The 104,829-nt window shown below is 38.6% G+C and overlaps 4 protein-coding genes across 7 annotated transcripts; 2 read left to right on the forward strand and 2 right to left on the reverse strand.

Annotated features, from left to right (window-relative positions):
- Positions 1-1,505: 1,505 nt before the first annotated feature.
- On the reverse strand, positions 1,506-15,965 carry kcnv1 (potassium voltage-gated channel modifier subfamily V member 1). The gene is made up of 2 exons (XM_062992104.1): positions 15,023-15,965; positions 1,506-2,165 (listed from the first exon to the last, which is right to left on the reverse strand). Exons 1-2 carry the CDS (start codon positions 15,963-15,965, stop codon positions 1,645-1,647), a joined length of 1,464 nt encoding a protein of 487 aa, XP_062848174.1. The 3' UTR covers positions 1,506-1,644.
- A 4,362-nt stretch (positions 15,966-20,327) lies between these two features.
- LOC134309877 (succinate-semialdehyde dehydrogenase, mitochondrial-like) lies at positions 20,328-44,417 on the forward strand. Of its 4 annotated transcripts, XM_062991284.1 has the most exons (16): positions 20,328-20,406; positions 22,111-22,258; positions 22,394-22,605; positions 22,734-22,828; positions 24,168-24,288; positions 24,410-24,700; positions 32,348-32,590; positions 35,488-35,571; positions 37,034-37,204; positions 37,283-37,399; positions 37,507-37,650; positions 38,324-38,467; positions 38,549-38,707; positions 38,901-39,064; positions 43,322-43,380; positions 43,484-44,417. In XM_062991284.1, exons 2-16 carry the CDS (start codon positions 22,138-22,140, stop codon positions 43,693-43,695), a joined length of 2,337 nt encoding a protein of 778 aa, XP_062847354.1. In that variant the 5' UTR covers positions 20,328-20,406; positions 22,111-22,137; the 3' UTR covers positions 43,696-44,417. The 4 variants fall into 4 exon arrangements, with proteins under 4 accessions (XP_062847354.1, XP_062847355.1, XP_062847357.1 ...); XM_062991285.1 differs by lacking the exon at positions 37,507-37,650; XM_062991287.1 differs by lacking the exons at positions 32,348-32,590; positions 35,488-35,571; positions 37,034-37,204; ... (5 more) ...; positions 43,322-43,380; positions 43,484-44,417 and adding exons at positions 24,978-25,103; positions 25,215-25,326; positions 25,583-25,728; positions 25,816-25,884; positions 26,672-27,484.
- Positions 44,418-48,051: 3,634 nt separating this feature from the next.
- Positions 48,052-65,658, reverse strand: kiaa0319 (KIAA0319 ortholog). Its single transcript, XM_062992105.1, has 20 exons — positions 65,603-65,658; positions 61,965-62,668; positions 60,380-60,536; positions 59,091-59,189; positions 58,890-58,987; positions 58,584-58,671; positions 57,644-57,739; positions 57,352-57,484; positions 55,486-55,714; positions 53,299-53,422; positions 53,063-53,192; positions 51,461-51,609; positions 51,223-51,374; positions 51,006-51,144; positions 50,584-50,743; positions 50,265-50,401; positions 49,547-49,666; positions 49,082-49,163; positions 48,837-48,925; positions 48,052-48,755 (listed from the first exon to the last, which is right to left on the reverse strand). Exons 1-20 carry the CDS (start codon positions 65,652-65,654, stop codon positions 48,583-48,585), a joined length of 3,111 nt encoding a protein of 1,036 aa, XP_062848175.1. The 5' UTR covers positions 65,655-65,658; the 3' UTR covers positions 48,052-48,582.
- A 2,883-nt stretch (positions 65,659-68,541) lies between these two features.
- LOC134309878 (tyrosyl-DNA phosphodiesterase 2) lies at positions 68,542-79,868 on the forward strand. Its single transcript, XM_062991288.1, has 7 exons — positions 68,542-68,583; positions 74,588-74,639; positions 74,876-75,394; positions 76,792-76,883; positions 76,966-77,084; positions 77,821-77,991; positions 78,087-79,868. Exons 2-7 carry the CDS (start codon positions 74,611-74,613, stop codon positions 78,372-78,374), a joined length of 1,218 nt encoding a protein of 405 aa, XP_062847358.1. The 5' UTR covers positions 68,542-68,583; positions 74,588-74,610; the 3' UTR covers positions 78,375-79,868.
- Positions 79,869-104,829: the final 24,961 nt, after the last annotated feature.

Raw genomic sequence — 104,829 nt, forward strand, 5'->3', positions numbered from 1 at the left:
TACTGTTGAACCACAATAGATTGTTCATTGAAATAATTACTTTCTGCTTTGAAATGGAAATGAAAGCATATACAAAAGCAAAACAATAGTAACAACATCTTTGATCATTGGCATTAAAAGCCTATTGCACTTCTCAGAAATTACTGAAAAAATAGGGCCAGAAAAAACATGTCTAGTTCCATAACAGTATGACTTAAAGTACAAGGGCATCCAAATGCACTCCATAAATCATATATAAGCACTTTGGTGGTGCAGTCTATACAATTATTATAATAAAGGTAAGTGTGCAGCAGAGGAGTTTCTGGTCCTGTTTTGAATCTTGTGTTGAGAACCACTGTCTTAATGTATACATTTGTAAAATTAAGTAACATTATGTCAGGCATCTTGGTAAACAGGGCTCTCTGTAAACATGGCATGTACAACCCCAAATCAGAAAAAGTTGGGACAGTATGGAAAATGCAAATAAATTAAAAAGGCAGTGTTCCTTACATTTACTTTGACTTGTATTTGATTGCAAACAGTTTGAACCCAGATATTTCATGTTTTATCTGCTCAACTTCATTTCATTTGTTAATATACCTCCATTCCTGCATTTCAGGCCTGCAACACATTCCAAAAAAAGTTGGGACGGGGCAATTTAGAGCTAGTAATGAGGTGAAAAAACTAAATAATGATGTGATTCCAAACAGGTGATGTCAACAGGTGATTGTAATCATGGTTTGGTACAAAAGCAGCATCCAGAGTCTTTGATGAGCAAAGATGATCAGAGGATCTCCAGTTTGTCAACAAATGTGTTAGAAAAGTATTGAAATGTTTAAAAACAATGAACCTCAAAGAAATATTAGAAGTGATTCACATATTTCTCCCTCTACAGTGCATAATATCATTAAACCATTCAAGGAATCAGGAGGAATTTCAGTGCGTAAAGGGCAAGGGCGCATCTTGTCTGGGCTCGGATGCATCTAGGATGGACCATCACACAGTGGAAACGTGTATTGTGGTCAGATGAAACAGCATTCCAGGAAAAAAATGGATGCTGTGTGCTCTGGACCAAAGATGAAAAGGACCATAAAACCTGAAACACTAAATCGCATGGTATCCTCAGTGCCAAAAAGTCTTTTAAGTGTGGTGAAAAGGAATGGCAACATTACAAAGTGGTCAATGCTTTACTGTCCCAACTTTTTTTGGAATGTGTTGCAGGTCTGGAATGCAAGCAGTGAAAAAAATAAGTCAAAGTAAATGTAGGAAACTGTGTGTTTTTTATTATTTGCATTTTCCATGCTGTCCCAACTTTTTCTGATTCTGGGTTTTACATAAAACAAGCATTACATCCCTTTTCAGGTTTAATTGACTTGTGGGGTCAGTGTGATGTTTAGGGCACCAAGGATGCTTTAATAAGAAACAAAAATACACAAAAAGGAAACAGTGGTAAAAAAATAAGCACAAGCTTTATTCTGAAATGGCTTAACTGTACTGATATAAAACACAGTAAATATTACCATTAACATTACATGAAATTAAATAGCTCTATGATCACAACTTTGTTTTTCTTTGAATTAAATATATGACAGAAGTAAGAATTCTGATATTAGTGAGTATTAAGTAAATGTATGTTTTGCAGTATTTTCCTTGTCATCAGCTGTATTACCACCAGACATCATCTCCTATGCTGCTGCGTGTACTTGCTCTCCTTCTACCCTGCAGCCGCATCAGTTCTAGCACACTCCGGGCATAAGCATCGCGCAGATTGATCCCCGTCGCTGACTGAGTCCCATCTGAGGTGGAGTTACGTGTCAGGCGTTTTAGTGCCTCTCCATGCCTTAGGGCTGCCTCCTTCATCTTCAGTGTAAAGTAGCAGGCTGAGAAACGGTCATTGATAATGGCTATGGGAAGGGCAAGAATGAGAATGCCTGAAAGAATGCAGATGAAAGCCATGACCTTGCCAATGGTAGTGTCTGGACGAATATCCCCGTAACCCACTGTAGTCATGGACGTTGTGGCCCACCACCAGGCGCATGGTACGTTGACGAAGGTCGTCTCTGGCACGTCATGCTCAATTGCGTATTCCAACATGGCAAAGATGGAAATGCCTACAGAGAGGAAGAGCATCAGCAGGCCAACTTCTTCATAACACTGGGCGATTGTCATGCCCAAAGACTTCAAACCTGAAGAAGAAAGTAAGCCACATGTCATAAACAAGTCATATCACATTAACAACAATTTAGAAATAGCCATAATAGGCATACACTATATGACAAAAAGTATGTGGACACCTGACCATGAGTTTGTTGGACATCCAATTTTAAACCACTGGTATAATTGTGAAATACCCTTGCAGCTATAACAGCCTCCCTTTCTCTGTGAAGGCTTTCCAGAACATTTTGGAGTGTGTCTATGGGAAAAAATAGTTCTTACATAGGCAGGAAAATCTATGGCAGACAAGAGTCAGAACAGCGGATTGGGCGTAACGTTATTATTACTGTTTGCTCCTTTTTCTCAACACTTGTGCTCGATTTACACTGAAGATATATTTAGTAAATAACTACATGTCCGCGCATGCATGCGCTTGTGTTCATTTCCGGTGGAACTGATAAAAAATTTTGATTTTGAAAAATTAAAAGACGAGCCGTTTTTCAGTTTCTGCTTGTTAGCTCACAGCTAACGCTAGCCAGTGTGGCTCTTCACTCGTCTCTCTGTGTTATCACCAGTGAGCACCCCACAGCCAATCAGCGAGCTCCAACCGCCTACCCCTCCCACCCCTCCCTTACTGTGGATGCGCGCATGTCCTAAAGTCTCAGTTTTCAAGGTAAACAAACCTGAAGCAGAAATTTGGCGCTTCACATTTAAAAAATACCGTCACCATTTTTGAATACTGTCACCATTTTTAAATACCGCGGTATACGGTAATATCGTCATACCGCCCAACCCTACAGTGTAGTACACAAATAATACAATAAAGCAAACATTTACACAATTACACGTGTATGCATCCTGTTTTAAAAGTAAAATTAAGTGGAAGGTGGATTAACTTGAATGCATCTTGAAACAGTAGCTAAAACTTTCAGCTGAAGATATCTATAAATAATTTAACCTTGTACATATGTCTTTTACTGAATTATAAACCTTGAGGCAAAAACGTCAGTGTGTAATTATAGATCTGTGTGAAAAGCTGTGAAGGTTTCACACTTTGAAATGACATGGCATTATGTGATTTTCTTGTACCTGTTTATAAACCACACTGAATAAATTTACAGTTTTGCAGTGCAACTTGTATATTTGTACGAGTATAATTAGTTTAATTTTACTGTGTGACTGACTGAATCCTAAGTAATTTTTTCCCAATTCTACTTTCCTCTGGTTTCTCAGTCATAACCACAAAGATAAAATTTTGAAGAAAAGTTCCAGGGGAATTTTGTAAAATGCACTAAAGCAAAAAATATGCTTAAATTTTTAATTTGCTTTAAAGTTTATTTAACTGAGAAAAGTACAAAGAAAAGATTTCCCATGTTTCACTGACCAGCTTAATTGTATTTTCTAAATATACCGATCAACCATAACATTAAAACCACCTCCTTGTCAGACTGTCCACTTTATCAGCTCCACTCACCATATAGGAGCACTTTGTAGTTCTACAATGACTGACTGTAGTCCATCTGTTTCTCAGCATGCTTTGTTAGCCCCCTTTCATGCTGTTCTTCAATAGTCAGGACTCTCCCAGGACCACTACAGAGTAGGTATTATTTAGGTGGTGGATCATTCTCAGCACTGCAGTGACACTGACATGGTGGTGGTGTGTTAGTGTGTGTTGTGCTGGTATGAGTGGATAAGACACAGCAATGCTGCTGGAGTTTTTAAACACCTCACTGTCACTGCTGGACTGAGAATAGTCCACCAACCAAAAATATATCCTGCCAACAGCGCAGGACAGGGCAGCGTCCTGTGACCACTGATGAAGGTCTATAAGATGACCAACTCAAACAGCAGCAATAGATGAGCGATCATCTCTGACTTTACATCTACAAGGTGGACCAACTAGGTAGGAGTGTCTAATAGAGTGGACAGTGAGTGGACACGTATTTAAAAACTCCAGCAGCGCTGCTGTGTCTGATCCACTCATACCAGCACAACACACACTAACACACCACCACCATGTCAGTGTCACTGCAGTGCTGAGAATAATCCACCACCTAAATAATACCTGCTCTGTGGTGGTCCTGTGGGGGTCCTGACCATTGAAGAACAGTGTGAAAGCAGGTTTAAAAAGTATGTAGAGAAATAGATGGACTACAGTCAGTAATTGTAGAACTTCAAAGTGCTTCTATATGGTAAGTGGAGATGATAAAATGGACAGTAAGTGTAGAAACAATGAGGTAGTTTTAATGTTATGGCTGCTCAGTGTATATACACATTAAGAATTTAATGCCTGCAACACATTTCAAATAGTTAAGACAGAATCATGAATGCCAATGCATTACATCACTCCCTATTAATCACACTATTAAATGGTTTAGAAACTGAGGATTGTAATTGTTCCAGTTTTGCAGGTGGAATTTTTGTCCATTCTTGACTCAGTAGTCTGTGTTTGCCATTGTCTGATTCATCTCGTCATGATGCACCATACATTTTCAATAGGATACAGATCTGGACTGCAGACAAGCCAGTCAGACACATGTACTCTGTGTCTACGAAGCCATGCTGTTGTAGCACATGCACCATGAAGCCTGGCATTGTCTTGCTGAAATACAGGCATTGTCTTGCTGGATTACAGTACTGTGAGAGTATATTGTTATAGGGTTAAGAGCCTTGCTCAGGGGCCCAACAGTGGCAATCTGGCAGTGGTGGGGCTGGAACCAGCGACCTTTCCTTTACTAGTCCAGTACCTTTACCACTAGGCTACAACTGCTATAACTATAATTATGTCTCACAAGACCATTCATTTTTAACCGTCTTTATAAAAGCTTATGCATTCGCTATAAATATAAATACATATTAGCCAAAATAATTCTGATTAACCCACTTCTGCTGAAGGTAAATAATATCATTTTATGAGTTTAATGTTACCAGGTGTTACGAGGTATCCAGATATCCAGTACAGTATCTAATACAATGCTGGTATTTAGCTCTTTACACGGCCTTGCACCTTCATATCTTAGAAGCCTGCTTACATCATATTCTCCAGCTTGGCCTCTTCGCTCTTCCACCCTGCATCTGCTCAAAGTTCCACCTTCTAAATTATGTACATTTGGTGACAGGGCATTCAGTGTCGCTGGCCCCAAAATGTGGAATAGTCTCCCTCATGAGTTACGTGCTTGTTAATCTGCAGCCGTGTTCAAAACCCGTCGAAAAACCCATCCTTTCCATCTGGCTTTTGGGTGACCCAGAACTGTGCCACATGTATAGCGTTTCCATGTGTTAGGGTGCCTGCAACGGCTGGTGAAAATACCATCAGCTCCCAGCGTCGCAGGCGTTACAGAACAACAAAGAGCTTGGCCTCAAATAGCAGGCCAGCTCGTTAGGGGCGAACGACCTGCACCTGTGATCTCCCTATTTAAGGGGGCGTCGCCAGGTTGCAGGCGACGCACCTTTATCTTTTGTTCCCACTCAATGACTGCACAAGTCGCTTCTTTTATAGGGACAGTTTCGGTACCCCGGGCGCTAAATAGGGCGGTCGGGTGTGTAAGTCGTAAGACTGAGGTATTGTAGGGTTTTGGTTCTATTTATAGGGAAAGATTGGTGCGACTTCGTGCAGCCCTCGCGCTGCCGTTTGTTTGCGGCGTTTTGCATTAAAAACCCCTTCTGTGCGGTTAGCTTGTGGCTAATGGTAGCCCCGCAACCGCTTTTCACAAGCCTTTTATAGCCTGAACTTTCAGGTGGGTTCATCACTGCCGGGTTGGCCGTGTGGACTAAGCCATAGCGTCATCCACTTTTACAGTCCCGGTTCGAATCCACGCTGCAGTTAGCGACCTCCCTTTTTTCTAACTTCAGATCGGTTTCTTCCCAGCGGCACGAACTTACCGCTGGTGACAATACCGGTTCGGCTGTAGTCCCAGTTACCTGATTAATTTCACTTTAGCGATCCCGGAAGATTATCCTGGAATCTGTCGCCCTCAGCGCTTCTTTTAAGCACGAGGGCGCCTTTGTTTACTCGCTGTTAAATAGCGCAGCGAGCAGCGCGAACGCCTCTCATTCAGGCGATCCAGGTTCGCGCCTCGCGCTTTTGCTTTCGTTTTCCATTATTCTTTTTTCTCTTTTTCAGTTGCCTGCGGCGCCAGCGGCTTCACTCGGGAATTCTGCCCGAGTTGTTTTCTGTGCCTGTTTTTGTGTTTTGATTATTATTTATTGTTAAATAAAAGAACACCTTTCTCCACATCTTTGGGTCCCTAGTCTCTCTCATTATAACAGAAAGGTGCGTCCCGTAATATGGACCCAGCGGAGAACCCCCATATTTCTGACGTTCTACGTCACCAGGGGATGGCCTTAGGGAGACACGAGCTGGCACTCAATGAGCTGGCCAACCATTTGACCGAAATTGTCCAGCTACTACCTACACTGGGTGCCAGTCCTGACCGCCAGACCCCGCCTTCTCCCGTGTACCCTACAACTACCACAGGTGTAGAGACCCCCATTCCGCCCCCCGAACGTTTTTCGGGGGAGGCAAAAAAATGTAGGGGATTTCTCCTGCAGTGCTCCCTCACCTTTGAGCTGCAGCCTTCCCGTTTTCCATCTGAGCGCTCAAAGGTCGCGTATATTATTTCACTGCTCACCGGCAAAGCCCTAGAGTGGGCCACTGCTCTCTGGGAGCAGGACGCCCCCGAGTGTGCCTCAGAGCTCGCCTTCAAGGAGGCGCTGAAGGACACTTTCTTCCACCCAACGGGAGGAAGAGAGGCTGGCCCGCGTTTGCTTGAGCTGTCCCAAGGAGGACGCTCCGTCGCTGAGTATGTGATTGAGTTTCGCACTCTAGCAGCCGAATGTGGTTGGGATGAGGGGGCGCTGCTTGCCATTTTCCATCGCGGCCTGGGGGAGAAAATTAAGGATGAGCTGGCCACTCGTGAGCTCCCCACCACACTTAAGGCCTTTTACACACTGGCCACTTCAATCGACACTAGACTCCAACAGCGAGCTCGGGAGCGAGGGTCTCATCCACCCTTTGTCCGGCCTCAGAGCTCGCCCCGGCCCGTGTTCCGTGACCAGGATCCCGAGCCCATGCAACTGGGATTGACCCGGGGGCCCACACCACCATTTTTCGACTCTCCCTCGAGGGGCCGGGCTCGGTTAAACGAGTAGGCCACTCTCGAGGCAGGGAGTCGAGGGTGGGCCGATCCATAATCCCTGATCATGGTCTGTCCCTTGCCACAGTGTTGCTCTGGGGCTCGGGCAACACGGAACTCCGGGTCTGTGTCGATTCAGGTGCGGTGGAGAGCTTTATTGATCGCCGCCTGGTACACAGATTGGGGATTGAGCTCCAGCCGTTACGGATACCCATAGCGGTTCACGCTGTGGATGACCGAGCGGTAGCCGGGAGTCCCATAACTCATCAGACGCGTCCTCTCACAATGCGTCTGGGAAACCATGAGGAGCGGATCACCTTTTTGGTGACCCAGGTCCCCCAGCTCCAAGTGGTCCTGGGACACTCATGGCTCAGGAAGCATAATCCCCAAATTGATTGGGTAACCGGGTCAATCTTTGCCTGGGGAACAAGGTGTCAGGACGCATGCTTGCTGCCAGCCAGTATGTCGTCGACACCGCTATCGTCTAGTGCGATAACCCCTGATCTGGCCCGGGTACCGCCTGTGTACCATGACCTACATGAGGTCTTTAGCAAGTCTCGGGCGCGGGACTTGCCCCCCCACAGACCCTTTGATTGTGCAATAAATTTGCTTCCTGGTACTTCTCCGCCTAGGGGGCGCCTTTTCTCCCTGTCGGGCCCGGAGAGGGTAGCCATGGAGGAGTACGTTAAGGAAGCACTCCAACAGGGGTTTATCCGTCCTTCGTCCTCCCCAGCTGGGGCAGGGTTCTTCTTTGTGGGGAAGAAGGACGGAACCTTACGCCCCTGTATTGACTATCGGGGTCTGAATGACATCACGATCAAGGATCGGTATCCGCTGCCGCTGATGGCCACGGCGTTTGAAGCCCTTCAGCGGGCTTCCATTTTTACGAAGCTCGATCTACGCAGCGCGTATAACCTGATCCGGATCAGGCGGGGGGATGAATGGAAGACTGCGTTCATTACGCCCACGGGACACTACGAATATCGAGTGATGCCCTTTGGGTTAATGAATGCCCCCGCGGTCTTCCAACGCTTTATCAATGAGGCTTTGCGAGAAGCCCTTGATAGATACGTCTATGTGTACCTAGACGATATCTTAATTTTTAGTCGGTCCATCGAAGAACATGTGAGGCACGTCCGCCGGGTTCTCCAGCTTTTGCTCGACCATCATCTGTTCGTCAAGCTGGAGAAGTCCGTTTTCCATGCCCCATCTATTTCATTTTTGGGGTTCATCGTTTCTCAGGGTGCCCTCCGTATGGATCCGGCTAAAGTTAAGTCTGTGAAGGACTGGCCAACTCCTTGTTCCGTACGCCAAGTGCAAAGATTCCTGGGCTTTGCAAATTTTTTTTAGGCGATTCATTCGGGACTTTAGTACGGTCGCCGCTCCTTTGACGGTCCTAACTGGTAAGAGACCGTTTAAATGGACGATGTAGGCCCAGCAAGCCTTCAATAGGCTGAAGACTCTCTTAACCACTGCTCCGGTTTTGCAGTTACCCGATCCAGAGGAACCTTTAATTGTGGAAGTGGATGCCTCTGATGTCGGGGTTGGGGCAGTGTTGTCCCAGAGAGTGGGCTCTGAAAAGAAGCTCCACCCTTGCGCCTTCTTCTCGCATCGTCTAACTCCTGCCGAGCGTAATTACCCGGTAGGAGATAAGGAGCTTTTGGCCATCAAGCTAGCGCTTGATGAGTGGCGACATTGGCTCGAAGGGGCTAAACATCCCTTCCTGATCTGGACAGACCACAAAAACTTGTCGTTTATCCAGCAGGCCAAGAGGATGAACTCCCGCCAGGCTCGGTGGTCTCTTTTTTTTAGTCGCTTCCACTTCACCCTGTCTTATAGACCAGGGTCTAAGAATGGTAAGCCTGATGCCTTGTCCAGGCAGTGGGAGTCGACCAGACCTGAGACCGAGCCTGAACCCATTATCCCCCCGAGCCAGATTGTTGCTCCTATAACATGGGGCATATCTAAAATTGTCAGGGACGCTCAAACTGTGGAGCCCGACCCCGGTGGAGGTCCACCTGATCGGCTGTTTGTTCCATCTACAGTCCGTCATCAGGTGTTTGAATGGGCCCATGCGTCCCCATTTGCGGCTCACCCAGGAGTCTCTAAGACCCTGGAATTGTTGCGCCGAAGGTTTTGGTGGCCGAGGATGGAGAGTCAGGTCAAGGACTTTGTCCGCGCCTGCGCTGTCTGTGCTACTAATAAAAGCACTAGAGAGCGTCCACGGGGACTCCTCCATCCATTACCAGTACCTTCAAGGCCGTGGTCCCATCTGGCACTGGATTTTGTTACGGGCTTGCCCAGATCCAGGGGATTCACGGTGGTACTGGTGATTGTTGACCGGTTCACCAAGTCTTGCCTTTTCGTTCCGCTACCCAAGCTACCGTCGGCCATGGCCACCGCTCAGGCTATACTGCAACATGTGGTAAGAGCACATGGGGTCCCATCTGACATTGTGTCGGACCGGGGCCCGCAGTTTATAAGTCAGACCTGGCGGGCCTTTTGCCAACTTCTTGGGGCGACGGCTAGCTTATCCTCGGGGTATCACCCCGAGTCCAACGGGCAGTCGGAACGAGTTATCCAAGATCTAGGCAAGATGCTTCGGTGCCTTACTGCAGGCAATCCAGCCACCTGGGCGGATAAATTGTTGTGGGCTGAATTCGCCCACAATAACCTGCACCATGCCGCACTTGGAATGTCACCGTTTGAGGCACAGTTCGGGTACCCCCCTCCGTTGTTTCCGGATCAGGAACAAGAGGTTGCGGTCCCAACTGTGCAGCATCATATCCGTCGCTGCCGTGCCGCCTGGCGAAAAGCAAGACAGGCTCTTCTAACCTCGCAACGCTCCATGAAGCGTAATGCTGATCGCAGGCGACAGCCGGCTCTCACGTTCCGGCCGGGCCAACGAGTTCTCCTGTCGACGAGGGATCTCCCCGTCAAAGGTACCACTCACAAGCTGGCACCAAGGTACATTGGCCCGTTCAAGGTGGTTAGACGGATAAATCCGGTGACATATAGGTTGGAGCTGCCTCCCAGGATGAAGGCACACCCAACCTTTCATGTCTCCCAACTTCGCCCATTTGCGTGCGAGGGAGCTAGACCCCCCCCCCAACCTCCCGCCCCTCGTATCATCCAGGGTGCCCCTGCATTCACGGTTCGCCGCCTCCTGGATAGCAGGAAGGTGCAGGGTAGCACCCAATACTTGGTGGATTGGGAAGGTTACGGCCCCGAGGAGCGTTCATGGGTACCGGCTCGCCAGATCCTGGACCCTGAACTGATCCGCGAGTTCCGACGGAACCGGACCGCGGGTCTTGGGACCTCGGGAGCTGTCCCTAGAGGGGGGGGTACTGTTAGGGTGCCTGCGACGGCTGGTGAAAATACCATCAGCTCCCAGCGTCGCAGGCGTTACAGAACAACAAAGAGCTTGGCCTCAAATAGCAGGCCAGCTCGTTAGGGGCGAACGACCTGCACCTGCGATCTCCCTATTTAAGGGGGCGTCGCCAGGTTGCAGGCGACGCACCTTTATCTTTTGTTCCCACTCAATGACTGCACAAGTCGCTTCTTTTATAGGGACAGTTTCGGTACCCCGGGCGCTAAATAGGGCGGTCGGGTGTGTAAGTCGTAAGACTGAGGTATTGTAGGGTTTTGGTTCTATTTATAGGGAAAGATTGGTGCGACTTCGTGCAGCCCTCGCGCTGCCGTTTGTTTGCGGCGTTTTGCATTAAAAACCCCTTCTGTGCGGTTAGCTTGTGGCTAATGGTAGCCCCGCAACCGCTTTTCACAAGCCTTTTATAGCCTGAACTTTCAGGTGGGTTCATCACTGCCGGGTTGGCCGTGTGGACTAAGCCATAGCGTCATCTACTTTTACAGTCCCGGTTCGAATCCACGCTGCAGTTAGCGACCTCCCTTTTTTCTAACTTCAGATCGGTTTCTTCCCAGCGGCACGAACTTACCGCTGGTGACAATACCGGTTCGGCTGTAGTCCCAGTTACCTGATTAATTTCACTTTAGCGATCCCGGAACATTATCCTGGGATCTGTCGCCCTCAGCGCTTCTTTTAAGCACGAGGGCTCCTTTGTTTACTCGCTGTTAAATAGCGCAGCGAGCAGCGCGAACGCCTCTCATTCAGGCGATCCAGGTTCGCGCCTCGCGCTTTTGCTTTCGTTTTCCATTATTCTTTTTTCTCTTTTTCAGTTGCCTGCGGCGCCAGCGGCTTCACTCGGGAATTCTGCCCGAGTTGTTTTCTGTGCCTGTTTTTGTGTTTTGATTATTATTTATTGTTAAATAAAAGAACACCTTTCTCCGCATCTTTGGGTCCCTAGTCTCTCTCATTATAACACCATGCTTGTAAATGTGTATTCTTACTTGTATTTTTTTCTTCTTTTTTCCTTTATTTTTATTGTACAGTGCCTTGGATGTCATGAGAGGCACTTTTCAAATACAATTTTATATTATTTATTATTATTATTATTATTATATACTGTACCAGACTTTACCATGCTTCATTATTAAATACTGGCCTTAAGGTAAGTACTAGATGATTTTCCATTCAGTTTTATTCTCTCAATTCTACTTTGGCTTTAAAAGCATCACAGCTCAGAATAAACACTAACTGTTCAAAGACATTGCGGGCACTGCAGGCTGATTACATGTTTTTAAACTTCATTATTGCGGTCGTGTTATCAGATTAAGTACAGGCGAGGACAAACACCCTCAGCTTGCAGATAGTCTCACGTTATATTAAAATGTGATGAAAATAATATCAGCATGGCAGCTGGAGGCTGGTCGCTTTCTGATTTATATTTCTGTGTTCCTGCAATAATAACATGATTTGTTTTCAAATGAATTCTTACAATGTCTGCTCATAAATGTGTTTGATGCCAGAGTGGAAGTGCTTTGCCTTTATGAAAGCTGTTTTATGTGTAATTAATTCATTAAATCAATAGATTGTTAGAGTGATTAATGATATGCTTAACCCATTCAGTTCTCACATGATTTTAACATTTTATGTTTTACATTACATACAATTTTAAGCTTTCTACTCAAAATGCAAAATGAATATTAATTTATATAAATGAATGTATATATTTTATTTATATTTCTTATAAAATAATCTAAATGAAAAAGTAGAATATTTTATGAAAAAAAAAAAAACATCTGGAAGTTGGACTTTGGATCAGCAAAATTAGAAGCTGATTTCTCATAACCATCTAAATGTATATGAGATAATGTCACACATACCCCCCACACAAACATATCTATAAAAAGCAGTGGCAGCTGCTGGTCTTTCAAAGAGGGGAAGCTCATTGTCGGCTTACATCATAAAATTTGTCAATTTATTTATACATAAATTCTGCCCTCCGTTCCTTTTCAAGAAAATGGCCTGAAATGGGTTGCAGTTTGTCTTTCGACTTCACTCGCAAAATCCGCAATGGGACTGAAGCTCCCAGTGACTAAGTGATGGTGTAGATCTCAAAATAGCTGTCAATCAAAACGGGATTCAGCCTTTCGACTGATCCTCCAATCATCTTGCAGAAGCTCCGTGTCCAGACCCGGGACAAAATCGTGGCATTTATCCGATGACCGGCGAGTTTTGAAGCAATGAAAAAAAAAAACGTTCCATGCAGTCCTGTTGAAGTTAATAGACGCTCAGCTTCTACGGGCAAATGCATTGACGCTACGGGAATGTATGAGAAGTTAACAAAATCGAGTCGATTTGTGATAAGTAGCTGATTCTGAACGAACTCGTCTTCGAGATGAACGTATTCTAGCGCATTTGTAGTCAATGAAATGTTAACACAACTGTACATATTTGACCATTTAATTTTTGACATTTTAGGGGAAGCTGAGCTTCCCTTGCAGTCTTAGAGAAATCGCCACTGATAAAAAGACTTCTGCATTGCACTACACCGATCAGCCATAACATTAAAATCACCTCCTTGTTTCTACACCTACTGTCCATTCTATCAGCTTCACCTACCATATAGGAGCACTTTGTAGTTCTACAATTACTAATGGTCCTGACCATCGAAGGACAGTGTGTAAGCAGGCTCTCTCTGAGAAGTGCTTCTATATGGTAAGTGGAGCTGAAAATTGGACAGTGAGTGTAGAAACAAGGAGGTGATTTTAATGTTATGGCTGATCAGTGTGTATAGCAACATCAAATAGTTTTGCTTTACAGTTCACTATTCTACCTAATGTATAAACAACTGCTTTTAGGTTAAATTACTTTAACTGTAGAAACAGCTTGTTTGTTTACATGTCATACATTGTTTTACATTAATCAATGACATGCATTTAGTTTACATTTATTCCACACTTAATGTGGAATACAATAAGGACCATTGGAAAAACAGACAGCAAGTATTAGCAAATCTGTCTTGACCAGCATTTAATTAAAACAAACCTAAGATATATTTCAAATATTGCAAAAATATTTCATGTTTTAACTAAACGATTTAATTTAATATATACTGCAACACATTCCAGGGGTGTGTTAACTACTGTGTTATATCATTTTTCCCTGTAAAAACATCTGTAGTAATTTAGGGAATAAGGACACCACAAGGTTTTACACTGATGCATATTGCTTATTCTTTTGCACCAGGCCTTTTAAATGTCTTGCTAAATTAAATGGAGATGTCTCTGAATGTGAAATAGTTTACATGAAAGTGCCAAAATACATTTGTATCCCTCAGCGTTTCAGAGTGTAGTTGATATATAGCTACTGATTTGTGTATTAGCGTTATACTCCATATGTGTTTACTGACAAGGGTTTACCAAGGGTTTTCTAAAATACTTCCTAGCGCATGTGGTTATATGCATTACAGAAGCATGTCGGTTTTTAATGCAGTATTGTCTGAGAGATCAAAGGTTTTTTGTTTGCTTTTGCACAAAGGAATTTGTAGATTCTTGAGATTTTTTATTATTGCTATAAACTATAGCTGGTGAAATCCCTAAATTTTTTGATTCTGTGTGTGGAGATACATGGTGGATTATTTGCTCACAAATTATTTTGCAAAGTGGCAATTTTGAAACCCATCCTAGCTTAAATGAGGTTCTCACTAACACTCCTTTATATACAATAATGTTTAGATGTTTTTTTTACATTTTACAGCATTGCTGGTCTTTTCTACTTTTATATTGTATTGCAGGCATCAAATTTAAAATTAGCACCATAAAGTTTATGAGATAAAGCATTAAATATTCACTTTTTCCATTAAAACACCTGTAAAAATTACTGCATTTTGTTGTCTCAATTATTTTGGAATTGTGCTTGTTAATATTCATTTTATCACTGTTTGATCATGTTTATTTTAAATAACTTTTGTTCCACAACATAATAATTTGTTAGATGTGAATATAGAGTTAGCCAACATTAAGTTTTAAAACTGTACTTTGTCTATACCATATGTGACCTAGAGAGGTTTAGGTATGCTGTTATGACCAACTTTGATTAATTCTGCACTTGTCAGTGGTTTCATGGTTGGACCTCAAAATTTAACAATATTATAATATAACTGCCAAAGGTCAAAAAGGTCACACTGTCCTGCTCTTTTTAAGGTTTTCTTTTTTACATCCAACAACATATTTGTAAAGGATGTTTTGTAATTAATGTGTAAAGATGCACAAATATCATATAAAATAGTCTTGCAGTGAGGATCTGATATCAACGTTATTCCTAAAAGTCTTCCAAGACATAAGTCTAACCACTTCTACTGTTCAAAAAGTTAAAAAAAATGGAGCTGTGTTACCTGTGGAATGTCGTCCGAGTTTCAGCATTCGGAGAGCCCTTAACAGCCTCAGAACCTGAACCACCCGGCCCACATTCTCCAACTCTGTGGTACCTCCATGCAGAGTCTCTACTGCAAGGGTGACATAAAAGGGCAGGATGGCCAACAGGTCAATGATATTCACTACACTCCTGCTGAACTTACATTTGTCCTTTACACACATAAACCTCAGCACCAGCTCCCCTGTGAACCAAACAATGCAGATGTATTCCAGGATATCCAACACGGTTGCACCAAGAACGGTGAAGTCCAAAGAGATCAGTGCCATGTTTACAATGGACACCACCAAAAAGAACATAGATAACATTCCAAATATCTTTGCTGCCTTTGAGGAATCGGGTTTCTCCATTAGATTCCAGAGACGCTGACGAAAATTCTGACATACTACTCCAGTGAAGTCCTCCTCCACATCCTCTATAACTTCTGTATCCTTATTGATATCTAGAGATTCCTTTATTTCCTTCTTGCGGTAATACCTGTCCTTGCAGCAGTTTTCTATGCAGAGTTCGTCAATGCCCCAGTATTCAATTTCTTGAAGAAAGGAGAATATGCATAGTTCCTCTCTAACATGTAGATGGCCTGTTTTGTAGAAGTTCATGATGTACTGGAAGGTTTGAGAATTCCGGTCAAAGAAAAACTCATTTTCCAGAAGGTCTGCATCATCACACAAGTCTAAAGCTGAGTCTCGGGTGGAAAGCGCCAGCTTGCCCAGGCGAGTCTCTGGGTAAGAAGCCAGCAACTCCTGGGAGAGAATGTAGCGGCTTCCTCCAACATTAATGATAAAGAAGTCCAGTGGATTGTCAGAAGGTGGAGGGGGTTCACTGTAGAATACACTGGAATTCAGGGACAACACTGACTCAGTGTCTCCACAGAACTCTGCTGCACTTGACGCATCACTGATCATAGTGCTCTTGATGTTGTATGACCTTGACAAAAACAAAGAGACATTTAATATTAATATTTAATTTTTGATCACAGAGTAAAAATACAGTAAATTCAGCTTCACTACTGCTAACAGATGCAGCCTACAATTCTGTAGACAAACATTAATAGTAAATTGCAGATCTACGTTCCCTTTAACATGACACTCTCATAGAATACTGTTTTAGTGCTTTTCACAACAGTGAATAGAGGGCACTTCTAACTGTGTGGGATGTAGTTGTGAAATACAAACCTTTGATTATACCTCTTATATAGTAAAAACTACACGGCTACACTGTTTCCTACCTGCATTTCTCTTGGAACTGTGATGCTAGGCTAAAGCATAATGCCATTATAGTTCCAATGAAGAAAACTAAACTGCATTCTTACTGCAAAACAATAGTAGAGATCAGCTTCAAGCTTTGTTATGGAATCATGTCCTTTTGTCTTGCCAAATATGGCCAGTTTCACTTAACTGACACCCTGCACCTTGACAGTTACCTGCACCTTGTTGAGGAGTAATTCGCTCCAGGTGGAAGGGTTTATTTCACACTGTTTCCAACCTGCATTTCTCTTGGAACTGTGATGCCAGGCTCAGTCTGGAAAAGTTTTCTGCTAAAGCATAATGCCAGCTTACATTTATCTTTGTCTGGGAACTCAGCCGATCGAACAAAACTACATTTCAAGCCAATTCTACTAAACTGATGAATCTGGGTCAAAGACAAAGCCCGCCAATTTTGCGTCAAAAGATTACATTCCTCAAACAATCTTTAAGACTGACTTTGTTTTGTTTAGACATTTCTTAAACATTTGATATTAGTGCTTTTCACTACCATCAATACAGGGCACTTCTAACTGTGTGGGATGTAGCTGTGAAATACAAACCTTTGTTTATACATTTTATATAGTTACCTAGAAGCAACAACAGCTCAACCAAGAAAAGCTGGGTGACAAATTTAATGAACAGGACTACCAAGTGTTGAAGCAGATAAAAATTATGCTCCACTGCAACATTGGGAGGGTAATTTATGCTTTACCAATTTACAGTCTTATAGAAAAATCTGAGTAGTTGATACCAGGGTAATCTGGCGAAGAAGAAGTAATTATTGGTGGTTGCTCTTCACAGTTTAGCTGGGCAACTTAGTTCCAGTAAAGAAAACTAAACTGCATTGTTACTGCAAAACAATAGTAGAGATCAGCTAGGAGCTTGGTAATGGAATCATGTCCATTTGCCTTGCCAAATATGCCTGCACCTTGACAGTTACCTGCACCTTGTTGAGGAGTAATACACCCCAGATGGAGGTGTTGCTGTTTATCAGGGTTTCTTTCACACAGATTTGCCGGCTACACTGTTTCCAACCTGCATTTCTTTTGGAACTGTGATGCCAGGCTCAGTCTGGTAAAGTTTTTGCTAAAGCATAATGCCAGCTTACATTTATCTTTGTCTGGGAACTAACAAAACTACATTTTAAGCCAATTCTACTAAACTGATTAATCTGGGTCAAAGGCATAGCCTGCCAATTTTGTGTATGAAGATTACATGACATTCTTCAAACAATCTTCAAGGCTGACTTTGTTTTGCTTAGACATTTCTTAAACATTTGATATTACAGAATTGCAATTAATATTTTAGTCTTCTCAAATTTGAGCTGTATTTCTCCTTCTTTTAGTGAATAAGCACATTTCCTGAATGATTTTCTCCTTCACAACCCTGACTGAGTAATCTTTCATCAAACAGAGCAAAAGGCAAGAAGCCTGTAGTGATGACCTACTTCCTCGAAGCTGCTCATCGAGATTTAAATATTTTAGCTACCCTGCCTAATTAATTAATACAATGATTCTATTCTTGTAATCATTAATTCTCATTTGTAAGTTGTTCTCTATGATACTGTCAAAATGGTAATGATGAGCCCTGCATGTTTAATCATGCAATGAATGAAAGAGCATTAAAGAGATCATGGAGCAAACTACTACGTGTCCAAAGGCACATGGGCCATTATAAATGCATGTCACATTAAAATGTTCATCCTTTCATACATATTTAACCAGCATCTACAATCAGAAGAAAACCAGTGACTGAGTCTCAGGGTCTACTGGGGATTTCATTTAAATCTGGTTTGCATAATTCCACCCTCACAGTCAAATGTAACTTGTGCATCCAAATATGTTCACTGGAGTATGAGAACAATGTTTTCTGCACCTGATAAAGTAATAATGTTTTAAGTGGAAATTTCAGTGTAAATATAAATGAGATTGACTTAGATATGAAAAATTTCAAACTGAATTGAGGGCAGTCATGTCATGTTTGGCTACTTCTAATATCAAAAAGGCTGTTTGATGCCAGATAATAATAATAATACATGCATTGCTGCAGTAACTAAAAAAATGCAAACATTAAAAAATTACAGTACTTTATAATGTTATTATACATAATTAATGTTTATCCTACTCCATCAGAAGTTAATGTTCCAGAAGATAAAGTGATGCTCATCTTTGCTTTTCCATTTTGATGAGAGCAGATTTGATCTTGTTGATGATAATCCACTGCATTATTGGCGATATTCCGTCTATGAGAATACGCAACGCGGTGCACGAGCTCTGAGGACAGTTCTACTGCGCGCGCTCACCTCCACGCGCTTTCTGAAGCTCTGGGGCTTGTGCGTGCTGGTGTCTGACGATTCCTGAACGATTCGTTTTGAACGACGAATCAGAGGAATCGATTCTTAAACACAAATTCATTCATTATTTTTCTGTGTACCACGATTAGCCTACACTTAACAATGAAATTACTGAACTTTTACAAGTAAAAGTGGTATTTGGCGCCATCTGCTGGTTATTAATTAAACTTATTTCACTTAATTTTATTGTTAAGAAGCTCTCTTGTTTTTGGAGGTGACGCGTCCTAAAACGTCACCATAGTTATTGTTATTTACAGAACGACTTAAAGATTAAAGTTTTAGTCTTTATTTCTTAGTCCTTGTGAGCCACATCAATTCTAAGTAAAAGAAAAATACTGTGAACGTGAGAGTTATTTTCAAATCATTCGTTATTTTACACAAATGGCTTTCTAATGACAAAGCTAGACAAACAGCCTACTGGGCTATATTCACAATGAATGACAAAACGGCCACGAAATTTCTCTTTTCTAAAGACTAAACCGCATGTGCATATAATCTACAAAAGTAGAAAAAGTAGAAAAAGTATAAGAGGAGGAAGTCCTATATAAATAAACCGTATAAAGCCACTTTGCAAAGGCAACACAGAAAGTTACCTTCTTGCAACTACAACTGTAGCACCTACAGGCGTCGGCGTTCATTTATATTTATTTTAAAATACATCTGTTTTTTGAGCCTTCTGTCTTTATTAACATTTTTTCATTTGCTAATTAGACCATTTAAAACCATATTTGCAAAAGTTATGAATGGAAAAAATTGTACTGCGTAAATTAGCAAGAAAATGAATGTGGCAACATAAACTAGGAGGTAGGTAATTTATAGCAAAATGTTTTGCTTTTCATTAAGTATTTTAAGATAAAAATTTAAATTTAGTCAAAGCTTTGGAACAACACAGCAGTCTTTGTTGCTAAACAAAATGTCAAACGTAAACTTTTTATTAGACTAATCATCCGCTGTAAAATACAACCCCAAATCAGAAAAAGTTTGGACAGTATGGAAATATTTTTGGTTCATACTAGTTTTTTATTTGCATTTTCCATGTTGTCACAACTTTTATTTATGAGATCCGTTGCATTTATCAATTTAAAAATAATAATAATAATAATATGCATTTAAAAAGAAAAAACTATATTCTGTAGTTATTTTGCCTCCATGAAGTGTTGTACTCTTGATTAAGAACGCTTTCCCACTCTTAGGAACTACTTTATTAAATAGTTACTATGTCAGTTTTATATATTTATTTGTTTATTGTTGGGCCGTGTAGTTTAATTGTATTTGTGTACTGAATGTATAAATCTAAAACAATTTATTGACGTGTGATTATTATTATTATAGTATTATTCGTGCTACTATTATTACATCATATAACATTTTCATAAGCAAATTAACTAATCTATCGTAGAGGCCAATTTACCAAGTTTATTTTTTTTATTTATTTAGTTAGTTATTTTTATGTATGTTTTATTTTGAGGTTTGTGGTTACTTGCGGTTTTAAAGATGCCGAATCCCAAATGTCTCCCTTTTCACGTTTAGTGCCATACAGATGTTTTGAAATTCGTAGAGGAATAAACCCTTTTTAGTGCACTTCGTAGAAAACACACATCCGTTTGTGATTCAGCCTTGTTGTTTACCTTCAGCAGCCATTGACTGGGTCACGTGATCACACGCCCACACTTTTCAAACGCCATATTTCAGGTTCTTCTCACGTCAGTTAGTGATTAGCAGTAAGCGGCGGGGTGGATTTGGATTGTAAGTGCGCTTTATTTACTGGCACTTATTACATTTCACTCAGTACGCTATTTAAATATCGTTGTTTTAGGCAGTTTGTTTGCTTTTTGTGCGTCTCCGCTTATCTGTAAAATAACATTTGTTTTGGTCAGGTTTGTGGGCGGGACTGATATTAGCTACCTAGCTAGTATGCTATGCTAACTGTTTGTGATGTATATTGAAGCTTTGAACGGAGCATTGCGTTTTATTATGTAAGTAAATGTTTAAAAGAGATTTAGAGTAATGTACGTGTGACTGCAGTATTTTAAAACTTCACTGAAAGCTGTACCTTCTTGCTACGTTGAAAGCAGTCACAAGCAAGCCTGTATGTGTAGTTACTCGCGCCAATTTAGTTTGAACTTGGATGGAGGCGGATGAGTAAAAGTAGCTCGGAACACTGTCAGCACAATAACAAATATCAGTTTTAACATGCCAAGTCAAAACTCACTTACTACCTACCTGTATACTCATGGTAATAGTGGAAAGTCTGAAGATTCTTGTATCGTTTAACTTAGCTGCTTCTACCTTTAGCTAATATCCTGGTTTAGGTCAGTCTGGTTTACACAGTTATACTGAGAAGCCTGGCTAACGTAAGCGAAGGTTGTAACTAATAGTAGTTTAAATACATTCGCTTTTATAATCAAACATAATTTAGATAATGTAGTGTAATCAAATTCTGCGTTGTGAAATAAAGAAGTAAGTTTTAGACGCTTTACATTTAGGTAAATACTAAAACAAAGCAAAATATGTAAATATCATATGTATTATGAGAAATTTGCCTACACAATCTAAAAGTTGTAAAGGCTATAAATAAAGATGTAGTACTTATTCACTGTATGTTGATTATTTAGTGAGTTAACTGTAATTTTTCACCACAATAAATGCTCATAACCTGTATAAAATCAGCTGTTTAAAATACATTAAATGCTGAAAGCCTTGTGCCATTAGTTTGTAAAGGACATTTACTGTTCAGCATGACATGACCCTAAAGCCCATAAAGACATGTTTTGACAAGTTTGGCGTTTCAGTACCCTGCACAAAGCTCTGACCTCAACCGCATTAAACACCTCTGGGATGAATTGGATCATTTATTGCAAGCCAGGTCCAACATTAGTGCCTGACCATTAGGGCAGTTGTAGCCTAGCGGTTAAGGTACTGTACTAGTAATCAAAAGGTTGCTGGTTCAAGCCCCACCACTGCCAGGTTGCCACTGTTGGGCCCTTGAGCAAGGCCCTTAACCCTCAATTGCTTGGACAATATACTGTCACAGCACTGTAAGTCACTTTGGATAAAAGCGTCTGCTAAATGCCGAAAATGTAAATGTAAATGACCATACAAAGTCTCTTCAAGTTAATGATGACAGATTCTCACAGACAATTCAAAAATCTTACAGAAAGAAAGAATAAACAGTAGGCACAAATTCTTACAGACACAATTCAAAATCTTGTGGAAAGATGGAATAGTTGAGGCTGGTATAGCTGCATAAATGATGGTCCTTTCATTTTGTTTTTCACCACTGTCAATTGTTTAACCTAAAATCTTTTTCCTTTATGTTTGTACACTAGTTTTGCGATAAGGTCTGTTAGAATTGTGCCATTTTTAAAACCCAGACATAAATGTTAGGTTGTTAAAGTGGCATTTTAACAAATACTGGCTTTTAATGCAATAACATTATTTCCATTCTAGTGCAGGAGCATCTGAAGTCTTTTAAACATGAGTGACTCTGAAGACATGGAAGTTGGACTGGAATCAGCAGATACAAAACAAGTACTTGACACATCAACTAAAGAGGAACAAGATGACTCAGAGACACCTAAAACCAAGAGCACAATATGTATTGTACCTATTTTTTTAATTTAAAAATATTTATTTAAAAATGATTAACTTGATAGTTACTGTTTGAAAATGACAAAACATAATCAAACACCTACTTGTTTAGTTCTTTAATTATTTGTTTTCTGTTATGCAGTTGAAGTGGAAATCATCGAAGGAAAACGTGAAAAGAAGACAGTCCAGAGACTTGACTTGCAAATGGGTAAACCTAAAGAAAAGCCAAAAGTTGAAAGTATAGGCCATGGGGACAAACTGGGAGACATTGCACGTGTCAATCATGCAATTGGAAAGCTTAAAGCCCCACTGCTAAAACCTCTTCACAAGATTGTCTATGACCGTCCAGGAGCTGTAAGTCCTTTTACTTGACAAATAACACATTCATTTAGTCAGGAGTATTTAGACATGACACAAGCAGATTAGTGATTTAATTATTTAGAAAAGTCTATTAATTGTTGATTTAAATGTTGTTTTAACAGGCATCTTCATTGAGGAAAAACCTTCGGTTATTTAATGGCTTTCCATTCGAAATAGACAGTGACGCGTACAAAAAGAAAAGGGAAAAAATCATAAAGTATGTATATACACACACATACAGGGGTTGGACAAAATAACTGAAACACCTGGTTTTAGACCACAATAATTTATTAGTATGGTGTAGGGCCTCCTTTTGAGGCCAATACAGCGTCAATTCGTCTTGGAAATGACATATACAAGTCCTGCACAGTGGTCAGAGGGATTTTAAGCCATTCTTCTTGCAGGATAGTGGCCAGGTCACTACGTGATGCTGGTGGAGGAAAACGTTTCCTGACTCGCTTCTCCAAAGCACCCCAAAGTGGCTCAATAATATTTAGATCTGGTGACTGTGCAGGCCATGGGAGATGTTCAACTTCACTTTCATGTTCATCAAACCAATCTTTCACCAGTCTTGCTGTGTGTATTGGTGCATTGTCATCCTGATACACGGCACCGCCATTGGATGCACATGGTTCTCCAGAATGGTTCGGTAGTCCTTGGCAGTGACGCGCCCATCTAGCACAAGTATTGGGCCAAGGGAATGCCATGATATGGCAACCCAAACCATCACTGATCCACCCCCATGCTTCACTCTGGGCATGCAACAGTCTGGGTGGTACGCTTCTTTGGGGCTTCTCCACACCGTAACTCTCCCGGATGTGGGGAAAACAGTAAAGGTGGACTCATCAGAGAACAATACATGTTTCACATTGTCCAGAGCCCAAGATTTGCGCTCCTTGCACCATTGAAACCGACGTTTGGCATTGGCACGAGTGACCAAAGGTTTGGCTATAGCAGCCCGGCCGTGTATATTGACCCTGTGGAGCTCCCGACGGACAGTTCTGGTGGAAACAGGAGAGTTGAGGTGCACATTTAATTCTGCCGTGATTTGGGCAGCCGTGGTTTTATGTTTTTTGGATACAATCCGGGTTAGCACCCGAACATCCCTTTCAGACAGCTTCCTCTTGCGTCCACAGTTAATCCTGTTGGATGTGGTTTGTCCTTCTTGGTGGTATGCTGACATTACCCTGGATACCGTGGCTCTTGATACATCACAAAGACTTGATGTCTTGGTCACAGATGCGCCAGCAAGACGTGCACCAACAATTTGTCCTCTTTTGAACTCTGGTATGTCACCCATAATGTTGTGTGCATTGCAATATTTTGAGCAAAACTGTGCTCTTACCCTGCTAATTGAACCTTCACACTCTGCTCTTACTGGTGCAATGTGCAATTAATGAAGATTGGCCACCAGACTGGTCCAATTTAGCCATGAAACCTCCCACACTAAAATGACAGGTGTTTCAGTTATTTTGTCCAACCCCTGTACATACAGACTTCAGTGGACAAATTCTAGCTGATTGTGTGTGATTTATTAATATGAAATTATCTTACAGGCTTCCCAAAGTACAGTTAAAGACCATTTGTCAAATTCTTGATCTTGAGAGAAGTGGAAATCAGGCTGTTCTGGTTGACAGGATTTTGCAGTTTCTTACAAACCCCACAAACTCAGGAAAGGTATAAAACTGAAATTTTATTTAAACAATTTTTTGAGATGCATATACCATAAACATTAGAAAAACATTGTATTATTTTGTACACACACTTGATTTGTAAGATTGTGTTCTTCTCTGTGCAGCCTGTAATATTAAAAAAGAAAAAGAAGAAGAAAATGACGAAAGATGTCAAAGGAGAAAAGAAAACTACATCAAAGAGCTCGAAGGAGAATTTAAAAAGCGGAAGGTCTAAAGCGATTGTTACAGATTCCAGCAGTGATGGTGACGAAGATGATGAAGGTGAAGAAAAAAATGAAGATGCTGAAAAGTCAGACAGTAAAAAACATAAAGAGGGTGAAAGTAGCTCTGAAGAAGAGGAAGACAAAGAGAAAAGTGTCGATTCTGATGAAGGTCTGGAGGAGGATGATGAGGAAGTAAGTGAAATGGATAATGGATTTCCTGAAATCAGGGCACATGTAAAATAGTATAGGCATGGTCATCAGAGAGGGAAATAGCTAAATTATGAGTTTGTGTCTTACTATTCTTTAGTTTTGTCTTAATTACATTTTTAATTGTAGTTAATATTGACAAAATAATATAAATTTCTACCTACATGTACTTATAATTTCCGATTTAAAAAAAATATTTTAGCTGAGAATACACATGTGAATTATGGATTGAGTCAATACTAATTATTTTGTACAATATCAGACGTCAAAATCAAATAAGTCCAATAGTAAAAAGAAATCAACCCCCAAGAAGACGAGTAAAAAAGCAGAGGCCTCTGATCAGTCTGCATCAGATGATGACTCTGCTGATGAAGTCGATTCAAAAAAGGTAAGATATGGTAAATGTTCATGACATTTTGTCTTTTTATCAAGGTAGACAATTCAAATGTAAATATTTGGCTTGTTCTCTTTGTATAAATATTATTTATCTTAATTTAAGAACAAGAAGAAACCAGCTACGCAAATGAAAGTAGGAGGCAAGCCTGCTCCTAAAGCCAAGAAAGCAGACAGCAGTAGCAACAAAAGGAAAAATACTCCAAGCAAGAGCAAAAGTAAGTTTGGCAAAGGGTTTTTTCAATGAATTTTGAGTATTTGCACTGCAAGTATTTGTAATATAATGATGTTGACTTGAGCTAAATAGCATGCATAAACATATATTTATCTACGTAGGGTGACACCATGATGTCATTTCTGTCACATACTTTTGTTTCCTTTTCCTGTTGCAACTCTGGTGCTTAACAATTTGACTATACTATATGTTAATTAATTAGAGACCTATATACCAGCAAATAAAATGTTTTATTTCAGTAAAGAGCGATAGCTCCGATGAGGATGAACCTTTAATTAAGATGATTAAAAAGCCACCTACTGATGAACAATTAAAAACAGCTGTAAATGACCTCCTGAAAGATGCAAACTTAGAGGAAGTGACAATGAAGCAGATTTGCCAGCAAGTAAGTTCTTCATAATGATTTTCTTCTATGTGAGGAAATACGTGCTTATTTCATATATATTGTGTTATGTCATAAATATATTTTTAGGTGTATGACCTTTATCCAGACTTTGATCTGACGAACAGAAAAGACTTTATCAAAGACACAGTAAAAAGTGTAAGTACTTTAAAATACATAGACAATAATGGATTTAAGAAATACTATAAACATGGCATGCATGAGCTTGTATTTTAATGTGGGATGTTTTTTAGCTAATACTCGACTTGCTAAAATTGTTCCAGTGCTCTCGCACCATCCAAAATTTGCATGTTCACACGTTTGTGACATGATGGCATCAATAACTGTCAAATTTAAACATTTCCATCAGTCCTGAACGTGGTCCTCTAATCACAGTATTTGTATGGTTTAATATTTAAAGAAAATGCAAGAATTTATGTATTTAGTATGGTCATATTTAAATTTTTTCCTCTTTTGGCTGCTCCCATATTTAGCGGTCACCACAGTGGATCTGGTCCGTGTATCAGATTTCCAGCTCTTCCTGATGCACCCCTCCTATTTTTATTCAGGCTTGGGACCGGCACTAAGAGTGCACTGACAAGCACCCATCCCAACGGCTAGCCTTCCTGAGCATGTGCTTTAATGGAAAAGATAAGACTTAAGGATTGCTGTCATTTTGTACAAAGGAATTGACATCACTTATTTCACAAATGTGCTTACTTTATTTGTATTATTGCCAGATATTAAGACATTTTACAATTTATGTATTTTTCCAAGATGCGACTTTTCACTCATGATTATGATACAAATAAAATAATTTGTATTGAAAAACACGTTACTAAATTTAAGAAAATCTAAAATAGAAGCATTTACTAGTGTTCTCAGACATTTTCTGCCTCCTGTAGTTACTACTATATGCCTTGAACTGTTTTTTTTTTCTTTACAGATAATATCATAACTGGAGGGAGCCTGTTCTTTTTTGAAGAACATTGTGCAGAGCTGCAGAAGAGTTTATCACACTTTTATATAAAAAATCTTTCTTTTTTTCTTTTTTTTTTTTTTTTTTGTTCAGTTTTTGCTGAATTTTGAAATATTTGTGCATCTTTTTTGTATAGACCCACATTTGACTAAACACTGTTTTGTACATTGCATATACAAGTATATGTACAGTCTTATGCAAAAGTTTGGACTTCCTTTATCAAAAGCTTTGTTGAGTTAATAAGTAAAATCAGTTTATCATCTACAAGAACAAACTTTTAAATTTATGTTTTAGTTTAATTTAACTTAAAACAACATGTGGCATGTGCATACATTTGGCATAAGACTGTATATTATGCATATGGTTTTACATAAATCAAGTATTTTTGTCATAGAGAGGCATCTGACTTTAGTTTAAATAGTTCAGTTGCTAAATTTGTTGTTAAGTGTTGTACAGTTATTCTGATTTTTACATTATGCTGAAAAACCTTTTTCCAGTTATTTATTATTGTTTTTTTCTTTTGTATTTTCTTTGTTAGACACATTTTTTAAAGAAAAATAAGATTCTTGCTCAGTTGTCTTTGAGAGCAAATTGACTCTAATAACAATTAGGGTTATACATAGACACCACTACTGTTTCCAGCTTTGTAATGTACATTTGCCATTTTTACAGTCTCTTACAGTGATAACCCCAAGCAAGTTTGTTTGTGATTAATTAAAGATATTATTTAAGGACGCTGTTTGGTGTTTAGTAGGATTATTGAAAGTTTATGAGATACAGTGAGGAAAATAAGTATTTGATCCCTTGCTGATTTTGTAAGTTTACCCCCTTACAAAGACTTGAACAGTATAATTTTTATGGAAGGTTTATTTTAACAGAGAGAGACAGAATATCAACAAAAAATCCAGAAAAAAACATTAAATAAAGGTTATAAATTTATTTGTATTTAATTAAGGGAAATAAGTATTTGATCCCCTACCAACCAGCAAGAATTCTGACCCTCACAGACCGGTTATGTGCACATGAGGCACACAAATTAGTCCTGTCCCTGTATGAAAGACTCCTGTCACAGAATCAGTTTCTTCCATTCAAATCTCTCGACCACCATGGGCAAGACCAAAGAGCTATCAAAGGACATCAGGGACAAGATTGTAGACCTGCACAAGGCTGGAATGGGCTACAAGACCATCAGCAAGAAGCTTGGTGAGAAGGAGACCACTGTTGGCACGATAATTCAAAAATGGAAGAAATACAAGATCACAGTCAATCGCCCTCGCTCTGGAGCTCCATGCAAGATCTCACCTGGTGGGGTAAGAATGATTCTGAGAAAGGTGAGGTCAGCCCAGAATTACACGGGAGGAGCTTGTCAATGATCTCAAGGGAGCTGGGAGCAGAGAAATGCTGGATATGACCCCAAGAACACCATCCCCACCGGGCATTTCTTTGCCTCCAAACACGGCGAGTGGAGTTGATGCCAAAGAGCTCAATTTTGGTCTCATCTGACCATATCACATTCTCCCAAGCTTTCTCTGAATCATTCAGGTGTTCATTGGCAAACTTCAGACGAGCCTGTATATGAGCCTTCTTGAGCAGAGGGACTTTGCGGGCACTGCAGGATCTCAATCCATTACGGTGAAGTGTGTTACTAATGGTTTTCTTGGTGACTGTGCTCCCTTGAGATCATTGACAAGCTCCTCCCATGTAATTCTGGGCTGACCTCACCTTTCTCAGAATCATTCTTACCCCACCAGGTGAGCTCTTACATGGAGCTCCAGAGCGAGGGCGATTGACTGTGATCTTGTATTTCTTCCATTTTTGAATTATCGCACCAACAGTGGTCTCTTTCTCACCAAGCTTCTTGCTGATGGTCTTGTAGCCCATTCCAGCCTTGTGCAGGTCTACAATCTTGTCCCTGACGTCCTTTGATAGCTCTTTGGTCTTGCCCATGGTGGTCGAGAGATTTGAATGGAAGAAACTGATTCTGTGACAGGAGTCTTTTATACAGGGACAGGACTAATTTGTGTGCCTTTTGTGCACATAACCGGTCTGTGGGGGTCAGAATTATTGCTGGTTGGTAGGGGATCAAATACTTATTTCCCTTAATTAAATACAAATTAATTTATAACTTTTATTTAATGTTTTATTTTTTGATTTTTTTGTCGATATTCTGTCCATCTCTGTTAAAATGAACCTTCCATAAAAATTATAGACTGTTCAAGTCTTTGTAAGGGTGTAAACGTACAAAATCAGCAGGGGATCAAATACTTATTTTCCCCACTACATTTGTGGCAAGTGCACATTGGTTAATTCTTCTTAAACCAATATTAAATATTGATAATGAATCATGCTGTTTTTTTTTTTTTGCTTTATACACTAGTTTTACAATGCTTTATTGTACTTCTTGTTTCAAACAAGTAACAACCTGCTTACATAACATGAAATGCCACATTGTAATTGCTTTAAAGATTGTTTTTAATTAAATTTTATTTTTTCTTAGCACAGCTACTCATTACACACAAATGAACTGGCTGCCCCCTAAATGGCATGTGTATGCACTCTTTAAAAATTTGTGTTACAGAATTAAGCAAATTAAATGCTTTTTATGAAGCTATTATTGTGAGTCATCATTTAAAAAGTACCATCAGTGGGTCCTATTGACAGATCAGACCAATGCAGTTGGTACAATTTGGCTAGACCCTAAGATTTAAAGAATGTGGTAAGTCTAAAGTTGCACTGCATCACCAGAATATGGATGTTAGTTTTATTTTTAATAAGTACAACAAAACTTTTAAACAACAAAACATGGAATTTAACTAGTGTATTTTAAGTATTTGCGAAGCACTTATTTCAAGATGACATTGATGATAATTGGTAAGGATTTTGTGGCTTTTATATACGTACATTATACACATTATATTATGGACAAAAGTATGTGGACACCTGACCACAAGCTTGTTAGACATTCTATTTCAAAAGCATAGGCATTAATGTGCAGGTCTTGGTTTTTTTTTCCTTTGCTGCTATACAGCACCCACTCTTAGATGCTTAGGCAATTTTGTGTTATGTCCTTGAGAATCTGTTCTTATTTAATCAAACAAGCATTTAGGATACTTTTAAAGTGTCAGTGATTTCTATACTTTGCTTTCAGGGATTATCTTTCTACATTAACAAAACAGTTTTAGCTTTCTTCAATAAGGTTAAACTGACATCAAATTTATTTCAGTAATTCCATTCAAAAAGTGAAACTTGTATATTATATTCATTCATTACACACAGACTGATATATTTCAAATGTTTATTTCTTTTAATGTTGATGATTATAACTGACAACTAATGAAAACCCCAAATTCAGTATCTCAGAAAATTAGAATATTACTTAAGACCAATACAAAAAAAGGATTTTTAGAAATGTTGGCCAACTGAAAAGTATGAAGATGAAAAGTATGAGCATGTACAGCACTCAATACTTAGTTGGGGCTCCTTTTGCCTGGATTACTGCAGCAGTGCGGCGTGGCATGGAGTCCATCAGTCTGTGGCACTGCTCAGTCTGTGTTATGCTCTGATAGTGGCCTTCAGCTCTTCTGAATTGTTGGGTCTGGTGTATCGCATCTTCCTCTTCACAATACCCCATAGATTTTCTATGGGGTTAAGGTCAGGCGAGTTTGCTGGCCTAAGAACAGGGATACCATGGTCCTTAAACCAGGTACTGGTAGCTTTGGCACTGTGTGCAGGTGCCAAGTCCTGTTGGAAAATGAAATCTGCATTTCCATAAAGTTGGTCAGCAGCAGGAAGCATGAAGTGCTCTAAAACTTCCTGGTAGACGACTGCGTTGACCTTGGACCTCAGAAAACACAGTGGACCAACACCAGCAGATGACATGGCACTCCAAACCATCACTGACTGGAAACTTTACACTGGACCTCAATCAACGTGAATTTTGTGCCTCTCCTCTCTTCCTCCAGACTCTGGGACCTTGATTTCCAAAGGTAATGCAAAATTTACTTTCATCAGAGAACATAACTTTGGACCACTCAGCAGTCCTTTTAGTCTTTAGCCCAGGCGAGACGCTTCTGACGCCGTCTCTTGTTCAAGAGTGGCTTGACACAAGGAATGCGACAGCTGAAACCCATGTCTTGCATACGTCTGTGCGTGGTGGTTCTTGAAGCACTGACTCCAGCTGCAGTCCACTCTTTGTGAATCTCCCCCATATTTTTGAATGGGTTTTGTTTCACAATCCTCTCCAGGGTGCGGTTATCCCTATTGCTTGTACACTTTTTTCTACCACATCTTTTCCTTCCCTTCGCCTCTCTATTAATGTGCTTGGACACAGAGCTCTGTGAACAGCCAGCCTCTTTAGCAATGACCTTTTGTGTCTTGCCCTCCTTGTGCAAGGTGTCAATGGTCGTCTTTTAGACAACTGTCAAGTCAGCAGTCTTCCCCATGATTGTGTAGCCTACAGAACTAGACTGAGAGACCATTTAAAGGCCTTTGCAGGTGTTTGGAGTTAATTAGCTGATTAGAGTGTGGCACCAGGTGTCTTCAATATTGTACCTTGTCACAATATTCTAATTTTCTGAGATACTGAATTTGGGATTTTCATTAGTTGTCAGTTATAATCATCAACATTAAAAGAAATAAACATTTGAAATATATCAGTCTGTGTGTAATGAATGAATATAATGTACAAGTTTCACTTTTTGAATGGAATTACTGAAATAAATCAACTTTTTCATGATATTCTAATTTTATGACCAGCACCAGCATATCCTAGCCAGAGCTTTTGGGCAACAAAAATGTATGCAGTAAAACTTGTACATAAAATGGAAACCACACATTACTTGTAAGTCATAACATCACACATTTAGTATTAACAATTTACAAATTAATGCGTTATTACATACAGTTGAATTATTCAAACCAATAGAGAAAATAAGGGTTTATGTAAATTAAGGCTTTTTGTAGAACTAGATTGTGTCCTCAATAGTTTAATACAGCCCTAGACTTAGGGTGGCCAGCCGTCCGTGCCAGTCCTCCATCCACGCAACGCTAGGACGGACACTTACAAATCCTCCTTTTGGAGTGAACTGGTTTCATTTTAATGTCCTCCGTTTTGGGGTGTAATGTCCTACTTTTTGTGACTATGAATGTGGCCACCCTACCTAGACTAGTATCATGCGATGGTAGCTGTTTAGCAAGTGGGTCTGTCGGGTTTTAATTAATAGTAACGAATGTAAGAAGTGAAGGCCTCTTGTGTACAGTCCATAAAATCTCTAGCAGTAGGCAATGTTTTTTAAAGGCTGTTTTTGTTCAGTTTTATCGTAACTGACTTTGATTAACTTAAGTATTTTAATACTCCTACTCAATACTCATTCTCTATATTCGTTATATATTTGCACTTCATTTGAAAGTTGAACTAAATAAGTCGAATCAATTTTACGGTACAGAATCGGCTCCTCAGCCATGGCCTTGATTCTGATTCAGCGTGCAAAGACTCGGAGATTCGACTGGATTGGCGGCGGGCTTTACCAGAATCTGCTGTGTGATTCTGTTTTGCGTGATAGAATAGCAACCTATTACAATAACATACAATTTTATGCAATGGGAAGTTTCTGCATCACGAATAGCAACCGTTTTCTTCATCAGATCTTGCCGGGCCTACCGAGCATGCTGAGCAGGCAGTACAGCGTGAATCTGTCTGCGGAGCTGCTGCGGACACAGGGATTCATTAATGGCCGCTGGGTTTCTGCTGCCTCCACCTACCCTGTTCTGGATCCAGCTACTGGGGAAGAGCTGGCTAAAGTCTCTGACTGTGGACCACAGCAAGCTCAGGAGGCTGTTGGTGCTGCTTACAACGCATTTAACTCGTGGAAGAGTCACACTGCAAAGGTGAATAACAGAATAAAATATATTTGAATGGTTTGGATTTGTTTATTGTAGTGCAAAGGTTACTTTTGTTTTTCTCCTTATGCACACCTGTGCAAAGAGGCAAAAGCTTAAAGGGAGGGGACACAAGTAAACCACTGTTCTTTTAATTATGTACCATTAAAATATATTATTATATACCATATAGCCATTCAAATATACACACACACTAATTTCTAAGTATAAACTAAGTTACGGACATTCGTAAGCTTGTGAAATAGGCTAAGGTAAAATTCTAAAGCTATTGTGGCGACCACTAATACAAAGAGGGGAGACGTAGATGCCAGACAATTTCAACTGTCAACAACAGTTTTGCATAAAGGTACTGCTATTTTTAGTGTGTAGTGTCTGAATATTTTACCTCTTCTCAATTTTGTTTATATCAATAAATACATGTATTTACAAGAGCTTGTTCAAGTGCTGACAATGGAATGGTGTTGGTAAGTCTTAGTGGTTCATTATAGATCTTTTTTGACAAATGTGAGATAAGTCTTTGTGTTCTTTTTGGTCAGAAGTGGTTTGTACCTGGCAACTCTCTCATAGATGGCATTTTTGCCTTGTATCTTTCTTATTGTGTAAGACCCTACCTAATTCACGGCTGTGACAATCATGTCACAGACTGCAAAATAAGTCTTTTCCCATGTAATATTTGCTGTGAAATTCAAAATTTAAGGTTTAACATTTTTCAACTTCTTTTCGAGCGACCCTCATTTTGACCATGATTTTGTACACAACCCAGGCAACACAATGCATCTTATTCTCTCTATACAAGGTGTAACATAAAGCCTCCACAAGGGGGCGTTCGCATATTGGTTTATTTAATTATTATTATTTTGCTCTGTGACCCATTTTTTTCAGCATGCGATTCACATCATTCAATTTATGGGTGTTATTTAATGACTTCTGTGAAATGTGGCACATTTTGAAGTGAATTTAGTTGGGCCCTATTACATGTGGAATTATGTACATTAACCTTAACTGAGGCAATTGAGGCCTCCTCCTAATGCAGTTCTTTAGATAAATGAAATCATCACTTAAAAAGATTTTGTGTTTACTTGGGTTATTTAAACTGTTATAGTGCTAAATGAAGTACAACCCCAATTCCAATGAAGTTGGGATGTTGTGTAAAACATAAATAAAAACAGAATACGATGATTTGCAAATCCTTTTCAACCCATATTCAATTGAATACACAACAAAGACAAGATATTTAATGTTCAAACGGATAAACTTTATTGTTTTTTTGCAAATATTCACTCATTTTGAATTTGATGCCTGCAACACGTTCCAAAGAAGTTGGGACAGTGGCAACAAAAGACTGGGAAAGTTGAGGAATGCTCAAAAAACACCTGTTTGGAACATTCCACAGGTGAACAGGTTAATTGGAAACAGGTGAGTGTCATGATTGGGTATAAAGGGAGCATCCCCAAAAGACTCAGTTGTTCACAAGCAAGGATGGGGAGAGGTTCACCACTTTGTGAACAACTGCGTGAGCAAATAGTCCAACAGTTTAAGAACAATGTTTCTCAACGTGCAATTGCAAGAAATTTAGGGATTTCATCATCTACAGTCCATAATATCATCAATAGATTAAGAGAATCTGGAGAAATCTGTGCAAGTAAGCGGCAAGGCCGGAAACCAAAATTGAATGCCCGTGACCTTTGATTCCAAAGGCGGCACTGCATTAAAAACCGACATCATTCTGTAACGGATATTACCACATGGGCTCAGGAACACTTCAGAAAACCATTGTCAGTGAACACAGTTCGTCGCTCCATCTACAAGTGCAAGTTAAAACTACCATGCAAAGCAAAAGCCATATATCAACAACACCCAGAAACGCCGCCGGCTTCTCTGGGCCTGAGCTCATCTGGGCCCGAGCTCATCTGAGATGGACTGACGCAAAGTGGAAAAGTGTCCTGTGGTCTGACGAGTCCACATTTCAAATTGTTTTTGGAAATCATGGACGTCGTGTCCTCCGGGCCAAAGAGGAAAAGGACTGTCCGGATTGTTATCAGCGCAAAGTTCAAAAGCCAGCATCTCTGATGGTATGGGGGTGTGTTAGTGCCCATGGCATGGGTAACTTGCACATCTGTGAAGGCACCATTAATGCTGAAAGGTACATACAGGTTTTGGAGCAACATATGCTGCCATCCAAGCAACGTCTTTTTCAGGGACGTCCCTGCTTATTTCAGCAAGACAATGCCAAGCCACATTCTGCACGTGTTACAACAGCGTGGCTTCATAGTAAAAGAGTGCGGGTACTAGACTGGCCTGCCTGCAGTCCAGACCTGTCTCCCATTGAAAATGTGTGGCGCATTATGAAGCGCAAAATACGACAACGGAGACCCCGGACTGTTGAGCAACTGAAGTTGTACATCAAGCAAGAATGGGAAAGAATTCCACCTACAAAGCTTAAACAATTAGTGTCCTCAGTTCCCAAACGCTCATTGAGTGTTGTTAAAAGGAAAGGTGATGTAACACAGTGGTAAACATGCCCCCGTCCCAACGTTTTTTTTAACGTGTTGCAGGCATCAGATTTAGAATGAGTGAATATTTGCAAAAAACAATAAAGTTTATCCGTTTGAACATTAAATATCTTGTCTTTGTAGTGAATTCAGTTGAAAAGGATTTGCAAATCATCGTATTCTGTTTTTATTTATGTTTTACACAGCGTCCCAACTTCATTGGAATTGGGGATGTATGTTGTGCATCTGGCATTCCAAGTTCTCCAAAAAAAATTCTCTTTCTTTCTTTATGTGATGCATGGACATTTTTCATCCTTTTTCTCACAGTGTTTTTAATAAATTACTTTGCAAAAGTTGTACATGTGTCTCACGTTTTCTTTTACACGTTTTCAGGAAAGGAGCTTTCTGCTGCGAAAATGGTTTGATCTGGTCAATCAGCATAAAGAAGATCTTGCCAAGCTGATTACAGCAGAGTGTGTAAGTTGAGTGACAAAGAACATCAACAATAACATGTATTCTTATTGTGCAAATATGAACTTAAATATAAGTCCTTGCATTGACTGTAAATTATTTTATTAAAAAAACACACAGCATGGCACACACTCATTTGGGAAGTTGGGTGAGATTATGTTATTTTTTACTTATTGCTGTATGCATGGCCAAAAACACCAATGTACAATACAGTGACAAAAAAAGGCTTTAGTTAGCTGGAGCTTGTTGTGTGTTTTGTTTTATAACTTCATGTCTTGAGGCCACACTGCTATAAATATAATAGTATTAGACATGGAGCAACATGAATGCTGTTTATTACAACTATTGTTCCTGGAATTAGAAGCAAATTTATTATTGTCATTATTATTATTAGTAGTAATAGTAGTAGTCGTAGTATTATTATTGTACAGTATGTATCTGATCCCTGTTTTAAAAGATCATTTAAGTGTGTAAGGAGCATTCCTAAACATTGGTTTAACTATTTGCAAAAACAAATGAACAATCTACATTCTGCAGAGTAGATAAAATGCTAAATAAAATAAGAAAGTAGTTATTTATAAAATGTCTTTTAGAGGTATTTAATTAATAACAAAAACATATTCAAAAGTTTATTTGTCCTCTGTTCTTAAATGTTTACAACACAGTACGAACATTAAAAAAAGTGAAATTACTGTGGAAGTTAAAAATTGTAACAAGTGGACTTATATTCGGGATGTAGAGAATCAAATACTGCAGATTGTGCTGGTGAGGTGAAGAGAAGAATGGCAGTGGGTGTTGGGTTGATGGTCAAATTGACAAGGATATAGAAAACAGGTCAACTAACACAATTACCAAGCGACAACTGATGACATCCTTGGTCTGGCAGTTGGCCACATATGGATTTCAAGCCTGGACACTGAAGAAAGTGGAAGTAAGAAGCATCTAGGCTATTGAGAAGAAGTGCATCAGAAAACTGCTGAAAATCTAATGGAGGAAGATGATGATCACTGAGCAGATTTGTGAGATGGCTAGAACAGAATAGGAGCTATTGAAGTGTTATGATGGGATTTGTAGAAGGACTCAGAAAATGAAAAAGACCAAGAATATGTTTGATTTCCTATTATTAGCAGGGGCTACAACCAACACAAGACAAAGGCATTGGAGAGAGACGACCCATCTGTGCAGCCAATTATCGCAGAGTTCAAAATCAAATCCACAACTCACAGTGTGCAAGAAGTCAAGGTGTCTAAGAACTTTATACACAAAACTGTTTACGACTGTATACAAAAACATTTTGCTGTCTATTTTCATTTACATTTTATCTACAGTCATAACTTTTGTGAAATTGGTTTTAAAAAATAACAATAAAATAAATAGTAAAATGTAAAAAAAAATTTGAAACCTACTGAAAGGCATGGTTGTCTGACCCTGAGATGTCCTGTTAAAAGTGAGTGTTATGCATTTTTAGGGAAAGCCCCTAAAGGAGTCCATAGCTGAGATGACATACTCCGCATCATTTTTGGAGTGGTTCTCAGAGGAGGCCCGTCGTGTCTACGGTGACATTGTTCCACCAGCTGCCAAAGACCGCAAAATACTGCTGTTCAAACAGCCAGTAGGCGTTTCCTCTATAATCACCCCAGTGAGTAGTTCATCACACAAACACAAAGCCATGTGTTTTTTTGCCATTTCTACAATCTGACAAACCTTTTCTTTACAGTGGAACTTTCCCAGTGCCATGATAACCAGAAAAGTTGGGGCAGCTATGGCAGCTGGCTGCACTGTAGTGGTGAAGCCAGCTGAGGATACACCCCTTTCTGCCCTTGCACTTGCTGAGGTCAGTGCTTTCTGCTTTATCGGGGGTATTTTTTTATCTTAAGATGATAAGTTTACTTGCTTGAAAGTCTAATGTGCAGGTATCTGACACTGTATTCATATTTGCAGCTGGCAGCACAGGCTGGAATCCCCCCTGGAGTGTTTAATGTGGTGCCCTGCTCCAGGGAAAAGGCCCCTGCTGTGGGGAAGATCCTCTGCACTGACCCTCTGGTTGCTAAAGTGTCATTTACTGGTTCTACTGCCACTGGCAAGGTATACAGATGTGGAAACATTATGCATATTAAGATGGTCAAATGTTAAGGGGATTCGCCAGCTTAAATTAATTTATCTTTAACAGCTTCATATTTATCAGGGGCCAGAGACAAGCTGGGTACAAGTCAGGAATGCATAATGGGCAGGTTACCAGTAAATCATAGACCATCACACAATTACCCATTCGACAAAGCCAGATAAATTCCTCATGTACACACAGAAGCAAACATGACAAACTCTTCACTGACAGTGACCGAAGGCAATAATTAAGCTGTGGTACCCTCAAAACAAAAGCAACTGTGCTTAAATTTAAGAACTAACTTCTTTCTGTTTGGTTACCTGGAGCATGTTATTGCTTAAATGTCATTATAGCCAGTGTTGTGTTTACAGTTGCCAGTAGCAGTGTCAAAATATTAGCACTTCATGGCCAACTTCATAGCAAAGTTAATAACAAAGAAATTAGATGTTATAAGTATCCTTTTTCTATTTATTATATTGTGTCTAGCTAGTCTAAGACCTAGTTTAAGCTAGTGTCCATATATAGTGTCTGTAAAATATGATTAAGTGTTGTTTAAACAGTTAATTAATATAAAAAGCTCTAAAAGCAGAGAAAATGATTGGTGAACGATGGTGTTTATATAAAAGAAAAACTCACTTGTGTGTAACACTGCAGATCCTTCTAAAGCATGCTGCAGAAACTGTGAAGAGAGTGTCCATGGAACTGGGGGGACATGCTCCCTTCATCGTCTTTGACAGTGCAGATGTGGACAAGGCTGTAGCTGGAGCAATGATGTCTAAATTTAGAAACTCGGGCCAAGTAAGATGCTAATCGAATACTAGCCTAATGCAGTCACGTTTGTTAACTGATCCTCACTCCTCCTCTTTGCTGTTGCTTTAGACTTGTGTGTGCTCCAACCGCTTCCTAGTGCAGAGTGGAATTCATGATGTGTTTGTGGAGAGGCTGGGGAAGGCAATGGATGCAGAGTTGCGACTGGGCCATGGGTTTAAGCCCACAACCACACAGGGACCCCTCATCAATGTCCGTGCTGCTGAGAAGGTAATCTTTTACATTAAAAACCTGAAATTATTGTGATTCATTTGCAGTAACAGACAATTGGAAAGGAAGGATTTTCTTCCTCACATCATTGTATATCTGCATTTGAGAACTGATAATAAAGGCAGCTCTGCATTACTTTAATAGCTGCAAATAAATGAGGCATGAGACTAATGCTGTTTATTCTTTCTTTTAGGTGGAGCATCAGATCACAGAGGCTGTTTCTCAAGGTGCTTTAGTGCTGAAGGGTGGGAAGAGACTGGAGGGTTCTTTCATGCAGCCAACACTGCTGTCCAATGTCACCACTGACATGTTATGTATGCAAGAGGAGACTTTTGGACCCCTGATACCAGTTCTCAAGTGAGTTAACTTCAAGTATCAATCATCTATAGCAGTTGTAGCCTAGCAGTTAAGGTACTGGACTTGTAAGTAGAAGGTCACTGGTTCAAACCCCAACACTGCCAGGTTGCTACTGTTGGGCCCTTAAGCAAGGCCCTTAACACTCAATTGCTTAGACTGTATACTGTAAGTCGCTTTGGATAAAAGTGTCTGCTAAATGCTAAAAATTTATAGCATTGTCTTGAAACAAGTTGGTTAATTTAATTTTTTTCTAGGGATGTCCCGATCCGATCTCAAAGATCGGGATCATGGCCGATCAAGGCATTTTTTAATTGATCGGAATCGGCTTTACTAAACCCGATCTTAATCCCGATCTTTTGTGTTACGTCAGCATGTCCGCTGTGTGGAAATACTTTAAATTGAAAAGTAAAACAAGTCCAACAGTGAAGTGTAACGTCTGCAGTGTGAGCGTTTCACGAGGCGGTGGGAGCAGAGCTGCGTTCATGTGTGAGAGTGTGTGTGAGTTAAGGATCACTCCGGTTTACAAAACAACGTAGTGATGCAATCGTTTAATAAAGAAATAAATGCACGGTATATTCACATATTGTCGGGAGCAGAACACTTTATTAACTTCTTCTGTTACGGTACCGAATAGCCGACAGTTGAGTCAAGCACGCTATTTCATGTTCTATGGAAGGCCTAAAGGGTCAAACACACTCACTTCGTGTACAAACGTCCATCAAACCACTGTCACAATACAAGCACTTTAAGAACTGGCTTTCCTTCATAACAAAAGAGCCTTTCCATTTTATTTTGGTATTCAGGTTTTACTGTAATGATTTTAAGTAACTTTTTTTCTTATATTCAAGTCAAGCTGCTACACAGATTTCTGTTCATTTTTAGTCTATCACTGCATTAAACATTTTTTTTCTTTGAATGTAAAGTTTAAAGTAAAACTAATTATCTCACTCATTTTGATTGATTTTGTAAAAATACAAAAACATTAAGCAATAGCTTGGATGCAGCATTTTTTCCTTCAGCACTGCAGAGCTATTTAGTTGTTAAACATATACACTGGATTAATTTGAATAATTGTAATGTACTTGAAGTGTGCACTGTGTGAACAGTATTATCTAGTTCTTATCTAGACAATATCTAGAAAATACAAGTATCGGTTAGAGAATCGGTATCGGATCGGGATCAAAATTAATAATCGGGATCGGTATCGGGAACAAAAAAATGTGATCGGGACATCCCTATTTTTTTCAGCTATAAAATGTTTGTGTTTATATGGGTAGATAATTATTTTTCTCCACTATCATCTTTTAAGGGTCCCCAAGGGATCAATCTTTGTATCTGCTTTTCTTGCTAAGCCGCAGTCTATAATCGGTGCTCGACTCTCCGTGCGTGAGATTGGCCTCGTGCGAATCCACCAAAGTATACCCTCCTTGGACATGATCAGTGGAAGTGCAGGGCAGTGGTAGCTTAGCGGTTAAGGTACTGGACTAGTAGTCGTAAGGTTGTTGGTTCAAGCCCCACCACCACAAAGTTGTCACTGTTGGACCCCTGAGCAAGGCCCTTAACCCTCAATTGCTTGAACTGTATTAAGTGATAAGTGTAAGTCGCTTCGGATAAAAGTGTCTGCTAAATGCCACAAATGTAAATGATCAGGGTCCCCAACAGTGAAAGACTAATTGGTTAGGGGAGAAAATCCATAAATTTATATTTATAATATACAGTAAATACACTGCCTGGCCAAAAAAAAGGCCACACACTAATATTTCATTGGAGCGCTTTTAGCTTTGACTACGGCTCGCTGTGGCATCATTTCCACAAGCTTCTGCAATGTCAAAACATTTATTTCTGTCTAGAGTTGCATTAATTTTTCCCCAAGATCTTGTATTGATGGGAGATTTGGACCACTGCACAAAGTCTTCTCCAGCACATCCCAAAGATTCTCAATGGGATTCAGGTCTGGACTCTGTGGTGGCCAATCCATGTGTGAAAATGATGTCTCATGCTCCCTGAACCACTCTTTTACAATTTGAGCCCGATGAATCCTGGCATTGTCATCTTGGAATATGCCCATGCCATCAGGGAAGAAAAAATCCATTGATGGAATAACCTGGTCATTCATTATATTCAGGTAGTCAGCTGACCTCATTCTTTGGGCACATAACAAACTGCAGCAACCCCAGATCACAGCACTGCCCCCACAGGCTTGTACGGGAGGCCCTAGGCATGATGGGTGCATCACTTCAGCCGCCTCTCTTCTTACCCTGATTCGCCCATCACTCTAAAACAGGGTAAATCTGGACTCATCAGACCACATGACCTTCTTCTATTGCTCCAGAGTCCAATCTTTATGCTCCCTAGCAAATTGAAGCTGTTTTTGCTGGTTAGCCTCACTGACAAGTGGTTTTCTTAAGGCTACACAGCTGTTTAGTCCCAATCCCTTGAGTTCCCTTCACACTGTGCGTGTGGAAATGCTCTTACTTTCACTATTAAACATATCCCTGAGTTCTACTGTACCAAACATTTAAGTGATCGCCGATCACGATCATTCAAAAAAATTTTCCGACCACATTCCTTCCTCGAAGATGATGTTTCCCCACTGTCCTTCCACTTATTAATAATGTGTTGGACAGTTCTTAACCCGATTTTAGTAGTTTCAGCAATCTCCTTCGATGTTTTCTCTGCTTGATGCATGCCAATAATTTGACCCTTCTGAAACAGATGAACATCTTTTCCACGACCACAGGATGTGTCTTTCGACATGGTTGTTTAACAAATGAGAAGCTACTTACTGCATCAGTTAGGGTTAAATAACTTGTTGCCAGCTGAAACATAATCACCCATGCAGTAATTATCCAATGGGAGGCTCTTACCTAGTAAGTCTTAGTCTTGTCTGTATATTGTATTGTTTGTAAATTGTAGAGTCTACATAGTCTTGTCTGTATATTGTGTTGTTTGTAAATTGTAGACAATGTACAAATTTACATGTTCAGCAGAATTTGCACATGTACAGAAAATATAAAAATAGTGTAAAATAAATAGTTGAGTAAGGTAAGATGCAGTTACGGTATTATACAGCATGTATAAAGTGCAGTGTGGCATGTAAACAACAGTAAACAGCAGTTCAATTTTTGTTATTGATGAGTTTGATGGCATTTGGAAAGAAACTGTTACAGTGTCTGTTTGATTTTGTGTTCAGGGCTCTGTAGCGCCTGCCAGAGGGTAGGAGGTTAAAGAGTTCGTGTCCAGGGTGCGAGAAGTCTGTGATAATTTTTTCTGCCCGGTTTCTGGTCCTTGTTGTGTATAAGTCCTGGAGGGTGGGCAAAGGAGCACCGATGTTTTTTGCCGCTCTATCCACCACTCTTTGCAATCTGCATCTGTCCTGTTTTGTGGCTGAACTGAACCACACTGTGATGGATGTGCACAGGACAGATTCAATGACTGCGGTGTAGAACTGTTTCATCAGCTCCTGTGGCAAACCATGTTTCCTCAGTTGACGCAGAAAGTACATCCTTTGCTGGGCCTTTTTGAGGATGGAGTTGGTGTTGGCCTCCCACTTTAGGTCATTGGAAATAGTAGTTCCCAAGAACCTGAAGGTCTCCACGGTAGACACAGTGCTGTTGAATATGGTGATGGGGAGCAGTGTTGAAGGTTTCTTTTTAAAATCCACTGTCATCTCTACAGTCTTTAGTGTGTTCAGCTCTAGGTTGTTCTCACTGCACCAGAGCACCAGCCGATCAATCTCCTGCCGATATGCAGACTCATCTCCATCCTGGATTAGTCCAATGATCGTAGTGTCATCTGCAAACTTTAGAAGTTTCACTGTTGGGTCTGTAGAGGTACAGTCATTAGAGTAGAGAGAAAATAGCAGTGGAGAGAGGACACAGCCCTGTGGTGCACCAGTGCTGACTGTTCTTATGGTAGATGTAATATCTCCCAGCCTCACCTGTTAGAAAGCTGGTGATCCACTGACAGATGGCGGGGGACACACTGAGCTGAGACAGTTTGAGGTGGAGGAGTTCTGGTATGATGGTGTTAAACGCTGAGGTAAAATCCACAAAAAGGATTCTTACATAAGTCCGTGGGCTGTCCAGATGTTCTAAGATGTAGTGCAATCCCATGTTGACTGCATCATCCACCATCCATCATCCATTTGCTTAGTTAAATCCAGGTGGTGACCTTTTTTTGGTCAGGCAGTGTATTTTGTAAAAGCATAAATTAATAATGCATGTAGAAATAACTGTGCTGCATTGTTTCATTCAGGTTCAACACAGAGGAGGAGGCGCTTGCCATCGCTAATTCATCTACAGTTGGATTAGCAGGTTTGTCTATTTTTGGAAAACCATGTCTTGTCCTGACATAAACTTAAATTTTTTTTACAGCTGATTTATCTAACAAATGTGACCATTGCCTCTTTTTTATCAGGCTACTTCTACTCTCAGGACGTTAATCAAATCTGGCGTGTGGCTGAGCAGTTGGAGGTGGGAATGGTGGGGATTAATGAGGCTTTAGTCTCCACCCCAGAAGCCCCATTTGGTGGAGTTAAGCAGTCAGGCCTGGGCAGAGAGGGATCGAAATATGGTGTTGATGAATATCTAGAGATAAAGTACATGTGTTTCGGTGGCCTCTCCCTCTAGTTGAGGAATGTCCATTATTTCTTTCAAATAAAGCTAATTAATAGGAGCAGTGTGAATTGAAACAGTTAATTATTTTGTTTAGAATAAAAAAGGAGGTTTAAAGAATTTATACCTACATAGACTGAAAAGCACATTTTTGAAAAAGGAGAATCAGGTTATAAAAGTGGTGATAAAGGATAGTGTACAGGTTTTATTCCTGGTGTTTATAATCAGTCCAGTCACTTGAACTTGACATAAACAATATGGAAATACAGTACAATAGACATTTAAGATCTAAAAAAAAAAAAACAGTTATAGCAGTCTTGTTTTAGGAAATTAATTATTTTTTGTGTAAATGTATAAATCAGTGTTAAGTCGGTGGATGTTGTATGACCAGAATATTATAGTTATATTATTTTTTCTATTTTTGTAAAATGTTTACTACTTTTAATGAAAGAGGACTAAAATGCTGACTAAAATACAGTACATAAGTAATTGTACCTGCCAAATGTAAAAAATGTGATATTAATTTAATTAGTTGACATATAATTACTAATCATTATGATTAAGTGCCATCTAGTCGATTCTGACTTTTTGTGACCATAATGGATAGTATTTTTTCTGAAGTGTGTACATCCTTTGTATATCCATTTTTTTTTTTTTTTACAATATTTTAAGTAGAATTAATGGCTACAAAGAAATTATCACACAACTTAAATAAAAATCGTTCATTTTAGTTTTTACCTACTCTTATTTACTGTGTTTATGTTTACATCAGTTACATCTTCCTTGTAGCCCAGATTCAAACTGATCCAATATTTATACTTTGAGTAACAATGTCTGTACATGTAGATAAACATATAAGCATGACTGTTTACAGGCCTGTACTGGACAGAAAAGAGTGGGGATTTAAACAGACTTTGATTAATGGCTCTTAGTGCAGAACTATTTGGTAAACAATAATTATACCTTTTACAGGGTTATGTAACATGGTAATTACTTAATTCTAACCACCACAGAAATGATCTGTTGCAACCATTCCTTACAAAATCTCTCTCCTGACTGTAGCTTGTTTGTTGCTTTGTCCTCTCTACCTCATTCTTAGTGGAAAGTGGATTCCATAGAACTACCAGTGGTCACTGGTCAAACAGCATTTGTGTGGTGGATAATTTTCAGCACTGCGATGACACTAACATGGTATTGACATGGTAATGTGTTGTATTGCTAAGTTTAGCAGGTGCAGGGTTTTAAAAAACCTTAATGTAAATGCTGGGAGATTATTAGTGCTTTATCCATAAATATAACAACAACAGCATGTATCCAGGGATGTGGCTGCACCTTAGATACTAACTCAAGTACAACACATTACCATGTAACTACTATGTTAGTGTTATTGCAGGGCTGAGTGGTTTAGTACAAAACATTATCTGGTCATCCTGGGTCTATTTTACTTCGGGTTATCAGGGTGAAAAAGTGTACAGAACAAATAGGCTGCAGTCAGTATTTGGATACTCACAAAATTAATATGTATGGTAGATGTACAGGGGTTGGACAAAATAACTGAAACACCTGTCATTTTAGTGTGGTAGGTTTCATGGCTAAATTGGACCAGTCTGGTGGCCAATCTTCATTAATTGCACATTGCACCAGTAAGAGCAGAGTGTGAAGGTTTAATTAGCAGGGTAAGAGCACAGTTTTGCTCAAAATATTGCAATGCACACAACATTATGGGTGACATACCAGAGTTCAAAAGAGGACAAATTGTTGGTGCACGTCTTGCTGGCGCATCTGTGACCAAGACAGCAAGTCTTTGTGATGTATCAAGAGCCACGGTATCCAGGGTAATGTCAGCATACCACCAAGAAGGACAAACCACATCCAACAGGATTAACTGTGGACGCAAGAGAAAGCTGTCTGAAAGGGATGTTCGGGTGCTAACCCGGATTGTATCCAAAAAACATAAAACCACGGCTGCCCAAATCACGGCAGAATTAAATGTGCACCTCAACTCTCCTGTTTCCACCAGAACTGTCCGTCAGGAGCTCCACAGGGTCAATATACACGGCCGGGCTGCTATAGCCAAACCTTTGGTCACTCGTGCCAATGCCAAACGTCGGTTTCAATGGTGCAAGGAGCGCAAATCTTGGGCTGTGGACAATGTGAAACATGTATTGTTCTCTGATGAGTCCACCTTTACTGTTTTCCCCACATCCGGGAGAGTTACGGTGTGGAGAAGCCCCAAAGAAGCGTACCACCCAGACTGTTGCATGCCCAGAGTGAAGCATGGGGGTGGATCAGTGATGGTTTGGGCTGCCATATCATGGCATTCCCTTGGCCCAATACTTGTGCTAGATGGGCGCGTCACTGCCAAGGACTACCGAACCATTCTGGAGGACCATCTGCATCCAATGGCGGTGCCGTGTATCAGGATGACAATGCACCAATACACACAGCAAGACTGGTGAAAGATTGGTTTGATGAACATGAAAGTGAAGTTGAACATCTCCCATGGCCTGCACAGTCACCAGATCTAAATATTATTGAGCCACTTTGGGGTGTTTTGGAGAAGCGAGTCAGGAAACGTTTTCCTCCACCAGCATCACGTAGTGACCTGGCCACTATCCTGCAAGAAGAATGGCTTAAAATCCCTCTGACCACTGTGCAGGACTTGTATATGTCATTTCCAAGACGAATTGACGCTGTATTGGCCGCAAAAGGAGGCCCTACACCATACTAATAAATTATTGTGGTCTAAAACCAGGTGTTTCAGTTATTTTGTCCAACCCCTGTAGCTTATAAGTGTACCTAGTAAATATAAATCTGTAAATATAAATAATTTATGGGTACACATGATTTAACAACATGTTTTTGAATCCACTACTATTACTGCGTCTGTCTTAAATTTTAGCACCAGACTTCACACACATTCACATGAGGCATTACAAATGTAATATTTTATTATAATACATAGTGGCCTCACAAAAAATACAGACTTGAAAACAAATGTCTGTCCACAAACACACCCATACTGTACTACATTTCATAGAGTTCACACAAACTCGTTTTAGCTTTGTATTTATTAGACAGTGAATTTCCATTAAGCATAGTTGATTTAGTTGTAAAACAGCAAAGCTTGATCAGCAGATGGATGATTTATAGATCAAAACATGCCTGAATTACACCAATACCTGAATTACGTTTATGTGCCGATTTTGGTGTTTCCTACTGCTGTACATACATGTAAGGCTAAAATAAATTGTAGCCAGAAAAGTAGGAAGTGCATAATTAAACTATTTACATTCACAAATCTGTGCTCTTTAGGAACCTTAATACATTCGGCCAGTCTGTTAACCATAACGCTTAAGTCTGACCCACCAGCGACATTCACAATGACAGTTTCAGCATCTGTTCAAAAATGCACTTTTGTCTTTGCCATGTGTTAATGCACGTCATCTGTAAATGCATCATTCTATTATTAATGATTACAAATAAAACCCCAGCATCTGTTGAAATCTAATGATCAAAGTAGAACATTGTGCTAAGAGTAAGTGCCTGCTAGATTGTGGTCAGCCAATTAAATGAGCCGTTTATTACCCAGGGGAGTTCTGAGTTACCATATACATCTATTACTTTTTCATATTAATCTTGAACAGGGTGGATCCGGAGCCTGCTTGGACACATGGTGGGAATACACCCCAGACCACCAGTCTATCCCAGAGCACATCATTACAACATTAACTCACTTAAAGCCTTGTTTTAGGTAGTGGTAGGAAACTTAAGGAGTGGTAAAAAGATGCCAAATGCAAGACACCACTCTAACTTAGGACCCTGGAGCTGTATTGACATCCACGCTGCCACCGTTGCAATATCAAATCCAAGCAAACATTATAGATTCAGGAAAAATGCAAGTGGATATCTACTGAAGCTTTTGACAGAACGCTGTCAGATGTGGCCAGTTATTCACACTGAATGGACAAAAGTATGTGAACACCGGACCATGAATTTGTTTTAACATCCTATTTCAAAACCATGAACTCTAATGTGTAGCTGTAACAGCCCTTACTCTCCTGAAAAGGTTGTTAATTCAAGATTATTTGTATAAGAGTATTTGTGAGAACAAATAAGTCAGTTCCAAACAATATGGTTCTATGCAGGTCACTGTAAACTGAAGCAAGGTACACAAAGACAGTGATAATGAAAAAGGAAGTTACCTTATCTGACATTTACCACAAAGTTAAGCATTTTTTTTATTTAATACGAGTTTTTCAAAAAGTTTCAGCACTTTTTAAAACTCTATTTATTAAGAATTACAAAAACAAATGACATCACTTTTCTACACAGTCACCTGCCGATGCATTTTTCCCAGCGTACCATACCAACTTTTTAATGCCATCAGCAAAAAATGTTTTTGGTTGGGCGTGTATACACTGATGCACCGCTGCTTTCACATTATCATCACATGAAAATCTTCTTCCCCTTAAAGCTTCTTTGAGAGGTCCAAAAAGGTGGAACTCAGATGGCACTAAATCCGTACTAAAAGCTCTATCTGTCTCTTGGACACGACCAATTACTACTCCTCCCACCCTTACAATTTACAATGCAAATATAGTAGTGCAGAAACTTTTTGAAGATCCCTTGTATATCTGATTACAAACACCTGTAAGGAATAGGTGTGGCACTGGGTGTGAAAAACAAAGAGGTAAGAGTATTCACATACTTCTGGCCATATTTTTTACAAGATTGACATTATTCAGCTTTGCAGACAGTGGGTGTCAGAAGTACCTGTGTAAGAAGATGGTCTGGTTCCTTATTTACTGATTATCAGCCAGCAACATGTATTAACATATTTCCTGACAACTGGCAACAAATCCTTGTGAATGCAGCCTGAAGCATTTTTAAAGAAAGGTCTCATCCCTCCACAGGACGCAGGCTGTATGTGTCTCCATTCGTCGTGGCTCCATTAACTCTATGCCTGGCCCTGTCCGTCCTCTCATTACTAAATATAGTGTCCTGCTCACTGTCAAACTCGGACTCGGACATCATCAGGCTGGAGTTGTGCTCCGTGCTCCTGTGTTTGATGTCTGAAAAAGACACACTTGTATTACTTATAACCAATGTATTGCAGTCTTCCAAAAGAATCAGATACACACTTAGCCACGCACTGTATTTAGGTCTTAATTCCATCCTCTCCTCATCCATATTGTCCAGCATTGTGTACTTGGTTTTCTTTCTTATTTTTGAACGTCTTCCTCTGAATGTGCCAAAACAACAAATATGACAAACACAGGTGGGTCTGTAATGGAAAAATGTACATGTCTAATTCATACTGATGCACTGCACTTTACTGTATATTTTATGCATTAATATCTCAGTATTGAAAGTTTTCTACATAAGGGATGAAATTTACCTTTTACACCAGGCCCAGCTTGTAGACACGAGGAAAATGATCACCACAATACAGCAGATTGTGACATACAGCACACTCCAATCTGTATATGAAAATAGTAGAATCATTTATAATACATTTCTAGCTTAATAATATGAGTTATTTACTGTTTTAATAGTTTTACACAGCTGGAATGGAAAGATGAAAAACTTTTTTTGCCATTATGATTTCTTCAGTCTAAAACATCTGTAACTTAAACTAATCTAGCCTGGGTGTGATTATCTCCAGGGTGCTGAGGACCTGGGTTAAAACCTTGCCTTTGGATGCTGTCTGTAAGAGGTTTTGCATGTTTTTTCTTACTACAGTGAAACCCATTTTTCCTGTTTGTGAAGTGCATAAAAATTGAAGGTGGAAAAACACTGGTGTTTTCTTTAAACATCAAAGTATATTTGATGTTTCCATGACATCACTGTGATGCACACTTACCACAGTTGCTCTCATCATCCAAAAATCGTCTAAAGGGGTTCTCCATCCACATAGGATCGCACAAACACCTTCTAGTGATGGGGTCACACTGACCACGGCCAGAACAATGAAGCAAACACACTATACATAGCCACAGCAGAAGAAAAAAAACAATGTAAAAATGGTTATATACTGTACTACATGGCCAAAAATATTTCGCCACCTGGTGATGAGTTTAGATCATGCAATATCAGGTAATCTGTGATGGCATGCAAATATTACGATGTGCTTATATCGACCACTGTTTTCAGATCAGGTCCAAACCGGAGTAGGTGTGTTGGCAATAAAGTGATTAATAAATGATGCAATAAGTTTGATTCATCTATTATTTTAAAGTCAATTAAATGTTTACATTAAACTGTCAATTTATAAATCTATTTATTTGTTAAATAAACACATGCTTATGTATTTTGTGTGCAAGAAATCTACTCCAGAATGTTGAGTTTTTAGTCCCTGGAGTCGAGAATTTGACTCTTCGTGGATCTGACTTCCAGTCAGCATTATAACCAGTTGTTCATTTAAAAAATAAAGCATATGTTAAGCTACAGTACATCGTCACTGGGTTGATAGAGCAACTACTGACAAGCCATTTAATTAATAATGGTAGTACCTCCTTAAAACAATGTTGCTGATTGACAGTGGCAGTACAAAATGCTGTTTAATTTTCTGTGCTACTTACTGACTGTATCCACTCTGAGGACTTTAAAGAGCAGGTAATCTGTTTTTTCCTTCAGAAGTTGATACCTCAATAGACGCGAAAGTTTAGGACCAGGGATTGTCCCATCAGGACCTCGCACCAAGAACCTTAAAACTGTGCTGTAAGCAGACACACATTCACACATTCAGTGGAGAAGGCTAAATGAGGCTAAAGTGTAAATATAGTGTAGTGTTTTTTGATCAATTCCTTTACAAAAACAGGTGGTAGTTATAAAGAAGACAATTTGTACAAAATAACAGGTGTGAATTATTGCAAATAAAACAGGATTTGCATTGTTTACCTGATATCAGATTGGCCATGCAGGCCCTTTATAATGATGTCTGAATCCTGTACATGCAGCATAGCAGCCAGCTGTCTCACTACAGACTGTTTCTGCTGCTGACTGACCTGAGCTACAGGTACCTGCAGCTCTAACTCCACCACCTCTCGCTCACGCACATCTGTACATACACACACATACACACCCACACACACAGAGAGAGAAAATGAAACAAAAAACATGATACAGAAGACCTAAACCAATGTGTGGAATGTTTTACTGCATTGCACCCAGCGGTAAAACTTAATTAAATGAAAAACACTGACTGATTAAAGTCTTAAAATGAAAATACAATTTTTAATTAAATAAATTGGAATATAAAACATCGGCCAGGAACACATTTTTAAACACAAATGAAATTTTATATATGAATATGAGCCTACCAGGACGCACTTCCACCGTTGCTGTTGCAGTACTGGAGTGACCCTGACCATCAGTGACCCGCAGCTGAAACAGGTAGGTACCCTCTACCAGGTTTGCCAGGTACAGAGAGGCCTCATGTTCTGAATCAAACAGAATGTCCTGCAGAGAGGACACAACAGATATTAATAAAAAATTAAGGAATCCTTAAAAACATATTTATTTAAAAAGTCCACTTACCCCAGCAGCTGGACTTTGCTCGTCTCTGACCCACAGGAATGAAACGTTAGCAGAGCCAAAATTGGACACAGAGCCCCTCAGCACCAGAGAGTTATTGGGTAAAGTGAGTGTGTGGCTGCCGCTAGCATGGGCTGTAAAAGGCAGGTTGTCCGCTGTGGGGAATAAATACTGTGTTGAGCAGGCACAATAAACAAATATATAAAAATATATTTAAGCACAAATGCAGAAATGTTCTCACCTTCTGAGACTGTAACTGTGATCACTGCACTGTCTGATGCTCCCTGTTCATCCTGCACACTCAGCTTAAACCTGTAACATCCAGCTTGAAGGCCTGTTACCACCGCAACTGCCATGGTGCCATCCTTAATCTCTGATCCAGGAGGACCACTTTAAAACAACACATAATATCAGCAGCTACTACATACTACATTTCTCCTATTTGTTAATTTGTTAAATACAGACTTTATATACTTTAGAAAAAAAGATAAAAAATGTTGTTTACAATTGGTACAGTCCTTTGAAAGGCTAGATCTGCCATGATACAGACTATATTTAAATATGACCATAATACTGCATACATTATATAAAAATAGCTAAAAAGCTACATAATACTAATATTATAAATGTTTATTAATTCAGATTAAACTACCAAGACCAAGGTAGCTCTTCAGTTCCCAACTACTCACCAGTGCTGCCCTAACCCTAATTTAAATATTAAAATGTAAGAAAAACAGAGGTTACACAATGTTTCTAAGAACTACAGCAACTATAATGTTTATTTAACAAAATATGGTTTGAAATAAATCATAGTTTTAAGAACTAGACTAACAATTATACTTTTTGTTATTAAATATTTATATGTTGTTAAATATTATTAATACTTTAATTATTCATCTAAATGTAATTGCTGTCATGGCTTCAGTCTCTGACTTTTCTCCAGCCTGCCCTGATCTGCTTGCAGACTTTTAAGTGTCCATCTTTTATCCACTTTTCAAGTAGCCATCGCCATGTTCAAGTGGGATTCCACCACCTGGATTCTGGTTCCAACTGTTACCGGCCCTGGTTCCACTTACAGTCCCTTCATTGACGCCGATTCCAGTGTTGAAGGGTATTTTGAATGTTCTATTGATGTTCTAATCTACTGTAAAGTGTCCTTGAGCTTGGGGAAGGTGCTATATAGGCAGTTTGCAATAACTTACTACATTAAAAAGTTTTAATTAAAGAAAACAATATTACCTAACTAGAAAAGCATTAAAGTACTCATTCATAAAAATAATAATATTCTCAACTGTGATAACTGCTTTGCTGTGTCTCTAACAGAATGTTCCTGGGGTTTGTTGTTCCTGGTTGCACATTTCCATCCAACCACTGAACTCTTCTCATAACAGCTATAAATTTTCTGTTTTTCACCCCAAGGTGGTACTGCTAGAAACCTGTTTACCCACCTGAGGTTGAAACCTGCAAGTCAAGACTGCTGTGCTACCAACACTGCTTCTGCTAGATATGGCAGGAACGTTGGTGTGTTTGTGTAAATCCTATTAATTCAAGTTATTCTCCAGGCCACCCAAGGGGGATGGGTCCCTGCTGAGTCTGGTTCCTCTCAAGGTTTCTTCCTGTAATGTTAAGTGAGTTTTTCCTTGCCACTGTTGCCCTTGGCTTGCTCAACAGGGGTTTTTGGTCTGTCAGTCCTGGATTCTGTTAAGTTGCTTTGAGACAATGTCTATTGTAAAAAGTGCTATACAAATACATTTGACTTATCTGGTTAAGTTTGGACGTTTTCTCCATTTTTACCTTTCCTGTGTGTTTAAAGTTTAATGGACTAAGAAAAGTCTGGCTGTACCTGAGAGTTTCCCACTGGTAGCTGGTGATGGCCTGGTCATCGGTGCTGCTGCTGCCATTTAGTATGATGCTGCTGATAGGCAGAAACAGATCTTTGTCTGGTCCTGCCACAGCTACAGGTGCTCTGTTCTCTGACACACAATACAGATTTTTTGGGTTTCATTCTCCTCATGATTTCAGAATAATCCACACATGTGTGGTGTGTAGTTCTGATGTGTTAGAATTGTGTGTATTTACCAGTAAGTACAGTAACTATTACACTATCTGAGTCCTGCTGGCCACTGGAGTCAGTGACAGTGAGCTGGAATGTGTACTGACCCTCCTGGAGATCAGAGAGCTCCAGAGCTGGAGATCTTGAACCCTGTAAAAAGTAGATTTAGAAACACACACATGGTACCTTTATGCAAAATGAGGGAAAGGTCAGTTTATTATTTGTATTTCAATTAAGCTGCTGCAGCTGTTACCATAGCGACGTCTGTTCATTGTTAATAAGAACATGTACAATCATATTACTACCAATCACATTTAGAACCCTGTTTTCCAAAATGAGCTCTCATTGAGGTAGAACAAAGAATTCTGTTATTACATAAAAATAAGAAAAACAAATCTGGGTATCCATCAAATAATTTATTGGATAAGAAATAACCTTGCAAACAATACTCTTATAAATTGCTACAAAAGATATAGCCATTGCCCTTTTGGTGCAACGAAACAATCTCCTCTCTCACATTTGTGAAAGCTCCTTAGTTTTCACCATGATTGTAACACATCGCTTAATTGGTGTTTATATAACACACCACAGCTGATGCAAATTAAGGGTGGTTATTGCGTTCACAATGGTTTAATCTTGTTGTAACCCAACATTAGGTCATACAGACTAGCGGTAGGTTTTAAGATCAGCAATATTATTTAGGGGTTGAAAATTTGTGACATATCCTGCTGCTCTAAAATACTACGTCATTCATTTCCTTTCTTTATCTGCTGTATCATTCAACTGATAAAGACTTCATTTAAAGCATAATCTTGCTCTCCAGATAAAAATACATTTATAAATCATTATTTTTAGCCGCTCATGTGGCGCAGCGGTAAAACACACATTGTTCACCAGAGCTGAGATCTCGAATACATCATATCGAATCTTGGCTCTGCCTTGCCGGCTGAGTGGCTACATGAACAACAATTGGCCTGTTGTTCAGATAAGGGGCGGGACTAAAGCCAGATGGGGACTCTCTCTCAGACTAGTGCGATTATGACCTTTGCTGGCTGGTTGGTGGCGCCTGCACAGAGATGGGGAAGGAGTGCGGTAGAGGGTGTGGCCCTCCGGGCACAAGTGTAGGTGATAAGATGTTCGATTGCTGTGCACGTTTCAGAGGGGGTGTGGAGCAGCCTTGTCCTCCCCAATTAGGAGCAGGGACCAGCATTAGTGAGAGGATGATTGACGGGTAGAAATTGGATGTGCTAAAGTGGTAGAAAAAGGGGTCAAAAAAAAAATCCTTATTTTCTTTTGAGTGTTAAATATTTCTGTTTGCAACTGTAACTAGGTGCAATTGACAGTAGCCACACCATTTGTAAAATGAGAAGGCCTGGCTTACAATCCACTTTGCAAATCATTTCAAAGGTGTTTACTAGTTTAAAGGTCTGTGTGCAGGGCCCTGGAGCTTCTCCAAACCATGTCTTTATTCGACCTTGCTTTGTACACAGTGGCAAAGTCATACTGAAATAGGAAAATGCCTTTCCCAAACTGTAGCCACTGAGTTAGAGGCCTATTATTATTGAGCTGTTATTGATTTTATACACCTTTTGTGGCTTAATATTTGAACTCAATAACTAAAGGTGGGCAGTGATGGCTTAGCGGGTAAAATAGTGGACTACTAATCCTAAGGTTGCTGGTTCAAGCCTTAGCACTGCCAAGTTGCCATTGTTGGGCCCCTGAGTGGGGCTGTTAAACCTCAGTTGCTTAGATTGTAAGTCACTTTGGTTAAAAACATCTGATAAATGTTATACTTTTAAATAATGACTACACATATGCCTTACAGATGTATACATTTTTTTATTCAAACTGCAGTTGTGTGAGTCTGATTCTGCGAGGACATACAAAATTACTTAACCACTGTCTAGTGTTATATGGCTGGATAAAATGGCATAACAGCTACAACTACAGTAAAACATTTCGTCAGTGTCAGTCTTAATCTTTACACCTCAGTGATTCAACACTATGGTACATTCTCACTTATACTCAATCATGACACCCTCACCTGTTACCAATCCACCTGCTTAATGTGGAATATTTCAAAATGGAAACAACAACAGAATAACATGTCCCAAATAAAAAATAGCTATTAATACACTAAAGCAAACTTAAATAATTATAGTAAACAACATGAACGGTACTGAACAAATTCCACTTATAAGTATTTAGATCACCTGAATGGTTGCTGCTTTCGATGAACTGCTAGGATGGAGGCTCCATAAATAGCTGACGATGCTGTGATCATCCGTGCTCTGATTGGCCCACAGAGTGAGGTGGTTTACTGGAAGCCTAATGACCCGATCAGTGCCAGCATTAGCCACTGGGGGCTCATCTTTAGGACTGCTCATTTTTACCGTGGCAGTGCTAGAGTCAGACAGCCCTTCAGAATCTGTCACCGTCAGCCTAAATCAGGACAACATAGATATCAGGATATAGCACTGGAGGTCTAAAAGCTAATAAGTACAGACCACATTAAACCAGAGTGTTCTTATAAAATGAGGTTGAACACCACAAATGATTTTTTTCCGATTCTGCTGAAATATAGATAGTATAAACAACGTTTCAGAAAAAAAGTTGGGACATTTTGTGAAATGCTGTAAAAACAAGAATCTGTGATTTGTTTATTATCTCAAACCTTTATTTAACTGAAAAAATTATAAAGAAAAGATGTTATATTGACCAACAAATTATAATTTTATGCCTGAAACCCCCCAAAAATTTGTTCACCATTGTGTTACTTTGTCTTTGGGTAACTGTGTTTCAGTTTGCATTTCTCGATGCAGGAGTGGACTCTGATAACAGTTTCCTGAAGTACTCTCAAGCCCACGTGGCTATGTTTATGACACTAGCATGACGATTTCTCATACAGTATGGTACAAGAGCTCAAAAGTCACACACATTCAACAGTGGTTTCTGTATAAAGCACTGCTCTCAGTTTTGCTTTGTTTTATCCAGCCTCATCAAGTACTAATAGGAAAAGTCTTAGTATAACTGTGTTGGCAAAGGGAGGTTAAACCAAGTACTCAATACAAGAGTACCAATAAACTATTTATTTTGTATTTTGTAAGATTTTTTTTAAAAGGAATCTGAAATTTGTTGTCAAGTTGTCACTGTTGAGCCCTTGACCAAGGCTCTGAACCCTCGACTGCTTGCACTGTATTCAGTCCCAAGTAAGTCGCTTTGGTTAAAAGTGTCTGCTAAAATGCTTTAAATCTAGATAAAGGTTTAAAATAATTTTACAAAATGTCCCAACGTTTATTGAAGTAGGGTTTGTATGAGGGATCTTCAAAAAGTTTCCACACTTTTATATTTTTGGTTGGAAACGGTGAAGGTGGGAGGAGTAGTAATTGTTTGTGTCTGAGAGATTGAGAGAGAGCTTATAGTCCAGATTTAGTGCCATCTGATTTCCACCTTTTTGGAACGCTCAAAGAAGCTTTAAGGGGAAGAAGATTTTCATGTGATGATGATGTGAAAGCAGCGGTGCATCAGTGGCTAAGCTGCTCAACCAAAAACATTTTTTGCTGATGGCATTAAAAAGTTGGTACAACACTGGGAAAAAATGCATTGGAAGGTGATTGTGTAGAAAAGTGATGCAATTTGTTTTTGAAATTCTTAAAAAATAGAGTTTAAAAAAGTGCAGAAACTTTTTGAAGAACCCTCATACATGAATATCACATTCTTATGGTGTAAGTACCCACAGTTATCACTGGCTTATCTAGAATTATTTGTTTTGTTGGAGGTGGAATCAATTGCTATATTCTAATGTTGTGTAATACTGTTTTGTGGCCTTAAGTTTAAAAAATGAATTGGTTACTGTCTTGTCTTGGCTCCAGTTTCATTACGATTAGTCTTTGGTGGGTAATGTATTATCTATATTTAATTTTAAATGGGTGCACTAGACCACATAATGGTGTTTTGTTGCCCATTGCTGCCCAGAGTTCAAAAAACCTTAAAGCTAGTGTGGCCTGTGATACAGTTTAAAACATACTTGTGGAGTGATTCATGTGTTTTGTTCTGTTAAGAAGGTAATTTGTTCTTACTTAAATGTGTATTCTCCGGGAGAGAGGTTCTGCAGTGTGAGTACAGGGGTGTCCATAGGACCCTTACTTTTCCACAGTGGTCCATCAATCTGTTCCCAGAGATAATTGACTATACCTATATTATCTGTACTTGCTGAAAATGAACAAAAAATGAAAATAGCTCATTTTGAAATTATATAAATTATATTTTTTCTTCAGAAAACATTTTTATTCTTTTTATTTATATAAAAACATTTGTAACTCTTGTCAAACACTTATTCTTATTATAGAGTAATAAGAGGAAGCAACATACTGCTTCCATTGATGAAGACCATGGTGCCCGGAGATGAGGAAACATCCTGGTGCTTTGGGAGAACAATTGATTTAGGTGGCATATTTAGATTCAGCTCTAGAACAAAAAAATGCTATATGTAAATGAGACTAAACATATCAAAAACAGATAACATCCTTAATCACATGCTAGTTTTGCAGGGCCAGTTGTAATCTTTAACAGAATAACATGAAGAAATTCTGCAAAAGTTGGCTATATGAACAATGCTTAAATTTGTAATCTTTAAATGTTTTAGATATTTCAACTAATTGTAATATTGGATAAAAACAACACAAGTAAACACAAAATGCAGCTTTTACACCCATGTGATCAAAACTGTTGTGCTACCAGTTGTGGTTCACTGTTCTTTGTAGAATTGTTTTAATTCAGCTACGTTAGTGAATTTTCGGACATGAACTGTCTGTTTCAGTCTTTAGTTTAGTTTTTGTCTTTTTACAGCATCTCAATGGGATTCAAGGACTTTAACTCAGCCACTACAAACCTTTAATTTTGTTTCTTTTGAGCCATTCAGAGGTGGACCCAGCTGTGCTTAAGCTTTATCTCACAAACTAATGGGCAGACATTTTCCTTTAGGATTTTCTGATACAGAGCAGAATTCATGATTTAATCAATTATGACAAGAAGTAAAATAATGCTAAAGCAAAGCAGCCCCAGACCATCACACTACCACCACCATGTTTGACTGTTGGTATGATGTTCTTATGGTGTTCTTTTATTATTTAGTAATGTAGTGTTCTGTTTAGAAAGCAGACATTACATTCACTTCTTAAATTGGTGAGTCTGGTCCTGCCCTAGTAAGACTATGTTTCTACCTACATTTAGGCAAATCCTGTTGGAGATTAGGGCTGACCCTGCTAGACTATGTAAACACTCTCAAGACAGGCAGATGCACTGAACTTACCAGGACGCACTGTGAAGTTTACAACACCCTCTCCATAGGCTTGTTTTCCTGCCACACTCACTTTTACAGTATATACACCTGCTGACAGCTGAACAAGGATACACAGTGTCATTATTCATGCACCAGGACCTGACACACATAACTTACTATAGTGCCAGTAGCACCTTCTTGTGGAGAGACTTCTGCCCGCTAAACAGACAAGTCATTAAGATGATTTTATTTAAAACATGCAAAGCATTAGGTTCTATTTAACTGTGCTGTAGGCTTAATAATCAAGAACTTAAACTTAAACCTGGAAACTCTTACTTTAGAAATTTTAACAGTGCTGCTGTGTTTTCCCTCCATCACTTCTTGTTGACCATCTGGTGCACTGACAATACTCCATTCATATGTGTAAATATTATCTGAAAGTAAAAACAATAGCATATGTTTCAATATAAAAAAACATATAATTAAAACACATTTTTAATTAAGCATTTTATTAATTATGTTTTGAAATTAGCATACCTGTTCTAGTCTCTGGAGTGACAGAAGCTGTTAGTTCCACAGCTTTCTTGGGCAGTGTTACATCATCAAAATTACCAATAGATACAACCAGGGCTTGTACTAAAAAGAAAGACACAGTCTTGTTACAAAAGAATGGACAACCTTTTTAATTGTTGAGTTAGTAAAATAATTACATAAACAAATAAGAGATGCATAAACTATTTTTTCTATTTATTTATGCATTTTCTCCCTTTTTCTTCTGATTTAGCATAGTCAATTAGTCTTCCACTGCTGGGGGTCCCAATTGCATTCGAGGAGGGCATATTTGCCTGCCCCACGCCCCTTCCGACGCATGCGCAGTCCTTCCACCCCTTCTTTTCGCCCATGCTTTGGTGGATTCGGACATGAGGCTCATCCACCTCTGCACAGGCCCCTTGGTCGGCTAACCATGGTCCTTGCATAGTGTTTGAAGACCCCACCCACTTAGTCTGTTTTTTTCTCACCCAGCAGACTCGGTGGCCAATTTTGTCTGCCAGTTGTGCTTACTAGATGGCGCCCAGCCGAGATTTGAACCAAAGTGTTCAGAACCTCAGTGCTGGTGTGCTAGTGGAATATCCTGCTGCACCACCTGGGATAAACTAATTTTTATGAAAATATATTCAATTCAATCAACTTTGTCCTTAACCCTAGTGAACACCACTGGAATGAATTAGAACATAAAATGTTAACCAGGCCTTCTGGTCCATCATCAATTGAAGCTGCTGATTAGTGGTGTGACGCTGGAGAGCGTAGCTCTCAAAAGCTACACTGATGTCGGGACACGTCTTCCTCTGCTGGTTGAATTAGCCGCCATGGGCCATGACATTACAATTACATTGATTAACTGTGTTTAATGCATTAATTAAATTGAGAATTAACACATTCGATAGAGAGGATGTCACAGACCAGCAAAGTCTCTGAAATCTTCGCTTCTGGTAAATGTCTGTGAGGAATTTTTCAAACTTCCTGTATCAGAGTGGGTTTTTATTTAGGTATTACGGGTTTCATCCAACCTTCCAAAAATATACAGAGGGTGATTTGGCTGCACTAAAGGTTTGCCCCTAGTTATAAGTAATGAAGTAAATATTTGCTTCCAAAGAGAGGGATTGGCGCACTCTTAGTGTATTTTTCTCTCCAACCTCAGTGTTTTGTGTGTCACCTGAACACTTCAACCCTGACCAAGCGTTGAATTAAATAAATAAAAAATGGTTATTATTAAAATATGATTTATTTTACAGCTCTTAACAAACCTCATAAAGTTAAAATCCTACCTGGTTGTGCGGAGGTGCTTTGTGGAGTGGTTCTTATGTTAGATTGGGAAGGTAGTGCACTGTTATCCAAGTTCATCTTTTTTGGGTCTGAACTGATTATCTGAGGCAGGGGAGTTGGATCACTTGTGAAAGAGGTGGTAAGCTGACCTTCCTTATCCTGAAAAACATGTGTTTAATAGTCAGTTAGGTGTTTAGCTTAACAAGGACAAAGGACTTCCTGTAAACATACCTCACACAGCACACAGATACTAAACAAAGCATGGCAAGGTCTTACACTGCTGTGCAGAAGAATTCCTGCATTATTAATATTATGACAAGCAGCAAAATGACAATATAACATCATTAAAGATGCACAAATTTAATTTGCTTAAACAAACTTTCTACATGTCTTATCTTCCTGCTAAAACACATTTCATATCAGTGTGTCATCTGCAAATTTAAAATGAATGTTCTGTATTCACTTTCATAAGGCTCTCACTACCAGAGATTTTTAAACTTGTACACATACAGCAATTTATTTTATGCAATCCAAATAAGGTGGCGTGGTGGCTCGGTGGGTAGCACTGTCATCTCGCAGCAAGAAGGTCCTGGGTTTGATTACCAGAAGGAACGGTCCAGGTCGCACTTGAAATACAAAAACTGCTCTAGGTTTGAGTGTGTGTGTGTGTGTGAGATTGTGTGAATGTGTGTGTGTTCGCCTTGTGATGGACTGGCAACCTGTCTGGTGTGTTACCTACCACGAGATTAGTGAACTGTACCCATCGCGACCCTGAATAGAATAAAGCGGTGGTAAAACAAATAATAAATAAATAAATCCAAATAAAAAATAAAACACATTTAAACAAGTAAATACTCATTCACTCTCATACTAACCACTTAACCAATTAGGGTCACGGGGGGTGCTGGAGCCTATCCCAGCTTTTCAATGGGCGCAAGGCACACAGTAACACCCTGGACGGGGCGCCAATCCATCGCAGGGCAGACACACACACACACACACACACATTCACCTATAGGGCAATTCAGTGTCTTCAATTAACCTGACTGCATGTTTTTGGACTGTGGGAGGAAACCGGAGCTACCGGAGTAAACCCACGCGGACACGGGGAGAACATGCAAACTCCGCACAGAAAGGACCTGGACCGCCCCGCCTGGGGATCAAACCCAGCACTTTCTTGCTGTGATGCGATAGTGCTACCCACCAAGCCACCGTGCCGCCTACAAGTAAATACAATTTTCATTATTTTACTTAAAACATAATTTTCGAGACAAAGTACTAAAAGAAAAGTCATATTTTTAATAACGTTATGATTTAAGGCATTGCAGGGTTTAACTGCAGTGCTTATGTGCCACCACTGCCCATGATAACTCGATTAAAACCCACATTTTCACACCACTGTTTACTTTATGTTGTGTTTTTTATTTTAACATATATCCCCAGTATTTCATTTGTAAAATGTTATTTTCTTCAACTGTCAATCATAAATTGTGTTCAGCTGTTTATGTAAAGTGAAACACTGTCCCAAGTTGTAAAAACTCTAGATGCTATGATACTTTGTTGTTACTTTACTTTGTATTTACTTACATTTACAGTCTGCAAACTGAATGCTAAAGGGCTCCATGAGGGATCTGTTGGAGTGGGAGATGTCGTCTTTTTATCTGTTCCTGCTGGAGAGTTGCTGGGCATAACCTCTCTGCCTTCATCGGTTTCCATTTCTGAATTTTGTTTCCTTTCTTCTGTCTCTGAAAAGTTAAATCCATCTCTTTCCTGGACAGGCAAATTAAAAAATCCTGGAATTTCTTCCGGTTTCAGTTTTAGATCGGTTCTTTCGTCAGTCACATCATCCTCCACCTCTCTAAAGCTCTCATCATACTCCAGTGCATCTTTGTCCAAACTCTGAATGCCCTCCAGCAATGCCAGGTCCTTTAGAGGGTCCTCTAAGTCCCTGTGCCTTGGCAATGGGCGCCAGTGGCTGGGGAAAGGTTTGCCTCGTACAAGTGACTGCAGGACCGGTGACTGTGGGTGCCGACGTTCTACAAAGGCTAGAAGTGAGTCTGTACCAGGCCTCTTTTTGGGCTGACAGTTTTCTTTGTTTTGACAAGTGAGTATGTAGCATCGTCTCTCGAAAAACCAGGCCAGGTCACAGCCTGGTAGATTACAGCACGCCTCAGCACACTTGGTTAGAGACAACACTTCTGGGACCCACAGGATGCTGCTGCTTCTCAGCTCAGGGGACACCACCATCTCAGTATACATCTGCCCCTGCCAGCACTGCCCTGCTAACACATCTGTAGTACAAGAAATTACAGGTCACAATTATTATTATTATTTACTTTTTTTTATTATTATAATTTTTTATATATATATTTTAATTTGGCCTATTCTTCGGAAGTTTATGGGTTCAAATCCTGGCTTTGCCATGCAGCCACTGCTGGGCCTTTGGGCAAGACCCTTGACAAGCTCAGCTTTAAAGGTGCCATACAATGGCTGGCCCTGCTCTCGGATCCCAGCTTTAAGCTGAGATATGCAGAAAAGCAAATAAACACAAAAAACAAATAAAGGCATTCCAGATTATTGCCGGTGGCAACGGCGAGTTTCGAACCGAGGAGTTCAAAATCTTAGCGTTGGTGTGCTAACGGAATAGCCCGCTGCGCCACCTGGGCGCCATCAGATTATTATTATTAATCAAAATGCATCAATCATATGGGCAAACAAGAGCTTCAGATAATCACATCAAACATCAGAAACAGGAGAAAATGTGATCCAAGTGAAAGGTGCTAGATGAGTTGGAGTTCTTCTGGAATTTTATGCACATTCATTTCTAGAGTTTGCACATAGAAAAAAAACATCCAGTGAGCAGCAGTTCTGACAGAAAAAACACCTTGTTAAGGAATAAATGCCTAAAAAAATGACCAGACTGGTTTAAATTGACAGGAAGGCTACAGTAACTCAGATAATTACTGTGAGCAGAAAAGTATCAGCAGTAGAAGACTCCATTAGGTTCCACAGCCAAGAACAGAAATCTGATGCTAGAGTGAGCGCAGGCATGAGTAGGACTGCTTTGTATAATGTCTATTTCAAAAAACAAGTATGTACTGGGCAGCAAGGGTAAAACTCGTCGGTTCGAAACTCAGCTCTGCCATCTGACTAAACTGGGCGGCTGTATGAAAAACGATTGGCTTGTTGTTCATACAGGGTGTGAAGCCGGATAGGGATCTCATAACTAATGCAATTACAACCTCTGCTGGCTGGTTGATGGTGCCTGCAGAGTCGAGGGATAATGTGATCAGGGTGTGGCTCTCCGTACACAAAGCTGATCCGCATATGTACTCACGTCGTGCAGGTGAAAAGATGCAGTCGGCTACTGTACATATTCCTCAATCAGCAGTGGGGATCAGCATCAGTAGAGAGGAAGCGTAATGCAATCGGGTAATTGGACACGACTAGACTGTGAGGGAAATTGGGGGAAAAATGTGTATGTGTCTGCCCTGTCATGGTCTGGCAACCTTAATTTGCATAGTACATTACAGTTCACAAAAGCTCTCATTTGTAGTTTCAGTTAACAATAATATTAGGTGACAGTGTACAGTGGATGCCGTACAGCAGCCTGGGACCTTGTTACATGGGTGCAATCTTTGCATCTGATCACTGTGAAAAGTTTTACATGTTCTCCTGTGTCTGTGTGGGATTTCTCCAATGATTCCAGTTTCCACTTCCTAAAACATAAAATTGTGTACTGGCAACTTCTAGTGTAAATGAATTTGTATACACTGGTTTTGATTGGTTTTATTTACAGGGTGTATTCTTTGCCTTGCACTCAGTGTTTACAAGAGGCACAGGACCCACCATGACCCTAACCAGGATAAACTGGTAAGTAAGACAAATAAATGAATGAGTAATAGATATTTTAAGTGTCCATATATTTATGGTGCTGAGCTCCATATACTTATGATGCTGAACTATTTGACCAAGCTGAGCATACCATCTGTTCCTGCAGATGAAGCTAACCACATAGCTGTTTTGACCTGGTTCTGTTCCTGTTTTTAACGCCCTTTTTATGTCACCAAACCTTAAGCCTATTCTAGAGATGGCTTTGTCCATATCAGCTTTTGTAATACTCAGAATATGAAGGCATTTCAAACTTAAACCTTGTCTCTTGTCTGAGTGCTTTCCCTGTACGGGATTCATGGATCTTACTCTCCTGATCTATGTCTATACAAGGGACGTCTTTAGGCTGCACCTAATAACTACTAAATGTGTCATTTTACAAACATACATTTACATTCATTGTCAAAAGTACTGACGTTTTTTATTAATGAAGCTGATTTTAATGTCTAAATCATGCCACATTTAATAAACATACCACAAGCAATTTAGGCAAAAATTCTATGAAAAGCTTTTTCCTTCACACAGAATTATTGATGCAAAAGCAGCACTTACTGATGATGAGTGGTGATGTGGTGTGGGTTATCTGGCACTTACGCAAGTAATTTATAACTCATACCAGATGGCCGCATCAGTTAACAAAGCATCATAAATGACTAATACAGCGATTACTTCAAATATTATTTAAAAATCTGTAGTCAGTTATGTGGATCGAACCTTTAAATTACTGATAACTAACACTAGACATGTATTCATTTATTCATTGTCTGTTTAACCACAGCTTTATCCTGGTCAGGGTTGCGGTGGGTCTGATTCATTTGGCAAAATGCAGAAAACACTGCATCATAATGCCAACCATGCTTCAGACAACCATCTAAAAGCACAATGTGCTTACTGCCAACCTGAGATAGACATATTTCAGTATATATTAGAAAAGCACTGAATAATCTTTGGGCAGCATGGTTGTGCAGAATGCAAGAGTTAGTGTACTAGGATGGTGTGGGCAAAAGAATAGTGTTACCCCTATTATCCAGAGCAGTGGTGCCATAAATAAAAAAAATAAAAAATAATAAAAAAAATAATAAAAAAAACCCATACAAATCAGTTGCAATGATGTCCATGTTGGTAACACTTGAAGAAAGCATCCCAGGTTAGTACATCTTGTATAATGTATTCAGCTAAGTTGTTAAGTGGGAATTGGCTTAAACTGTTTTTTCATCATGTGTTCTCATCATAAAATGTGTCAGTTAATCAGGCTGAAAGGTATGTCCAATCTCATTATCTTATGTATTGGTACATATCATGTATTGGTACATATATATAAATAAAAATCTTACCTCTTGTGCTATGTAGGACCAAGGAAAAGGATAAAAAAGGCAAAATGTTCATGATGCCAATAGAAATTCTGCAGAGTGGGTGATCTTGTTGATTGTTACTTCATTATTGGTTGATTATGTGGTGCTTTTCTGAAAAAGTCAGAGAAGCAGACATTAAATCATGCTTTATCAACCGGCTAGACCATTTTCAGTATAATGTATTGGAATTAACATAACATCCTTTTTTAGAACATTGCAGGTATTAGCAGCACGTTTATGGTTCTTACTAACTCTATTATTATTACCCAAGTTAAAATACACTATTTGGCCAAAAGTATGTGGACACCTCCTCTAATTATTAACTTTAGGTGTTTCTGCAACGACCATTGCAAACAGGTATATCCTGTCCCAAGTTCCTAACAGCCTATAAAATAAGCTTTGCACAAAGATTATATGGGAGGTGTTAAATAACCAGATTATTACAACTAGACTGTTTTAATATCAAGAGTAAACTGAGTAAGAACCAACTCAATTAAGCTAGGTGATGATAATTGTTTTATAACACAACCTCCATCTGCTCATGCATGCAGACACGCCTATGACGCGCATTATTAACAGCACAACCCGATGTTATAAATAAACTGAGAAAATAACGAACAGCTATAAACAGACAGCCTACTGTCTATATGGGTTCGTCTGCTTTACAGAGAAAAGCATCTTACAGCAGGTCCGCCATACTGACTATAAAAACAACACAACACAGCATCATTTACCTGCAACATTTCATCAGCTTATCTTCATGCGTTACACAAAGGATATCCGAGGCTACAGTCACATCACTACATCGCACTGAAGAACAGTAGCTTAAATAAATCAGTATTCGTGTGAGGTGATCTGCTGAAAATGGAAAGGAAGGAGTAAAGGTGGAGAGAAGCTGGAGGGAGGGAGGAGGGATAGCTGGAGGGAGGGAGGGAGGGAGGGAGGGAGGATAGATGGAGTGTGAGTGTGGATGGCACATCATGGAGACGAGTGCACTGCTTCTTTAGTCCAATAACAAAATGATCTGTAAACCTTCCCTTGGGAGTTTAATATGTTCCCTATGTGCATTTTCAGATAGGTAGCCAGCACTACAGTTTGTTTACAGAAAAATAAAAAACATAAAAAAAAAAAACTTGTCAGCTGTTAAGCATGAATTATATCAATTACTCTTTAGGCATTGTGTCCTAGCCGTTGGCACAGGAAATATTCCACAGGTAATATAATCTCATAAATATCAACAAATACTGAAAGACAATGTGGCACAGTAAAAAAAAACTAGAACTTAAAGCTCCAAAAGGACAATGATTCTAAGCAAAACAAAAATCCTAAATTGTCTACTACATGACACAAGAGCTGAAGCATTCCTCTAACAGATAGAAACATGCAAATTCTGTATTTAGAGGGTCTTGGACACCTGGATTTATTTAGTACAAAAGTCTGTTAAATAACTTAAAGGAGAATATTACAATTGGACACAAAAATGCACACTGCCTTATAAAATATACAAAGATACTATTGGGTGTGGGTAGCACTGTCGTCTCATAGCAAGATGCTCCGTGGTTTGTTTCCATAGTGGGGCAAACTGGGTCCTTTCTGTGTGGAGTTTGCATGTTCTCCCTATGTCCTTGTGGGTGCTCTAGTGTCCTCCCACAGTCCAAAGACATGCAGTCAGATTATTTGGAGATACAAAATGTGTGCTAGCTGTGACTGTGTTTCAAACATACCAACAATGTTACATTGTGTACCAAATGACACAAGAGCTGAAGCATTAACTCTGGTCCTCTAAGTCCTCTAAGTGATAGAATAGTGCAAAGTCTTTATTTAGAGAGTCTTGGAGAGTTGGATGTATTTATTAAAAAGAACAAAAGTCTGTTAAATAACTTAAACGAGAATAATACAATGGGACACAAAAATGCACATAATTTCACTGTCTTACAAAATATACAAAAATACTACTGGGTGTGGGTAGCACGATGGCTTGGTGGGTCACACTGTGGTCTCACAGCTAGAAGGTCCTTGGTTTGTTTCCCAGGTGAAGTGATCTTGGTCCTTTCTTTGTGGAATTTGCACGTTCTCCCTGTGTCCTTGTGGGTGCTCCGGTTTCCTGTCACATTTCAAAGACATGCAGTTAGGTTGGACATACAAAATTGTGCTAGCTGTGACTGTGTTCCAAACATACCAAAAATCTTACATTGTGTACTACATAAAACAAGAGCTGAATCATTAACATTGGCCCTCTATAAAGTCCTATAACATAATTAAAAATCTGTTTGTAGATATTAAACATGCTGTGCTTGTTGCGTTTGTATCGCAGGCAGAAATTCCTTAAACAGTAATTTAAGACTTCTAGCTGGCTACACGGGACACAGACTCATTTAATCTGGTAGTTATTTGAAAATCTGCTGCAACACTACAAATAATGGGATAAGACCGTAGCATTTTAGGCTGGTGATGGTCTATTGGCTGGGAATGTGTTCTTATTACTGTTTTTTCAGGCTGCTGTATCTTACAGTGATCTGATACTTGGAGAAGCTACAAGGGGTAGAAAAGTGAAAGATATAATAAAAATAAATGTAAAACAATATTAGGAACACCCCAACAGTGATCCTCCTATACCAATGAATCATCGTTTTAATAGGTGTGGTAGTGCTATGCCCATTGTTAGTGTGGTGTTCCAAATATTTTTTGTATTCTTTTTATATTTATTTATTTAATTAATTTATTCTTATTATATATTTTACTTTTCCATCAGATCCCTGTAAGATAAAACAGTAATAACAAAAGAGAAAAATATTTTTCTACAAATATTTGCACCCTCTTCAGACCAGTGTGGTGCACTTACAGCCTAAAACCAGAAACGAAACAGTCATGTAGTTCTTATTGGAGAATTCAGCAAATCGAAACATAAGCGGTCTATATACGATCCGTCTGGTCGAGTTTAATCGGGTTGTGCAGAAAACCAGGTAAGACAGGACATTCTTTACCAAATTGTATGTAATTAATAACAATGTTCGCCCTTAAATTTCATTTATTATGTAGTACTTGTTAAGAAGTTCATATTCACACGTTTTGTCAATTTACAAAACGTGTTAATAGTTCAAATAATTCAGTATTGCAGTTACAAGTTTATCAACTGCTTCATCATCATCATTTTGCTAAGTAGCAGTAGACAAAGTAACACACTTTTGGTTTTAAAGAAATTGTGTTTGTTTAGTTAACATTTTTACATACGTTTGTGTGAATTATAAACCTTGTATTAAAAATAAATGTTTAGGCAAAGTTGTCAGGAAATGTTAGCCATATAAACGGCAGGACTAAAGCTGAGCTTCAGTTAATCCTCTTAGTGGACAGATATTTAAAAGTCTTTTTTCTATGTGTATATGCTGTTTAATGCTGTCACGCGTACTAACGCGCGTCCTGCTCTAACGATACGGACTCCATTTCCTATAATCCAACGGACTCTCACATGACAGGTCACCTGCCCCCAGTCAGCCAATCCGGCACGCTCATCATCGCCAGTGTTTTGATTCGTTTCAGCTGTTTTGAATTACATGAACTTTATTTAAACAGTCCCGTTTGGTTATCTCATCGCGAAGTATTGCCAACTCAGTTTGCATACCGAGCGTTCTTGATTACTGTTTATTGCTATTACCGTGTATGACCCATTTTGCCTTCCGTGTTCCCGTTTTTGCCTTCGTCCTTTGGTTTTGTCTGCTAGTTTGTTGATTTTCCGGTTTTGAACTCTGCCTGCTCTTTGACACTTATTTTGGATTATCCCTTTGATATTAAACTTTGCTCTACACTCCGCGAGCGTCTGGTCTGTTTCTGCCGCGTGACAAATGCTAAGTTCACACTACACGACTTTCAAAGTGTTTAGATCGCTGTACAGTTCACACTGCACAACTCGATCTCCTGTAATCGGGAGTCTTTTAAGTCGTTGTGTATTTCACACTACACGACTGATCGGCGTTAGGGGATCACACACTACACGATCTATCACCGGCAGTGTTGCCAACAACTCAGTAAGGAAAGTAGCTATCGGCTGTCCTAATAGTCGCTAGAAGTCGCTAAATGACGTCATCGCCTAATATGCAAAAGCAATCAGGGCGGACCGTGACGTCATCTGTGGGCGTCACAGTGTAGAGGCTGTGAAACGGCTATTGCGCTGTTCTTTTTTCTGATTGCCTATCATCTAATTAAATGTTGATATTTTCAAAGCAATGCACTGTGTGATATGAGGCGGTAAAAGTGCTCTAGACAGTACGAACGCTTGTACTAAAACAGTGACCGATGAATTTGGGCAGTACAGAGCTCTTATAACCAGTAATAATGGAGAGACATAGTGTCTCTATGTGGTACCTTTAGTACTCCAGGTTACGCTTTTTTTACATAAAGCTTTTTCGATTCTGCCGAGAAGCCGATTTTCAAAACCCCGAGCTGCAGAACCAGCACACAAGAAGTTAATCTAGCTAAACACATGTACATGTGGAGCTTTTGGACTGGATTTAATGGTTATTTCACACAAATGGATGTTCGTGTCGTGGAACTTTAGTGATGTTTTATCGCTCAAGCGGAGAGCTGAGCAAATCGGCTATTTGAGCCGAGGGTCGCGGTGAGAGCGAAGCGCAAAACGATTCTCACGTGATGAACTAAAGAAAACAATAACTGGGTGATTCTTCAATTGCGGGCTCTTTTTACCATCTTAACTTTTGAAAAATAAAATTAGTAATAATTTAGTTTTAATTATGTCAAGATAATGCTTACATGCTTTAGAGCAAAGACTTAATGATGGCTACAATTGAGCTTATATAGAATTTTTATATTTCATATTTATTAGCGAAGTGGCATAGCAAAATGTCATTATGTGTTGGTAATGACGTGTTGCGGTATTGACAATTTTTACTTTTTTTAAGAAAAAGACTAGCTAGGCCATGGATTTGCTAAAGCTAGTCAACAGCTAGTACAAGATGCACTTTAAATACATGTAAATAATGTGTACATTTCTTTTTTTATTTTGGTAAAGTACTGCCATATTGATGTAAATGGTAATGACGCTGAATAAATATACTCCATGATCAGGAGGAATACATGATTAAATTACTCACATTTCCAGACATTAAAATGTCAATCTTCTCTCATGGCTGGCATGTGCTTCCTTGCGAGCCTTTGTTTCCATGGTTACAACATAAACAAGTGTTACCTTCAGATGATTCCCTACAGAAACCATACACTGTTGCGGTAATGACGATAATGCTGGGGACAGTAATATATTGCTCAAGGTTGCATAGGTTATGCATATGCATAGGTTGTACAAATATGAAAATAAAAATTACATTTTGTTTCTTTTTAACTTATAATAAAACTCATATTGTGATTTTTATAATGAATTGATCACTTTTTAGCATTTTATTAGAGCAGAGAAGTTTTAAAGTCTGGGTTGGGGACAAGGCCAAAGTAGCAAAATGTTGATGTTTAAATCATCATAAAAAATGGAAATCATAATTATTTTGGTATGTAATTTTTTTAGTGATGCAATGAATGATCTTTTTAATACCTAAAATATTTGTTTTGTAATAAAGTATTTTTAACACAAATTTATAACCTAGGGACGTAAAAGTTCCCCCAATTGAAGAATCACCCAACTACGACAAACACGTCTACGTCTTCTTATCACCAATAGTTGAGCGATGCTTTTTACATAAAAATGAACATCTGTAACAACAGCTCAAATGCTCACACATAATCTACACGCTCCGCATTACTCCACATCACTACTCTTTACTTTCTTTAAGTAACGCCCACCGCTGATGACACGCGCTTGGTTCCCAAAACACTGGTGGAAACGCGGGTTGTAAGACTGACCGCCTGTGAGTGCTTTGGGACGGGGGAGGGGCTCACGGCAGCACCCGCTGCTCGTTGAGGACAGTAACTGCAGAACGATATGTGCTTTCATGTCCCCAAAAGTCTCAGATAACACCAGAAAAAGTCGCTAGATTTGTCGCTAGTCGCTTTAAAAAAAAAAAAAAAGTCGCTAGAGGGGTCTGAAAACTCGCTAAATATAGTGACAAAGTCGCTAAGTTGGCAACACTGATCACCGGGAGGAATCGCAGACGAGTCTGTTTGGTCTCCCAAACTACATTTTTATCACGAAAACACACGCGAGAAGTGACAGGGGGCGTAATAATACCATGTTCAAAACAGTGTTGCCAATTTAGCGACTTTGACGCTATATTTAGCGAGTTTTTAGACCCCTATAGCGACTTTTTTTTTTTTTTTTTTTTTTTTTTTTTAAAGCAACTAGCGACAAATCTAGCGACTTTTTCTGGTGTCATTGGAGACTTTTGGAGACTCGGACGTGAAAGCTTATATCGTTCTGCAGCGGGTGCTGCCGTTGTTCTGTTGATTTATCCTAGTACCCATTGATTTGTCCTAGCGAGCATGCGCACATCTGTTTTGGACTTGTTGAATGGAATGACTATAATTCTTTCTGTGCTACCTTTTCCTAATTTATTTCTGCTAGCGGTTAGTAATGTATGGTTTTAGTTTTAATTCCTTTAAAAGTTTAAAGTTTAAGTGTATGTAATGCCGTGATTATGTGAGTTATTTTTTATTCTATTTCAGAATTATGCAAGGTGCTCAAATTAGCTATACTTGATTGCATACAGTTGATGCTATGTGTTAACGTTTTATTTAACCACGTTTATTCATGCGTTCAGTGATTTAAGAGCGTTTTTCATACATCCAGAAAAGCCAATCATTTTTAAATAACCATCTGCGACCTTAACATTACGACAACACAAAATGCTTTCTTAGCAGTTCATCTGGTACAGTAAAGTTAATTACTGAGTGAATATATTGAGTATTTATTTCGTTATCTTGTACTTGTAGCTGTTTGTATACGTAAAACAATTTTTGTTGCTTTTTCCTTGTCAGTTCTGTTCTAATTATTTGTTAATTATTCCATGTTTTTTGTAGCTATAGATAAGATCTGTATGATCTATAGTTTTCTCACTGGGATCTTATCCAACAGGGTATGATAAATCACACTGCGGTAAAGGTGGTTTCATATTCGCATATTCGGATTTCTTTCTTCAATATTTACATTTTACATTTTCAGCATTTAGCAGACGCTTTTATCCAAAGCGACTTACACAATGAGCTCAACACGATGAGCAATTGAGGGTTAAGGGCCTTGCTCAGGGACCCAACAGTGGCAACTTGGTGGTGGCGGGGCTTGAACCGGCAACCTTCTGTGTACTAGTCCAGTACCTTAACCACTGAGCTATCACTGCCCTCAGCTTTTAAAAGATGCGTACAAAAAGGCTAATCTGTGTAACTGGTCATTGTTGGCAGTCAAGACAATTAACTACAACTCACTACTGTAATAGATGCTTTTAGCTCAGGGACCGTCTAAAAACTCACATAACACAGAAACAGCAGCAAATAGCGATCATAGGGGTACAAGCACTAAAACCATTTTTTTGTTTTAGGAAATACTTTTAATAGCTTATTAACAGCTCATCGCTTTAAATTATGATATAATAAATGAACAGGCTTCACCCAATATTTACACCTGTCAGACTACTATTATTAGTTTATTTTTGTGAGGTTTTGAGGTTTTCTGAAATGAAATAGTTTCAGTGGCTTTTAAATAAATTTTCTGAAAAATAAGTTAATCAAATAGAACCAACATGACATACATCACCTCTTTAATTGGCAACTTAATTACTGCCTTATTAAGCTGACAGAATTTAATAATAAAAAAAATCAATACCTTCCCAACAATTCTTCAAAACGCTCCACAACAAGTTGAACTTCATCAATTGGAAGCCAAAAGACATACTACACCTGCTATATTGACCGTGTCACCCTTTATTACAAAGTAATAACTGAGTTTTATGAAATAATTTCAATAGGTTTTAAAGTATTTGTTGTATTGCTCCAAAACAGTTGTAGTGTAACGCACATTACATACTACAACTCTTATATTGATACAGTCACCCTTTATTTCATAGTAATAACAGATTTTTATTAAATATTTTCAATAACTTTTTAACCAGTGGTCATATTGCTCCAAAACAAGTTGTATTTTATCAAGTGTAACCCACATTACATACTACATCTTTTATATTGATACTGTCACCCTTTATTTCATAGTAATAACAGATTTTTATTAAATATTTTCAATAACCAGTGGTCATATTGTTCCAAAACAAGTTGTATTTTATCAAGTGTAACCCACGTTACATACTACACCTTTTATATTGATACTGTCACCCTTTATTTCATAGTAATAACAGATTTTTATTAAATACCTGTATATTTAATAACTTTTAAACCAGTGGTCATACTGTTCCAAAACAGGTTGTATTTTATCAAGTGTAACCCACATTACATACTACAACTCTTATATTGATACTGTCACCCTTTATTTCATAGTAATAACAGATTTTTATTAAATATTTTCAATAACTTTTTAACCAGTGGTCATATTGCTCCAAAACAAGTTGGATTTTTTCAAGTGTAACCCACATTACATACTACAACTCTTATATTGATACTGTCACCCTTTATTTCATAGTAATAACAGATTTTTATTAAATATATTCAATAAGTTTTAAACCAGTGGTCATATTGCTCCAAAACAAGTTGTATTTTATTAAGTGTAACCCACATTACATACTACAACTCTTATATTGATACTGTCACCCTTTATTTCATAGTAATAACAGATTTTTATTAAATATTTTCAATAAGTTTTAAACCAGTGGTCATATTGTTCCAAAACAAGTTGTATTTTATCAAGTGTAACCCACATTACATACTACAACTCTTATATTGATACTGTCACCCTTTTAATAACAGATTTTTATTAAATATTTTCAATAAGTTTTAAACCAGTGGTCATATTGTTCCAAAATATAGATTAAATTTAAATTCATTTTAACTTTTTATTGTTGTTGATAGAAAAACCCTCTGTACATCTGATAATGGAGGGCAAGCAAGATCATGGACACAGGTATATACCAAGTAAAAACTTGTTAAACAATATATTTACAAATATATAAAAATATGACATTGCTCAGATTTTTTTTTACATAAAACCATAATTGTTAATATCAATAATTATTTGTGTGATAATATGCGTGGACATTTTCATTATACATTGTTGTGTGATAAAGCAGAAAATGAATGAATGTTGGGTGTTGGTTTTATAATACTGCTTGTGTAACTTGTACCTTGTTTTCTATACAGTCCTACTTCCACAGAACTCCCAGCAGAGGGCGACAGAGACAGTAATACAATTCTTGAAACTAACGCTACTCAAGAGAAGATACCAGTCAAGAAAAAAAACCGAGCAAGAAAGAATCGAGGTGCAAAGAATGTATCAAACCAAACTCTGAGAGAACAACCAAATCATGATCAGTCTCCTGAGAAAGGAAAAGTGAAAGTAAAAACCGAACATGCCTTGACTCAGACAACCACTGACCAATCGACTCAGACTGAATCTCTTCAGGACGTTTCCACCCAGAGTCCTCCACTCCAGTGCATCCACATTCATCCTACAGAATCTAAATCAACTCAGACCATTAAGAAAAGGCTCTCGTATAAGCAAGTATATGAGGGCAAACTGGAAGCAGAAGAGGACCAGATCAGTTCTCCTGATAACAACAGAGACCTTGAGCAGCTGATGGTGCTCACCTGGAACATAGATGGCCTGGATCCTGAAGATCTCAGGGAACGAGTCCCCAACTTATTGCTTAATTTAGGAAAGTAAGTGGTGTTTTGGTGTATTTAGTTTAAGCTTTAACACAGCTACTGGGTGTGTAACCTTATGCTTAAATGATCTCAGGTTAGTGTGGAAAAACAGGTGGCAAGATAATTTAGTAGGGGAACATAATTAGTGCAAACTTTCAAGTTTTGTAAGTGCAATTAATAAAACTTGGTATGGGTTGTCCAACAAGCCCATAGTCAGGTGTTTGGGTTACTGACACACACATTAAGCACATTTCAGTACTGAGTAGACAGGATACTGAAAAAGAGAAATCATTAATGGTTGGATGGTTGCCCTTTGTACTCATTGTTACGAGGGGAGAGACAGGACCCAAGATGCAGAGATTATAAACAAAAATATTTTATTGAAAAAAAAAACAGATGACAACAAAAGGTGACAGAATGAAACAAAAGGTAACTCTGGCGAACCTCGATCGATGCCGCTGGCCACTGGAACACTGAAACACAAAAAGAGTATAACAAGGGCAAACACAGTTGAGCCGCGAACCCCGATCGCCGGCTTGCAAAGCAGTTGCACGCAACGCTGTGCCATTTAGGAGCGGGTTTAACCTGAAGGCCGTGCGCTATTAAAGCGTCGAAGCTGCACGCACTGAACTATAGCGTTCAGAGAAATGAGCCTGAACTCGCGTGAGCGCAGTTTGGGTCATCAGATGGCCACGCCATCAGCCGCAGGTCACTGTGCTGGGAAGAAGCCGATCTGTTGAGCCTACAAAAAGGGAACCGAACTCACGTAAGCGCAATTCGGGCATTCAGATGGCCATGTCACCCGCCGCGGGTCGCTGTCGCTGGGAAGGAGCCGATCTGTTCCAGATGGGCCATGTCACCAGCTGCGGGATGCGGTTGCGGGGAAGGAGCCGATCTGTTAGGATCAAAGAAAAAGGAACCGAACTCGCGTAAGCACAGTTTGGGGAATCAGATGGCCATGTCACCCGCCGCGAGACGCTGTTGCTGGGAAGGAGCCGATCTCCGTGGGCCGCTGTTGCAAATGAAACCAAGTTAAATGAAACCAAACTAATAAAAATCAAACAGAAGGCACGACAACCTGTGGCTGCACAGTACCTGCTTAAATAACAGGCACAGCTGCAGGTTGTCAGCCTGAATTAGAAGGCCTCTGATTTAAGGCTTTTGTTCCAGTGGCTCTGTCATTCCTGCGACGCCGGGAACCCGAGGTAAGTTCACCCGACGCCGCAGGAACCCTTACACTCATCACATTTCTTTAAACTCATTATAGCTTTTCTAGTAGCTGGTGGACCAAAACTCAAAGTGTTACTTTAATTTGCCAATTTTAAACTTTTACTTATGCAATATTAATTATTCAAATAGTCTCCAAGAAGACCCTGAATTTAAATGTCTGATATTCTTTGCTTATGTTAAAGGTACCGTCCAGATGTAGTACTGCTACAAGAACTTGTTCCACCTTATCTAAACATCTTAAAAGAAGTTATGACAGATTATGATTTTCTGCAGGGTAAGACTAAATATAGAACACCCACCTTATATATGTGTTTTACTTTGTGATTATATTTTATTTGTAAAATGTTTCCTCATAGGCAGCGAGGATGGATATTTCTCTGGAATATTGCTTAGAAAGTCCAGAGTAGAATTACTTCAGAGCACCATCGTGAAATATCCCACTACAGAAATGAGCAGAAATCTGTTAATGGCTGAGGTAAGTTTAATTATTTGTTATTTTTATTTATGCCATCAATTCTCCTTTATACTTTTTATGTTCAGTACCAAAAAATATTAATATTCCATTGAAATCCTTGGCTTCTGTCACATTATACCATGTAAATAAAAACATTTAATGTAGTTTTTAGCTGCATTTATACATTATAACACAGTAAAAATTGTAAAAACTACGATACGTTATTGTAATTTAATTAGTTAAATTAACTAAATTGGTTTGGATGAGTAACCAGCCCCTTAGAGTAACCATAACAAACTCGCTCAAGTACAACTCATCACCTTCCAGATCACACACCAGGCTAACTGGCTACACCTGACATCAACTGTAGTGGTTTTGAATATGTTAGAATAGAATAAAGTACATATGAAACTAATGATTTGCTTATATCTGAAGGAAATTTGATCACCTAAATTTAGTGTATTCTTTGTTAGATGGTGGATCTCCTTTGTGACAATACAGAAATACACAAAGTAAAAAATAGACAAGGTTTAATAATAATAAAAGAAGAGAAACACAGTACAATACAGTACCAGTAACACTGTTCTGGAAGGTTCCACAATTGTCGCCTTATCTGCAAACAAATCCAACACGGTGTGCAAAAAAGCAAGGGGTCTGAAAACTTACTGAATCCACAGTATAGATGTGCCACTACTGATGTAGTTATGAACCTCCTCCTTTACAACCCTAAGTGCCCTTAAATGTATGTTTTATGCAGGCAACCTTCTCAGGCCATCAGTTGTGTTTCATGACTTCTCACTTGGAAAGCATGAAAGCCAGCTCACAGGAGCGTATGAACCAGATTCGCAGGGTCTGGAAGAGGATGAAGGAGGCACCAGACAACCAGACGGTCATATTTGGAGGAGACACCAATCTAAGAGACAAGGAGGTATGTATGTGATGAAACTTAACCCATCTCTTTAACAACTCTATTTTTGTCAGAGTGGGACTAGCATGTATTGGCTTTATTGTTCTGTGCATTAGGTAAATAAACTAGGAGGTGTACCAGATAGTATTACAGATGTATGGGAAATGCTTGGAGAGCCTGAAGACTGCAAGTACACCTGGGACACAGTCACTAATAACAATAATGATGTCACCTTTGCTGCACGGCTGCGTTTCGACCGCGTTTTTCTCAGAACTGCTAAGGAGGACGCTCAGCTAAAACCAGTAAGCATGACACTGGTGGGTCTGAAGAGACTGCTGTGTGGCCGTTTTATCAGCGATCACTGGGGCATTCTCTGCACATTTTCTTTCGAATCATCGAAGTAGTGAGATGCCGGTATTTTCTTTACGAATTTTATTTTATTTAACAGCTTTTACATTGTTTTGTTAAAAGATAAACTATTATGAAATTGTTTTATGGTGCCTTTTGCTTTTCTTCATTGGGAAAACTTATTATATCAGTAATATAGCTTTATTGTTGAGGATTTGGGTGTGTGTTCAGGTATTTTCATTTCATGATTTTTTAACATGTAATCTACACAGAATGTGATTCTGAATATTTCTAAATTAATAAATTATTGCTGTTGAATATTAATTATTATTAATAGCAATTGGCCACACCAGCAAGCAACGGTTCATAAAAAAATGCACATTTTAGGGCTCGTACTGTTCTGTGGACTTTGCAGTGTTAAGAGATTTTTGTGTCACTTAATAGATTTTTTGGTTATTTATCAACCTGATATTTAAACACTTTTGTTTTCTGTTAGGCAAGACTTTTAACTTAACAGCAGTGTGTTATCCAGCTATAACAGGCTATCAGTGTTAGACTTCACTGCTATTGTATGATCACAGTTTTTTATGATTAGTCAGTGGCTCAGTGTAATGATGCAGCAGCAGGCCATTGATCTCAGTTTGTTCAATTTTGCTAAGTCAGTTTAAAATAAAAACTGTGGTTGCAGGTAACTCAACGTCCCCTAAACTTAAAATCTTTGAAACTCAACGCCCTTCGTCGAGAAATTTGTACCCTTAAACTAAACGTTTTCCTTAAACTAAACGTGTTCAGTTTGTTTTTCAAAAATGTATTTATTTAATTTCAAATTAACAATGAGCAGTCGCTTTGTTCAGCGCTTGGCTTGAGCGGTGCGGTAATACGTCATCAAAGTGTGCATACGAGACGAATCTGCATTCATGTGGAATAACCGTTTAGCTGGATTTTCCTACCTGTTTTACTTTTAAACTTGTGTTACAGCTCAGGGTTCTGAGAAATTGTAGGAATCAGCTTTTTATTTCAGTGTTTTTATATTTTATTTGTGTTATTTTCAGTGTATAAGTGTCACCCTATTATTTTACATAAGCCTAAAATATATGCCAGTCGATGGGACCATGGAACGCATTAACAGGTTTCTCATACATCCTTATGGGAAAAAATACCTTGAAACTCAATGCTTTTTAAACTCAACGCCACTCCCAGAACCAATTGACACTGAGTTTCAAGGTACCACTGTAAAAGCCAATTTCACTAACTGACTTGGCAGAAAGACTAGCAAATGGGCTAAGTGTAGGAGCTAGTTGCCAGTTTTTGCTGCTGTGTTGATTTTTGGGAAATGATTTTTGCCATGGGGTGAAACAGATTCACATACATAATGAGCTTGTGTTTCTTTCTGAAATGACTTATATAAAAGCATAGGCAAAATGTTACAGTTTTAATTTAAGTAAATGTATTCTGGTCATCCTATTTAACAATTATACAATCAGTTTTTAAAAATGATGCTGTAAAAACAGAACACTACAATGAAAACAAATAAATTCTTTAAAAGAGTATTTCAAATGTATTGATAAAGCACTTTATACAGTAATACAGTCTGTGCAAATTCTAATGATTTGTGAATGTCAAAGAAGATCATTAATAATGACATGGAAATAAACCCTATTTAATCAACATTAATTAGTATTTCTGTGTTTTTCTGCCGTTCATGAACTTTACACCTCATTAATACGTTCCACTTTATTCTCCACTGGGGGGCACTCTTTAACTTTCTTTTGAGTTTTACGTCTAACACCAGTAAAATTTACGAATGGATGTAGTGGATAGTGTTGTTGATATACAGCTTCAGCAACCCAGGTTTGGGGCGGCACGGTGGCTAATTGTCGCCTCACAGCAAGAAGGTCCTGGATTCGATCCACAGGTGGTCCGGGTCCTTTTTGTGTGGAGTTTGCATGTTCTCCCCGTGTCTGTGTGGGTTTACTCCGGATGCTCCGGTTTCCACCCACAGTCCAAAGACATGCAATGTGAATGTGCTGTTAATGAATGAATGAATAAATGAATGAATACACAGTGCATTCACAGTGTAAAGCAAAGTAAGTGGTCAGTCTACAAAACAGCATTTTAATAACCTATGCCGTACCAGAAATGCTTCCCATAAGTCACCTTAATGTAACCTTAAAGGAAAAAAAACATAATCTTTATATTTTTAGAAATATCTTATATCATCCTGTCATCTCATTATACACTGGCTAATAGACTGCCAAGATCTATAACAAATGCAGGCTTTTCTGGCCATTATCAGCATTGTTATTTCAATGCTATAGCATTGCTCACCATTATATGCAGTGTTCTGGGGTGTTTTTAGTTTTTTAAGGATTTCTTTGCAGACAACACTGGAAATCTTGTCTAACACATGGGAATAAGGAGCTGAGAAGTGTGTGCTGTGTTTTTCTTTGAAAAACAGATTTAAATCTCTGCTGCTTAATCTAGACAGAATTGAAATGTGCTGCTAGAGTCCAGTGGAAATCGGAAATTATGGCAGGCTGTCAGCAAGAGTGATGATTTGTCATTGGAGTTTTGAGAATTGGGCTAGCAAAGAGAAATTAGCACCTTCTGTATCAGTGATGTGTCATTTCTTATCAGAGATATGTCCATATTTACTGAATAGCATAGCAAACATTTCAGTGTAATCAAAAGCAGTTATAAAGAAGTGTTTCCAAAATTTACAGACACCATAAAACCTTAACACAAATTATGTAAAGGGATGAATGAACTCAGTGTCTCTTAAATTTACTTTGACTTTTTTATGTTTTGTTTGGTCAGCATTATTTCATTTGTTCCATTACACCCATTCCTACATTGCAGGCCTGCAACACGTTCCAAAGAAGTTGGGACAATTCAGGGCTAATAACAAGGTTAAAAAAAACTAAATAATAATGAGATTTTAAACAGGTGATTGTAATCATGATTTGGTACAAAAAGCAGTATCCATGAAAGGCTATGTCTTTGAGGAGCAAAGATGGGCAGACGATCTCCAGTTTGTCAACAAATGCATGAGTAAATTATTAAAATGTTTAAAAACAATGTACCTCAAACAAAGATTGGAAGGGATTTGCATATTTTTCTCTACAGTGCATAATATCATCAAACGATTCATGGAATTTGGAGGAATTTCAGTCTGTAAAGAGCAAGGGCGCAAGCTTAAGCTGAACACCCTTATCTCAGATCCCTTAGACAGCACTGCATCACAAACCATCATTCATCAATAGCTTATATAACCACATGGGCAAGGGATTACTTTGGCAAATATTTTTCAAGCACTGCAATAAATGGCATTTGCTAGTGCTTATGCAAATAATGTCTAACCTTTAGACCCATTACCCTTTACTTACTGCCAGTTTATCTACATTAAATGACACCAATTCTTGCACACACCATGCAATAATTACCCAAAACATTACATTTAATTTACATTTTATGTGTAATTGTGTGCTGTAAACTGCACAGTGTATTAGAACGTTAGAAAGCACATGAATTTAAATCAACACAGAAGATTTCTTGTTCTAAAGACCAGCATAAACATGTGAGCACCATGGAAAGCAAAAGCCAGGCACAAGATAACATGATACTTTCAACTGACTGTTATCATGAGGATTAAGGCATGTTATGGCACTTTCTGGGCACCTGTGGCTGTTCCGATTAGCAGAGGACACAATTTCACCAGAAAGCTTTCTCTCTTGTCCACGGGCCATATTTTCAATTAGATAAGGAGAAGCTGTCAATATTCCTAAGCAGTAGGTGGACAGTTAACATGCTGTAAAGAGCTGAAGAAAAAAGGCAAGTTAAAATGGAAAAGCAGCAGATTTTAGGGTTGCTTATTAACACAATTCTTAAAGAGATATTATTATTCACAAAATAGCACAGCAGCTGCTGATTTGTTCTTTCATGGCAGTCTGTTACTCTTATCAAACCTTTCCTTACTAGCTTTAATAACTCTTGCTCATTCAGCCATTGCAAATATTTCCATACTGTTTTGTTGCATATTTATACCAGGTCATTTATCTTTGCTTTCATATAGCAAGTGCAGCTTTAAATTTGTATGCACATAGCACCCCTTGAATGAAGGGTGCTATAAATACTCACAAACAACACACACTATACAGTTAAAAGTATTTGGACACCTGACCATGAGCTTTCTCATTTCAAAAACTAATGGTATTCAAATAGAGTGTCCTCTATGTGACCTTTTCAGCTATAACAGCAGCCATTCCTTTGAGAACACCTCTCACAAGGCTTTTATTATGTCTGTGCCCATTCAGTCAAATGAGTATTTTATAGATGGGCACTGATGTTGGTCAGGAAATTCTCAATTAATGTTGGAGTTCATTCCAAAGCTGTTCAGTTGTGCTGAGGTCAGGAATCTGTGCAGACCACTGGAGTTTCTTTAACTCAAGCTTTTCTTCACAGGGGCACAGTCATGCTGTAACAAAAGAATGACCTTCCTTAAACTGTTGCTGCCAAGTTGCCTATAATGTCTTTTTTTATAATAGTTTACACCTGTTAGCAATTTTTGTGACAGAAACACATGCATTAAAAATTTAGAAGGAGAAGGTGCCCAGGTGGCACAGCGGGATCCTCCGCTAGCACAGCAGCGCCAAGATTCTGAACTCCTCGGTTTAAAACTCGGGGTCGGCTGGGCATAACTGGCAGTACCTGCAGGAAGGGATGACCAGACTATGTGGATGGGGTCTTCAAATGCTGTGTAAGGACCCTGATTGGCGGATAGAGGCGCCTGTGCAGAGTGCCTGGGTAGAAAAGGCTTCCGTTAAGGGCTGCGCGCGGGTCAGGAAAGCATGAGCAGCAATATACCCTCCTCAACTGCAAAAATCAGGGATCCCCAGCAGTGAAAGACAAATTGAGAGAAAATGGAGAAAAAAAACGCTTAAAATAAAATTTAGGAGTGTCCCAATACTTTTGCTCATTTTGTGTAGAATTGTTTATTACCTATGAATACATAATTTTAGTTTATTTTCATAAGGACATTAAAGGTATAAATTTAAGGTCGATATGTGCAGTGTATGCGATATGAAGTTAATCCAATTTCCCTGACTATTATTTGACAAATGAGAAAATTTACTAAAGGTCAATAACTATTTTTGCATTTTGTAAAAATCATTGTAGATAAATAAATAGAGGAACTGTGTGAACGAGCAATCTTACAATGTTTCTGCTTTTTTTTAGAATGCTAAAATGTATCATACATTTATGGCATTTGGCAGATGTTTTTTTCCAAAGCGACTTACAGTACTGTGATGGTATACTGTCTAAGCAGTATGAAGGTTAAGAGCCTTGTTTAAGGGCCCAACAATGATAATGTGGCAGTGGTGGCACTTGAACCAGCGACCTTTTGATTACTAGTCCAGTACCTTAACCGTTAGGCTATAACTGCCTGTATGTATGCCAACTTGTTGCATGGTGACACATCAGATGTGAGTATTACAGCTCCAGGACACTGGGAACATGGGTTCAAACCTCACCTCCAGTTACTGTGAGTAAAAATGTGACTTTCTTCCTTGTGGTCTGGTCTCCTTCCACTACGCAAAATCATGCTTGTATGTGGACTGAATGCTCTGCATTCCCCTGTGTGTGCTGGAGTAAATCGGTGTGTAATGTCTTGCAAACGAATTCTTGCCCTGTGTTAGTATTTCTGGTTAGGCTCCTGACCCATCATGACCCTGATATGTCTCAATTGGTTTCTGAGGAATACTTCTAGAATTATAACCTTGTGGTCAGCACCATTCCAGCAGCATTATACATTTTCTCTGAATTAACTGCCGGAAATGAAGGCAAAATGCTGGTAACAGTGATGCAATTAGTCTCAAGATCTTCTCACAGGATCAGGCCTGATAAGAAAATGCCTGAAAAAAACATTATGATGTGTCATTAGTAAGAGGACAGTGATTGAGAAAGATCTTGATGAAGTGTGGCAGCTCAATCATGTGGTGTGCTGGACACAGTAAACACACATGCTCCCTCTGTGGCCTCCACTTCAAAGCGGAGCCTGATCTATTAGATCGGACTGCTTTATTTATTTCCTTTGTCTTCTCTAGATTCCTGATCATTTGTAATCACGTCTAAGAGATGCTTCACCTCTCATTTGTCTTTTATTGATAACAGATTGTGACATTATCTCTTTTGCTGTTAGTAAAGCTGCATAAGTAACTAAAACGAGACAGGATTTTGCAAGACGTACAACTCACATCTAAGCAACTGGTGGCATGTGGTGCAAATATTTTGGCTCCAATACATGTCTAATAAATGTCTTCTCAGGGCAGTATTGCCATGAATACTGGATCATTTTTGGAGAAAGGTAACCAAATGACCCCTTTGTTACCCTGCAGGTGCCAGATGCTGCTGCTTAAGACAGCATCCAACAGATTTGTTGATTAGTCTCAGGCAAAATATCCTCGGTTAAAAAAGTTTAAATTCAGTTTCCTTTTTGGTTAAGTAAGATGAATAATATTAATAACTTTCGTACAGTTCTTATATTTGTTATATTATATTATCTTATATTTATATTTTTTCCCTCTTTTTGTCCGAATTTCCCCCCCAATTTTCTCCCCTCATCTATTCATATCCAATTACCCTGATTGCATTATGCTTCACCTCTACCAATACAACCCTCCACTGCTGACTGAGGAGCTTCGCAACTGACACACGCCCCCTCCGACATGTGTGCAGTACCGACTGCCTCTTTTCACCTGCAGGAGGCGCGTTCATATGCGGATCAGCCTTGTGCATGGAGAGCCACACGCTGATCTGCATTATTTCTCGATTCTGCGCAGGCGGCATCAATCAGCCAGCAGAGGTCATAATTGCACCAGTTATGAGGAACCTGGTCTGGCTTTCTCACCCTGAACAACAGCCAATTGTTGTTCATGTGGCTTCCCAGCCCAGCCAGATGGCAGAGCTGAGACTCAATATGATGTATTCGAAATCCCAGCTCTGGTGTGCTAGCGTGTTTTACCGCTGTGCCACCTGAGCGGCCTTGTTATTTATTTAATAGATTCAAGACAAGCTTGTAAAACTTACACTCCAGGCTAAAATTTTTGTAAGCCTTTAAATTTCATAACTTGTAGAACTTATATTAGCAACGGCATTAATTGTGAAAGTTGTGAAAATTGTAAAGTGTCACTCAGACTTGCAGAACTGTAAGAAATTAATTCTCACACAACATCTTAACTGAGATGTGGATTGTAATTTGCATATTTAGTTGTTGGGTTAATTATGTGTTTGGATTATTGTCTTGCAGCTTAATTTTTTTTTTCTAAAAATACTTGATAGAGTTTTGAATTTGTTGTTCCTTCGATAATTGCAACAATTGTTTTGGTGTTGATGTGCAATGCCTGTTTTTTTTTTTTTCAGAACCTCAACTTCAGTAGTTGTTAGCTAGGGCTGGGCAGTATATCGCAAATATCGATATATTCGATATTACTTTTTACACAATGTTGAAAATGACAATATTCGTATCAGTGCAATTTCTCTAAGACTGCAAGGGAAGCTCAGCTTCCCCTAAAATGTCAAAAATTAAATGGTCAAATATGTACAGTTGTGTTAACATTTCATTGACTACAAATGTGTTAGAATACGTTCATCTCTAAGACGAGTTCGTTCAGAATCAGCTACTTATCACAAATCGACTGACTCGATTTTTTTAACTCCCGTAGCGTCAATGCATTTGCCCGTAGAAGCAGAGCGTCTATTCACTTCAATGGGACTGCATGGAAACGTTTTTTCATTGGATAAATGCCACGATTTTGTCCCGCCCCCGGACGCTGAGCATCTCTGGGGGTGAATGGAGCTGTGGGTGGGTCTGGACGCGGAGCTTCTGCAAGATGATTAGCGGATCAGTCGAAAGGCTGAATCCCGTTTTGATTGACAGCTATTTTGAGATCTACACGTCACTTATTCACTGGGAGCTTCAGTCCCATCAGGGATTTTGCGAGTGAAGTCGAAAGACAAACTGCAGCCCATTTCTTGGTATTTGCTTGGTAAAATTACTTGACCATTTCCATTGTTCATTGTGTAAATAAAACACACTCATAGTATTTGTTTCAGGACACTGGTCAAGTCCGATAGGATCACAGGCCATGTTCTTGAAAAGGAACGGAGGGCAGAATTTATGTATAAATAAATTGACAAATTTTATGATGTAAGCCGACAATGAGCTTCCCCTCTTTGAAAGACCAGCAGCCGCCACTGATTCGTATATCAAGTATGCCTAGGATACACAGGTTACCATTTGAGAACATTTAAAACAGCATGAGCAGGTGTGCACATGCACGCACACACATGCAAACTGAATCACTGAGTAAACGAGTCAGAAACGACTCTTTTGAAATGAATTATTCATTGGATTTGAATCATGGAGCTGTGTTCTTATCTATGGTAAAGATTCATTAGTTTTGCTCACTCTATTTCATTATAATGTTGTGCGTCAACAACTCAATGAATCAGTTCATTTGTTAAAGAGATTCAGTTGTGGTTCAGGCCTTAAAAAGAAGAGCTTCCGAATTCAGATTTTAGGTGGAATTTTAATCTCTTTCTTTACTGACTGCTTTTAACCGCGAAAGCCGAGAGAATAAATCATCTAAACGGTTTTCATTAGTTTGGACAAACACAGTTGGAAGTGGATTTATATATTCTAGAAATATTCTGAAAACATACAAGACAGCCACCAAGAAGAAAAACAAGTGGATTATATCCCTAATGAAACAACACAAGTATAGGTTTGGTCTCAATTTGAAGAAGAGAAGCTCAGGTAAGCAGCAGTTATGATTTGATGCTGCTGTGTGGTTGATCTGGGTCACGGTGCTCATCAAATATTGAACAGGATTTTTTGATGCTCATTTATTTGAAGTAAAATGGACAAATGCACAAATGGAATATATTATATGCATAATTCTGCACACAGTTATATACTTTTTTAGACTTTATACTGTTTTCTCAGATAAACCTCGGATGAAATGTTACATCCTAGGAAAACACTTATTTTCTGTGGGTGACTCACCATGGGGAAAGGTTTGTTTTGATTCAATCTCATCCGCCGGGACTGAAATGGAAAAAAAGGCTTATTCTCTGGCATCCCGCTGTACAAAGCATCCAGTTATTATAATCATCATTATCACAATCTGCCCACTGAGACTGTAATCTTCTCCTACCTAAATCTGCTGCTAAATTAGCATCAAGGCCTTGTGACCGATGATTTTAAGCCACGGGGAAACACAACAGTGATTTGATTATTTGGTTTTAAAAACAGCTTTCTATTGTTCACAGTTTTGAGGAAAATCATACCTGTGGAACCAGTTGATGATAACTGACAAAAATGTGGGAAGTGTACATCACAACAGATGAATTAATTTGGTAATCTGCAAAGCCTTTTGACTTTGTCCACCTATCAGTTAAGGTGCTGCCATTTGTGTGGGCACTGTACAATAAGTTATCTGAACAAATCTAATACCTATGTTATTCTTAATCTTTATTATAAATGAATGATCATCAGAAGGAATTATTTGTTTTATTAGTAACTTGATAAAAAACCACTAACATAGCAACCAATAAGCTGAGTTTATGTGTATTACATGCAATATAACCTAGAAAACTGCACGAGTAAAACGGCATTTGAGTAGACTGTATTACTTAATCTGTCTTATATTATAATAAACTTATTTATCAATAATTATGTTATGTATCAATTTGTATTACTAAACATCAACATGAATCATGGAACATGAAAGGAGGGATCCGCTACCATTTGGCCACAAAAGCATTGGAGAAGTTGAACACTAATTTTGATTAATAAAGCCTGTTTTATGATCAGCATCCCAGTTTACTCCAACAGTGTTGGATTGGGTTGGGGTCAGGGTTTTTTCCCCCACATCAAACCTTACAAACAGTTTCTTTTTGACCATACATTTTACAGTGGTCATTTTATGATTAATCAAAGTGCCTTCACCAAGCTTTAAGCGTTGAGTTAGTCTGAAGTTAGAAGCACAGAATTCATTGGTGTAGCCATAAGATTAATCATTTATTTGTTAATATTTTTCAGGAGATTTTGAGGATCAAAATGTATTTTGATATTTCAGTGAGTGTAGTGTAGTGTTGGAGTTTCCTCTTGGTACTTGTTCATTCCATTTTCCAAAGATGCTACTCTAAATTGCCTCTATGTGTAGGTCAGGGGTGTCAAACTCATTTTCACAGAGGGTCACATCTGCATTATGGTTGCCCTCAAAGACCGATTGTAACATATCCTGCTGTGATTGCAGTCTGCCTTTTAAGTCTTGGACAATTTGTTGTTTTTCTTGGAGGCTAAATTATGTGTTTGGTGTCAGAATGCCAAATTTATACTCTGTATTTATAATGTATATCTACATTTATATTGTACTTCTTTACCACAGACACGGCCTCATAACAGAAGAGACAGAGTTTTTTCTTCTTGAAGCACAAACTTGTATTCACTTTCCCATCTTTCATAAAATTACCCTCCTTTTGCTTCAATTTTCTCTTCTTGTACATTTTGGGATTATTTGTAAATATTTCATCACTTGTTGGAAAACCGCCTCAGTAAAACACTGATGTGGAAACACTGCCATCTAGTGGCGGGATGTGGTCACTTTGTGGGTCACAAAATCGGCATGCATTGTGAAAGATGCAGTTTATGTACGATTTTACAGTGTATTTTAAGACAATCATACGCCTTTTAAGCTCTCGCCTTGAGTTGGACACACGCGGTGTAGGTGATAGGGTAAATAAGTGTAAGTGAGTGTGCTGTACTGATGCTCTGTCAAGGGTGTTTTTCTGCCTGGTGCCCATTGTTTTCAGGTTGGCTTCAGATTTACTGCAACCATAATGACAGTTATTGAATATGAATAAATAATAGAATGAAATTGTTTAAGTTTGTGTAGCCATTCTCCCTGCTGCTTAGAAATTACGCGTACACATTTACACATGAATATCTGATTTGCTGGAATTGCTGTATCCTCTGACAGTTCCACATTATAAGTGATCATGATCTTTAGCTTTTAATTGGTATTTTTGCTATGGAGATTGCATAGTTGCATGTTTAGCTATATGGCACTGTGAAGATGAATTCCCTGGATTAAAGGGATGCTCACATTTAGCTACGAAATGTATTTTGAACCAAAATCATTTTAACACATGGATCTGCCTTTGTTTTCCATTAATCCTGACAAAGATATGCTGCAATATGATGTCTATTATTTTTCACCATTTCACTTTTTGCAAAACAAGCAGTAAATGGAAGTTCATGCTTAGCTGACATAATTGATGTCTGGGGAAGAGACTGCTGTGAGAGAGAAGTAATTACAGACTCATTTTCACCCTCTATCGCCTTCCCATTGTGTTGACTGTTTTCATTCACCTTCCAGAGCTTGTAAATTATAAGTTCTATACGGAGAGATTATCACGTTTAACAATCTGCTGAGATTTATGACTTGCATTACAAGTTCAGCAATGGCCTTTTCTGAAATGAGAAAAGTGTTGTGATGCTGAACTGAAGGACTTTTCCATTTGAAATGGTTCAGGGGAAGGCTTGTCTGAAGGTAAAGAATGACAGGAAACAACCATAGCTAAAAAAGAGAGAAATCCTACCAATATGTCCACTTGAAAAGGAGCAGCTTTGCAACCATCCATTTTTGTATTTCTGAAAGAATATTTTAAGTAGTCTAGTAATATTTACCCCTGCCTGGCAGGCACAATTGAGGCTGAACAGAAACAGACACTGAATGTGGATTCACCTTCTTGTTGCTGCACCAGAGACTCCCACTGTGTTGAGACCCTGGTACAGGCACCCCATTTCTACAAAACCCATTTCTCAAAAACTTGGGACATTTTGCAAAACGCCATGAAACAAGAGTGAGTGATTTGATCATTGTCTTAAACCCTCAATTCACTGACAAAATAACAAAGGAAAGTTTTCCAGTGCTTTCACTGAACAGCTTAGTTGAATTTCGTAAATTCAACCACATTTTAAATTTGACACCTGTAACACACTCCAAAAAGTTGGAACATAGGCAGGTTAACCACCTTTTCTGTTTATTACACAACTGAGGACACTAACTGCTGCAAACTCCAGCAAAGTCACAACTTTAAAGGAATGTGAAGTCTGTATGGCTAAAAATGGTCAGTCTGTGCATGTAACAACAACCTCAAAAGCTTTATACAAAGCTGGCTCATACAGCAGGGTGGCAGGAAAGAAGCTGCTCCTGAAAAAGTGCCATGCTGAAAGACTTGGAAAGACTCTAATGCCATGTGGCAAAATGTGTTATGGTCGGATGCGACCAAGATTAAACATTTGGACTCAACTCCAAGTTATATGTTTGGAGAAAACCAAACACAGCACACAACTGAAAATGCACCATTCCTGTCATGAATCACTGTGTTGGCGACATTATGTTACAGGGATGGTTCTGTTCAGCAGGAACTGGGCAACTGGTCAGGATTGAAGGGATTCCCTTAGGGCAGGGGTGGGCAATTGAATTTTCCAAGGAGCCACATTAGAAACTGGGACTGTTGTGGAGGGCTGGACCAATAGGGTAAACTTAATTCTGCTTAATATTAGTTGTATCTCTTTATAAAAAAGCAGTAAATTGTACAGTTTTGATAAGCTGTTACTGTTAAAGAGTAGATGTTACAATCAGGCAGTGAAAATGAGAAGCAGACAGAGTAAAACATTAACATTATTTCACTATTTACTCAACTTTCACGAAAACAAATGTGAACAAAATGTGCAGGTTTTTAAAATAACTATACACAAGTCCTGTTGCTGGATACACTCACACACGTGTCAATTAAAAGTTATGTAAATTTAAAAAAGAAATAGTTGTTCCTTTAAAATAAAACAATCCTATTGTATTGTATGTGTGATGTACATTTATTTACGTCTGATTTTTAATTGCCACTGACCTCATGCCAGTTGGGGACAGCCAAAGGGTCGGATGTGGCCCGCGGGCTGTACAATGCCCAGGTGTGCCTTATGCCAAGTTCACACTACACGGCATTCCAAGTCGTCAGGTCGCTGTACAGTTCACACTACACAACTGGATCTCTTGTAATCGGTCTTGTAATGTGTCTTTCAAGTCGGTGTGTATTTCACACTACACGACAGATCTGTGATAGGGGGTTTCGCACTACACAATCTATTACCAACTGGAATCGCAGGCGAGCTTCTCTGGTCTCCCAAACTACATTTTGTCATGAAAACAAACGCGAGAAGTGACGAGGGGTTTACTGATACCACGTCCAAAAATGCACATCAACAAGTAGCGAGCGATCAAAGATTGTGCGCTGATGTGCAGCGTAAAATGAAAGGGGGAAAATTAATGAATCTGAGTGGATTTGGCTACGCGAACAGCAGGGATTGTTCTATAGTGAGTTGGAGGTTAATAGATATTTTTTTGCAATGCAATGTTGGTGTTATGTTTTGTAGAGAACAATCAGGTATAAAACTTGTGTGTATGCCGATGTATTCTGATATAAACTAGGCTGTTCGACATAGCACTCATTGCCAGTCGGGCAACTTGGATCCAGATCTGACATGCTAGCAATTTCGCTTTGGCGAGCTGCTCGGATCGAGTTGTTGGGTAGTTCACACATAGTGATTGAGAGCGAAAATCAGGGCAAAAATCGTGTAGTGTGAACTAGGCATTAGGGGTTCAATATAGTAATCAATCAGTCAGTGGATGCTGCCTTTGTAGAGTAAAATGTAGCACAAAGTACTAAATCAGGGGACTGATCACTTTTACAAACCAAGTTTTTCAAGTTTATTTTTTATATTGATTTTCAGAACAATTTCTCATTACTTGTTGTAAGGCAAAATGTGTAAATGAAGCTGAAGAAAGATCTTTTAGTATGTTTTGATTTCAGTCTGTCAGACAAAAATGACTATTTTAAATAATTAGAATATTTTCTATACTGTATGTCATGATGTTCATATGATGTTCATCAGTTTGTCCATATGATTGGCAACAATCTTCGGCCCAGCTTAAGTATGACCATTTTGGAGCAGGGCATGTTTCTAATGTGTCAGCATTTTAGTCCATGAAAATGTAAAGCTCGCTTTACTATGAACAGTGTCACCAATGGTTCAGCAATGTCAAATTTTTGGTGACCCGTTTTTGGAGGTTAATGAATTACCTCTAACCATCAGTGGGAAAAATCCTCCTGATATAAAGGGCAGCATGTTTTTTTTTCTTTACCTTGGCAGAAAACACTTCTTCCTGTGCTTTAATCACCAAATGCCACAAAGTTCAGTGGGATTTTTATAGAACTTTCTACATCAATAAATAATCATCCAAGTTGCTTTATATTTTTTAAATCAAAATCTTAATATTCTGTTAAGATTTTGGTTAATGTTGACATGATTCCATCACATTTGCTGCATATTTGTCAGCTGTTCATTACTGCTGCAAATCTTTGCTGCAAAAATTTTTTTATGTACTCAAACCAGCCAGTCTGGCATTAACAACCCTGCCTCTGTCAAAGTCACTTAGATTTTCTCCTCTTCTGATCTTTGATGTGAATATTGACTGAAGCTCCTGACCTGTGTCTGTATGATTTAATGCATTGCACTTTTGCCACATGACTGCCAACATTATCTGAAAGGTTTGGGTTCATCAAGACTTTTTGGCAAATGGGAGATAAACAGTTTCTTTTCTTCTTGGCATACAGTGTTTTTTTGCAATGCATATCATATTTGTCCAGTCTTTTTTTCTAATGATGGAATTACAATTGAAAAATTGCCTTTTCCTCGTAAACATTTGTCCCCATCATTCATTCCTTTATTTATTAATTCATCTTATCTATCTGTCTCACCCTTATTAGTATTGCATTGGGTGCAAGACCAGGTGCCAGTCCAATGCAGGTGTCCATACGCTGCAATGGAAAGTGGGTGGCACAGTGGCTCAGTGGGTAGCACTTTTCGCCTCACAGCAAGAAGGACCTGGATCGATCCCTGGGTCCAAAGACATGCAAGTGAGGTGAATTGGAGATACTAAATTGTCCATGACTGTGTTTGACATTAAAACTTGTGAAGTGATGAATCTTGTGTAATGAGTAACTACCGTTTCTGTCATGAATGTAACCAAAGTGTGTAAAACAAGATGTTAAAATCCTAATAAACAAACAATGGAGAGTAGCCAGTTCATGTAGTCATACTTTTAGAGGGTGGAAAAGCCATGTGGACACAGAATATGAAATCCTTTACAGAGACAGAATCCAACACAAGCTGGTGTTAGAGTTTCTGCAGGCGCACCTGTCCATGATTAGTTGTAGGTAGTGGACCAGGCATTGGTGTGTGTGTGTGTGTGTGTGTGTGTGTGTGTGTGTGTGATAATGCATGAAATTGCAACAATAGGGTGTAAACACCATGGAGAAATGAACGACAACAAGCTGGAGGCAATACTCACTGATCCACAAAGTGACAAGGTTGGATGATTACTCATACAGAATAGCTTTTATCATTCCCTCTTTGACTTCAGGATTTTTTACTGTGTAGATACATTGCTATTTAGTTGTTTAACAGAATCTACATATTAAACTCTTTTGTTGATAGTACTTTTGTTTTTAGATAATAATAATAATAATTTCATGTACCTCATCAGTACTTATATACCTTTTAACAGAGTGGTAAAAAGTATTTACCTTCCCAATTTCTTTTGTTTTTACTAATTTGTCACATTTAAATGTTTCAGTTCTAATAAGACAAGTATGCACAAAATGCAGCTTTTAAATGATCATTCCATTTATTAAAGATATAGATTTATTTAAAACCTATATTACCCTGTGTAAGGTAATTGTCCCCTAGCTACTAAATTAACCAATGTACCAAATTTAACTGACAAATTCACTAGCCACACCCAGCCATGATTAATGCCAGATCTGTCTAATCTAAATATCACTTAAATAGAACCTGTCTGACAATATGAAGCGGGTCTTAAAAAGCAGCACATGATGCCACATTCTAAAGAGATTTAAATACAGAATTGGCAGTTTGTAGTTTATCATTATTTATCACATAATTTCATCTAATCAATTTCATCATATCACTATATATTTGTAATCTGTTTTTGGTAGCTGAATGAGCCAGTTGATATGACTCTCTGAAAAAGTGAGTCACTTTTAGCCACTTCATTTAAAACTTTGTCCTGTTGGCTGCACTTTAAAAGGTCAACAACAAACCGGTCGAAGTTTAAGATTAAACTCTGAGCACAGCATCAAGGCGCCAAAACAAAGGTGAATATAAAAAAGACTCCTTATATAGATAGCCAGTGCTGGGTGGTTTTGCTTCATATCACTTAAAACCAGCCAAAGTCAATCTAAACATAACAACAATGTAAATTATGGCATCTTAAACCTGGCATTTTAACAGTGGTGTATAGACTTTTATTTTCCTGGGATTGCTTCCTTGCTGTGATGGAGAAGCTTGAGTGTATCTATGAATCTGAGAATTAGAAACATAGTCTGGACGATCACCCTTGATGGTAAGGTCAAAGCGGAGGTTCCAGACGAGATTGGGGTGCTCAGTCAGTCTATTTGATCCCACAGAGCTCAAATGAGTAGTCCAAGAAACAATTCTGTACTTGCCTGGAAATCGCCCAGGATAAAAGGGTCTGCAGTACCCACTTGGTGGTCATTGAAAAGTGTACCACTGACTCATCAAAGTTTGCAGCAGAGAAAGAAGACACAGTAAAGCACAAGATAAAGCTAAGATACAGAGATGAACAAGCTAAACATCAGACTTTGTTTTAAGATAGTGTGGATAGTAGAATGTTTGGGGGCTCATTTTACTTGACAAGTTATCAATATTTTGTACTTTGGACCTTGAAAAAACTCAGAAATTACTAGTTCAAGCAGCAGTACCAAGTGGGGGTTGCCAACATATTTAAAGTGATAGAATCACACACACCAGATGGACTGTGGCAGCAGATAAAGGATGTCATGCTGAAAACAGCCAACGAAACAGTACAGACGTACTGCAACAAATGCAAGAACTGGATTTCCAGTAACACCTTCCAGTAAACCTTTGAGAAAAAAGCATGAAGCAGTAAGTCCCCCGATTAATACAGAAAACATGAATGTGAAGTGCAGAATATGCTAAGAAGAGTTAAAAAAGCTGAGTTGAATACATTATGCAGTGAGCTGTAATAAAATGCAAAGAAAGGCAACAGCAGCCCTGCATTCCAGATAATGAAGAAGCTCACCAGACCGTTCCAGCCTCTAACTACAGCCATCAAGAATATGAAATAGGAAGAAACTAACAGATTGGTGATGTTGGACACAATCAGTCTTCATTCCACTGCCTAAGAAAGGTTACTTGCTCCAATGCAGCAACTACAGGGTCACTGTACTGGTCTCACATGCTAGCAAGATACTGTTGGGAATAATCCTGAAACAAATGCAGAACAAGGTTGAAGAAGAGACTGTTCAAGAATAAACTGGATTTAGGCCAAGAAGAGGCATGCTGGAACCTCTTGGTCATTATGGAGAAAGCAAGATAAAGGAACCAGGCACAATATTTATGATTCATTTACGTATATAAATACGTTGGGCCCCACGCTGGGTGATTGTATTCATTTCTCGAATTTCCCCCATGGGGATCAATAAAGGAATCTTATCGAATCTTATCTTATATCACAAAGGCATTTGACATGGTTCAGCATGACCAGTTATGGAGAACCATCTAGCAATATCAGGTATACTGATCACATCATGTTATTGGTCACATCACTAGAAGAACTACAGGAGCTGATGTGTCACATTGAGAATGCCTCAAAGGAATATACAGTAATATGCTGAGAAATGCACACTGTAAGAAATAAACTTTTTTTTTTTTTTACAGATTTTCCCAGTACATTTTTACAGTTTTTCCCTGTATTTATAAAAGACAGAAATTTTTTGTAAAATTACAAGAATAAACTGTATATTGAAAAGTGTCATGTGATTTACCAAAATCTGTTTTTTAACAGTTTTTAGATGACACTTATAACAAAATTAACTGTAAAAATAAAGTAATCTTCATTGACAAAAATAGCAGAATCTTCTGTAATTTTCAAAAAGAAACCTTTTGTTATGCCGATATATCACTGTCAAATACATAAAAATACTGTTAATAATGCATTTAAAAATGTACAATTGCAAGAAAATATGTGAGCAAAGAAAGAAATATTTTGTAATTTTGCATTTCTTAACCACTACTTTATATACATAAATTGGAAAAACAAAGGTATTGCCTACCTTATGAGACAGGCAAAAATACAATTTAAACAGATTTTAACTTTTACTATATTTATGCATTTGTATTAATTTAAAGATTGAATTGTTAAATAAGTGCATTTATACAAACTGTGTAAAACCATAGTCAAATTTAAAACGTTATTAACTGTGATTTATTCTCACATTTATAATATTTAAATCAAGCATAATTTACCCATCCCCACATTCCCCAATAAACAGAAAGAGGTATTACAGTCCATCTGTGCAACATGTTGGGTGCACATTCCAACCAGAGCACCACAGATATAAAATGATGCTCTAACCTACCAGTTACACACTTTGGAGTGCCTGTTGGTTTTGCATAAAGAATATATGCTGTTGTGACACAAATCAATTACATTTTAGATTTAAACATGACTGCATTGTGTTTATTTAACTCAAATAAATGAAACATTCATAACATTCGATGTTTTCTAGTGGACTCAACTTAACTTAGTTGCTTTATTTTCTTGGAATTACTTAATGCTTATCAGCTTAAAGTTTATCAGGTGAAACCGGATATGACGCACCGGGGATTACGAAATACATCGTGAAGGCACATTGAGTTTCAGCATCTCAGGTAATGTGAAGCTTTACAAAATCTTTTTCCATATGTCTAATTGCATGCTAATCATGATGTTTATCTTATTATATTGTTTAATATAGCTCTTTAGTTGAATAATATTCAAGTTTTACTGTTGTGCATGCTTTATTTGTTTAAAAATGCTAACGCTAACAGCGGACCTGCTTATAGTGATTTATTTATTAACATCTTTCCAGGGTTTCTGTGAATCATATTAAAGTCTTGAGGCAGATTTTAATAGATTGCCGTTGGCTGACTGTATATTAAGTCCGGTTGCGCTGTGTGTGATAACGTTGCACTGCCGTGGTGCTAGCTAGTGCTAAGCTAGTCAAGTTCAACAGCCAGTATTCTCAACTTGTGGCAGTAAGATTCTTTCCCGAAAGGTAAAAATGGCTTAAATTACTTCATGCGGAAGTATATTAGAAGAAGGTAGAAAATAAAAAGATGTGTAATATTTGCGGTGCCAGTGCATTAAAAGACATGGACACACAACCTAGCTAACTAAGATGTGAGCAGGCAGCTCGAGCCTGAGGGGAACTTCATGCTTTATGTTTGGCGCTCACGTTCTGCACAAACTTAAAAACAAAGTGATTCTGTAACGTTAGAATAATTACAAACCTGAGTTTTGTGACTGTTATCCTCGAAAGCACACACATGTGAACAGTATTGTATAATCAATGACTTTGTAATGTTAAAGTCTTTACTTTAGAAATAATATTTTAGTTATTTACAACATAATAATTGATGTCTTGTATCTTGGAAATGTGTATTTGCAGTTGGACTGACCTTTTACTGGTAATTTCTTTTTCTACATTTTATGCTAAATTGAAGAATATTGAGCTACTTTTGACTGAACACTGAGTTAAGTTTAGATTAACTGAAGAAGAAAAAATGTGGAAATTCTTATTATTTATCCTGTTTGGTTCTTTTACTTACTTTTTTGTTTTATGTATTTTATGTCTATTTTCTTATTTAAGCTGGTAATTTAAGCTGGTGATTTCCTTTAGTAATTTTTTATTTATATATAATTTTAATAGTATCCAATTTCATCTACAATTTAGGATTCCCCCAATCACGCAATACCATCAGCGCTAGGAGGGTGAAGGTAAGCACAAGTTTCCTCTGAGTTGTTACAGCAACCACCCCATCTTTTCGGGCCAATGTACGTCTGAGTTAAAATAAAGGTTGAAGTGAGATGTCAGATATGTTAAGTCCTAAATGGAAATTTGTGTACTGTTAAGTTTAAGAAAGTGATTTTCCCCCTCTGTTCCATTGTAGGATGGTGATATGGCTGCAACTGAACGGGTGATTAAGGAGACTGTTCTTGGGATCTATGTGACTAGAGTTGAGGGAGCTGAAGCCAATACTGGAGTGGTATTAGAAGGTGGTGTGGTTCTAGAAGACCTGGGCAGTGTGTTCCTTGCCTTTGCAGTTCGGGCTGATTTATGCCTTATATATTTATAACCTTATGATTTAGAACTTGAGTTACCCTCCTACATTCAGATACACTTTTGATGTACTCCAAAAACTGTTTCTAGAACTATATGCTAACAAACTGTCTCATAAAGCTCAATTACTAAATACCAAGCTGTTCAGTGAGATGTAGTCCATACTGAGTATTACACTTGTGACGTACTGTTTATCGAATTCCACTGTGGCTGCACTTTCTGAAAACTTCAATGTTGGCACTGACTTTATACATAATTCAGTGTTTCATGCCCATGTTTTGCAGACATTTCACTTAACTGTGTGCTGCTTTGTTAAACATTTTCCATTTAAATGAATTCTGATTGCACTTATTGTATGCTGTATTGTGTTAGACATCTGATTCTTACACTGATCAGCCATAACATTAAAACTTCCTTGTTTCTACACTTACTGTTCATTTGTGTGAAAATTATTTGGGTCAAAAGCTGAACTGTGGTGGAATTTGATCCATTTTGAAGCTGAAATTAACAAAAGCTATTTATATACTGCATTTATAAAGTTCTATATATGTTCTAAAGTTCTATATAACATGTAACAGCTGCAAAATTTCACAGTAAGTATTATGCACACAAATCTTAACCTACTTCAAATTTTTGTATTTTGTATTTTTTTTTTTTAAATGAAGAATAACAATTTAAAAGTACAGTTAACTTATGTTTTAGAGAAAGAAAATGCTTTTATTTTGACAGTTTATTAATGTATTTAAATAATTAAAAAAGACAATTTAACAGATTTTTTTTGCAATACCTCTGACAGTTAATTTAAAATTGGGCTTTTTGCTAAGTAAAATTACATGTTTTTTTTTTTTTATATATACTAATTTTTGGTGATAACTGTAGTAATTACCTGTACTTACACTTTTCTTTATCATTTATAAAGATAATTATTCTGTTTTTTAGAGGTGTATGACACTGTTCTAACAATTAATATATGTTGAAAGTAGAAGATTTCATGAAATTATAGGACAATTTCCTGTAAAATTACAGTGATAGATGTTAATTATGGTAAATATAATTACCGTTTTTTTACAGTTTATCTCTGTTTTAAATTTTACAGTTTTTTCCCGTTTTTTTTTTACAGGCATTTTCTGGCACCCCTGCTGCCAGAAAAATACCGTTTTTTTAAACGGTTTATTTTTTTATTATTTTTTTTATTTTTTACAGTGCAGCAAAAACAAAATGAACACTGAAGAGGTACTAAAGTTCATGGTGGAAGGTAGAAGATTGAAACAAGTGTACTCCTTATATTTGGGAAGCGGAGTTTCAAATACTGCAGAATGTGCTGATGAAGTGAAGTCAGGAATAACAAGTCAATTACCAAGCTGCAATTGATGAAAGTATTGGTCTGGTCAGTGGTAACATGAGGATGTGAAGCCTAATGGATGTAACGATGTACCACAAGACAGTTAAAAATCGATTCACATGTTCAAATCGGTTTACATGTATAATGAATCGCTATTCACTTTAAACAGCAGAGGGCACTTGCGCTATTCACTTCGCCTGGTTGATGTCACTACAGGGTTGCCAGGTTCCGAATTTTCAAGCCAAATTTAATTATGTGAGGATACTTTCTTTATTATACTAATTAATTTATTTATTTAATGTGGTATTTATTTAATTTCAGGTTTTTTTTACACAAAAAGGGTAATGTGCAGCATTGTTTTGCATAGTTTGTACCTACCTCAAAAATAAAAGGATATTCATTATTTAGATAAATAAAAGAAGCACAAATAGTGTTTTATTTTATTCTTTTTTTAAAGAGAAATAATAAAAGGAAACTTTGTCATAATTTGTCTTCAATTTAATTTTGTTTAAAAAAAAATTGTATTCTGAACTCAGTATCGCATCGTGGGTAAAGTGTATCATTACATCCCTACAATGAAGAAAGAGGAGGAAAGAAGCACTGAGGCTTTTGAGAACAACTGACATCAAAAAACTGGCAAAAGACTCATGGAGGAAGATGGCCAGAACAAAACAGTGTTTCTTACATTTACTTTGACTTTCATTTCATTGCAGACAGAGTGAAACCAAACTATTTCATGTTTTGTCAGGTCAACTTAATGTCATTTATTGAAATTCATCTATTTCTATTCATTCCTGCATTCCAGGCAACACATTACAAAGGGTTGTACATATACACTCAAAACACTCGGTACACAAGTCATATGTGGTAAACAAATCTATTACACAATAAGCAATAAGGTTAAGTCAGCCCCACACACCATGCCAGCATATGCTCATCTTTGTGTCACACAGTGGTGCACTGATGGCATTGAAGCTCAGACTAGCCATGTGTAAAAATTCAGATGTTGACAGCTTCTGCCACTGTTGTACACTGTCAATTCCACTGAGTCCTTCTGATTCTCCCAGGATGAAACTGCTCATTATAAGCACATTGGATGCTCTCATTGTTTGTTTCACTTTAAGGCTACAGATGGCTGACATTATGCCTCTCATTCTGAACCCCCTGTTGAATTTTCACAGCAGTTAATAAAATGTAGTGGCATATTACATTATTTCTGTATATATATATATATATATATATATATATATATATATATATATATATATATATATATATATATATATATACACACACACAGAAATAACAGCCATCAGCCACAGCCACCCCCATCCCTCCGTATGTAGAGACTCAACCGACTGATAGCACTGATGTGCCACAAGTGTGCCTATACTGTATATGTGTGTAAGATTTTGCCACTTTTTTGTCACTTTGTTGTCGTTCATGCTGTGACCTTAGTCTGACAAGTCCATGCTGTCTTAACTGTTTAGAATTTGAGGGCTAAAAAGCCAACATGACCTCAACAGAGTTCTAGTTCAGCCTCTAAAAGATCCTGTCACTAAAAGATCTTAATGAATTCAAAGATATGCACGGACATGCTGAGCACCCAGTCAGATAAAAAGAAACTGAATTAATTATGTTTCGAAAATACACTACCATTAACCTTTCTGGGTTTGTTATAACTGAGGTGAGATGTTCAATATACTACTAAACCTCAACAGAGTTTCATAAAAACAATGCCAGCAATGCTGTATTTAATGATATATAAAAACATTCCTAAATAAAATACAGAAATACACTGTACAGTTTATGCTTCATCACAAACTTGATTGGAAAATGAATCTACAGAATATATAGTTAAATAGTCATAGTTAACAAATGAATCTTTTGTAAACTACACTGTAGTTTTACATCAACAGAAATGGTGATCATTTCACTTGATAAAACAGATATAAATGAGTAAATTAAGCTAAATTTTCTTTTAAATATTCACGTAACTTGGATGTTATATAAATTAGAATAGGGTTAAATACACAAGGTTTTATTTTTTAGCAGACAAATACACAAACTCTAACCACAGAGTAAGGACATTTTGTAAAATGATATAAAAACAAGAATAAGTGATTTGTTAATTGTCTTAAATCTTTATTTAACTACCAATAGTACAAAGAAATAACTTTTCATGTTTTGGCTGAGGGGTGGTACGGTGGCTAAGTGGGTAGCACTGTCGCCTCACAGCAAGAAAGTCCTGGGTTAGATCCCCAGGGGGGGCTGTCTGAGTCCTTTCTGTGTGGAGTTTGCATTTTCCTCCCACAGTCCAAAAACATGCAGCCAGGTTAACTGGAGACACTGAATTGCCCTATAGGTGAATGGGTGTGTGTGTGTGTGTATGTATGTGTGTCTGCCCTGCGAAGGGAGTCACCCCCCCCCCCCCCCCCCCCCCCCCCCGACCCTGATTGGATAAGCGGTTAAGACAGTGAGTGAGTGAGTGTGGCTGACCAGCTTGGTTCAATTTGTAAATATAAACAGATTTTAAATTTCAAAAAAATTGGGATACAGGCAAAATAAGAATGATTACTGCATACAACCCAGAGCTGTCCCCTATTACAAATGTATTGTGCATTATACAGAGGAGAAGCAGACACCTGTTGAGCACCTGAAGTTATGTACTAAGCAAGAAAAGAAAAAATGCACCTTCTTCAGTTTCCAAATGAGTTTATATAAAAGGTGATGTATGCCTCTGTCCCAATTTTTGTTTGAGTGTGTTGCAGGCATAAAACCTAGCCATCTAAGCTAAATTTATCAGTGCACTCATAGAGCTTGTCCCAAGCCTGGTTAAATAGACAGGATTGCATCAAGAAGGGGATCTTAAATCAAGTATGCAAACATACTGGATCAGTTAAAGCCTGGCTTAACAATGTCTGCCTCCAGTACTGTTGGTCTACAGGGTGCTGGTGGAAACTATGCTACTGTTGGGCCAAGGAGGAGAAAGAGGAGGAGAGAGGAAATAATGTTTAACAGTGGAGAAAGAGGCAGAAGTGTAGAAAGGTTAGAGTTGGAATGTGGAACGTGGGCACTATGTCTACTGAACTAGAGATTCAGGAATAAAACCAGGATACCAGGAGGCATAAAGTCATGTGACAGTATGACAAAAGTTCATGCTCAATTTCTCCTATGTCTATCTTACTTGAAATTCTTTAAACGGAATTAAAGTCTTATATATATACTGATCAGCCATAACATTAAAACCACCTCCTTGTTTCTACACTCATTGTCCATTTTATCAGCTCCTCTTACCATATAAAAGCAGTTTGAAGTTCTACTATTACTGACTGTAGTCCATCTATTTCTCTAAATTTTTAAGCCTGATTTTACCCTGTTCTGCAATGGTAAGGACCCCCACAAAACCACTACAGAGCAGGTATTATTTAGGTGGTGGATCATTCACAGCACTGCAGTGACAATGACATGATGGTGGTGTGTTAGTGTGTGTTGTGCTGGTATGAGTGGATCAGACACAGCAGTGCTGCTGGAGTTTTTAAACATTGGACACTCTATTAGACACTCCTACCTAGTTGGTCCACCTTGTAGATGTAAAGTCAGAGACGATCGCTCATCTATTGCTGCTGTTCAATTTGGTCATCTTCTAGACCTTCATCAGTGGTCACAGGACGCTGCCCAAGGGGCGCTGTTGGCTGGATATTTTTGGTTGGTGGACTCTTCTCAGTCCAGCAGTGACAGTGAAGTGTTTGAAAACTCCATCAGGGCTGCTGTGTCTGATCCACTCATACCAGCACAACACACACTAACACACCACCACCATGTCAGTGTCACTGCAGAGCTGAGAATGACCCACCACCCAAATAATACCTACTCTGTAGTGGTCCTGTGAGAGTCCTGACCATTGAAGAACAGCATGGAAGTGGGCTAACAAAGCACGCAGAGAAATAGATGGACTACAGTCAGTAATTGTAGAACTACAAAGTGCTTCTATATGGTAAATTGAGCTGATAAATGAGTGTAGAAACAATGAGGTGGTTTTAATATTATGGCTGATCAGTGTATGTAATTTATAATATACATATACACACATTTACAAAAAACTTTTGTTACACTGGTTGATGGGATGAACTAAAAAATAAAGCAGAAATTAATTTCTCTAGTTTGTCAACTGTGAGGTTTGTTTCACTTTGTTGTTCTGTTGAATCATTTTAACTAATATATTATCTATTCAAAATAATATTTGACACACTTACAGGGTTAAAATAGCTTCTTAATGAACAGAGCCACCAAGCTGATTAAAGTCCCAACACATAAAAATTATTAAAATTATATTGTTTTTGTATTTTTTGAGACAAACATTCTGTGGGTGCTATAGATAAAACTACGCTTGTGAACTGTCTCAACCAATTTATTAAACAGAATTAATGTTGAAGAAAAATTAATCATTATTTCATTACTCTTAATACAAAACTAACCTGAATGACCTTTGCACTTTATTGTATTAGTAATAAAAGGCTGCACTGTACATTTTAAAGTTAATGGTGTAGGAAGGTAAGAAGGACACAAATCTGAACATCTCCACCTAGTTTAAATGTCCACACAGATCAACCACTTGATAGTTCTTGACCTTGCTTTTTGGTTACGCCCAATGACCCACAATGCTGAGTAATAAATCATAATTAACGCCCTGAAGCTAAGTGCACTGCTCTCTGTAGGGTGAATAACTCACTGTTGTACTGCCTCACACACTGGTCTGCGGGTGGCATGGGTTCGCCATTATTTGTATATGTTGATCAAATAATCTGTTTTTC

This window comes from Trichomycterus rosablanca, chromosome 3 (assembly GCF_030014385.1).
Source record: "Trichomycterus rosablanca isolate fTriRos1 chromosome 3, fTriRos1.hap1, whole genome shotgun sequence".
Taxonomy (NCBI): Eukaryota; Metazoa; Chordata; class Actinopteri; order Siluriformes; family Trichomycteridae; genus Trichomycterus; species Trichomycterus rosablanca.

What these genes read in the sequence shown, in the direction of transcription:
- kiaa0319 (XM_062992105.1), bottom strand. Translation starts at nt 65,654, where the DNA reads ATGAACATTTTGCCTTTTTTATCCTTTTCCTTGGTCCTACATAGCACA. An exon ending in TCAGTTTGCAGACTGTAAAT is followed by an intron (nt 60,537 to 61,964) that starts GTAAGTAAATAC and finishes CATGTTTTTCAG; the next exon opens with GATAAGGAAGGTCAGCTTAC. An exon ending in GGATGATGAGAGCAACTGTG is followed by an intron (nt 49,164 to 49,546) that starts GTAAGTGTGCAT and finishes TTTCATATACAG; the next exon opens with ATTGGAGTGTGCTGTATGTC.
- LOC134309877 (XM_062991284.1), top strand. Translation starts at nt 22,138, where the DNA reads ATGAGTGACTCTGAAGACATGGAAGTTGGACTGGAATCAGCAGATACA. An exon ending in TTTCCTCTATAATCACCCCA is followed by an intron (nt 37,205 to 37,282) that starts GTGAGTAGTTCA and finishes TTTTCTTTACAG; the next exon opens with TGGAACTTTCCCAGTGCCAT. An exon ending in AATTTAGAAACTCGGGCCAA is followed by an intron (nt 38,468 to 38,548) that starts GTAAGATGCTAA and finishes CTGTTGCTTTAG; the next exon opens with ACTTGTGTGTGCTCCAACCG.
- kcnv1 (XM_062992104.1), bottom strand. Translation starts at nt 15,965, where the DNA reads ATGATCAGTGATGCGTCAAGTGCAGCAGAGTTCTGTGGAGACACTGAG. An exon ending in ACTCGGACGACATTCCACAG is followed by an intron (nt 2,166 to 15,022) that starts GTAACACAGCTC and finishes TTTCTTCTTCAG; the next exon opens with GTTTGAAGTCTTTGGGCATG.
- LOC134309878 (XM_062991288.1), top strand. Translation starts at nt 74,611, where the DNA reads ATGGAGGGCAAGCAAGATCATGGACACAG. An exon ending in AAGCAAGATCATGGACACAG is followed by an intron (nt 74,640 to 74,875) that starts GTATATACCAAG and finishes TTTTCTATACAG; the next exon opens with TCCTACTTCCACAGAACTCC. An exon ending in CCAATCTAAGAGACAAGGAG is followed by an intron (nt 77,992 to 78,086) that starts GTATGTATGTGA and finishes TCTGTGCATTAG; the next exon opens with GTAAATAAACTAGGAGGTGT.